General features: G+C 37.0%; 1 long non-coding RNA gene across 1 annotated transcript; it reads right to left on the reverse strand.

Annotated features, from left to right (window-relative positions):
• Positions 1–40,967: 40,967 nt before the first annotated feature.
• On the reverse strand, positions 40,968–112,172 carry LOC116793829. Its single transcript, XR_004359599.1, has 7 exons — positions 112,067–112,172; positions 100,270–100,397; positions 90,536–90,807; positions 88,468–88,652; positions 75,384–75,592; positions 64,126–64,284; positions 40,968–41,434 (listed from the first exon to the last, which is right to left on the reverse strand). It is a non-coding gene; the product is annotated as an uncharacterized LOC116793829 (long non-coding RNA).
• Positions 112,173–134,191: the final 22,019 nt, after the last annotated feature.

Consider the following 134,191-nt stretch of genomic DNA (forward strand, 5'->3'; position numbering starts at 1 on the left):
ATGAAAATCTTTCCTTGATTTACTTGAGTCTGACCATAATCTAAGCTGCTTACATGATGTGAGCTGATTCATTAATACAAGTATTTCAAGTAAGCATGAAGCTGATTTTTAGGTGACAATCCAAATGACACTCATAGAACAATGACAAAGCAATACCTTTGCTTTCTTCCAGTGTACCTGAATCCTGAAAGCAAACTGAAAATGAAACTTTCTGTTGAGACTCCAAATTCCAGAAAGGTTTCTAACATTCAAAATTTAAGATACTCCTCTCAAATCTCTTGTATTGTGTTTCTGCCCTCTTTTCCCACAGCTGATGATGCACACTCCAGTATTCCCTGACCTACTAGCACTCAAACAATTCCTATACCAGGGATTAAGGTGGGGAGCCATCCTTCCATGAACTTTCCAACACTCAGTAAAATCCATCCAAGCCTTACCTGTCCCCCTGTGGGATGCACAGGTGAGGCACAGGCTGGCACCAGGCCTGGCAGAACACACCAGCTGTACCTGCACAGCAAACCACAGTAGGGGCTCCCCTGGGTATCCTCAGACTCTCTTAGATAAAGATGGGAGATGCCACAACCAAGGAGCTGCCATGCCAGTCCTGCTCATATTGGGAACAAGGATCCAAGGGGGAATCCTGAAGAGGTGGTGGGAATAATGATGCCCATCAAACCAAACAGACTTCTAGGAAAAAGGGGCAACAGTTGCAGAGAGCAGCATGGGAACCCACCATGACTTCAACTAATCATTCTATTACAACAGGTTTTAATATTAGTAATACAAATTCTGTTCCAAACTGACACAGCTTAAACAGAATGTCTTCACTTTTGCTGTAACAGTATGGAATGCTGGAAAAAAAGTTTAGTTAAATTTGGCTGTAGAAGGTAGGTGCTGATGAACTCCATGGTTGGCATGGCCTGGGGGCACAATTATTCTCAGATCAGGATTTTTCATAACAATATTCTGAGTGCTCTATTTTTCAACCAAGAAAAGGTACATTTCCTCAGAAAATTTGATGACCGGTATCATCAAATATATCAGTCTAGAAAAAAGGCAGAAAAAAAAAAAATCAAAAGATTTAGACATCAAAATATGCAGAAACAAAGTATTTTTAGGAAAGTAATCAAAGTCATATATTTCCATTTAAATGGGACCTCTTCCTTCTAGTTATCATTCTGGTGATCTCTATATATACCTCCGTGTCATGATATGAACTCCCTTCTCATTATAAATCTGGTCATTGCTATAGGTCTTCCTTCTACTGAGCCAGCCTACAATTCTTATGAATTTATTTCCATTAGAAGAACTACACAGGGCATGAAGTGAGAGTTTCAGGAGGGAAAAAGTCACTTGGTAAAAATCCCCATCAAGATAAATTCACTCACACATGAAAAGAAAGAAGCTCATCAGTGAGTGACCTGCAGCAAGGATGAGAAAGATATGAAAGGGTAATTCTGCAATTTGATTTCTATACCATTTCTAACAATTCAAGAAAGGGAGATTCTTGCCCTTTCCAGCTCTTTCTCCCTGACTTGTGCAATACAGTGACTGCCAAATGTTCACATACTCAGTTACCAATCACATGTATTTTGAAGAGAGACAGACTGGAAATGGAAGGATACCTTTCTCTCTCTCAATCCAAAATATTATAGAAGTATAAAAGTGCCTGAGCTTAGTCTAATTGAAATTACTGAACTAACATGGCATTATTTTACAGGCTGTCTGAGAATTTGTCACTTTATCTCTAAATCTTGAACAGTCTAAATTAAGAACTGAGTTAAAAGAGATAATCCCAGAAAATTTAAGCTGTCATACCTTTCTAGAATAAGGTGAAGCACTTCAAGTCAGTTATTATCAGCAACAAATGAGCAAGTAATATAAGAGTCATAAGTAGAGTTAAAAGTTAAAAAGGTCCTTCTTTGCTAGAGAAGAGAAGACCTCAGTGAAAGAAAGTGCTGACAGAAATGTCATAGAAAGTGCAGTAATAACAGTGACCCTACTGCTCACAAGGCAGTGTGTAGGAAAAAAATGACAGCAGTGAACATCAGGTCCTAACACTCCCCAGTAAAAAACTAACAAGATGTAAATGGACAGTATTTTTAATAGCAATGATTACATAAAACACTTCAATCCAACACCTAGAAATTTCTCCTTTTCCAGTCATGATTTCTAAGGTTTTTATCTTAAAATCTCCCCCATAGGAATTGAGAATCAACTTGCAAACCACACCTATGAGTAAAATATTCTGCCATTCTTTAATTTGCACCTTATGAATTTTGAAACAAGTGGTACCAGAAAGGAAGAAAATAACAGGAAGAGTGGTCTCAGAGAAACAAAAATGGAGTCTTTTGTTTTGCACTTCTATATAAAGTATCCTGTGAGTTGTAAATGAACAACTTAAACTAGTAATGGAAAATTTTCTCACATTAATATACAGGTTTGAAACAAAATATATCTGATTTTTTGGTTGTTGTTGGGTTGTTTTGCTTTTTTTGTTTTGTTTGGGTGTTCTGTTGTTTTGGGGGGGATTATTGAGTGGTGTTGTTTTCTTAATGGGTGATGGTTGTTTGTTTTGTTTGTTTTTTTACAAAAGAGCTCTTCATTGGCTTATAACCATGGATAAATTTGACCAGCCAAGTATTTTTTTTTCTTATAAGAACCCTGCTTACAATTGCTGATATTTTTTTTGTCTCAGAAAGACAAAAGACTAAAAACACTAGACATGAAATAATCCTACAGGAGAAGTTCTGCCCCAGAAGAGGAATGAGAGAGCAGACAGCCTTTGACATCACTTCTGTTGTTTGTCAGTTCTGGCAGCAAAGAAGGCATGACTTCAGTGTTGCTACTACAACATCCTCCAGGAAGTAAATTCAATTATTAATTAAATCAGCGAGTGATCAGCTTACAATTAGTAAATTAAAGTTTCATTAATTATGTCCTGGATTAGCAGCTTTTAGTCATAAAATTGAACTGTAATTATTCAGCAGAAATAAATGATCAAGCCAAATCCAGTAACTGACCAATTTCATTGCTGCCTCACTTCAAAGGAAACATTTGTAAAAGAGAAGATGGTAATAAACCAGGAGCATATTTAACAATATCCTGTTTCTACTCCAGCTGTTCCAATTATTTTTTGTCTTTAGCATCTGGTAATACTGCCAGTTTTAGAACTTCAAAACTAACATTATACTCTGACTAGGTACCTCTATTAATTTCTAATTGAACAAATTAATTCCAGTGTATTCAGAGATTTGCTAGTTAAAATGACTGATGGCCAATACCAAAGTCATTTATAGTTCTTGTCAACATATATATCTTGTTTCTTAATGTATTAGGTATATTATGAGATATTAAAATGCATCAATGACAAACTTTATGGAGATAATTGATTAAGCCTGTGTATTATTCCCTGTATTTGGAAAGAAAGCAAAGACTCTATACATTATTCAAGAGAACAGGGTCATCCAAGCATCTCACAATGGAATTAACATCATAAACTAACATGGAATCAGACAAATATATAGGACACAAGTAAGGAATTAAGCAATATGTCCAGAACAGCAAAGCTGGTGGCACAGTGGTGCCAAGAATATCTAGAGATTTTTGTAAAATATCAGCAATATGTGCAGTAAAAGTCATTAGAAATTACAAAGAGTACTACCCTATATCTAATATGATAATTCATAATAACAACTCATACCTTAGCACTTTAGTAGTTAAACAGCATTGATCACTAGGAGCCAATGAATATAGTAGGTCTGTGCACAGTTCACATCTTATATCTTTCTTACTCCCATGTAAACTCATCATCCTAATGCAATAAATCCTATTACAGGTGGTCTTAACTGTCCACTCAGCTACTAGTTACAGAGTTTTCCTAAGAAGGTAATTCCAGAAGATCTACAAAAACACACATTCACAAGCATGAGCTAAACACACAACATAATCCCTTGATTCTTATAAAAAAAGTTTCTTGGTCCAAGTGTCCCAAAACCTTAGGATGGATCAGAGAACCCAGATGTAAAATAATGATTAGCTGTGATGTGACCATCAATAAGACAACACAATGGAAGGAATTCAGCAAGGTGAAGACAAAAGCCTGTTACAGCACCTGCTAAAAACAGATCTCTGAAACTTTCTCCTTCTCATGCACATGAAGTCTGAAACAGCATTACTGGCATCTTGTAGGTTCAAGAAGGTTCAGGAAGGTGTTTTAAGATTTGAGAGCTCATATATTATGACATGGACTAGCTTTCCTTCCTGGTAACAGTAGGAGGAATTCCAAAAAACTGAATGTACAATCAAATGTCAGTGCAGCTAAGCCACTATGTAAGATAGCTAAGCCACTCAAGAAGATAATTAGAAGCTGCTTTGGAGTAATTTTTTCTGACTGTTTTGTTTTCACTTTTTGGTTTGGAATATTTCATTGGCATAAAATGACTGGTTTGCTCAGGAGTTTATTCTGCCGTTTACCAAAATCCTCCAAGAATATAAAGTCCCTAATCCCCACAGGCAACCTGTGCCAATGATTAACCCTCCTCAGGATGCATAATTGCAATGCAGAAGATTAATTATCAGCCTGCATGTGCAATCTAATTGCTCACATGAAATAACCACCACATCACATCTCATGAAATGTCACTGAAAAACATAAAGGAACTCTGAGTTTAACTCTTTAGGACTGTCTTGCCAGTTGGTTTGGGTTTCATATTTTCTTCATAATCTTATACCAACATACTGGTTATAGTTGAATATAGGTGGGTTGGGTGAAAGCACCAAGTAAGTATTTAATTTAAAAAATTCTTTTTTTATGTAAAACTTTTTAGCACTGATATTTTTAATTATATACTTCCCCATCATAACATTAGAAAACTAAGCTGTAGCAACTATATTGTTCCGATTAATGTAAAGAACAAGAAACAATGCTGCTCTGTATCTCAAAATCTATTTTTCTGAGCAAAGCAGATGAATAATTCACAGTTTGAAAAATAACAATTTCATTTCCATGAGCAAAAATTACTTGATAGAGCCTAGATTGAATCAATTTCATGCTTCTGGGAAAAAATGGGCAAACAATCTTTTCCGTAACAGACTGAAATAGGAACAACATTGTGCAGACACTGCAACAACATACCAATTACCATGGTGGAGTCTCTGATGAAATATATTTCCAATTTTCAAAGTTGAAAAACCTTCAATAATGGTAATTAAAGATGCTCTGATGCTTTAAACCCCAAATACATGAGGGATGAAGAAAGAGATTAAACAATTTCCAGTGGCTTAGCATGCAACTGATGTTGCAAAAACAGAGTGGGACCTGAGCAGAGACCACAGAGCCTCTGTTACAGGCACTCTCTGGAACATCTGAGTGCCAAACCACGGCTGGGACTTGTTTTCATGGTTCATTAGCTTGAGCACACCAAAATCTCATCAGGGACCTTCCTAACAGCCTGTCAGTACAGAGACTTGGGCCCCAGCACCCAGGGTGTCTCCCAGGCACATTTGAATTGAGTATATTCATCCCTTATTTGCAATTCATCCTTTCTGCCCTCAGTTTTCACTGTGTTATTGAAAACGTGCATTCTAAATCCTTTTCTCTGTCTAAATTGGAGAAATGAACTGATAGATATTAAATAATATCCTCAATGGCACAACTAAATTTGATTTAGATCAGTAGAAAAAAGTCAGTCGGGCAGATCACCAATCACCATTAGTTCAAGTCTTCTCTTTTAATAGAATAAGCAGCCTCTAAATTGAGAAAAATTGCAGTAGGAGTAAAATGTGGTAATTGAGTTCACATTGTAATCCACTTCAATGTACTAATATTTCAATGGATTCAAAGGCAGGACACACTAAGGCATGTTTAACTTCTCTTCCATATTCATTGTCTTTCACAACAGGCAATTGAAAAACCACACAAAAGAGTAAAATACCCACATTTTATTTTCTGAACGGTCACTTAGAAGTAAGAAGAAAATAATTAAATCTATTCACTTGCGATTTGTATCTCTAATGTATTAATGTCCAAAGCTTGGCCCTAGCTTTGTACTTATCTTCTTTCCAAAAGATCCACAAAACAGACTACATCCTGAATTCTATCAAGACTTTCTACATCAAACTACAAAAGTATCCCATACTTGGAGCAGACATCCAACGTTACATGGATCAAATATAGAATATCTTAAAAAAAGTTAATGATGACAAAATTCAGAATTATTTTGCAAATAAAGACAGCTGTCCTACAAAGTGCTTTGCTTGAGATACATGCTTTTAATTCATATGTATAAGACTTGGATGTGAATAAGGGCCCTGTGACCACTACTGCAAACATTCAGAACAAAGACTCTTCATTGGAGAAATTCTGATGAGACAGTGAAAGTTTTTTACCAGTGATAAATTAATATTTATAAATATGCAGGGTGCACAAAATGGACACACATGGAAATGACTGCTGACATTTGATTTGATCCCTTCAGGAAAAGGCTGCAGAACATCAGTTAAAGCCTTGCTCTGGTGAGTAAGTAAAAGCAATAACCTGAATGTCTGAGCAGGGCTGGACTGACTGCTGACTTTTGCATGGGGGCTTTATACTGGAGTCAACTGCCCTGTCAAGGATATTCCAGCACCATCTATGACACAGAGAGAAGGTTAGAATGCACCTGAAGTGGTATGAGCTCTTGAGAAACCATTAATTCATCCCCTATGGACACAGATTTAGTATCTGATGAGGAATTCACTACATTCAGGTGACTTATGTGGTTTGAAATGTATTCTTTCCACTTCATCAGCATTTGACAATGGGCATTTAATCTCACTAATCAGAAAAGATTATACCTTGAGACCTGAAACACTAATGAAAGCTTTGGATGTGCTTCACACATTTAAACAGATGTGACTCACATTGATAGGCACATAAAATTTGAGGCTTAAGTATGCTCTTACTTTTAGAACAGTTTGTCAGTTGTTCAGTGCTATGAGATTTCTTTTCACTGGGGTATATTTTAAGGAAAAAAGAATAAAAAAAACAATCAAAAGAAATATTAATTCTGATCTAGTGAGTTTTTACATTGTGTGCCAGTAATAGAATAGGGGAGAAAATGGGGAGAGAGGGGAAAAGTAAAAAACAAACAAAAAAAATAGCAAAAATATCCCTAAAAACATTTTAGACTATGAAATTGAATCTTCATTTTGTCATCTCTCTTCAAAACTTTCAGATAGTGGTTCTATCATATTTTATGCGAGAAATAAAAAAGAAAACCATTGATTAGCGAAAAACTACTTTTGCCTAAGGCCATTCACAAGCATAAAAAAAGCTGCACAAGAAAAACACATTTTACTCCTATCCTTTAAGTCAGTACACCTAAAAAGAATTAAACAATACACAGGAAATCTTATTTCCTAGACAAATTTTCACCTTGTTCACTGATTAGACACCTTCCTGTATCCCCGCTGATTCCCAATAACTTCCTGAGCAAGGAACTGACATTTTGCCAGGAGAAATTTCACACAGCTTGCCATTACATGCTTCTCACACGTTAGACCACCTTTATTGTACATGTATATTTCAGGACAAAATACTTTCTGGGTTTTCTTGGCTAAAACAACCCCCTACTTAACTGCAACTATCTGAGATCAAAGGAGAAAGTTTAAAAACCATTGGTCATAAAACCTCCTGCTGCTTCATCTGAAATCTGGAAAATACCTTAGTATAAAAGAACAGTCACTCCCTGTTTAAAAGCTGCAGCAAAATGTCCCATTTCTTGTTTGCCATGTTCAATTAAACAGTACAGAAATAGCTTACAAACTACAGCTGGATCCTGAAAAAATTTTTTCCTTTCCTTCTTAAATTTGAGGAAGGGCTTTAAGAAGTTCAATAATACAGGAGGATATACATTAGAACTTGTTGAGCTACCATGCACTCTGCATTTTTTCATTTGATCCCACACAATTAAAACATCAAGGTGACATACTTATTAAATTTTTAGGGAAATTGATTCCCATAGAGATTTCAAAGACTTTTTTCTCACCTTACAAAGATATAATTACACAAAAAACTTTACTAAGAAAGCTAAGGTTTCTACACAGGACCCTCTGCTGCTTTCCTGGTTAAAAATAACTATATTATAAAACTTTAATAATTTATCCTCTAAATATTTTTTGTTGTTGTTAAACAGTGAAGTATATTGTCAAAACATTTTGATGATAATATACCAGAAAGGCTTCTGACAGAATTATCCATAGTCCACTTATCTAGTCCAAATCTCACAAATTTGGCTAAGAGGTTGAAAATAGTCCAGACTGGCAGAATCAAAGGGTTGTAATCAATAATACCAAGCCCAGCTGCCAATCAAGTGCTAGTGGGATGCCCCAGGGATCAATACATGAGTTGAAACTGTTCAACAGCTCTGTTAACAACTTGGACAACAGGACAGAGTGCACTCCAAAGGCCTGGCAGGGGCCAACACACTGGAGGACTGTCGACAGGCTGGAGAAATGAGCTGACAGGAACCCCAGGAAGTTCAAAAAAGGCACATGTCCTACATTTGGCGTGGTATAACCCCACACAGGCTGACAGCAACTGGCTGAAGAACAGCTTTCAATTGACTTGACAGTCCTGGTAGACAAGTTAAACACAAGCCATCAGTGCCCCTGAAGGGCAAATGCACACCAGGCTGAATTAGCAGAGGTGTGGCTACCAAGGGGAAAAATGGGATTACACTCCCTATTCAGCACCCCTGAGAGTACTGGGGCCAGTTTGACACCCTCCAGTTTGAGACAGACACTTCAGTGTGTCCAGCAGAGGCCACAAAGATAATCAAGGCCACAAGGATAAACACACATGACCAAAGAAAACAGACTGAAAAAAATCCATAACCAGAGGTAATGTCAACTTAAACCTGCATCTCTTCACTAAGCTGCTTTCCATCAGAAAAGCTCTATATGAAGGAGTCACTCAGGAATATAGAATACCAAATTACCTACATTAGTACCAAAAATGGCAGCATTCTATTGCAAGTAAAAGACACAGTGATTTTACATGTACAAAGCATACACATATTTACTTCTTTATCATTAACAAGTGCCAGGTAGCAGGAGGAACTGCACTCAACCAAAAGCATTGTTAAAACATTGGGCTTTAAAAGTAAAAATAATTAAAATAAATGCTTTAACTGCATATGTAAAAGTCCAATTACAGCTGTAGAATCATGAAAACTGAGTGGTAAAGCTATTAAGTACTAATACGCTATTGTACTTAGTACAAACACCAGAGCAGCTCAATTAATTCATTTTAATTACTGCAAACCAGTATAAAATGTATCCATTTACCACATCTAACTCAACAGTTTAAAGTGCAGCTAAGCATTGACAGAACATTGCACGAAAAACCACACAAAGAACAAGTGATAAAATTCTACACCAACCAAATTAGCCAATGGTAAATGCATTAATATTTCTAAATTCATAAAACTGAATGAGGTAAAGTTGATGAGATAAAACTGAATAAACTGGCTTTCTAAAACAAAGGGATTTTTTTGGTACCTAATTTTAAGGTATAACTCACCAACTCTTAAAACTTTTAGTTGTCACTCTGATTCATTAAGATTGACGAACAATTGTTATCGATTTCATGGAGTAAAAATCCTTTAAAGCAGCTGTACAGAAACAATCAATATCTTTCAACAGGTATTGCCACAACACCCCTGTCCAGCAAGACCTACTGTTGTTCCTCCCACACCCACCAAGCTCTTTAGGACAGCTTTGTTTTAAGTCTGGCATATGATGAACTTGGTTTTTTACTTCCTCCAATTTTGGAATGAACAGCAAAGTGTTGAACTTAGTTTATTTCAAGATTTTCTCTAAGCAAATAATTTTTCTTTTTAATAGAAGAGATAAAAAAATAAAATATTAGTGTACTATTTTTATCCCAACTAAACATTCCTATATTCCATTAAAAAACAAAAACAAAAACAAAAACACAAACAAACAAAAAAAACCTACACCAACAAACTCAGTTATTCATCAAAATTCAGGGCTTTGACTAAAAATTGTAAACAGTCAAAAGCAAAAATAATAACAAAAAAACCCCAACCAAATAAACAGAAAAACACACGCAAAAACGCCAATGTAATATGATTACTGAAGCTGTGGTTCAAGGTGGGTAATGTCACACATGGCAGGAACATCCTACCTGCAAAATTTCTAACACTCTGTTCACCAGTGAATATCCACAAACAGATTTGTAGGTCACTGACCCACCTGAAATTAAAAACAGTTTCTGAATTTGACATTTTCCACAGTAAATATTCAATTTTGATTTCAAACTCAGGGATATTGTTCTTGGATAACATCCTTAACACATGTATAGGAAGGTGTAAAGCTGGAAGGCAAATTCAGATATAGTTGTACTCAAAGAAGTGCAAAACCCCTGTCACTTTGTCACACTTGCTAAAAATCATGTATTTCCTCAGAGAGGAAATTACACAGAGCTTTCAGTCAGTCACTGGACTGGCTGCAGCATGAACTGATCTGGGCTGACTGCAAACAGTCTTGGTAAGACAAGAACACTACGTATAATCTGTTTATTAGCACAACAAAGCTCAAACAAGAAGGACAGGACAACTGTCCTTGTCAATATCGTTTATTCCTTCATGCTGTTTGTGTTTGTTACTTATAAGAATATGTGGCTTAAGGAGGGTTTCTCTGTCCTACATATATATATATATATATATATTTCAATTAGTAATGTCAGAAACACAGGTCTTGGCTCTGTCAGTTGTCTTAGAGGGCAACTGCCAAGCTGCCAACTCCTCTAGAGCTCCCCCTGCCATGACCAGAGATCTCAGCAGCTCACAGCCGACCACAGCTTTGAGCATCACCCAGCAGTGATTTGTCTGGTTTGTCTTCGAACTAACAAAACAACAACCAGAAAACCCCACAACCCACCATCCACAAACCAACCCCATACAAACCACAAAGACAAACCCACAATCAAAGCTGTTCCCAGTTTCAGCTGTGGATACCAATGACTCCCTGGCAATTCTAAAGAAAATTGGTGTTGGGTGCTGCAGCAGCTCTGTGCATATCCAGTATAGAAATTGTTATTGATTATAAACTTGTATTGATATAATTGTTTTGACATGAGAAACCACAGATAATGCTGACAGAGAAAGAACTAAGTGAGAAAGACAAGTAGTAAGACATCCAATTCTAAAACACTTTATTGTTTTCTACTCTGACAGTTGACTCATCCAAGTTTTCCCCATGTAAACCCAGCCCACTGCAGAGTTATACATGCAAGAGATGACAATCACTTGACATTTAGCTAGAATTATTTGGAGTAGTGTCAGTGAAAACGTTTGTGCCTTATTTTAAGCATCATTTTGTCTCCTGAAGCACTGTAGCAGCACAAGGCAGGAGTGCAGAGTTAAGCTTCAGTTCTGAGTGTGCAAAGCCTAAGATAATAACTATTAGACTCAGATCAGGATGTTTAAAGATAAGGAGAGCAGTCTTTCAGTCTATGATAATTCAAAGGATACTGTATCTCTAAATGTGAAATGAAAATAAAGAACAGGCACACACAATGCAAAGGGAAATGGAAAAAGATTCAATCAACTTGCAGATACAGACTGAATACAGGTTACAGCCTGTACAAGTGAGAGTGATAAAGTGTTTCAGTATCAGTTCCCCAACAGGGTGAATTTTACATGTTCATTAATAAGATTTGATTCTGCCTGATCTACTTTCCTCATCTGCTCTCACTTTGCAGAACATTTGTGCATAAAATTCTGCTGGGTTGGCTGGCATGTTAATGCAAACTCAATTTCTTTTATTCCCTTTTTTTTTTAATACTATCACTAACCTAGTTTTCACTTTTGCTGAAGCAGGAAACCCAAAACTTTTGTTATGCAAATTCTACAAACAATGCCACACCACTGGTATGTCAAATTGGAATTCTCAGTAATAAATATGTACAAGTCAGTTACAATCTCAAAATCATTCTTCAAGATTATTCTACTAATCATTCAAAATACATTTGAGATAAGTCTAATATGCCATTGAACATGTTCAAGAAAAAGTTACTGTCACTGAATACATTATCCTCTGTGAAGTATTTATTCAGAACTATTCAGTAAGTTCCACCACTTTTTTTTCTACCATATTCAAAAAGCAGATTACATCTGGCCAGTGGGAACTAATCTATCAATAGTATTTCTAGAATGACTGAAGCATGTCCATTGTTATTTTTTTTTGCTTCCCTTCCCAGTAATCACAGCTACTTCCACCATTTGGCCTGTTGGTTCACATAAACCAACATGTACTTGTTTTAATCTCTTAACTATTATGTAAGGTTTATTTTGATTCTCTCAAACCTTATACAGAAGTCAAAAGAAGAACCAAAGGTCTGACACACAAAATTTTGTTAGCAAATTACCTTGCTGAAGACAATCTGTGCAGTCTTGTCAACCCTGTTATTCCCTTGAAGTATGTCCACCACCTTTTTTTTAATTACTTGCTCATTTGCAGAATCATAAAGTACTCCAGTAACTGTACTTCAGCTTCACAGCTTTTTTTCTCAACAGTGTTAATGTTTGAAATCATAGCAACCACAACATTTGTTATTAAAAGTTCCACAAGTATATTGCCTAGGAATTATTACAACCACAGGGATTTAGAAAACATCAGCAAACAGTCAGGTGCTTTTGCATGAATTTAGTTTTTCCTATAAAACCAATAAAAATAATATTGAAAGAAAATTAACAGGGAGTCTTCGTCAACAACATATATATCATAAACCAACCAAGCAAAAAGGTACTTTAGTAAAGAATATGCCAGGGAAAAAAAAACATCTCACAGACATTTTACAATTTCAGTCCAAGCACATTTGGGAATAAACAGTAGCAGTAACTTTCCTCCACTGTATGTAATTTCAGAGTTTACACACAGTAGTTCACAAGATCTATACCATTTTAGTTATACCTATATCCCATGGCATTTTAGCCTTCAAGATCTCTGGAAGTGAAAAAAAAAAAAATGAAAAAAAGAAAAGCAACTAGGAAGAGAGGTGGTTGCTACAGGCTTTTCCATCACCACTGTTCTCAGAATACACAGGGTGACTGATCCCACTCAGGGATTGGAGCATGGATTTAACAGCTGAGAGTGGAGAGAAAAAGACAGATTTCTAAAGGAGTTGTTAGGATGTGATTTGATGGAAGAAATGATGATTGGGAGTGATAGAGAGTGATCTGACAGCCACAGACTTACCTGCAGGTGAAACAATTCACTGTACTCACTTCTTTGGCTACTTGAAGCCACATCACAACTTTTACACAGTACAAAGAAATAACACTACCCAAAACTACTATTCTTCTCCCCCCATCATCCTTTCTTTATAAAGCTTCCTTAGAAATCAACAATATTCTACTCACGTTTTTAAAAGGTAATTCATTTTCTCAGCACAAAGTTTTATTACATGCTGCTGTAGCAATGAATTTGCACTCCTTGATTCTCATTTTTAACTTCTACTTGCTGGTACAGAGCCAGAAAACTTTCAAGAATTTCTAGTAAAATATTATTTTGAGTATCCTTGATAGAGTTGAGCACTAACAGCTTCACAAGACCCTTGGGGATATCAGTAAGTGTTTTATAAGTTTAGCAGCCGAACTTTCACACCAGGCTGCATTATTTGTCATGTTGTTTAAAAAAAACCTACACCTGCACAAGATCATCAGTTCCTGGTTTCCACTGAGCTACCAGATGAAAATACTTGTTCCACAGCAAGTAGTCATGACACACTGTCCTCGTTGCTGCCTGCTCTGGAGAAGCAGAATGACAACTGGAATGCCCCAAACTTGCAAGAATCCTTTTGCAGAAAGTGTTTCCAGTTGAGGAAGGACAAAAGAACAAAATCTATACCATAGACAACCTTAACGCTTTAAGACAGAATGAGAATGAAAGTTAAACATGAAATAAGATTTTGGGTTTTATTTCAGACATTTTAAATGGATGTATATCAGGTAATATGTACCTCATATCAACTATTTTTCATAGAAGAGCACATAAAAAGACAATTGGCAAATACAAGTCCGGAATTCCTTCAGGACATATTACCAGCAACTGTCTGTGAATGGAATTTTACATACAATATAACCAGTTCAAAAACACTGGACGGTGACTAACAAAAAATTATACTCAAAAAAAAAAAATTCAAAAAAATTTTCTACTGATTGGAATTACCATTGAAGCATCCATCAGGGAAGAGAATCTAAGAATAAATTTGCTTCCAAAATACAAGCTCTTCTCTTCCATCTTAAGATACTGCCAAACTTCCTGCCATGAAGGATTTTTCACTGGACTTCTAAAAATTCCAAAGAGCAAATATTTGGGTTTTAGTCTGTACTTCAGTTTTGGGTATTTCAGTAAAACACCTTCAAGATCCTAAGTCAGACAGAGAAATGGTGGCCTAAATAAATTTAGGCAAGAAATTAGAATGAGGTTTTTAACCACTGGAAAGAGAAATCTTTATAATATCCTTGCAACTGGAAGACAACAACCAAGCTAGTTTTAACTAGCACAACTGATTTATTTTCATTCAGTCAGAGCTCTTATATGCACAGCTGACTAATAGCTGGGGAGAGGCAAGCTAGAAATGGAAAAATTTTTCAGCCAATGTTTCCAAATTTTTCTACCCATTGATTTTGGAACAAAAGGATATGTATGTATGTGCTCCATAAACAATTCATCAATTCAAAACAAATAAATGCAGTGTGTATATTTCAAGCCTGTGGTAATTTTGCAGTAATTTATATCACTTTAATTTAAAAATATCTTCTTAGAGATATTTATGATGAAGTATCAGCTGCAGTTACTTTGTGCAGAAGTGGCAAAAACATCTGTTAGTGAAAAACAGACCTTGAGCATGCTGACACAGTTGGAATCACGGTAAATGGGAAACAGGAGAGAAATCATAAGCTCTGACTATTACAATATGATAAAGTCACTTGAGCATAGTCCCCAAAAGAGCAGTTATCAGCCAAAATACCAACTTAATAGTTCTGTCCTTCACTTGTATTTAAAACCTCCTCATATAAACTGCATAAGCTTTACTGATGAGTAGTATCATGTATAGTAACGTGTTCTTTTTGTTCTTAAACTTGGCCTGATGTTAACTTCTAAAACTAGTACTTAATCTTCTCCTTTCTGCAAACCAAAAGAGTTGAAGATTGTCATAAAAGCTGGATTTGAAAGAGTGAAAAATTTCAACATATGAATAAATTCCATATCTTAACAGTTGCAAAACAATTCAATAGGATTAGAGCCTTAAAATTTTTCATAACATATGCTTCTTTCCTGAAATACAAATTGAACACAAAGTGCTTTGTTCACTCACAGTTCCTACTAGAATGTGTCTCCAGTATTTGATCATAAAAGTCCTGTTGATACAATATCAAAGCAAGTTTGTGGCACAAGATCTGTTTTTGCAATGAGTCTGAATGAATTGGACAATGCCAAACACATTTTACAAATACTATTTGCATTACTATGAAATGTGGAACATAATGGAATATGTATTCACATTTTAAAACATCAGATGATCTATTCTGCCATTACCAAATCACAATACAGTGCAGTCCTTAGGCTGAATTCCAACAATGGCTGGAAATCGTAGTCAGCAAAAAGTAGCTCCCGGGCTTACATCAACAGTTACTTCACTTAGTTTATATATTTACTTCAGGTAACTTTTTTTTTAAATTTCTTGATATTCACTGGCTCTTTTCAATGTAGGTCAAATAGACTATAGATCTACTTTTAAAAAGCAAACCAGATTTTATCTATAATTAACCTCTTCTTTCCTAGCTTAGTATTGCTGTCGAGGTCATCCCTGCAACAGACAGCTCTTAAACTGCTGCTACATCAGAATTACAAAGTACAAACAGCACAGCTTTCCTTTCCTTCATGGTCTGATTAAAGTCCAGCAGCTTTAGGAATACATTACAAACACAAAACCACCGGCCTCTCTCCTGGCAAAAAGTATAAATAAGCTATTCATATGAACTATATTTTATTAATTCTCCAAGCTACAAGGGAAAAAAAAGGGTAATAACCCCCTACCTCAGTCATGACAATGCTTTGTAATTTTAATGCCACCACGCTGACGCACTAGAGGGCAGGATTTAGCCAAAAATGTGCTTCAGTCGGCAGGGTGAGGGGTGGGGGGATGGAGGAGCACAAAAAGCTCTTCGCTTATAATGCAACAGTAACGGCTAGTAAAATGTTAAAATTGATTTTATCTGAATTATCCTTTTCATCATGCCTGAAACAAGATTACAAAGATGCTTTTTAGGGAGATGCCCCTCTCTCTCTTCAACACCCTGAACTGGAAGAGGCTGAATAAGGAAAAACACCTGATAAAATAAATTCAACGAAGGTGTGGCAAAGAAAAATCTCCCCAAGAGCCTTGCTGCACACAAGTGCTCAGGGAATAGAACAGACTTGTCAGAAAGAATTTCTTGGAAAATCAATGATAATTTATTTTGGTTTTCCATTTCATTTGCAAGCTGCAGTGTCTGGTTTTCATAATGACTCTTTATAGCCAGCAGCCTGAAAGGTACTACTCACTTTTCAAGCGAAAGAAATCCTAAAGGTGTCTAAAATTAGAATTATATTTTAATACATTCTTTCTTGACTTCTTCCTGCATGAACTTCTACACAGAGTTGGAAATGATAACCACTACAACTTGGAGGAGCACAACACCTTCCCTGGAGCCAAATAACACAGCAGTGCTGCATAAGAAATAAAAACGTAGTACTGCCTGCAATTCCCTCACCTTATTTAGCTCCACTCCAATTGATTTATAACACAGAATATTATGCACAACCCACTGTTTTGATGGTTCATCACTTCAAAATATTACAATTACTACAATATACTGTAGTAATATTAGCAATATCTCCACTGCTGCAAATTCTCTGTTGGGGAGATCAATAGGAGAGGCTGAATTGCTCCACAGGAACGAGTTTATCTTCATTTTACTGCAGCTGATTGTTCAGTACAAACTGGTGATGTTATTTTTAAGGCATTTCTGGTTTTCAGGAGGCAGATATTAACAGTAAAGAAAAATAATGCAGTTGGTCAAAATTATATTCAAAAATGCTCAACATTAAGGAAGTTACCAGGCAAGTAGATCATATTTTCTCTGTAAAGTAGTATAACCTCTGACTTAACAGCTTTAAGGCAATTGTGCTTCCTAATCAGCCACTGTATCTCTCAGTCTTCTTCCCACAGTTGCTGAAATCATTAGTCAGGGAATTGTTGAGGAAGCCATGGAAACTCACACTAACAGCAGGGAATAAAAGTCTTTAATGGTGATAACTCACACTAAAAATGACAATTCATGGCTTTTTACAGCATGTAATATAATTTATGGCATGTTACACACTGATATATATGCCTAATGAGTGCTGTAGAAAGCCATAAATCATCAGCATTTCCAACTTCCCATTAAGACCTCATTTATTACTCTGTTCCAGAAGTATGTTCTCATGATAACCACACCCTTGTCTTGCTTTATTAAAATATAGATAAAAGATAGAAAAGGTAGATGGAACAGCGACCTCATGCAGTATTAAAGAAAAAAAAACACACTCTATCTAATACAGCAGAATAAAAAAACCAATAAATTTTGGCTGAGAAATGCACTGACTTCCCTGAATTTATTTATTTTATTAGCAGCTGGGCAGAAAACACAAAGAAGCATTTTATCACATTTACCCTCTACAATGTAATATCTCATTTAAAAAGGTAATATAAAAGGGTCAAAAAAAAAAAAAGATAGGAAGCCAGTCTCCAGAGCAACACAGTTCCCTCCATTGATGACTATCCTCATACTTAATCCTGTATTATAGGTTAGTATAGCTGTAAAAGCAGAATCCAGAGCTGAAGAATCAGTAGCCAATCTTAAATAACTACATTTCCCTAAAAATAGGGCTTAATACTGAAAAAATTGTTAAAAAAATACAGAGCATTCTGATGATACAAAACACTGAGTATTAAAGGAAAATAAAAAAAAAAAAATCCATAAGAAAGAAAAAAAATAGGACAAGCACGGTAAGTCTGAATATCAGTTTGGGGTTTGCCTGGGACTTTGCTTCAGGTGTTAGTTTCTAAGTCTCTGCTTAAGCATTTCTACAGCTCAGAGCAAACTCAGGTGATATTTCAAAAGTTTCAGATGAGAGGTTACCAGTGATGCCCAGTGCTTTATTAAAGAATGTTCTTTTAAAAAAGAGTCTCAAGGACAGAACAGAACTTCTGGTTAAACTCAAAGCACTGAGAACTGTTAATAACTTGTAGATCAGTCTAACTTTATGACAATGTAAAGACCTTTAGAACCTGATTTTTGGTTTTTGTTCTTTTTAAAGGCAGTTCTTATGGAACATACCCACAAAAATGCATTTATCCATAAACTTAAGTGCAATGAAAATTGTTCAGACTATGCTAACCATAAAACAAACATAACTAGTTTATGTTTTAGCCTAAAATATTTAATTAAGCACTGCAATAGCTCCACAAAAATAGTACTGTTATTCCAAAGTATTTATTATATTTGTGGCAGTCTCGAGAAACAGAGTTTACAGGTCTCCCTGCAGAAGCCACCCATCTTCCCACAAAGAATAATGTATCCCTGAAAGGCAGACACTACATAGAATTGGAAGCACGGCCCACAGATTTTTTTGTTAAGATCATCTCAGAAGCGGAAACTAAATCAGGCAACTTCTTTCAGCTTCCTATTGCAACAAGTACATCACACAAACTTCTCACACAACCAAACATAACAAGTATAAAGCAATTCAGGTTGGAAGGACCATATTGAGTTTATCTAGTCCCAACTCAACCCCAAAACAGGGATAATTTCAAGAAGGATCACTTATATGCTCTTTATTCTTCCAAGAACCTCCTTTTAAAGTAGAGACAGGATAAAAAAACTATTAGCCATAAAACAAATTATGTGCCCATAACAGCTTTTCAGCTGGAACACTATGTATGGCAAAAGGTTATTTTTCAGTCTTTTCTCAATGCTGCAACAGAAATAGGTGATTTTTGGAGACAGAACGAAAAGCAGACTCCTACAGTCCACCGATTTGCATTATACTCACAACTCTTCAGGGTAAACCCTGACTTAAACAACAAGCAATTCAGCAGCTCCCAGATCTTTATTTTGTTGAGAAAATTTTTATGTAGCCCTTGAGGCACTTGCACCAGTACTGCTCCTGTGACCATCACATGGGACACCTTAGCTTGGAGCTTGGTCCATTCCCCAGCCCAACTCTGCTGCTCAAAGGTAGCCCTTGAGCCATGGAATTCAACAACATCTACAAGGCAATGCCACAGTTGTTTCCTACCTCATCACCACAGGAAACTTCTCTCACCAAGTTGCTCTGTCTCTGGAGTTCCCACTTCCAAACAGTTGAGCCCCTTCTGCATTTGTACCCTCTTGCCCACCACGCCAGCTCATTCCTTGATCACAAATTACCACAGCTGAGCAATTGCAAATCAAATTTCCCTTTCAGTTTTTACCAGAACCCTTAAAACCACAGCACCCTTAAAACTGACTGTAGCCACACCCCAGGCTTTACCCAGGTGAAAGTACTTGTCTTGAAGCTCAGCTGGCAATGATTTCTCTTAAAAATACAGCAATTATCTCACATTTTTATTTGCTAACAAGATCTAGAAAGTTTAACTGCCAGTTTTCAGGGGAAAAGGTCAAAAATGGTTAGAGCTACAAGCAAAACACAGTATTCCATCTACAGCACACCCTTAGCAGAGAAACACTTAGAAATCTTGCATATCTCCTAAGTACACGATTCAAGCCCTCAAGCACTTCAGCCTGTTCAGCAATGATAAAGGTTTGAGCTTTTGCTGACACCTTAAAAACAATTATCCCTCACAAAAATTCCATTCTGTGTAAAGCCACAGATATTACTGATCCCACAGTCTGAAAAGCCTCTTAACTTCTCTTTACGCAATTGCAGCAACTACAACACTACGCTAAGAGCCAGAAGCAACATCTGTTAAGTTGCAATTCTTCCCAACATTTTCAATGCTTTAATGATTTTATGTGGTTTTGTTTTCTATCAAAGGTTCAGTTTCTGTCACTTCAAAGTACAAAAGAGCAGTTGTTGCTTTTAGCAAGAGTTGTTTAACTACCATCAGGACTGTTAGCTGGGACGAGAAAGCAAAACCAGGAACAACCAAGCCTCCAGTAAAGAAATTTAAAATTAATGTATGTTAATTGTATAGGACAATCCCTGCCTTAAGCAATATATGAAAATTATCGAAAAACTTGAGGAAATTACCATCTATCTCAGATCAGCTATTTAGGTCTGAAAAAGAATAAGAACCCATGTCACCCAATAATCACAGTTTGATTAATTCGACCGAAGGAATCTAATAACAAAACCTTGGGAGATGCAAACAAATCTAAAGAAGAATCACTTATTTGCTCTTTATTCTTTTTCAACCAGTAAAGGTGAGTTTTCCACACACATGTATACACACACCTTAATTTCTTTCATATTCTAGATTTTGGCTATTAAAATAAGAGATTGCATTGAATAGATGTGCACTCATTAAAGAGTTAAAAATATTAACCACATTAGTGATAAGTGCAGTCTACTACAAGGCAGCACTTGTGGCCAAAGCTCCTTTTTTCTAATAAGTTTGGGAGATTTACACCATGTAAAAGTAAACTAATGAACACAATTCAAATAGGGCTTTAACTCATTCAGTAACACCATGCTCAAAACAGTTAAATGTCCTCAAAACAGTTAAATGCAAAAGACTGGAAAATTAGCATTTGGTCTTCTCAATTCCTTCAAGTATTTATAATGTATCAGAAATAAGAAAGCTGGAGGGACATTCATGAATTGTACTTAAAAACAGCATTTTAGGTATTAGGAATGAGTCAGCATTCAGTAGGAAGATTTTAGGGTACCAGACCAATCTCAAGCCCACTGTGTATTTTCATATTTATAATCTAAATAATGAGAGAATGGATCTTTCTGGTGATGGATGAGCTGTGGTAGATGGAATGAATATAAAGTAGAGAAGCACACATTTCTGCAGCAAACATACACTGCCTGCAAGATCCTAATCAATCTGTGAAAGAAATAGAGTGGTGATGAAAATAAGCAGATTTTTTAAAATACAATTACAATATCCCAATTAACTCACTCTCAATTCATTTAAAATTTCACTCCCTTGGAACTTAGTAGTTCTGAAGGAAAAAAGTCATTGCTGAAACTGGTTTCTGCAAAAGTCATTAAAATTAATGAGAATATTTGATATTTATTTGCAAGAAAAAAAAACAAGTATATTTTTTCTGCATGAGAAAAATCTCCAGTCTCCCAGGAACAGAGTCAAGAAATAAGCTATCAGGTATTGAAAGCCTCTGAATCAAATTCCAGCTTCAAATCCTCACTGAATTTTCCCCAGCTATTGTTGTGAGTTACGTATTTACATTGTATAATAAAAGTTACTTTTCAGCACAGTAAACTTTATTTATCCCATTTCTTCTGTCTAACAAAATATACTTTGCCTCCACACTGCAGCATGTAGCTTTCAAATATAAAGGATGTAGGCCTGGTAAAGCTACAAATTGTTTGTTAGTTTTCTCTGACCAGTTGCCATTTCAGCTGGCAGGTCCCCCTGATCCTGCCATCCTGCAGTATTTAGCATTTTTTATTACATGCAAATAAGCTGAATATTTCTGTAGTACGTAGTTCACAAGTGCAACTTGCTTGATACAAATCAAAACCAACATACATTCAATCCTTTCACTTTTAGAGTCAAAGAGCAAGACTTGGTCTGTTCCCAATGTGCATTTATAGAAAAATATACCAGCAGTTCTGAGAAGATCAAAGGGTAACAGCCGACCTCTGTTTCAGCACCCACCAGGTTTACATTCCAACAGAGAAATTCTTTTTTTTCTCCTTTGGTCCTGTGCAGCTAACAGGACACTTAATCTGCAAGAGGGAGAGGCATGACTCTTGCAGCAGAGCAGAGGTGCTGCATTTCCAGATGTGAAGAGTCAGTTCACATCAAAACATACTGCAGCTGATCTGCTCCAGACTTCATCAGCAAATAACAGGCGACATAACTTTGTGCTGGGGAACTGTTAAACTCTTAAGAGCCACAGTTTAGGATTCGCATTTTAAGAGATGGAGAATACATTTCACTGAGGTCAAGAGAGCTGGGGTTGTTCAGCCTGGAGAGAAGAAAGCTCCAGGGAGACCTTTGAGGCCCTTCCAGGGCCTAAAGGGACTGTAAGAAATTTTGACCATTAAAATGCTCTCCAGGCTGATGTCTGAACTGCACCATACAGCTGAGGCTCATGGAGTTTATGACACTCAGAAGACACATTTTCTAATCTGTTTTTGGTAAACTACCTCTCTACAGCAGGTAAACTGTTACAAATATGCAAAAGTATTCTGGAGTTTTAACAATTTCAGAATTAATCAGGAGCACTCCCTGTATCACAACAGAGAATTCCTGTTGTCTTTACAGAGAGCAGGATGAGAGGTGACATTATTAATTGATAAGACCAATTACATGCACTGCTTGTCAGCTGGTATTATAGCTGCTGACAAAAGGGAATGAACTGTGGTATTTAAATGGGGATCTGCACGTTACATCCCTTGGGTTCTAAACCTGATTCTGACCTTAACACAGCTTGAAGTGACTCCAGGTCCCCTCCCTGTACACTTAGAAAAGTGCCAATTTTGCTTGGTCAACCTGCTAAGTCTAAAAGAAGTTGAAAGAATAGCAGTTGCTTTTCTGGGAAAGTCTCTGGGAACCTCAACAAGCCCATGGTTTGTACTTCACAATAGGATAGTGTCGTGCAGAACAGATTTAAGTGAAAAAAAAACTAATATAAATAAAAGCAAAATTGGAAAAAATTATATATTATTAGACCATTGGGCTGATGTGTTGGTTGGTTGGTTTTTGTGCTCTAAAAAGTTCTCAAAACTGGAATTAAGAGTGTTCGTTCTACAGTTAACTTTGAACACCCGTCATGATCTTGACTAATGATTATCAAATGGAAAAATTGTAAGGGACAGAAAATTCTACTATGAAACTACCATTTCTTTCACAGGTAGCCATCAGAGATCAAATATACCCAAAAAATTTAATACAAAGGTCCTTTTCAACTCTTCTTGAAAGTTAACTAATACCTATGTGAACTTCTTACAGCCCACAGGTACTACCCAAAATTTGGGCCATGATTAAATCTGAAAGAAACTGTTCCACATAAAGCTGAATATACAGCGAAACACATTCTCAAACTAAGCTGCTGTTAAATTCTTGTTACCTTATCAGGTAATTCAACCAATATAAATAGCAGTAATTATTATTATATAGTTCGGCTGTTACCCAACTAAAGGCTAGATATTATTTCGGTTCTCAATTGGCTTCATGTAAACTGGTTTTGGTGCTCTGAAGAGCTGTCATAGCTTTCATCTCTCAGCCTGTGGCCAAAATACGTAGGCCTTGCCAAAAAATATGTGTTGGTCCTGCTCAGCACAGCAGCTACATGGATTTGGGGTTTTTTAAAAGCAAAACAGATAGAGCAGCAAATTGCTCTGAAAGAATTAATTTTGTTACAAAAAAAAAAGTTGAACATTTCACATCATGTTCAGAGATTGTACTGCTTTCATTATCTTGCCTCTATAGCCTGCAGTGTAATACAATACACATGTAACACACCTCAAAGTTATCAGAACGAAATAAACACCAGCTTCAGAAAAACATGATCCAAATTCTTAGAGCTTAGTAGAAATAAAGGAAATACCAAAGGTCAATGAGATTTGTAAAACAGGAGAGTATCTTAACAAACTAATTGCATTTATTAGCTGTTATTTTTGTGAGCAAAACATTCCCAGCTTCTCATAGGAAAGAAATACTATTGATGATCTCAATCAGAAAAGAAGCTGCCAGTCACACTCAGCAATTAAAATTATTTCTTTTTTCCTTTGTGAATATTTCCATAGCAGCACTTTACCTTGTCCTCTTTATTACTCTAGTGCTCGGCTCAAAGTCAATGGTTTATTTCTTGCTGCTTGGAATGTTACATTTCTAAGTGGTGTGTGAGTTAAAAGACAGTCCCTCTCCAGAGTGAAGCCAGATCTGTAGTTAAGAGCACCCTGGAACAGATGGAGAGGAGTTTTACTGACGCAGTGCTGGATCTTCACGAGGTAGCCCACAGGAAACATCACTTTTGAACATGGCCATTTGGAGAGTGAACCCTGCTGATAAACACAGAGCAGATATAATTATGTGCACCAGTAACACTCTGTAGTAGCAACAGGGACTTGACTTAATGGTGCTCGGAGAGTCAGATGAGTGTGCTGTTGATGCCCTGGGTACCAAGAAAAGAATAATCAGCATTTAACTGAGCTCGTAAAATTCAGTCTGAGCTAGGACTTTTCTGTTCTAGGGAAAAGAGGATAGAATACAGACAGATTTAGTAATATTAATTAATATTTATTTTTCCATTCTTCATACACTATGTAATATATGTCTTTATACACTGTGACACAGACTTTAATAATAACTGGGAAATCTGACTTCACATCTTTCAGTAAGAAGGATATAGCAGAACTAAGCCTAAGAAAGATTTTTCAGAGGTAATGAGTATATTTGAGAGGTCCACAAATGCAATTCACCTTGATATAACCAAGAATTCTCTGCCTTTAAAAATGTAACTCTAAGCCCAGAGAATATGTACTTATAATGACTTAAACTTTATATTTTTAGGATTCTTGCTGCAAAGTCACTTTTGAAGAAAGATGCAGTATTCCTTAAAACCAGAAGCAAGAATATTATCATCATAATTTCTGGGTCCTAAATTCTTCATCCCTTAGTCACATTTAGTTTGCAGTAAAGCCCCACCATCTCAATGAACCTAAGGGACTGTACAACCCCATAATTTTACTATACAACTATACTAGCCCCATAATTTTAACTTTGTTAATTAAATGTAGTCCTGAATAACTGAGAAGGGGAAAAAACCCATGTGACTGTGATGGGGTAAGGGGTGTTAGTTTTCTTTTTTTTTAAAGGCAGAGCACATGAAACACTGTTCTTGTATGCCAAACATTACATCTGTACTCTCAGACCCTATTTAGCCTATTTGCAAGAAAATAAAGTTATACAGGACATGGCAGCTTCTACTGCATATGTGATGGAAAGGAACATACTTTCAGCAGTATCACTCTTAGATAGGACGTTCCTAATGTCTTTACACCTTTTAGAAATGAAACACATTTGGAAAGGTAAGGTTTTGTCTAAAACTGAGAAAATAATTTACATGGAACCCTTTAATTTCAAAATCCCAGTGTAAATGAAAAATTACACAGTAAAATAGGAGTTTATTATAGTATTTGCCTTCTGAATGCTTTCAATACACACAGTTTGAGAACTGATGACCAGCTGTCAGAAAAACTCCTCGGGATATTCAGTTTTGATACTGTTTGACCTGAACCAGCTCAGTTTTGTAAGTACCTGTTTATAAATGTTGAAACACTTGGAACTTGAGAGTAAGCTGTGTGAAATCAAACAAAGAGAGAAGCACAAAGTTGATATTAGGGGGAGAATATGTGTGATCTTGTCTAAACGCACAGTTGGAGTTAATTTCCTTGCTAGTTGAGCTATGGGGGTACTGACAGTTTCTGTCATACTTTATTTGGATGACTCACTACGACAGAGAAAAGAGGAAATCTAATATAGTTTCTTACTCAAGCAAAGATGTAGCAGACTAACAGTTTTTATAAATGGCAGGGAGAGTTTTAAACTAGCCCTATTGATCAAAGAAGATTTTCTTGCAAATTTACCTGTCAATAGAATGTTGATTAGAAAACTCTTCTTGAATACTACACCAAGAGAAGATTAATACTAAGTCAGAGTAGAACTTGTTTATGATTTTATGATGAGAAGGCAAGCAGCAGATAGAGGACTTCAACATTTGAAACAATTTAGCATAGGAAATGTGTCACTTCGATTAGTTTGGAAAAAGGGAATTTGAATTTAAAAACATTGCTCAGTTGAGGATCTAACTCTTCTTCCATTTATTACAAAATGCACAGAAGGGATTTTTTTAGCATTGACTAGTGTATTGATTAATTTCTGAAATTCATGTTTCAGACCTAACAAATCGCCTTAGTCTATAGCATCCCAAAACCACAAGTTTTCTCATGCAGTTCATCACAAACATTCTATCAAGACAACTCTAAGTTCCTTTTATTTGTAATTAAGTTTTTCACTGAGGTGCCCAGAATAACAGTGATGTTGTCAGGCGTCAGTGAGCTACTCCAGACCAAACCTGGAGAAATGCAATTTAACAGAACATTAATTGAGCACCTGGAATGTAAAACAAGAGGTACATAAAGAACAAAGTAAAATACTTTTATCTTACAAAGGAATAGATGGAAACTCACTGAAGGCAGAGAGCTCCCAGCTGTTCTAGATCTAGAGAAGTGAAGGGCATTTTCACACTATTTCCATCATAGTGTGTGACAACGCACAGAGGAATCTCTGTGGCAAAATGCTAACATACATTTTCTCTACAGGGAGAAGGAAATTAAATGCAAAGGTGTCAGGTCATGTGAAAACAAGCTTTCAGTGCTGTTTAACGATGCTCAGATGAAGTACATCATATTAAAATGAGTCATCTGTCAGGTGCAACATGTGTACTGGAACTGCGTTTTCATAAGTGCCTTTTCAAATACAAATTCATTGTAAAACAGACATCCTCTCAAAAAAAGCTGCTCCATAAAAAAAAGTAACACTGATGCAAGTTACAGGCTTGAAAATTCAATTTAAGACCCTAATGCTCAATAGGTCATGGTGGCACTAAATATTTTAATACTAACCTGGTTGGTATGATGTGATCCTTACTAAGTGGGGAAAGCACAAGTCGTAAATCTTTGGCTATAAGCATATTAACAGAAAAGAAAAAGGATTTTTATTAGTATTACATTCAACAAATACTGTTTTGGTTGGTTTGTTCTATCCTTGGAAACCAAGAGAGTTTTGTTAACTGTAGTAAATGCTGCATTTTGCAATGATCCCAAAACAGAAGTTTCCTCATACTCATTCCACTAAAGACCCAGCTTATGTCATAAGTTTTAATACACAAAAAGTTGAGGGTAGAATTATTTCTGGAAAAAGCAAAGGAGACAGAACTGTAGAGGGTACTCTCAACAAGAGCTGATGCTGCTGACATTCTCTTCTTTTTTTTATGATCAGTGCAAGTGTGGCTCCTCAAATCCAACAGAAAAATTCAGATCATCATAGCACGAGCAGATTTGCACTTTCTAAACTGATAGCACTAACTTTGGGAAGGTATGAGCAAACACAGTTATAGAAAGAACAGGTTATTTATGTTTTCAGAATGCAGTTATAAAACTGTAGATGTTTACTGTGACTAAACTGGTGTTATAAAGTGTTTAGCTCTCTCCCCCACCATCTCCACACTAGCAAACTGGCTTCTATCAGTGTTCTTGAATTACAAAGAATTTGCAAATCATTCTTGAGGCAGTGCTATGTCCTCAGAAAACAAGTAAATCCTGAGGAAGCCTGGCCATGGAACAGCCTGTGATGGTTGCTTATGTTCCACTAATGGAAGTGCAAGTGGATACACAAGCATGGATTCAGGTCTACTTTACATTCTCTTCAAAGCACTTTATCCTCCTCTTTTTGCATGTAGTTTCAAATTTCTCTGTCTAACAGTATGATATGTACCAATCAAAAAAAGTCATTAGTCTGGATTTGCTACTGCTGGCTACTCAAGTAGTTGAAGTTCAAAGTGCAAATTCAGATGCAATTTCGATTGCTGAAATTCAAGGGGAGAAGTTCTTTTATATTCTTTTGTTTTGATGTTTCTTGTTCAATAAGAACTTTTAAAATGTCGGGAAGATTAAATGAATGAAAGGAAATCTCCCTAAATAAGTCACCCAACTCTTCTATCCAGCTGGTTAAAATGATTGACCCAAGTGCAACCAGTCACATCATTTCTCTCATCATTTTTCCAAGCAATACCATCCATACCCACAACAGACACCAGGAGAGGCCCTGATATTACTTAAGGGAGACTGGCTCTGCCAGTGCTCTACCTTTTTGTAAAAAGAATCTGCTTTTTTATAAAAAGAACCAGTAGAGTTACAGATAACGATGAAAAAATTAGAGCAGAAAGCAAAATTCATACTTTCTGAGAGACAGCACAGTCTCTGGTACCAGTTGGAACAATCTACAGAAATACTGACTGAAATGATCTGAAGAGGAGTTTCTAAAGCAGAGTTTACAGGGTTTTTTACATAATCATCATATAAAGCAATCAAGGAAGGCTTTCAGAATAATTACACCATGGAAATGGAGCACTCAAGTTTTAAGACTTGAACATAAAGGGCATCAGATTATTCTAAAGACACATTTGGGCTACAAATTAAATCTAGTGAAAACACAGCAGACTGGTTATGCATGGTCTGAGGTCTGTGTCAGCCTATAAACCAATAGAGAGGATCTGAGGTTAGAGCCAGAACAGCTTTCAAGCAGATTTGGCATTTCTGGTGTTGACTAATACAATAGGACTACCAATAGGCCAATAGAACTTGCATCTAGTTTATTGACAACAGCTTAAAATATCATGACAAACCCAGTGTTTACAGCAGAAGCTTGATGAAGCTTTGATTTCAAATTAAAGTGAAAAGATAGCAATTTTCAAGGAAGTCTGAGCTGTAATGATGCTTTTCCCTCAGGCAAATGACCTAGACAATTACTGCAAAGGGGTATTAGCAAGAGCAAACTGAAGAAGCACAGATGATTGGAATGTAAAAATGAAGGTATTTTCTTGTCCTACAAAATGTTACCAGAATCATGTACAAGAGTTCACTGAAGTGAATTGCTTGTCACAAGTAAGCTAAGGATCAAAGTGTCAGAAAGCAGATGACAAACACAGGTGATTGAATGGCGGGGAGATAATGGAATAAAATCATGGGCAGAAAGGTGTGTAAAATCACATGATACTACATTATGATCAGAAACTAACTGAGAATGGGCATTGTTTCCCCTACTCTCCTATACTCTTTCTACACCACAGCAGCTGAAAAATCCAACAAATTAAGAATCAGAAAATAACTATCCATTCTATTCTATATAAAAAAGAAAATTCATGTCAAATCCTATGCAGGATGGAGGCTACAGGATAAGATGTGCCTTATACAATTTAAAGCTTAAAAAACCAAGGATGAACAGAGTAGACTATCTTTAGAAAATAATATAAAAGCAATTTCTCATTGTTCGAATTATGGTTTAGGCATTTAATGAAGTAGAGAGGCTGAGCACTAACTCTGAGGATGCTTTAAGCGTGGTACTGTAAGGCACTAATATATGTATGCTACTAAGGTATAAGATTGTTACACAACTAACTGAATTGTAACTGATAATATCCAGTAACACCATTTACTTAGGTGGAGTGTATTATAGTTACTGTCTTGCTTTTTCAATAAAGCTTATTTAGTTTCCTTGAATAAAGACAGACAAACCTAACTGTCCAGTTTCACAAAGATGTGGTGATTCTCTGTGGTAAAGACACAGTGCCATTTTTTCTGTGTAATTCATTGTCACTCAGGACTTGCAGCATTCTTCCTCTGGCAAGCTGCAGAGGACAGAAATGATGTTTTACTCTCCTGTTTAAAATGTCACAGGAATGATGAAAAAGGGAATTATGTGCTGAGGTAGTTCTTTAATGCTAGTAATGGAATCTAATATAAATATACATATACACAACTCCTTTTAATTACACTGAAATAAACTGGGGAGGGAAGGAAAGTGATTTCTCAGCTGCTCTTCACTATGCTGATGAATTCCTTTTCTCTGAGTTGATATAAATTCAAAATTCAAGGCTGGTTTTCCTTAACATTCAATAATTACTGGATTTGGAAGTGTGTGGTATTGAGAGAGCCAAGGTTTGGATTTGTATCACCTATGATTGATGGAAAACTTACAGGAATAGGAATTTAATCTAGATTTGTCATCTCAGTGCACATGACTGAATGCAACTTTACTGCTGTCATCTGAAAAGTTATGTAACGTTTCAACATCAGTAGAAAGTGTCAGTATTTATAAAATACTCATAGTATATAATACTAACCCCAACTTTTGAGAAGATAATGCAAAAACATGCTTTCATCAAGCAGTTTCATACAAAAATAGGTTATTTGCAGGTTTATAATAAAAATATTTTATTGGAATTGAGAATTAAAACAATACTCTACAGATTTACTTATTTATTTTAAAGAGTATTCTTATTAAAAACTTTTCCCTGAAGAAGATGAGATAACTCATAAGGAAATGGATATCGTTTGCTTTCTTTTATTATTAGGCACAAGCTCATTAACATAAGTCATTTCAGATGTTGTGAAAGCCAAATGGTTCTTCCGAAGTACTTTGTTCTGTGCACATTATGCCTTTAGTACAATGGAGTTAAAGAACCTTTATTACACCATTTGCTTGAGAATCACTCAATTTTACCCTTGTCAAAGGATAATAAAACATCTAGATTATTCTACACGTTTTTTAAGCTAACTATATTCAGGAGAGTCGACAGGTATTCAAGATGAGGTTAGGTCTAACACTGAGTATTCTACCTTTTGAGATAACAATTCTGCTAAATAGTCACAGAAGCTCTTTACAGAGCAGAGGAAGTGACAACATGGGTGCAGATTTAAGCTCAGTGACTCTAGTGAAACTGATGCCTTAAGTAAAGTTGTCTGACAAAGTTGACAAGGAAAGCCTCAAAGCAAGAATTTTGCTGATGGCACTGAAGGATAATGAAAGTAAAAATTAAAAATAAGGATTTTACTACTCATTTCACTAAAATAATGCAGAAGTGAAAAAGGCAGTAAAATAGAATCTTTAATGAAAATACTCCAACAAAGGATATTCTGAGGGTATGACTCCATGTGTTTGTTAGATATAGGTATAGAAACTTGAATATATCGAAACTATTTAAAAATAAAGGACATACTATTCATAGGATTTAGTTTCCATACTGTGCTTTATCTCTGGCTCCTTTTGTTACTTTCAGTAACTAAAGAAAATGCTGCTAGTTCTGAACTATAATTGCATTTTTCCTACAGCCACAGTAGACATACTTTTAAAGATAAATTTTACAACTAAAGAATATGTGCTTGGGAATTCTTATTTGTTCTTCTTCCTCTATTATATCGTATCTCTATCTATCTGAATGTGCTCATCTTGTGCAATTTCAAAGCCAGATTAAAAGGCCAGAAATAATAATTTTTTTTTCTTTACAGTAGAACTAGGTGTGGGTCCTGTCCTCCAAATAACTACGCTGCTGTCAATGAAAGCTCTGCTTACTGTACCTCCTGGTAGGTTGACACATGGTCCATTTAGCTCATTGCTATGCCTTGCTTGCTTTGTCAAAAGAACTTGAGATCAGATAAGGGAATATGTCCAAACTCAGCAGTCATAAACATCCCCCTAATCCCTGCAGACATTTTAAGCTTTGAAGTACAATGACTCCCATCTTTCTCTAATCTATTTCTATGATCCTCTGCAGGATGTACTTGATCACATAATCATGATGTCTAACGTGTTTTACTGGAATGCTTCTATGACTTGTATTTCTTGCCTGTCAACGGGAAAAACACAAGTTGCAAAATGCTCTAGATAATGAAAATTGAGAATAAACACTTCAGGGTAAAACAGTAAAGCAATCAAATGGGTTTCACTAGCAATTAAACCTTGTGGGAAATTTTAAAATACAGAATTCAATTTTTAGTGCTACCCACACATAGAAGATCCATAGAAAACTGGAACGTTTAATACCTGGGGCAGATCAAGATGAAATAATTGTACAGAAATGAACAGAATAATCTTATTTTCCAGGTAGAATTTTCTCCGCTGTGCAACCTGGCATTAGCTGAACATCTGGCAAATTGCAAAGTCAAAATTATGTTATTTTGTTCCAGGACATTCCCAGCTCATGTAATTCTTTTGACAGAATAATTAAGAGGTGACATTTCCAGAATTTGGAGGAAATATTCGACCTATCTATTTGCTTAGATTTCATCTTCTTATAATCCTCCTTCAGCACAGTTCCTTGATTTTAAAAAACGAAACCAACTAACATCAAGATAACAAGTTATAATTCTCTCTTTTCAGTTGTAATTCCTTCCCACCATAATGGTTGTAATGGAAAACCAGAATATCTGGCATTTTTTATTATGGTGGTGTTTCACTTTTGTACCCAGTCATCCATTTGTACAGGCACTTTCAGAATTCAAGTAGATGCAATCTCTATCTTCAAGCTCATTCTTTCACACTTAAGGTGGTTTATTACACAAAATTGTATGAGTAAATGAAGCGGTTTTTTAATGCAATTTTTAATGGACCTCCCATATCGATCATATAGATGTGTATGTCCAGAGAAGCCTTGTAGAGCTTTCTGTAAAAGCTATTTAAAAGGGGTTTAATTTTTGTTTTCTTAAGAGGTTGCTACAACAGGATTTTTTTGTATGTTCCACAAAATCACAACCTCCCATGTGCCATGTGCTCATGATTTGCTTTTGTACAATTTAAAAACTTTCTGATATTTTGCTTTCCCACAGTATAACCACAGACAGGTAGTGAGGGAGCAGTTTTTACCAACCACTGAGTAGCCATAAGTGGAAAAAACATATAATGATTATTTCTGTCTGGTTTAGAGGTTCTTCAGCATTAGTAAATTTTAGAAAAGTGGTGCCATATAGGTTTTGTTTCTGTTTCTTCCTGATTGCTGGTTCATGACCATTACCTCTTATGTACAAACCAAAACATATTTCAGGAGCACTCATTGCTGCTTGTCCTCACTGAAGCTGTCACTCACTCAAGGATTATGGCGAAAATAAGAGTTTCTCACAATTTTGAACGTATGAAAATATTCCAATCCCTTTTTCAATGCCATTTGACTGAAAGTGAAGAAAACAACAGGCTGAGGGGGTGCCAATTATAAAAATCTCTACCCTGATTTTGACAAATGTGCACAGAACAGAGTTTGCCTACTGGAAGATTTCAAAAAAAAAAAATGTCTTAGGGGGCCATATCTGTGTGAGTAAGATAACTATTATAATGATGTGTAGCTATATAGATCAGCCTTCAAGAGCATTCCTTGTGTGGTGTCTGCAGTACACTCAGTACAACATTCAGTGTATTCTTTTTACACGCCAAGTCTTTCTTTCAGTTTATCTTTGCCTGCTCGATGTTATCTTTGCATTCATGAGAATCACAATTGAAGACTGATAACACAACATGACAAAGTACTGCAAGAATTGTTGGGGCTTTTTTATTGGGATTTTTAATAATTGATGTTTCAGTTACATGAGGTTTCCACACTGAATTTGGTTTTGCCCTGAGGTGGCTGAATAGTAATTCTGAAAGTGTTTTCATAGCCTGTATTTCAGGAGATAGAGGTGTTACTAGAAGCAACTCCCTAGAGAAAGAATACATGCAGTGCATTTATTAAAAATAAATGGTATTTAAGTTAGTTAACAGTCAATACACCTGATGAATTCCTCCCTACTGCTCCTTGTAAACAGAATTCAGTCTGTTTAATGCTACTCTGTATTTGGTTGGAGATCCTTCTGTGTAGGTTTGTGCTGTTGGTGAGAAGTTTCTGTTAGATGTACGAGTGGGAAGCTGAAAAGCTCTTCTGTACAAGTGAAGAACAATATGGCCGTGAAAACTGTAACATTTTGGATCAGTTTTCTGGTTTTTTTAGGGACTTGTGGTGGTATTTATCATGCAACATATTCTGCAGAGCTTGCTCTTTTGTGTAATATTTTTAATCTCACAAAACACAACTGAATTTTTGCACCATTTCTTTGTCTTGTCACATATTTTGAGTTTAAGTGCTTTTTAAAACCAGTAACTTTTATCTATAATACAACCAAGGACCTGACACAATTTGTTTCTTTTGGTAACTGTGTATATTAGTGGAGTACAAAAACTGGGGATAAAGCCCTTTGGGCCCCTAATAGTGGTGTGGGGTTTTTTCTTATTTTAGTTGCAGAGAGTAAAATGAATCTTGATAGCTTTCCTAGAGATTCTATAAAGTATAGAGTGGCATCTTTGAGTGATAGATATAATTAGAAAGAATGTGATCTTTTTATTTTTAATAATAATTTGGGATGCAAATTAGAGTTTCTGACTGGCATTATACATGATTCTATTTGCACAGAGAAGCGCAACAGACTTTTTGTTCTTCATGTTATTTAGATTGAAAGGTATTTCCAATGCATCAATTGTTCTATTGTTCTGCATCATGGTAGGATTGATGTAATTATTCCTAATTTTCCTTTAACAGGTAGTGCAGTAGAAATAGGAGCGTTCCTGGAAAAGCCAGCTGTCCAATTTCCTGTGGCAGCTTGGTCCACTGTTTTCTTTTCTCAAAGCATTTCTAAGTAAGGTATGCAATGACAATATACTCAAAGAAAGATCCTGACTGAACTTAAATCACTACAAGGAATTAGTCTTATTTTCAATTTTGAACTTCTTTAACTTTTCCTGCCTCATCAGTGATAATGATCTGCTCTTTATTTGGTAATAGGAGCATAACCAAACTTTTCACAGTACAGGTTTCTGCCTTTTTAAGACCCATGTAAGTCTTAGGTGAATTCAGCCATGCTTATTGTGAGTGATGACTTGGAGAACACATTTTCTTTTCATACATTTCTGGGGACTAGGGAACACTTTTGCTTTGTGAATGGACGTGCCACCAAACTTCTTCAAGCTAAACTACAACTTGCTGCTTTTATATCTCTGTGTGTGTTGATCCTCTGTAATGGAACTAGACTATTGAAAAATTAACTTTGCTTTCAGTTTGAAATCTTTTATCACAATTTTGACATTATTTTCTTTCATTTCTATACGAGCAGTGCTTTTTGCTCACACACCAAGGGATCTGGAGCTTTCATTTGCCATTTCAAGGTGGTAGGGGATACTGTTACACATTTTGCTATTTAGTGATGCTGTTTTCTGAGACACAGTTCAAGTTTTGAAGAATACTGAGTAAAATCTTGCAGTAAGTGAGTAGGATTAGGGTTTTTTTGACAGGAAAAACTTCAAAAGAGGAAAAAAAAATCCCAGCTGCAATGGGAATACAGAAAGTTTATGTCCTTTGTTCTATGCATTGAGAATTTAAAGAGAAAGGTCAAAAGTCTAGAACAAAGATTCAATTTTTGTGAAGCTTCATCTCTGTAAACAGACTGATTTGTCTTTTATGATACAATTATTAAGTGTATGAAATAAGTGCTGCTTTGGTCATCTCTAGAAATCTTTGCAAGCCGTGCAAGGCTGAGCGCTATAAATCTTTCAGTTTCTGTGTCAAATTCTGCCATGATCACAATGGCTTGAGATTCTGAGAAAAGATGAAGCCTAGCATATGTCTTTAGAATTAGTCTGCTCTCTCTGTCAGGGGACTCAGCCTTGGCAGGAGGATGCTATGGGATACATAAATCAGGGAAGTAACCTGTACGTCTCCTGATTTGGTATGCTGGAATGCAGCTGTCTCTGTGGTAATATGTTCTTTAATGCTTCATTGAACCTGTTCTTAGGGAAATGAAAATGCATGTGTTTGACATGCTTCTGTAGTTGGCTGGTTGATCAAAATAGATTCTTCTTGTCCTTTTTTCTCACTCATCTTTTCATGGGCATCATTATCCATTACTTAAAATTATTCTGAGAACGATGTCTGAAGCTTCTTTTCCAAACTTATTTGAATATGACTGTATAATCTACACAAAGCAGTGTCCTTTTGGACATGTGATAAAAAATTAATAGGGCTTCAAATTTTTTAACAGTTGGCTCCAGCTGCTGGATTTCCTCCTGTATTAAAATCACTTAAAATCTCTTTTCAGTTCTGTTCAGAAGGCAGATTATCTATGAAGGGTAGATAAAGCAAAACTGGCAGATCGAGTATTTCTGGGTGAGATGTATGGGTATTAAAATATGCAGTTCTCTGAGGCAACATATAAAACATGCATAATCTATTATCATGAGATTCCAGAAAGTACCATTCACAAAGGCTGAAATGTTTGGAAGTAATAGGAGGGAATGTGCAGTGCAGGCCTGGCTTCAGATGGAAGGAATTTGACTCCTGTCAAATTAGGGTGAGAGTTGTCTGTGTAGTCCAGAACAAAATGTACCTGTTACTGTCAACAGTATTTGTATTGTCCTTCTTTTTTAATTAAAAATATAAGAAGAAGTTGAGCCATGTTTTGCTAAATATCACATATTACACTGTAAAATCACTGTAGTAGAGACAGTCCCTCTTCCTCTGCTTTTCTCTCCAACACAACGTGCTAGAAGGTAGGAGAGGGAAGAGCAGTTTTATTATCAATATTTTAGAGGGGAGAGGAAGGTTGAAAGATGTTAACAGAATTTGTCTGGCATTAGGCAGATAGTCTGACAGGAAAATGAATCACGTTTAAAACCTCTACTTTCACAGTATAAGAGTAGTATTGTTCCATTTTCTGCACACTTTAAAATTTTCAGTAAGATAGATGATGTTATAAGAGGAATAATTATTTAGCTCAGAATTGCGTTATCCTTTTCAATAACAGTTATTTTAGAAATATTTGAAATTGTTACAGGATGATAGGATCTTGTCTCATATTTACTAACACATTACTGGTATTCTGTTAGTTAATGCATCTTTTCTAGTTGTCTGAATCTCAGAACAACTTTTATATAGTACTTAAGACATAACATGCTGTGAACATAGAATTCCACATGCAAATTAAACAGATACCAGGATATATTTATGTCAGACAGTCCAGCAGTATGAGCTATGGCCCTGAATAAACAAGAAATTTGGGAATGCAGATGAGATTTGCTAAATGGGGCACCTGAGACAGCTGATTCTTAGAAATGCAAATTGGAAGGATGACTGACCAAAGCAGAAAGTCCTCTGCCTTTCTGGCTATTGTGTAATGGTTAGATTAAATACTGGGAAATCCAGGACACTGAAAGCCCATTGCAGCCATTGGCAAAAAGTAGGTTTAAGCAGTTAATAGGTACAAACAGGAATTACAGTCTCCCACTGACATCAGGAGAGTCAGATGTCACATTGCATGCTCATGATTTACTTCCAGTTGATGTAAACTGATATTCACCAGGAACAGGATGACAAAAGATGATGTTTTGGTTTTTTTGAGGTTTCCTAATTCTTAGATAAATATCTTACTTGTCACAAAGGGGAAGGAGAGTTGCTTCTAATTGGGAGACATGACTGTAAGCCCACAATCACTCTACCAATAAAGAGAAAACATATTACATTTTGTCAACCTTATGCCTGTTTGTTAGTGCAAATTGGAGTTCAATAAAAAAACAGATACACAATTTTATTTGATTTTCTGAATTTCTCTGCCAGTGAAGGAGTAACTACCATCACTGTAACTAAGTGCTCAGGTGATGAGGTTCTTGGTGGATACATCACAAGAGGCTCCAAACTTCTCACATCAATTTTTGTCACACTTTAGAAATAATTCATCAATGTTGTACAGACACCTTGATGCCTACAATGACATTAACACATTTGGAGCCTGTCCTCTCATCCCCATCACAGTTAATCTTGCTTTAGCCTTTTAAAGCTTGGAAAGAATTAATATATTCAGGCAAAGAAAGAAAGAATGGAGTGTGTTGACATGTTCTCAAACTCACACAGGCCATTTTAGCATCTCTTAATAACAAGCAGAAAGTACCTGTACAACACAGGCAAGGTTTCTGCAGATCCAGCTGGACTGAGCTGTAGAGTTTGCTGAAGTGTGTTGTTCCATGAGGCAGCACCTTGCTGCAGAGCAGATGCTATTCCCAGATAAAAGAAGGAGCAGAGACGTCTTATTGTCTATACCTCCTGTTCCCTAGGATAAAACTTGCTCCATCCTCTTCCTTCTTGCCCATTTGTTCCCAGAAGCTATGAGAGAGGAAAACTGAGTTTGTCTGAAATGCTGCTGTGGAGGGCAAAGGGGATTGCTTCTTGCTGGACAGCAGCAGGAAAGATTGATCTGGATCCTAGAAGAAGATGGAAACAACAAGGCTGCTCGGAGAACATGTTGGGAGTGGTCTTACAAGGTCCAGGAGGGGAAAAAGAGTATTTTTTTTCATTGAAATGGGGCAAGGGAAAAAGTCTTAGAAAACAGATTAATAGGATAGGCTGGGGAAGAGAGAAATACAGACCACTAAACCACTCATAGTCTTCTTAAGTGTCTTGCATTCCCTTGAGCCTGATTGACCCCTATTTGAGCTCATTGGAATTCCTTTGTGCTTTGGTGTCCTGTCTTTCATCCACCATTACTGCCTGAAATTCCATGACCACCTAAGACTGCTCGTGCATGGAATATCAAGTTCCCCTTCTCACTCCTATACCAACTGTTTATGTTCTCCAGTTGCCTTTGAATTTTACATAATTGCTTTGCTTCCCCGAGCCCTTATTACACACCTGATAGCTCTTGTATTTCGAAGGGAACATTCTGTCATTCATTTTCAACCTCTACTTCCTCTGGATTCTTGAAGAAATAAATAGAACTTGCTACAATTAAAACTAACCAAATCATGTGGGCTTTTCTGTTTCCACTGAAAGTGTTTTTTATAAACTCTTAATGACTCAAGACTCACAAAATTTGTTGAGAAATAGGAGCAAAAGTATGGTATTCCTTCCGAAAAACTCTCTTGTAAAGATGCACCTGTTCTTTTCTGGTCATGACAAAGTAATTTTAGCTTCCTTTTTATAATTACAGAGATGGGAAAGTTCACCAAAATCTTCACTACAGTACATTAGCATATAACCATTTGTACAATGATATTTAATTTCTGAAGTGATGTAACTCTAATTTCAGCTTTATGAACAGTAAGGAGTTAGTACAGGGTTGCATTCACCAGGTGACCAGTCTGACCCTCCTTCTTTCCAGTTCCAGTTATCTCATCCCTGCCACTAACACAAGAACTAAAACAACCAAATAGCTCAAATGACACAGGTCGTTTTCACCAGACAAATACAGAATTACAAGTAATGGGCTATTTGCTTTCTTCAGATCAAAGGAAATATTTGCATATCAGTGCACAGTTTTACTCAGATACCAATTAAAAGTTATTTTCTGATAATTTCTGTGATATTAGATCAAATCTATAATGGATGGAAGAGTGTATACTACATTTTGACTTTCAGAATGAACAACAGAAGTATAAGGGAAAAAACAGGTGTAGCTTGGATAAAGATGAAATACTAAATTATAGCAGCACCTTTTCTCATTACAGCATAGAGATTAACACTTCACAGTAAGCATAATGACAGTAGCATTAATTCCCCTGAAGTCAAAAGACAGCTTCCAAGGAGGAAAGCAGATTATTTGTAAATCACGGTGGAAGCAACCTGTTCTACCACATTGCAGCTGACCATTCTGTACCTTTTTCAGATGAAAAATAACATCCCTATTCTTGTTTACCAGCTTTCTTTCTACTCTGTGGATATTCCCATAAAGGAGTATTAAGATGACAACAGAGACATTGCATGGGAAGCTTCAGTGCAAATGTTTTAATGGTAGATTATTGTGGATTATTAAAAATCTTTTTTGAAATAGTGTTAAACTGGTACATGTGTATGTAGGGGGGTGTATTGTCCTGGATTAATTTAATGTGCATTGGAACCAGATGGGATGATTTCATAGGGAATGAGTTGATCACTTTTATCTTTCTGTGATACTTAAAAATTTTTCTTTTCAAAAGTGTTCATGAGCAAATTTTTTTGTGCTTACCCTCTTCTACAGAAAGGAACGGAATTCAGACTACTCTTTTACCCACAGCAGAGTATTTCTTAGGTTGTATGGATGTTCTGTATTATTGATAGTTCTCTGTTGACCTCCCTTTCAGCTTCAAAACTTTGGTCTTACTGTGGAAGTTAAAGAGATGTGAGACAATATGTATTATTTTGAGAGGAAACTGCATGACAATGAAATAAAGATAATTACATGGTAATTTTTGTTACAAATCTTGTATTTCCATACGATAACATATCTTGCCATATGCATCTTGAGATGAATATGAACGCTGCTTCAATATAACCCACAACAGACAAGTCTGACAGACTGGAAATACAACACATTACTTTGAAATAACACAGGGGAGAGCTCTGTTCATGTAACAGCCCTCTGGGTTCCCAGACAATTCAGACCTTGAGGCTTTGTAGTTCTTGTGAGAATTAAATTGTCAAGGTAAGAGACCCTGTAGTTGAGTAAGAATCGTGAAGGAAGAGGATGTCCATTCAGAGATCTCCTCAGGCAGGGCTGCAGACCCATGGATTGGGTTGTTGTTGATTTGCTGCCACCTGGGGCAGATTACATACTGGGGAAAAGAAGTTTAATTATGTGAGAATGAGGGAATTAGTTACTGAGGAGAATATTCCCCTACATGCTTCAGATTAGCCATTTTACTGTTTCTTACACTCTAGTGTCAGAATCTTAAGAGGGCAAACCACTGAAAACTCTGTTTTTATTTTTGATTTCTGCAGCAAGCAGCAATGAAAATTCTGACAGCTTAATCAGCCAGTATTATGTAAATGTGTGGAAAATTACAGTAGTTGATGTTTGAAGAGGGTTGTCAGCAGTGCAAGTGTTTATAATGTTTGATAAAGTTATGGCTTTTTTTTGCAAACACTTAAAAATAAAGCATGTATCACCACAGTTTTCTGTACATTTAAGTTTTAGATTCCCAATGAAATTCAAATTCAACTGTATTAGCTTTGTCTAATCAGTGCAAGTAGCTGACCAGCGTTTAGTGCTAGTGTAACATATTTTTGTATTTATTTAGTTCAGCCTTTTCAATTGTTGCAGAAAACAATGAAGAAAATGAAGGAGGAAAAAAAAGCTGGCAAGAGGCAAAAATAATCATCAGCACCCAAAGATAATCATCAACATCCAAGGGTCTTCAGCACAGTGAAGGCTTTGTGAGACATGAGGTGTCGTCAGCACTGCTGGCTTGGTGTCACAGAGGTGCCACAGACACAGACATTGTCTGACAGACTGGCCAGCAAAAAAACATCAGCTCAGTTCTGGACCTGACCAAAGGTCTGGCCAGTGCACCACAGCTCACTGGGAAACCTCCTCGTGGTGTATTGATATTGGCAGGAGAGTAATAGTATCTGAGGAGGTGCTGTGATGTGTGAAGTCATGCAGAGATGTGGATTCTCCACGGCTGTGCTGCACTGTCCTGTTCTTCATGTTGATTTCACAGCAGGGCTGAGAGTGTAAGAATTCAAGCTCCTAGAGCAGCTTCATCTTGATGAAGGGCTTTGTTATGCCAAGACTTGCTTGTACAGGAATTTATCTGAAAGCAAATGAAAAAGGTGGGGATAATGCCTTAGGAAGTGCATTAGCTTTGGGAGGTCCAATTTGTGCTCAAGGAATAGTGTGTTCACATGGAGGAATGTAGAAAATATGGGCCTCCTTATCTGCCTCTAGAGAGGGATGTATGGTTGTGATGATTTCACTATCTTGTGGTTTTAGTCATTTTTTTTTGGACATGTAACAGCTAAATATCCCTGAAATACCAGAACAAGTGAGCTTTAACTGAGATTTAGAAACAGCCAGTCAAAGAAGCAGCATTGTGGGTTTAACTATTACAAATGAAATGCATTAGAATAAGTTATAGTCACCTAAGGCTTATAGAATTCAATGCAAAAATCTGGAAATTAAGAAGCAGGGAACAGAAAAAAGCTGCACTATTTCCATCACTGGGTGTTAAAAACAAAGAATCATAGAACCACAGAATGATTTGGTTTGGAAGGGACATTAAAGATCACCTGGTTCCAACCCCGTGCCATGAACAGGGACACTTTCCCTACACCAGGTTGCTCCAAGACCCATCCAAGCTGGCCTTGGACACTCCCAGGGATGGGGCAGCCACAGCTTCTCTGGGCAACCTGTGCCAGGGCCTCACAACAAAGACAGAGAGCACCTCTTTGTGCTGATGAGTATATCAGAATTGTTGCTGGTTTCACAGTGAAAAGTAAAATAATATTAAGGTTTTCATACTGAAAGACATTTGCATTGCACTTTCTAACATATGCTTGTACACACAGAAATCCCAGTGTAGCTCTGATCCTGTGCCATGATTCAGAGCTGTTGACTTTCATTATTTCCATAGCTCTACACCCTGTTGATTATAATTCTTTTTAAAAAGTTCTGAAAAAGAATTACTTCATGGATTATTTAATTGAATCTCAACCTAGAAGTCTGCATGGTGTAACTCAGTGGACTTTGATTTTTCATTACCCTAAAACTGGAAGTTGAAAAGTAGTAAGATGTATAATTGCATGTCACAGTGCCTAAAATCTACCTTGCCTGCAGGTATATTTACTTGATTTTCTTTTTGGTGTTGAAGAGTACCTACATTGTTTTGAAATAGAGAAAATACCTCTACAGTAATGTCAACAAAAGGAAGTATTTCATGTTCAGTACTGCTCTGGTTAGCATTTTTTGGTACAATGCAATTGCTTTAGCTAAATAACAGCTCTGTTAGTTGACATATATCAAAAAAAATAGATGCAGACAGTCAATTATTTGAATTATGTTCAGAGGTATTCTCATCTTTGTCTTATGAAAGAAGAAACTTTAATGGAGTAGAGCTATTCCTGTGCCAATTACTACTGTGCAGAGCTACTGAGAGGAAGGAGCAATTCAAGTCAGAGTTTTGGGGTTGGTTTGTTTGTTTAGGGTTTGTTCAGTTTCTCACATTGCTGTCAAAAATCATACACGTTAGAAAGCTAAATTACTTCAGGTGCAACAAGTGCACTCATTTCTGTCTGCACTCAGTTAATTTGAACTTAGTCCTGCAAAAAAAAACCAGTGTACAAAATATACAAAATGGTGATGCTGCTTTCAAGTGAGAGAAGAAAAGTTCTCTCTCACTTTCACAAAGTAAAGATCTTACTAGGATTTTTTGGTTTCTATTTAAATTTTCAAATATGCCTTTTAAAATCAATACATTTCATAGCAAACACCTATAGTTGATCATTTTAATAAACCATAAAACAATTTTACACTTAAAAAGTTTTCTTCCCTTATAAGCTTTTTTTAAGCCTACAAGAATGATTTCCTGTAAGGCATTGGGACTTCCTCTTCTACATCATCAAGATGTTTAGATATGTTCATAATTAAAGTAGTTGGAGTTTTTCAACCTTTTGTGTTTGGTGTCTGGAAGTTAACACAGCTGTGTTTGGGAGAATAAATGAAAAGCTTTGAACGCAGTGATATCAAATTCTTGGTCTTAATTTTCAAGTATAAAAACTGAAGGCTGTGCTTTCTGTGTTAATGATAAAATACTTTCTAAGATTAGTGGGTTTAGAATGTATATTAAATAAAAGGAGTCTAGCACTCATAGACTGCTTTATAATGTCAACTTTTATAATAGCAGTCATTTTCATGACTTGAAAGCCTTGATTTTTTTTCATCAGAATGTTCCAGTCTCCTTTCACTTTTTTTTTCGTGTATGTGTGAATGCATGTTATGTTTTTGGCTTACTGAATAGAAGGGAAAAAAAGCTGTGTTTCTTGGGATGGAAATGGGAAGACCTGCAATAATGTTCTAAATAACAGTTCCTCTTTATCTAATTTTTTTATTAAAATGAGAAAATAACTGCTATGCGAATATACTTCTCCTGCTACTGCACAGCTGTAATCAAAATTCAATAAACAAAGATTTTTTCCTGAACTGCATATGCATAAAGAACTTCTGCCAGTGATCAATTAAATCACAATTGATGGTAACTTACCTGTAAATAGGAAGGGTCTTTATTTAAAAAAAAAAAAAAAAACAACAAACAAACCAAAAGCAACACCAACCAAAACCCCCTTTCATTTGCATAAAAATGAGTTACAGCAGTAATGCATTTTTAAGATCATGATGCAAGGGGAGAATAAAGAATCTTTATAAAATTAATGGTTTATTAACCTTATTCTTGGGCTGAAAAGTATGTTTTTTATATGTACTTTCATGACATGAAGCGTTATCAATTATTGAAAATAATTCCTGGCTCCACAGTTACCTACTTCTGCTCAAATTGTCTTGTCAAATATTTGACATCCAGATTATTCTCCCTGTTTGAGAGCAACTGCAGAGGCTGTTATGGAGAGATACAAGCATTCAGAAATTCAGGCTTTTCACTGGAATTTCATAATAACATTTTAATATAGTAGTGTTAATGTTATCAAACACACGGTAAAGAAAAATAAAGATAAACTAAAATAGCTTCTGGTGACCAACCTACTTGTTTGAAGATGGTTAAAATTGTTTTTGACAGATCATGTCAAAGGACAAAGTTGCAAAGCACCAGGTGTTCTTTAGTTTATTGCAAAATAGAGTTGATTACTGTTCTGGCTTCTTTCCTGATTTTCATAGACTTCATTATAATCATCTAATAAATAGCAAGCTGAATCAGCATTTTGATTAAGGAGATTGTTCTAATAATAAATTAATAGCCTTTTTTCTTTTGAGCAAAATAGCAACGAGAGAACTCTTAAACCTTTTTTATCTGTGAGCCTTTTCTTCCCAAATACCAGAGCTCACAAATTTCCATCATTTGACTGCAGCATGAGGATAACTGCATTCCATGGCAGCTGGGTTATTTAATATTGTCCTTAAGAACAGAAAGATCTAGCTGGAAGCCACTGAAAAAACTTCTGCAATGAGGAGATTAGTGGAGGCTTACAAAAGCAAGACCGTCTATTTTAACAACAAAATCAAACCCAGTAACAGAATCCCAACAAAATCTTTGGTTGAAATGAACAGAGAGGCACACTAGGACACAGAGGGAAAGTATTGCATATGTTACCCTCTTTGTTATTCTTAGCTGATCACCTCTTGGTACGTAAAAATATCTTAACAGAATAAAGTAGGATTTAAGAGAAATATTGGCAACAATATGAAGGATTTTGGGGAGTGCTATTAATGAATCATCTCCCCTCATCCTGTCATTATCAAGAACCTTTAATAAGTCTCCTACAGTCCAGAGTAAAGACTTTTTCTCTCTATTCTCTTTCAGTTTTACAGTTTCTTGTTCAACACTGCTTCCAAATTTGACATGTCAGTGTTTTGCAAAAAAAAATGTCTCTGCTGCTCTGCCAATGCTGAGCTCAGTACAGGTGACTGGATATTAAACAGGGAGGCCTTTGCTTATGTCCTGAAGATGGAATGTCATTCCTGTGAGCTCTAGACCAAGCAGTTTAGGCTGCCTTATGGATGTTCCTCTGTTACCTCAGTTTTTACAGTCCCATAGGAGAGGGGCTGCTCAGAGGGGCTTTTCTGCTAAATCTAATTTCTTCTTGTTTGGGGTGGGGAGCTGGGACTGTGAGGTGTCACCCCAGCCTGGCCTATCCTTCTACTTCTTTTTCCCCTGGGAAATAATAAAGGTTATTTTGTTATCCTAACTGAAACACAATCAATGAAATTAAAATGAACTGTCACCTAACAGAAATGCAAATGTAATCTGCTTCAGTCATTTCCCTGCCCTTGCTCATCAACAGACACCCTTAAAGAGCTCTCTGCATACAAGATTGCCTTCTATTTATCTCTGTTTATCTCTTTATTTCATCTCCTGGGAGTAGCGATGCATCCTGATTCTTTACAAACCCTACCAGACTCATCTGAGTAATTTAAGATGATGCTCAACGACTTTCACACAAAAAAATGCATTAAATATTTCTGGCAGTCAGAGTAGTGAGATGTTGGGTAAAAACCCCCAGCAAACTACTCCTCAGAAAAATAGACTCTAAAGATGGAATACAGAGATAATCTTATTTTATTTTATTAATTATGCGTTGTAAGCAATGAATCAAATCACTTTGCTGTATAATACAATTACTGCTGTAATTTGTAGTCATTACAGTTTGCACTGAGGTATAATTGTATAATTCATTTTCTGCAGGATATTGATAGAGAAGGTCTTAACAACTTTAGCATGGAGACTTATTTGGGGTTTACTACAGTTTAATTTGCAACTGATTAGCACAATAGACCTAACAGTTTGTTGTGTCTATCTGTCACAGAGTCATTTATGTTTGGATCATGCACAAAAGAAAAAGATTAAAAAGAAGAAATTCAAGGTACCTTGTTCCCCTTATAAGCCTTAGGTTCTGTTGCATCATGTCCTGTGCAGACTCAAATCTCTGGTCAGGCGTATTTTTTTAACAGGTAGTTTGAAGAAATGAGGTGGCTTTTCTATCTGCAGTGAATTATTTCAATTAACAATTTAATATTTTGGCATAGTCCTCTGCATCTGATTAATGTTCATTAAATCAATTGTGATTTGATACAAATAGATTTTCAAGTATCTTTCCCATCTAAAATGAAGCACAATAAGTGTTGTTACAAGCTAAGGAGCTGTTGTTGCAGGGAAGGAAGGCACTCTTACCTTGTCCTCTGCTTTCTCTGTTATTTTTCTTCCAGCTGATCTACTATATAATAAAATACACCAAATAAGTTCATATTTCAACTGTGGTTTTTCTTCTGAATCTACTAAATGAATATCTTGACTCTTATTCAAGGTGGGTTTGGGGTTTTCTTTTTGCCTTTGATATGTCTCTAGGATATTTTAAGAGCTCCTTCACAAATAACACTGGTGTTTTTCTTTATCTAGCATCTCTTTTAAACTAAGAAGAGGGATAAAGTTTAAAAAAAAAAACCAAAAAACTATTACCTTTTTGAATGCAGTGTTCTATAAATTGCAACGTAGTGTCTGTATAGACATCACTTAGGAAGATTTGCGTGATTGATTCGCACAAAATTGTTCCTATTGAAAATAAGTGAGGGGATGATTCTGAAAATCTGCCATCTGCTGGGGGAACTGATATACTAGCAGGCTTTGGCATTTAGATTACTCAGTTCTCTCTGGTAAATATACATCACTTGATTCGGATACGTTTAGTTAAATAATTGTGCTAAAAATCATATTTGAAAGATCCTTTTTTGCTAAAGTCTTACCTGAGTGTTGAGTGTTTTGGATTTCGTATGTGATTTGAGAGTTTATAATTTTAGATTGTTTTACAAGTGTAAACAATTACTTCCAGAAGCTTTTAAATAAGCCAGTCTTGGACTAATTTTTTTCTTCATCCAAATTAACATTTTGAAGTTTGAAAAATACCTGAGTTATTCAGATGTTACTGAAACTTGTCATTGTGGCAAAACATCATGGCCTTCATGCATTTTTAAAAAAAGTAAGAGATACATACTTGGCCTCCTACATAGCATAAAATTAAAGTTTTAAATGTTAGAAGAGCAAGAAAACAAGTTATTTTAGTGAGTTGTGTGCATGATTCTGGTTACTTACATTTCTAATATATGTGAAATATAACACAGACACTGCAAGAAGCTGCAGTATAGTCATAAATTGAAAGTGTTCAGTGACAGTGATATTGTGAGTTTATCTCCTGTTGATTAAAATCTTGGAATTCCCTTTGCTAACATTCCTTGCAAGAAGCCGTCTTACGACTTATGGAAAAATTAATGCAGTAGGAAAAGGAGAAGATTATTACCAGATACTAGTAGAATGGGTTAAGAATCACAAACCTGAGGAGAGGAAGATCTGATACAAACAAGCTGATATGTGATGAGCCTGTGATGGAAGTTCCCACTGCTGCATAATTGAAAGAGTGATTGTTTATCACCTCAAGGACATTATACAAACAGAATTTGCTGACCGGGAGCAGATGAAACAGCCACCGGTTGCAAAATCTTGCACAAACTTTTTGGTTACCAGCAACTAAGCAGAACTGAGCCAGGGGCCATCAGGATTCTTTCCTGCAAAACATTCTATGCACAGTCCATTCTGTTGTAGTGGTAAAGTGTCCTCTGTCCACTCTCTCAGAGCAGCACAGAGATGATGTTGTTGGGAAAAGCACTGGAAGAGGCCGGGGTTTGGTGAAAACTGTGATGACAAAATCACAGCAAATTACTGGCATGCCAGGGAGGACCCTTTCTTTTGCCATCAGCAATATTTCTAGAGCTGTTGACTCCCTGTTGGAACCAAATCCTGTTGTTAACACACAAACAAACATGAGCAGTGATTTCAGTCAGTACATCTGTCATTTTCTAGGTCAAGCAGTTGCAGTAACCTTGCTGATATTTATCGTGAGGATGAGATTGCAATGGGAAGTAGGATGACATGGCAGATCATTTGCCAGAAGGCCAGATAGCTGGGTCTGCCATAGGGGTTCCTCAAAAACATCATCTTTGCTCTGTTTCCAGTGGGTGCTCACAGGAAGTAAAGCAGTGGATGAATATCTTCCAGAGGTAATTGTGCAAGGAAAAAGGGTTCTCAGCTGCAGCTGCTTGCTGCTGTTCTCTTTTTGGAGGTTACACTGCCATGCACCAGTAATCTGCTGATGAAGCAATTCATGCAAATTCTCTCTCGTGTCTTGGACAGAATTGGACAGAACAGTTTAAATAGTCACTTTTTGCCTGAAGTGAATTAGTGAGCTTAGAACTGGAACACATTAAAGCAGATCAAACCTCAATATAATAAATGGGCTCTTTTGGCCAATTCTTAAAACATCCACTTTGCCCAGATCAGGATCGCAGAGTGGAATATCCTCTTCCTTGCATGAATGCCTGCAGTGTATGGGTACTCATGCTATGCTCATTTGAAGTCAAATATTCAGTTTGCTTGAAGTTGCCAGGACAAATGAATTATATCAGCTCCATGTACAGTTTTATCATGTTTTTTTTTCTGATATATTCTCATAAAAATTTGAAAGGACATTTTCCTCGTTTGGCATGATGCATTAAAGTATGTTATATCTCAGGAACTCTAGTTCTCTTGTTGCCAACATGACCTTCATGTAAATCCATATAAATCTCGCTCCATATAGCACAGATTAGTCCTTAAAGGAGATATAAATTCTCATGTATCCAAGAGAAAAACTGGTAGCTCAGTTTTGCCTAAAGAACAGCTACCTTACGGGAGCTACATACCATTTACATAAAATCCTAATACTTTACCTTTATTGGGTGATAAATCACACAAAATTGACCACCTTAAGCTTAGAAGAACACTCCTAATTGTGAGCACTAACAAGAAATGTTAAAGAAAGTAAATAAAGGAAAAGGAAACTGGATGCAAGATTTTATCAAGATGTTGCTCCAGGATGTAAGGGTCTCTAGGCAGCATTTATCATGGATTTATGATTGCCATTTTGGTGGTACTTGAGTCCCTTACTGACTGCAATATGTCATTATTGTACTATTTCACTTTGCAAATAAAAATGGAATATGTAGATAAAGTAACCTGAGCAAGGACTTTTCTACCTGCATTTGAATGTCTTCTTATTGCTGGTCACTGTCCTTTTCCTTCCACTACTCTTCCTACTGATAAAATAGAATCTATTTTAGTAAGTAAGTCTCTTTCTGTCCCCTTCCCTCTCTGCCCATACATGTCTAGGTATTAGAAGGAGATCCAGTGGATCTCCTCAAATCTTGGAACAGTAGCTTTGGCTTATCTGAGCTGTTTGGAATATTGGAATAGTAAAGAATAAGTTCATATAGCCCCATAGATTGAAATATTTAGAATTTCTATATTTTAAATACTTTTTGTGTTACTTTATGACCATATCTTTGTTTCTGACTATGAACTTTCATAAACAATGAGTATTAATTGTAAAATCGAAGGTTGAGGAGTTCTGATAAAAGAACTGGCTGTGCTTGTAAGCTATTGTGAGCACAATTACTCATAACAAATATAAGTTGTGATTAAATGTGCCCAGCAAGGTGAAGGGAGTCAGGAAGAAAGCCTCTTGTATTTGACCCAAGCAACAGCATCTAGGAAATTTATGTTCATGGTTATGAAAAATAACATGTTCTGAATGAGTGAATACTATATGGAAACTATAATTATTTTCTACACTTTCTGCCATTATTGTAAATTTCTTTTAATTAACCATTCTATATTAGTATGTTTTCATGCATAATAATAATTTTCAAACACTATCTCCTGAAAGTTACCTATGATGTCTTGCTCCATATTTAGGAAAAGTATAAGCAATTACACTTTTTCTATTTGTATGCAACTTCTTTTTTAAATTACTTCTTTTAAAAAGTTTCCATAAGGACCCGCAACCAAATAAAGTTATTTTATTCTTTTCTTGATACAAACTGTATCCTCAAAATGCAGAACCCAAATTGTAGTGCCTCAGAAATTCTTTGAAAAAATAATAATGGCAAATGTTGCTATGGTTACAGAGCCATTCCCATTTGCTTTGCTTTTCTGCCTTAGTAATGAAAGTGGAATGAGGGATTTTTATTCCAACAGCCTGCATGATGCTTTGTAGGGGAAATCCATATCCCACTAAATACTTCTCAAATAATTTTTAAAACTAGAATATTTTGGGGATTGGTCTTTTCTGGAGCTGTTTTCCCCTGTTTTATTAATAAAGTTGAATAAAGACAAATGTAACCTTGAAAAGTAGCAGTGAAATTGTGAATTTCACTCACAATTGCACTTGGACGAAGGGCAGATTCAATTTCTATCCTCCCTCAGTCTAATACCCCTTGGGTATAAAATACTCAGCTTGTCCAGACTTGCCTTAGTTTATTGAGTTACCTTGGTCTCAGGAGTGACTGGCACAGACTTTTTTTTTCTTTTTTTAAGGATTGAAGCACAGGATATTTTTAACGTTCCTTAGCTCGTGTGGCACAGACGAAGTAGTGCTCTGGGATGTCCAGTTTTACCTCACTGTGTCACTGGTTTTTTTTCTTTGTACTTCTGTGAGTAACTTTCAGTGTCTTGTCCTTCCAATAACACAAATCCCTGTGACACCAGAAAATAGCTGATGATGCTTTGCTCCTCAAAGATACTTTATTTACTGACAAGTAATTTCTGGTAGGACAGAATTTAAATGTTTGTGAAAAATCTTCTGATTTTCTTATCAACAAAAGGATGATCATCAGCTCTTCCTGAGGATGAAAATGCATTTGGAAGCAGGCGCTGCCATGATAATGCAGCTGAACTGCTCTCCTGAGGACAATAAGCAACCTCTTTTAAGGTACCAATGATATGGCATAAATGTACTCTCTGAGGACAGAATAACTGATGCATTTCCCCAGGGGGTGTTACAATTCTGCTGCAGAGAGCTTTCTGTGAAAAGATAATGCAAATAAAGGCTGCTTGTCAAGGAAACACACAAGAGATTGTGCAGGGGGTTCAGGGTTCTGGGTTTTTTTTCCCAAAAACACCATTTAGGAATGAGAACAGTCTTCCATTTCACAAGAGCTGTAGACCCAGACTACTGTACACAGCCTACACAGCCCCATTAGGAAGAGATTTTTTGCTGGCTGTCCTGATAGTGTACACATTTGAGGTGGGAATGTCAGCATGACCATCAGTAAGGTTTTCTAATGTGTTTTTAGTAACAAGCAGTTCTCAATAGCTCTTAGCTTTGCCAAGAAGCTATGTGAATTTTTCCATTCTGAATGTCTCTCCTAGATTTTTAGACACACATCCACACAGAGATATATTCCCTGCAATGCTTTGTTTTAGTTTATTTTGTTATTTCAGACAAAGTAGTTGCAGGGTGTCTGAGTTAACCTAAGGAAGTACTACACCGTTGTTTTGTTGTGGTTTTTTGAGTTTTGGTTTTGTTTTCCCTTCATTCTCTTGAGCCTTTGATTTTTTGGAAAATTTAGGCTTTGCTGCAGAAACTACATTTGATGGACTTTAGCATTTCCCTGCCTTTGGTGACCCCATGAAAGCTGTTCACATTTTCTAAATCACAAGACTAAGAACTTCAGTTAATTCTTGCACAGGTACATGTTAATATAGGCAAGACCTTCACAACTATTTTTGCCTGAGCAGGCTGGATATTGTCTGTTCTCACACAGCACCTACATGTCCAGACTCTTAATGAACTGGCTCTTCAGACAAACTGAGCATGCAGGGAAGGGAAAGGACTGGAAATCTGCCATCCTGGAGTGCAACAGCTGCTCCGCGGTGCTTCGAGCTGGAAGGAGGGGAGCAGGGAGAGGGCTCTTGGTAAGAGCTGGGAGTTTCTGTTCTTGGTAATCCCCTGCTGACACAGTGGGAAAAAAAATAGGGCAGGATCTGTGAGTAAGGGACAGAAGCCTAAAAAAGCAACAGCTAGTGTGACCTTGGTCTGGGAACATTAGTTTTAGAGCTGAACAACAGCAAAGGACATGAAGCAGTGCCTGATGGAGATATAAAGCTTGCTTAGATTGCTTAGATTTTATGGTATTTGCTGACAGCACAGAAGTGGGGAGATAAGAGGACTTTTGTGACGTGCAGTCAGAGCTTGAGACTTTTCAGCACTGTAGGGAAAAATATTTTTTTTTTTTTTTTTTGCACTGACAATTGACTGGGCTCTTGAGAAATGGGGTGGAATGGAGGAGAGTAATTGCAGAAATTTTAGAAATGGAAGTTAAAGGTTGAGGATTCGAGAGGACTGCAGATATGAAGGTGAGTAAAAGGAGCTGAGAGGAGGCTGAAATTTCAGGAGGGAGAAGTGGGGGACCCAGGAGGTTTTCAGACTGCAGTTGACAAAATAAACATTAGGGAAAGTGGAATAAAGATCAGGAAAGAACACAGTAGGAAGAATCAAATTTAAGAAACAGGAAAAAGAATTCATCCACATGATCTTCTGGATTTAGAGCTGGACAATAGCAGACAAATGAGCCACTAATAGTGTCAGACTGCAAACGTCACCTGGGCCAGAGGGATGGGGACCTGGTTTACTACTCTTCTGCTGCTATAGAAAGAGTTGGATTATTAGCATCCAATGATTAGCTGTGTTTCTTCAGTGAGAATCAAATTATAAGTTCCTTAAATCTGTTCAATTTATAAAGTAACCAGAGATAGGCTAATGTACAGTAGAGTACAGATGATGTTCCCTGTCCAGTGTTTATACTGACTGACCCCTCAAAAGCACAGAAATGGGACACTGGAGCCTTGATAGACAACTCTGACCTAAATGTTTTAATGAAAAACCCTTATGACACACCATAAAAAAAAATCAATTTTAGCCAACATTTATTAGAGAGGGTTGTTTAAATAATAAATGTTTCTGACTTACAGCCTTACTAACTCTCTGTCGAAGAACTTGGACACTCTGTACAATATCATAATCTAAGATTCACTTTGTAAACATTCTAAGTAGCTCGGGTGCTTAAAACTTCTTTGAAAGAGGTAACTTATGCAAGTTTAAGTTTTGTATTTCTGTGAAATTTATCTTCAAATATTTGACTGAAGTTTTGAGACGTCTCTCTTGATTTCATGAGACGTGAAACATTTAATTAAAATTGACTTAAAATCTAAAGAAATACGTGGGGAGCTGGTTCAGATAACTTAAACATGGGATAGGGAAAGACTTTATGTGTTTGCATATTTTATTACTGGATATAAAAAGCAATTTTTCAAATAAATGCTAGTTCTTCTGAGTCTTCTACCCATTTATCAAACAGAGATCAAACAGAGTATGAAATTCAGAATGCTCTGACTTTTTAAGCTGCACTAAAAATATTTTAGTTCTGGCTGTCCAATGTAAGTTACTGGAGGATGTTCTGTGATTTAATTGGTCTCTACTGGTTTTATGCTCAAAGGACAGTTTCTTTGAGATATCTAGCAAAAGTCTTCTAAGAGAAATAGCAATCAATATCTAGGAGGGGTTTATTAAAGGAAAATGTTATCTTTTTTGTCTAGTTCAGTGTAAAAGTTTTATACATTTTTTAAATTTTAGTCACTGAAATAATTTTTTAAATTATTAATACTGCTCTGTCTATAATTTTATGCCCTTTGCTGTTTTCTATAACTGACTTCAATAAAGGATAAGAGTTACTGAAGTTTAGACTGAAATCCTTTGCCATTTCTAAAAATAGATGGAATTCCCACCCACCCCAATGTCTGAACTTCTGAGAATTTAAGAGCAGTGTGTTCACTGTTCCTTCTGTGCATTGAGCGCATCTGCAGAGAGTTAAAGAAAGAGCATTTTAATGCCTTAAATGATCTTCCATTTAGAACTTCACAGCTGATAATACACGTGTCCTACTAAGAACATGCTACCACTGCCCAAATATGCAATTTTACTAAGTACAATTTTCCAAGAGATTCTTCATCTAAGGTTTTGGGGGTTGCATCTGCAGATATCTAAAATTTGCCATGAGTTTGTGCATATTATCGCTGTAGTTGTCCTTTTTGTCATACCTCACATATTCCATGACATAGAAAGCTTGACATACACTATTTTTTTTAGATGCCCACACCCTAAAACAAAGGGGGATTACAGACAATTATAGATTCTTACTAAACACAAAGTGTGCTCATAGAATCATTAAGGTTAGAAAAGACCTACAAGGTCATCAAGTCCAACATTCATGACATGGTTTAGTGGGCACAGAGGTATGCACTTGAAGTGCCACATCTACTTGTTTTTTGAACACATCCAGGGCTCCACCACTTCCCTGGGCAGCCCATTCCAATGCCCAATCACTCTTTCAGTTAAGAAATTTTTATTATTATTGACTCTTAATTATTAAAAAAAAGTCATTATTGATGGATTTCTTTATACAGTGGGTTAAGTCCACGACATAAAGTTAGAGCAGAGTACTTGAATAATAAGTTTTTAACAAGTGGAAATAAAGGTGTAGCAGGAGGGCAAGGGAGTTTGCAGAACTTCAGATTTTGTTGGCAGGTGGAAACTCATTAAAACTGCACATGCTTGAGGAGACAGTAGATATATTCTGGAGTGCTATTGAGGCAATTCTCACAGAAATACTCCTGTTTCATCTGTCTGATAAATGGTGATCTTGGAAAAGAGAGTGGTTCTTCTCCAGGCAGCTGTGCAATTCAGTGCTTCATACTTCCTTTCTCTGTGTGCTATAAAGATGAAGTCTATTGCCTTAGACATTTACAAATCAAATCTTTTCATGTCACTAACTGCTTTTAGAGAAAAGCACAGATGTAAAATCCCTGTTTGTCTCTGAAGAGAGGCCAGCAAATAGGCTACTGACAGCAAGGCTCACCACAGTCTAATCAGAATCTATACTCCAGAGCATTGCTGCAACACTTTCCCTGGAAAGGCTATTGCTTAGAATAGCTTTTCTTTTGAGTGCTGGAAAACAACACTGCACTTAAAATAATGTAAAAGGGGCAAAACTGTAGAATGTCTAACTTTTTATGTAAGTTCTGCACTTCAAAACAAAAAATATCACTCCATCTCCCTCTGCTCTGTGTGCAGATGCAGCTGGGATGGGGGTTTCTTGCTGTGCTGCAGAAATGTGTGAATTTGGGGGTGGGGGGCTGTTAAGGTCTTTTTTTTTTCTTTTTTTTTTCCTCACTATTTATGGAACCACAGGCATTTCTTTTTGCTCTGTGCAGGTACAACTGCCAACCACACATTTGGGGAAACACTGTAGGTTTTGAGAAGGCTGCTGGAAGGGGGAGGGCAAGGCCCCTCCTGCATGTCAGTTGTTTTTCAGTCAGTGTCACTGGACATACACTCGCATAAAGTTTCTACACACTTTAAAGTAATTTAGAGGTTTTTAAGTAAAAATGACTGATAGCAATTCTGCTGCTCTGTCTGTCTTTGTGAAAGCAGATAAACTGGTTAAATAGTTTTCTTTTCTAGTATTAAATTGTAGTGCTTCATAACATGAATTCACCAGCAGAACACTTAAAACTAAACCAACAATATCCATTTGATTTTAGTTTAATCTAATTCAGAGGGGTAGAGCTTAAATCTTATATAACACATATGATGATCTTTATTTTTACCTTCTGTTGTAATGGGAAGTTTATACCAACAATTTGAAGCAGTTTAAACCTTTAGACCGAGAAGGATGTCAACCCAAAGATTGGTCAAGATTGAGACAAAAGGTAATTTTTGAGCCTTCAGCAGATCTGGAATTGTTTTCCTGGACTGACCTGTAGTTTGATATTTTTGAGATATAAAGATGTGAGTGGCATCGAGATGTCAATGTATAAAGTTTTTTCATCCACAAAAGCACAGCCTGTTAAAATTGCAACTGATAGAGTAGTCTTTTTTTGTCATGTAGCAGGAAACATTCTGAGTGACTCCAGGATGGTTTTCCTCTGTCAACAAGATAATTTGAAAAAAAATAGCTGTGCTTCCAAAATAATACTGTCTCCTGTCATAGAATTGCTGAATACTTGGTTCTGCTACAAGGATTTTTATTAGAGAGAAGCAAAACTAATTTACAAACATCAAGAACGAGGATGTGTTAAACCTGGTTGTGCTTGGATGTTTAGAGAATCTGCACTGTCAGTTTAGCTACAAATGTGCTGTGGCAGTCAAGAACACTTGCCAAACCTCATTGCAGCCAAAGCCCGTTTTATATTCTAGAAGGATTCCTTGTTTTTTTGAGAGGGACAAAGGTTATGAAGTCTGACTTGATGCAGTGTATGTCTCCATCATCTGGGTATTCAAAAAATAGAATCTGAGGCCTTTAAAGTCCCTTGCAGCTATTCAGTTACAGGGATTACAAATGTACACTTATATTTCTTTCATGTGGTATTTTAGTTTGAGACATACAAGAGAAGTGGACAGAAAGAATGAAGAAGCAGCAGTAAAGGATTAAAAAAGCTTTAAATCCCACCCTAAAAAGAAATAAATTGCATTCATCCATCAATTACATTGCTATGGGCATTTTTAAAATTCTGAAAATACAACACTTTTTTGATAGTATTTGCCTATAAATCTCTATTATCATTCACTGCTTCAGCTTTTACACCAATGCAAAATATTACAAATTCCTAATTATCCACACCATGGCTGGAGATCTACATAAGTTTTGATAATGACAGCTTCACATACTTCTATAACTCTTGTCAGCATAGATTTTAGTTACTGGTCTTGCTTTGTGTTCTAATGAAGCATGGAAATAGCCACAAAGACTAATAACATGTGCATCTGGGTCTGCTTTTATCATGGCACTTATTTCCCCCTTCACTTAAGAAGAAACACCTTGTTATGGCCTCCCTGCCACCTTTATGAAAGCAATCTACTACAATTCTCTCTCTTGGATATTGTTCAGCATCTCCATGTGGACTTTTTTGTCATTGTTAAATCCATAATATCTTAAGATACCTCCCAAAGTATTCCCTATAAACACATAGTCCTTCTGATGCAAAAACTATACGGCATTTATAGTGCAAAGTTGGTTTAATTTGTTGTTCCTCCAGCAGAAAATCAGACAATTTATTTTTAAATATAAGGACACCTTCTTCTTGTGTCTAGAAAAAGATGGAGTACTGGTAACTGGGCTGAATGTAAATGAGACTGCAGCTCTGTAATTGGGAAGCTGAGCACAGGGTAATTATGACCTCTGAATTGGATATTATATTTATTTGAACACATATGTATCCCAGTTACAAATCAGTACTAAATTATACAAGTCAAGGCCTCTAACTTGAAACAGTTGCTAAAGGCAGAAATCAAATGCATGGAGACACTTGACAGAAATTCAGATGCTGGAAAGTTGTAGTAGTTGCTTTCAAACACCACTGAACTCTTTTACCAGTATTTTTGCTTTGACTTTTATCAGTGTAAAGGCATTACATGATTCCCTCTGAAAATAAAGATATCTAAGAAAGATGAAATAAAAGAAAAATCTATATCTGAATCTATTATTTGCCTCTTGCCTAAGAGTTCATTGCTCCAGTGGTCTAACGAGCTGTGCTGGCATCTGACTCTGACTGCATCCTTAATGAAACAGTGGTGCTCTCTCCAGTCACAAACAGAATTTTTGTAATGACACACAAAGACGGGGGATTTTACTTTTGATTCCACAAGAAAAGTTTGAGAGTGTTCAGAACTGACAACTTCAGCATGTACAGAGCAAATCTGCTTGGACAGAATAAACCAAGGAAGGGAAGGGGAAGGCATTTCACAGTTAATGTGGAAGAAGCTGCCACCTAAGGCTCACATGTGTGGCGATCTCAGGGTCAGTGATCTTGGTCTTCACTGGGTACTTCCCTATCCATTCATGAAATGATCACTTCCACTGGCAAAGAGGCAATATTGAAAATCAAACTGCTGTAAAGCAACTGACTGAGTTAGTGATAGAAGTGAGGGAGGGGTTCCACTCAGGTAGGACTATGACTGGAGTAAGAATTACAGAGTGGTTTGGGTTGGAGGATCATCCACCTCCAACCCCTGCCACAAACAGGGATCCCTTCCACTAGACCAGGTCGCTCCAAGCCCCATCCTACCTGGCCTTGAACGCTCCCAGGGATGGGGCAGCCACAGTTTCTCTGGATAATCTGTGCCAGGGCCTCGTCACACTCAGAGTAAAGAATTTTTTCCTAATATCTGAGCTAAATTTACTCTCTGACAGTTTGAAGTCATTCCCCCTTGTCCTGGCACCACATACCCTTGTAAAAAGTTTCATGCTGCAAGATAACTATGCAAAAATAATTTATTTTTTCTACTCACTTTCTGTATTTCTGCTAACCTGAAGTTTTCTGAGGGAGAAGACAGGAATAGCCATTAAATCAGACCTAAGATCTTGCTTCTCTCACCCCTTAATGAATGCCATAAGAAGCAGCCTGCTAGGTCTCTCATTACCAGGTAATCATGCTGGACCTGAAATAACTTCTCTTCTGAAGCTTTATCAGAAAGTGACCTTTTCTTAAAACCTTTTAATAAATTGCCACTTTCTGATGAAACTAATCTTGGAAAAAATTCTGGCCAAGAGTTTGCCTGTAACTTTTACTTTAGACATAAGCATATGATTGTGGATATATGACTACACACCCACAACTCTTACAGCACTATTGATCAACCAGTATTTTTGTGAAATCTTAGTTTTATTTTCAGCCATAAGCCTTTTTTTTCCTAATCTTTTTGTGGAACTGAAAAGTTTTAGGAGCTATAGAAGCAGGCATAGTTAATTAAAGCCTAGTGCAGTTATGCCAGCATTTTAAAGTTCTCAGTGGGCCACTGAGATTTTGGGAGCAAATGTGCAAAAATCTCCATCTCTTTTCATACCAGTCTAATATGAGAGGATCAGTTTCATGTTTGTGTTGATCTTTGCACCTTCTGTTCACAATAGTTGCACCTTTTACTTGCTTTATACTTGTACAGTTATCTGGTAAATCTGTGGTCTTGTTTGGGGTTTTCCCATGTGGCAGGAAACAGAATCAAGCCATGATCCTCTCCCATGGGAAGACAGAGGAGAAAACAGAAGAGAATTCATCTAGTGATGTCTCAAACTGCCCTTTCAGGGATGATGCAGATTTGTACATGTGATGTACCATCCCTTCCTCAAGATTCTACTGAATTAAGATGCATCCTGAAACAACTGTTGTCTTTTTCATGTGCAAGGTGTGTTTATACACACACATAGTGTTGGGTTGAGCAATTCCTAGCACAACAGAAATAAAAAAATAGTTAATTTTATCTAGACCCCTTCTTTACTAAAAGCTGGGACAAAATGATAAAAAAATAAAACAGCAGCTTCAGTCCATAACTATTTATATTCCCAAAATTGCACCAGGGCTTACATGATTGAAGCCCTGTGTAATAAAAATGGTACAACCAAGCTCTTGGTTTCTTCCCAATTGAATAAACAAAAGAACAGGCTCCAAACACTTTCCCTGTCTTTGAACACCACCTTTTGCCACTGTAACCCAACATCCAGATCTCTCAGTGACAGCAGTGACCTCCCAGGGTTCAGCCTCAGCTACTGCATTAAATTTCCTTGAGAATAGTGGAAAAGGGGAATCTGTGCCACCAGCTCACAGCAGTAACCTCCACTTGGGTCTAAGCTCCACGTTACATAGCTTGTGTGATTCATCACAGGAAAGCAAAATGTACCAAGAAAATACATATAAATACCTGGAAGATTTAACATTTGGACAAGTATCATCTCAGGATAGATGGCATTGCATATACCTATATGCATCATATACCTATAAGCATCACTAAGATAAACAGTCTCCTCAGGAGCCTGACAACGTATCATATTGTAAATTCACAGTTGAAGAGGAATTTCTACAGAATCCTTACAAACACAGGGACTGAAAAGGTTCCCTGGATCACCAAGTACAGCCCTCCATTGCTGTAGGCAACCGTGTCAAATAAACCTTCATAAAGTGATGCATTTCATTTTAAATTAATGAATTTTGCTCTGATTCATGCTCCTCAGAGGTAATTCTACTTCCTTGTCTCATAGTTAAGGAAGCAGTTTCCAGTCTAAGTTTATTCCAGGACATGTCATTTATACCTGTTCTTTGCTAAAATCAGAAAACAATGAAACAAACAAAAAACCCTCAACAATCTTCAGGCTTATGTTCATGTATAAGGTTTATGTAGAATTGTTACTTTAAATCAACAAACCTGGAGTTAGAGTTATATCAGTCTTTGTTATCAGCTTGTCAGCTACTTAATAAATACATTCTATCATCTCTGTGGGAGTCATTTAGATGGTAATTCCTGTTTCATGGATATGTTCTGCACTAGGTGCCAAATATAATCATCTATAATATAACCGGTGATAAATTTTAACAGTTCTCATGTCTGTACATTTGTGTGTAGTTTTATTATGTAGGAAGCATCTGAATTTAAACTAACATGTCAGTTCTATCTAGACCATCTTCCTCTTGAAACCTCTTAATATTGTTGCACTTCTGATATGTGACAGAAAAGGAAAGCAAGAAAAAACACATTGATAGACTGGTCACCACCAGTAATTATAATTATCAAAACAGCAACCCAGTTCTCATCCCTACCTGTTAACATAATTGATTATGATACTTAGAGGGGAAGCACAGGGGACATGTTAGAGAACTCTTGGTCTGTAAAACTGCTTTGATTCTTAAAACTCTTTCTTTTCCTCCAAGCTTTGTGGGTGATTAGGGCCATGTCCAGCTGAACTACAATGAATGTTCTCCATGTTCTCATTGTGGCCTCACAGTACCTTAAGGGGGCTTATAAAGAGGAGGGAGAGGGACTTGTTTATGAGGGCAGACAGTGACAGGACAAAGGTAATGGTTTTAAACTGACAGAGGGCAGGTTTAGATTAAACGTTAGGAAGAAAATCTCTTTTGTGAGTGTTGAGACACAGGCACAGGTTTCCCAGAAAAGCTGTGGATGCCCCATACCTGGAAGTGTTCAAGGTCAGGTTGGATGGAGATTGGAGCAACCTGGTCTAGTAGAAGGTGTCTCTATTTGTGGCAGGGGGGTTGGAGGTGGATGGTCCTTAAGGTCTCATCCAACCCAAACCATTCTGTGATTTTATGTCCTCCTATCCCATCAAAATATCCATTCCAAAAGGAAATCCAAATACATTAGTATATGGGAAAGCTCTTCCTGAAAAAAAAGAGCCTTATGTATTTCATATGATACAAAATTATGTGTTTCAATTCCAACTAAGAAAGTAATCATTTCTGAGTAGTTTAAGTTGTGATTGAATATTTGTTATTCTGGTCTGTTTTTCAAGTGTCCTATGACCTTGGTGGTGTAGTAGAACTGACTTTAAAATTACTTTTTTCCATATAAACTTTAGATATTCAGTTTGGTTTTCTGCAGCCTGCCAACCAGGTGCAAACTGCTTCACAGTTGTCTGTCTATGCTTACAGATTGGCCTTCTGGGAGGGAACAGGGACAAAGTGAGAAGATGGCATTAATGAAAGCTAGACAAGCTTTTCCACATTTTGTATTAGACTCTTAATCTACACAGTCTCTGCCAGATCTTTTCCCCAAGTACTTCTGAAAGCTCTTCTATCCATGTGCTGTAAATCTCTAAAAAGAAACAATAATTTTAGCTGATTTTTTAGTTATTTTAGTGAATGCATATATACATTTTTTATAAATAAAGAGTGACACATTTGCAACTCTTTTGATAACTTTAAAGGGTTCTTTGCAGAATTGTTTGAGCACCATAATCACAAGTTATGATTTTGGTTTCTGAGCATTGGTTTACAGAACAGAACACCACACTCCAAGTGATTTACGAGTGGTGAAGGGAAAAAAAAATGGGAAAAGCAGAAGAATATTTGTTTGAAAAGGTAATGAGATGTTTTTGAAACAAAAATAGAGACAGTTCAAATAAAAAATAAAAACCACGCACACAACAGGCAGTTAAAAAAACCCAACACTCCCCAAATCTTGAGAACTAGGAAACCTGAGAGAAGTCTGCAGACTCGTCCCTCCCAACCCAGTCCTTCAGTGTGTGATACATTTCTATTGCTCTCAGGGACTGCTTACAGCTCTCCCATTACTCCAAGTGGGGGAGATCATAAAATGCTAGAAGAGGTGACATTTCATCTTTCATGGAATTTTTTGTAATCAGAGATAGGTCAAGGTTAATTAGGTTTAATACAGTGTTGTGTTTGGGTTTTTTTAAAACCAGAGCGCAGTGATTGGCACCTGACACAGTGCATGCAACCCAACATTTACCTTCTGGTCTGTTCAGTAAGTAATGAGATTCCCAGAACAGCAGAATTTGCTGCAAAGACATTGGGCTGGGACTCACAAGACTTGAAATTTATTCCCCACTCTCCTGCTGACCTGCTGCGTGCCTTCAATAAAAATCACTTCAGCTCATTCCTTTTCACTGACACCCTTTGCTGTAACTTCTGTATACAGGTAGTGACCTTCTAAGGCAGCAAAATGACTTTATAATTGGAAGTTGGGCTTTTTAACCTCCTCAGTGTAAACACCATCACTCTTCCTCTCTAACAATCTCTGCATCAATTCAGTCCTGTTAAAAGCTTGATCCATAAGTAGCATAATGCAATTAAAATGCCTTCACCTTTTTATCAATAGCAAAATTCAGTACAACAAATTGACACTTACTCTGAAATTATGGTTGTGAAGTGGCTTATTGTAAAATAGGTTTGATGGAGGCATTCCAGTTGTCCAGCCAACAGGTAGCATCAAAACCTTCCCACTTACAGGGTTTCATAAGGGAATACTCAGCTCGGGAAACAAAGAATTAAAAGGCAGAATGAAATGAAAATCTGTCACTTGTTTCCAAGTATGGTCCTTCTTGGACAAGACTGAAACATTCTGCTGCCCCCCCCCATTTATTTTTTTTTTTTGGGGGGGGGGGGTAAGGGGAATAATGGCAGAAAGACTCTCAGACCCAAAACTTTCCTTAATAATGAGCTGCTAAAAGAAAATGTAGGTTTCTAGTAAAGGTTTATTGAATATCTACTGTGGTAAAACAGCTCTGTATTACAGAGCTCTCATTTCCTTTCCTTTTCTTAACCATGATTGTTACAACTTTGCTGTCCTCTAAGCCAGAAAAAGTAGAAAATGCAGAGAAGGCAGTAAGAAAAAAAAGATGTGAAATGATGAATTGCATTCAGCACCAAAATATGTAGGGAGAAGAGTTAGAATGGCTGTTAAAGAAATCATATCATGAAAGATAAGAAAGCTCAGAGAACATCAGTCATTCTTATTCTGCATGTTGGCTGGCACAGTAAAGGCAATAAACAAAACATACGCTTCCCTTTGTGTAGTACACAAAAGCAGGATCTGAAGAAAAATAACACGAGAGCACTAGAAGGGAGTCAGCTAAAATAAAATAGATTACAGTGCTGCCATTTGCAGTATCCTGCAGTGTTTGCAAAAGTTTTTTCCTCAAGCATTAGCAGTGTTAGAACTTTAGACAGCTTCCTTAAAGCCTTTGTGGAGCACGTTGTGCTAATTCCTACAGTGCTCAAATGATGTTTTGGCCTGGCAATAATATGCAAAACTCCTGGAAGGCTGTGTTTAAAACAAAAAGCTACAAGCAGTTCTTGCTAAATTGCTCCTTCCTGCACTTTCAGACACTGTCACACGACATCCACTGTAGTAAGCACATTAAAAATGCAGTCTCAAGGTCTAGTCAGCAGTCTGCTTCTGTAATACATTAAAGCAAAGGAGTTCTACAAAACAAATCTCTAACCCGTTATGTGGTTCCCCAGCTGCATCCTGTGCTACACAGAGACACTGCTTGTTCAAATGAATAATGATAATAAAACCAATCATCATCTTGGCATACAGGAACACTTACATGCTGGAATCAAATCTCTTTCACGGGGTGGTTGGTGGCTGTTTGGGTGGCAACAGGAGTTTGTCACATGGTTCCTTGCAATGACTATTTCAGGTAGATCAGGTGAGACTTCCCAAACCAATGTTCTACAAAGCAGGGCTTCATCGATGTAACAGTTATCTGGGAAGACAAATTACATAGAGCTTTTATTGCTGAACACGATGCCATATGGTCTGGGACACCCCTTTGGTCAGCTGGGGTCACCTGTCCTGGTTGTGGCACATCTGATCTTCTGGTGTACCCCTAGTTTCTACAGCCTCTACAAGCCCAGAACTTTAAAAAAAAAAAAAAAAGTCTTGATAAAAAAATATTCATTTTAAGTAATTTGATCTAAGCCTGATATTTAAACTCACCACCTCTAAACAATCTTTTCCACATTTTAAAGAGAAGCAGACTTCACTCTGCAGTAGTTCATTCTGCAGCTGGGGTATGGGGGGAGATATCAGTATCTGCAACTAGGACAAAAAGTTTCAACTGCCAAACACATGATCCAAGATTTTGTGAAGGACAAAGCACAGACCCTATTAATTTCCATCTTAAAAGTACTACCTCTATAGTCTGTCTTATTCTTTGATGTGCAACCAGAAGGAGGACTTACCTGTGAAAACATGGCAACTAGTTCTGCATGAAAGCAATCAATATTGTAAAATTCAAGAAAAGGAACAAACTCTTTTGTTTCACATATATTGTCCCAGAACACCTTCCTTCCAGAAGGGTGATCAAGAATACTGGGAAATATTTAACAGTAAAGTGAATATTTATTTGAAAAATAAGAGAGTGGTCCTCAAAGCACTCAGCTATTGGTCTAGAGGGTTAAAAACCAAACAGAAGAACAAAACTTTTAAAGTGCTAGGTCCGGAAAAAATGGAAATGAGCTGGAATTTGTATTCTGAAGAAGAACTAAAGTAGAGCAAGAGAAGAAAACAGCTACTTCAGGAATACAAACGCTAAATTTATTAATGCAAGAGAGGACAGTATGATTAAGTTGTTTAATGTACTGTTTAAAGCACCAGAACAGTTGGCTTAGTATATTTAACCAGGAAGGCTAAAAAAGCCATGAACCTAGGCTGGAGTAAGTTCATAAATGGGTTACCTTCCCAATATTTTAGATTATTTTTGAATTATTTATTTTTCCCCTCGTACTCTATTCTGGAATAACTGTATGCAATACAGGAGTGCCTCAATAATAACAATGCAAGTCCCAGTCCCAGCTAAGTCCCAGCTGACTGTATCACACTGGGTGTATTCCTCACACTGAGCTGACACTTGGCCCAAACCAACCTTAGGGTATTTTCTCATCACAACAGGTACCATGGCATTTAATCATTTTACTGCATTCTTCTACAGTTAACATCTACAATGGCTCCTTCAGAAAGCAAAATCGAGCAGAAATGCTAAAACTTTACCTATAAAACGGAATACAACTTTTATTCTAGGAGTGAAACAAATGTGATGTCAACAGAGAACTCCAATAATAGGGGGATAGTGGGGATGTACCCATATGCTTACCACCTAATTTTAACATCACTTTGTCATTCTAATTTTTTACCCCTCAACTTGTCTTGAATTTGGTTGCTTTAAAGGTCCTTGAAGCAACAAGAAGTTAGCGTGTATATGTTAATATCATATTGTCCGTTATTTATATTTATTGCCTGCTACTTACCCTCAAACCAGCTGCAGCGGGTAAAGGAAGAAGGGGAACTTTTGCCATTCTGATAATCTATTGATGTTCTGATTATCTAGACAGATTCTATAAGTCTGTATCAGCGACAGAGGCCTGGGTAGAATTAGGATCAGCTAATTAATAGTAAAAGGTCACTGGAGCCCTTTATTCATAAAAACACATATATGTCTATACATACACACAAACAACTAGAGGGAGCAACACCTTGCAGCACTGCATCAGAAGGAAAACCAAATGAACTTTAACACATACTCAAGAACAGTTTCTGTTCTCACTGCCATCACACATTCATACAACCAATAAGAGGGAAATTTGGATCACTGAGTATCGAAAATGATCCATGTATGCCTTAAGGAATATATCACTGAGGAATGGTAGACTGCTTGTGACATAAGCCAATAACTGGTCCTCTCAAGAGGAAATGCTGTGGAGAACAAATGTCATCTCTCTGCAGGGAGTAAATGAGCAAAATTCTGCTCACTGGGACTCTCTTTTTTTTCCACACTGAAGAATTTAGTTCACTGGCAACACTGTCTTCCTGTATGTTACCCACACTCCAGTGAAAACACAGTCCTACTACTTCTGCCTTAAGGACAGAATAACCTTAAAGTTATTCCAGATGGAGTTATGCCTTAAGAGATCTTGTAAAAAGTCTTAACAATCAAACGTGACAACAAACTGCATCTTTCACAGCGAATGGATAAATGAAGTACCCAGCAGTGAAATGATGGGCTTACAGGCAATACACAAATCCAACTCTTTTTCCACAGTCACACAATGTGCTACAAAACAAAGATATTCATGGGAACCTTTTGTAAGTGTAGTTATGGTAGTTCTTGGCTCCTTCCATCCTCAGTAGAAGTTAACCAGTACAAAGTGCCATCCTTTTTCTATTGGCCATAGACAAAAATCTAAAATTAAAACCAACTTTTGTGTCTATTGCTACATTTGCTGAAATAATCAGTTTTATTCTTTGTTTACAATTACCCAGAACATAAAAGAAACTGCTGGATACATTATCAGTTACACACTGCTTGCCAGCTATTTATGATGCTAAATTATACTGCCTAAGTACAAAACCAAAAATTGCCAAAAATCGGGGAATTTATAAATTGGGAAAGCAGGAGGGGTAGGAGGGATAAGCTAATGCCATTAGCTTATGGTTAGCCTTCTTCAAAAGGACAATTCAATGTGCTATTCAACAGGTAAATAATTCAAGTTTTCATTAATTTGACTATAATTTAGCAGACACTCTCCTGTGACAGCTACTGTTAAACAAACCACAGTTATTTTGTTGGTCCCACTGTAATGATTTATATTTGTAGGATGAGTCCTAATTTCTAAGATCATCACAAACTGAGAGAAAAATCCATTTTATGTACTTTCATTTAGATTGTAAATGAAGTAAGGTACTTTTATTCGGTGTCCTACTTTTTCTTAATGTATAAACTTCCTCTATAACTACTCAAGATTTTAATCTAAAAGCTAATCTTCTAAAAATAATATTAATTAATATAGTTTTCTTTGTATTCCCCTACTACCTTCCATCCTTTCAGTTCCAGGTTTTCAGCTGTAATGGCCTTCAGCTCTCCTGCAGGCTTCCTAGCTGAGAAACAAATTTGTGCCAGCTTGCTGAATAACCTCAGTGATGTTCAGTCACTCAGAACTTCTCCATCTGTGTGTCCATCCATCCAGAGATGCTCTCAAAATGCCTCACCCACCTTGCCTGGTGTATCAATATCCAAAATATGGTTGCTTCCAGAGCTGCCACTTCCAGCCCTACAGCAAAAGTAACAACTGGCCTACCTGGAGCCCTCAGTTGTTTGCCTGGTCACAAACAATGTTTTCTTTATGAGTCAATTGTTCTGCTGCCAGAGCTAAAGGGAGACCTGCAAAAGGTCTTTTTATTATAGTTACTATTTACTATAATTAGTAAATAAAATCACTAGTTGGAGGCATTATAACAAAAACTAATAGAAAGTAACCATTTCACTCAGGAAGAAAAGTAGTTCAGAGAACAGGTAGATTCCATCAGAATGACAAGCTAAAGTTTCTATGTGTAACTACAGATCTACCATTTGTTTTCCACTGATAGGCATTTAGACAACTCAATTATTTTATTATTGAGATTAGAGAATGAGATAATTATATTAACTCCCTTTCTAAACTCATATATCTCCCACTGACAGGTTGCAGAAATATTCTTGCCAAGAACCTGATGATTAAATAAGAACTTGCTTCAACAGATATACAGAAATGCCCTTGATTCTTTGTTACACATCTGTGTAGCTCTTTTTTTAGCTCAATACAAAATTTAGTACATCAGATCTGAACCAGAAGCCAATCATTTTCAAAAACATTTGGCTAGCAAATATTTCCTTCAGAAATTTCTTCTGAAAATACCTTAGAAGAAAGTGTCCTCATGTGAAAAAGAAAACCATATATAACAATTTTTATAAGTAAAATGTTTAATTATCATAAATCATTACAACTTTTCTCTGTTACATCCTCTTGAGTGAACAATTAATTCTGATTAGAAATCAGAAATATTATATCATGTTCTTAGAAACAAAAGAAAGATATATATGAATCTCAAGGCTCTGTTAAAGGACTAAGTAAGCAGGAAAAAATAGTTCTGATTTACATCTAGAGATAGATATTCCCACTCATATTACATTTCAAAGCATTGCAAGAGAGATGTTTATTATGTAATATGGTGAAAGGTGTCGAGTGAACTGTCCTGCAGATTTAAGCATCTTCAATCATAGTTAATACCAGTGTACTAAGAATGTTGTAGAATCAGTTTAAAAGTGATTATCACTAAAAAATGAAAAGTTATTGAAACTCGATATTCTCTTTTAGCAATTTAGTTGGAAAAGCTTTACTTTTATTTTCATTGAAGTACAGTGAGTCAGTTTTTCCTGAAAGATAATAATAATATAATTACAAGTCACATAAGCCAGTGGACTGTGAATAACATTTAGAAAAGGTATCTATGCATTTTAGGAGCTAAATTTCTAGTTAAGATAAACATTCCATCACTTAAGCATCAAAATTTCTGCCCTGAGCTGCTATTCATTGCTAGAACATCTGTGAAAGCCGAAGTTGCTGCCTCCCAACTGTTTGTTAGCACTACTCTTTTGCCAAAAATTGCCAGTCCCATAGAATGTGATGTTGCTAAGCCAGCAGAATTGAGGATACAAGGATTTCCTCATCTGTTTCAGCATAATGTTAGCCAAGTTAACTTCAATCCAATTGGTCCTGCATTGTAGTGAATTAAAAGGAATAGAAGAGTTTCTTCTAAAGATTAAACGTTCGGTCATGTACATTTTTGCAAAATGGTAAAATCAAATTTAATCATTAAAAACCTGCTCCAATGTGAGTCCTTCCCACAGGCTGCAGCTATTCACAAACTTCTCCAAGGTGGGTCCCTTTCCACAGGGCACAGTTCATCAGGAGCAGGCTGCTCCAGAGTGGATCCCCCACGGGGTCACAAGCCCTGCCAGCAAACCTGCTCCATGTGGGCTTCCCAGGGGAACACAGCTTTGTTCTGGCACCCACCTGCTGTGGCATGGGCTCCTGCACGGGCTGCAGGAGGATCTCTGCTCCCCCGTGGGCTGCAGGGACACGGCCACCTCACCATGGGCTGCACCACAGGCTGCAGGGGAACCTCAGCTGAGGTGCCTGGAGCACCTCCTGCCCCTCCTTCTGCACTGCCCTGGGAGCCTGTGGGGTTGTTTGTCCCACATATTCTCACTCCCCTCTTCTCACTGCAGTTCCCCCTGTGCAGTAACTCTTTTCCTTCTGAAATATGTTATTCCAAAGGCACTGCCACTGTCACTGATGGGCTCAGCCTTGGCCAGCAGCAGGTCCATCTTGGAGCCACTGGCATTGTCTCTGTTGGACATGAGGGAAGCTTCTAGCAGCTTCTCACAGAAGCTCTCCCTGTATCCCCCTTGCTACCAAAAGCTTGCCATGCAAACTCAGTGTAGTTGCAAAAAGCCATGTCAGCCCCGTTACATGAGCCAAAGTGAGCTGTCAGGCACAGGAAGGAGTCAGAGTTCTGCTTCCCTCAGTCCTCACCATCAGGAAAGTTTCTAGATAGAGGCATAAGATTCATCCCCAGCAACTCTAACCTGCATAAGGTTTAAATGTCTTTGCATTTTGCAAACACAAAACACATTCTCTTTCTGACATAGCAATAATCCCCAATTATAGTCTCAACTTCAGGAGTATGCTGTTAAAATCATAAGAAGGGAAAAAACCTCCTATTCAGAGAATATCCTTGATAAAGCAGCAGAGCGTGCTGTGTGTTGATTAGGCCTAGAGAGATACGTGTTTTTTCAATGTAAGAGAGAACTGTTGATTTTAGTCTTACAGGTGGATTCATTTATAAATGCTGACCCTGACATATAATCTTCAATAAAAGCTGTGCTTTTCTATCTAATTTCCATCTTTCAGCTGAGACATTAGCATTTCTTATTCAATGTTCTTCTCTCTCAAGCATTACCTCAGATTAATTGGCACTGTATAAAATAAGTTCCTGGGTGCACAATGGTAACCATGGTAGCCTTCGTCCTATCTTCACAATGCATATGTAATTCAGTTCTCAGGAAAACATAATTAGTGCGTAGCATAATATATTCTCTCCAAACACATCACCGTGGTATGAAATACACTAAATCAAAGCAAATGTTGCCTACAACCTCCACCCAACTGGGCTACCATTGCTGAGCAGCTACTTTACAAATGAATATACTCTTAAATAGTTTTGCTGCAGCATCCCCAACTTGCATAATGCTGCTGCTTTACTCGTGTGCTTTTTCTTTATGGTCAAAGGGTGGCAATGTTCTACTTGTTATCAGCGTGCCTTAGACAGTCAATAGCACCGTTCGCACTCAAGAATAGTAAAATCTCTTTCCAGCCCAGCCAGAAAGCTCTGCATCATTAACTGGTGTGCTTACTAAGTCCCAGTATTTCAGTGATGACCCCTTCAGTTACAGTAACACAAATATTAAAATACCGTTTGAGTTGAAATCCAATGAGCTGTGTCAAAGTACATTCGTGCATATCTCCTTATGAGGAAAATTAAAAGGCATATGCAGCTTAAAAACTAAGTGTGGTTTCTGTTCCCCATCACATATAATCAGGTCTTATTCAGGATGCTTCTGTTGTTTTTGTACAGGACAGTTACTGCTGTCCAGGAAGTGAAAAGTGTCACTAGCCTGGCTGCTTAGAAGGTGCCACCCAGCCTCTTGAGATTTTTACAGAAGCCTATTTAACTCATTTGAGGAGGAGATTTGCCAGTTGTGAATATTGAAGTCATCCAAAACATCTGTCAAAGAGGCCTTAATACCACACCCACAAGGACTGTCAGTGCACAAAACACATGGGAAAAACAGAGTGCAGCTGTTATTTCTCTAGTTAGCATACCAACAACAACTGCATTACTTATTTAATGGAATGAACTAGGAATAATCACATGTAGGAATAAACTGCTACTCTTGTGCTGGACCCACTCCTGTGATTACCAAACACAGGGTGTCCACACCCAACTGTTCAGACACTGTTTCCATACGAGACTAAATAAGAAAGGATGTTTTTCCTGGTGTTTCACAGGGAGATGTTTTTCAGTATCAGCAGTAAAGTGGGAGGTCTAATACTAGATTATATAACTATTTTGTATAATTATGTGGGTATTTTAGGAAGACTGATGGTTATGGCATTAAAGCAAAGGCAAAAGCAGAAAAGCCAGGAAAAAAGAGGAAGACAGTCTACATAAAAGGCATCCTTCCAAATACACTGAAGAGACCAGACTGGGCATCATGATCTTTCTGATGAGGCTGAGGAGAAAAAGCTACAGTAAGAGATCTAGAGAAATATGTCCATTTTCAAATGCTGCCAACTATTACCTCTTAAATTACTATCAGCTACAAAAACCAAACTGAGAGCTGTTTCTCCCCCCCAAAAAAAATAAAAAGAGCAAGGAGGTGTCCAAACATGTCTAGGATAGTTTGTACTTAGAAGACATGAAAGTAATTTAATCCTTCATGTGAATGAGTATTGATTATGTTTACTGAAGTATTAGAAATGATGCTTTCATTAAGTGTGGGACATCACTGTGTCAGATGTAATGCAGACATTCACTAAACCTCTGGTAAAAATTTCAGACAACTGGTTTTGGGTCCCAAACCAACTTAGCAAATATGATATGAAGTAGTTGCCTGGTGGCAAACTCAGCTTAGCCCAGAATTCTTAGTAACTTTCATGTTTACAATCTTCTTCATGTACAATATTCTTCATTGTACACATGCATGAGGGGAAACACTTTCCAACTCATAACAAAAAACTTTGAAACTGCTATAATATTTTTGAATGGTTTTGATGATAATACTTGACCTTTCTTTTATACCAACAATGTGCTATGGACACTTTTCTCCTCACAACCCCTTGGGATGTGGTAGTGCTGTCATGAGAACAGAGTGAACTGACATTTCCACTCACACATTGTCACCACACCAGGTGACAGCCTTGTGCCCCAGTCTGCAAGGATAACAGATGCAGATCTCCATATCAGGTATTTACAGCAAAAGGTAGCATTATGATCATAAAATTCCAGCCACACACACACTGATAATCCATGTGCATCCAATTCCACACATTTTGACATTTAGATATGGGGGCTAATGGAAAGAAACAGTATTTCTGTCACATGACAGTGCTATAAAACAATTTGTAAGATAACAAAGCCATTGATTTCAATTATATAGAACCACGAAGCGGCCACTATTAATACTCTAATGCTTAAACAGACATGTCACACTTTCCTTTTACAGCCATTACAAAATTTATTTGTCAAAAAAATGGGGACAACTAGTAAAATAGTAACATTTTATATGCAAAAGCATGTTAGTTCAGGAAAAGCTATTTATCTTCACACAGGTGATGACAATTATTTTGTGCATTTACATTAGCTTATGTATCATCAAGTAAGCGTTATATGACACTAACTCTACACATTTCTTAAGGTACAGTATTTAATTAGGTGTTTTTCTGTCTAATCTCATCATGTCAGCAACTCTAAGAAATGCTTTTAGAGTGGTTCTAATAATTGCTGGGCTCACTAGACATAGATTCATCCACTTGTGGTCAGCTATCCTGGGACATAGAGGAGAAATGTGAATTAGTGAGCACAAAAAGAAGCAAAACAAATTTAACTCAGTTTTAGGTTGGAATTTGGGAGAAGTAAGATCACAAATACTATTTACCATACATTATATATTCTGTTTCTGTTACATAAACTTGGCTTTGCTTTATGTAAAACGCCCAGGCAATACTATCTGTGACTGCAGAACATTTTGAACCAACTCTACTAAAAAACAGATTATTGAGTCCTCAGAATAAGAGTTTTTATAACCCATCACATGAAAAAGTAAATATAGCATGGCAGTGGGGGAAAAGGAGTTAGTGGATCTTGAGAAAGGTAATTAAGTACAGTTAGCTGTCCCACAGTGGCTAGTGCTAAATATCTGGGGAAATCTTACAGCCATATAAGTAACAGAAAGACATGTTAGAAGTCCTATTATTATCCTAAGTAATATAATTTAAGCATTAACACAATAAAATGTTTGAATATTTTAAATGCCTTTAAATGCTGAAAACAAACTGTCTTAGTCATTAACTGTCAAACATTAGAAATTTTGTCTATTCATTAAGATTATTTAATATTGGTGAAATTCTTTGACTATCATTTAATTACTTGAATTTCAAAATCATTCAGTCACTCTTTTTGAAGAGAGACCTTTTTCAACTGTCAACATATCAAATATTTACCAAACATGGATACAAACATGTACTGAATAAAATGTTCAGATGTATGCACTAGAACTGAGTGCTCTTTTCAGAGTCTGGGTTTTGGTACCGAAAAGATATCACATGATTCACTAGAAAAGAATTTTTTAAGCATTACAGGAACATCTCAAGAAAAATCAATGGTCGTAAACATGAAGAATCTTGAAAAGCTGAGAGTAAAGAGCCTAAAAAAGCTTCTTCCACTGAAGTGCGGTTGAAAGACAAAACAATCATCATTATTTAAACAAAGGAGAAGCTGTTGAAGTCACCATGAGCAGAATTTCACTCCAGAGATCTTACAAAGTTGCTCTTTTCCTTAAAGCTTAAAGAGCAAGTTTCTGGATCAGTATCCACAAGTTTCAGGTGCAATTCCAAGGTATAATATAATGCAAGATGCCTACAGATACTAACTCACAACCAGGCAATGCAGTTAAAATATCGTAGTGATTTGCAAACCAGGAAGGTTTTATGAACCACTTCAGATCACCTCCCATATTTTTAATGTACTATATATATATATTTATACAACAAAAGGAAAATGAAATCAGCATGACACCAGCATTAGTCTTTTTGATGTCTGCAGCATACTTAAGACTTCTGCCTTACTACACCTTAAAACTTTCTGACAATTTGCAGACTTTCTGAACATTTTGAAAGTGTCCAAAAGCACTTACAAACTTGTGGCTTATTTTTCTTATTTTGGGAGGAAGGATCACATTATTATTAGGATTAGATACATATTTTGCAGCAATTTGCCTAGTCTGCAATAGAGGCCTATGCCAGCTACCACCCAAACATCCCTGAGTCGATCCACTGTCCCAAGATCTGAAACTAAATACAGTCTACATACAGCAAAGATACAAATTCAAGCTCCAAGACTTGTGCTTAACATACATAGTAAACCTTACAGTGATTTATATTCAGAATTCTAGCTACATTCATGAGAAGAAAAATCATGTGAGAGCTTTCCAGTCAGGTCTCTGCTCAAGACTTTTCTCCTACACTCAAGAGCATCTCCCTTTTTGTTAAGCAAGATGCCATTAAAGAAATTTGAGGATAAATGGAATTACATATCATATATAACAGCGTTTCACACAAATACTCATTCAGAGAGACAAGTAGTGGCTTATGCTACATAAAAAATAAGATTTGCATTAGATAAACAGCTGCTGACAGTTACTGACCAAGTGATAATAAAGGCATGATAAAAGAGTTTGCCACTAAGGTGAGCATTTACAAACTCTGAGACCTGTTACTACTGACTTTTTTACTAGATCACATTGTAAAATGTGTAGAATGTCTCTGAGCATCCTCTAATTGCCATCAACAACATTCTGTTAGTAGGAGCTAGAACAGAATATTCTGGTATATGTCATTACAAGTCTCTTTGAGCAGGCCAGTTAGATCCATTTTAAATTAAGTGTGTTTAAAGTGTATTGTAAAATACAGCAATGATTAACTTGGAAAAAGTCACTCAAGAACTGAGTTTTTTCTTTGAACAACCTTGGTTTACAAATCCTGTCATTTTTCACTATAGATGTGAGTTGTCATTCAAGGGAAGCTGTCACTGTACTGACACTTTGCAACATGAGCTCCAGGGTAATTGTGCTGATTAGGAAACAAAATATTCATGTCCCATTTGAATGAATGGAAAAAATTGTAAGACAAATTTGTGCTTGGTTACCTTAATAGTGTGCCTTGTCTTCTGATGTATTCCCATGGGAAGTGGAATCACGAAGGTATGCATCACATGAACCGACTTTAATGCCCTTTTATATGCAGCTCACTCTTCTTTCCAGGGTTGTAATCACTTAAAATGTTTACTGCAAAAGTTCATACATCCAGTTTCTGGAACTCAGAGAGGGCAGTGGATCAGGCACAACAGTGCAGCACCTAAACATAGAAACATACCAGCATCAATCAAAAAGTAGTAGAAATCACAAGTAGAACAACAGAAGCATAAAAATAACTTGGGTTTTATTTGTTGGTTTTCCCCTTCAACTTCCTCCTGAAGTTTCCAAAAGATTCAGCAAACCCAACATTTTTATCAGAACCAAATAACACACAAATCTGCCATAAGTACTAGCTTATCTGCCATAAGTGCAGTTTACAGAATCTTGAGTAAAAACAATCTTAATAGAAATCAGACATCTGAATTTTCCTGCCAAGCTAACAATTTCTGTGTAAGAATCCCAAGTCTATCTGGAGAAATCCTGAAAAACATCCACAAGAAAGTGGAGAGAAGCTTACCCTGCTATTCTAAAAGCTACCAACAAGGGATAATTCTCTCCCTCCTTTTTCATTCACAATGGTGTTCTTGGGAGCAGATTTATTTTGTACTTGCAGTGTCTAATAACAACTGTTATTCATTTATTTTCCCACTATCCTGACACAGTAATGTTATCCTACTTAACTCTGTGACTCTTTTTGACATAAAAATGCACCCACCATGACATCCTTTAATACTGTAACAAACTGGCAGTGACCGAGGACTCCACGGCTGTTCCCAGAGCACACGCCGGCTGATTTAACTCCCCCATGGTGCTAATGGATAGAAGTCATTACAGCATAATTGCTAACAATAATATAAACCCTATAACATAGGAAAAAGCCCAATTTTAATGCTAAGGTTGGCAGACACGTAGCTTTCAGAGACAAGTATTTAATGCAGCCCTTCAAATAGAAGAACTGCTCCATTGCTTTATTCCTGGCATCAGTATACTGATATTTTTCAGACACTCCCCCCATAGTTCCATTTCAGCACAAAATTAAGTTGGCTTTGAAACCCAGCATTAGTAAGTCTCATTCCCACAGAACCACCCTCAGCTTCTGCTCATATCTTTACTGTGCTTCTGTGGCTTTGTTGGAGTACCCATCACATGCCTCCTCATACAGATCAAAAACAATTGGCAGTCATAATTTTCTTAAGAGAATTTCTTAGTCATTATTAAGCTCCACAAAGTTCACTTTTTGCCCAAATAAATTTTACTGGGGAGGGAAAGGGGAGGAAGATACTAAGAGAATAATGGCTACACACAGCTAGAAATGTTGATTTTTTTGCAGCAAAAGATTGCTAAGTGTAAAAAGATTAGACATTTCTACCAGTCATTTCCTACTCTCCCTAGATACCCCTTAAAACAGAGTTTAAAAAGTCAAGCTCTTACTAGATATACAACTTCCTATATAAAGTTCACTGAGGTTCTCATGAATTTTCCTTTTTATGCCCAAACCATCATGTGTTTGTAGCTTGGTACAGTGAACCTGGTGAACTGGTTTATAGTTTAATTAAATAAAAAAAAAAAAAAAAAAAGGAAGGGAACACTGGGAGATGGGCCAAAGAAAAATACTAGTACACAGCACGAAAATCATTTAGAGAGGGGTCATAATGTGGTAACTGAGGGAGCAGAAATCAAGCTGGTGCAGCAGACACCCCACTCAGCCCCACCACTAAAATGTCACCTTTTCCTGAGTGGATGAATGAAATCAGAAGAAAAAAAGCCACTTGGATATATTTGAGTTTTGCATTTATCTGAAATTAAAACACCACCACCAAACCCAACCCAAAATTTGTGGTGATTTGATCCAGCTTAATATAAATGAGAAACAGAAGCTAGAAAACACAAGAGAGAAAAACAGAGGAAACTAGAGAGGAATCCAAAGTATCAGAACCTAATCAGAAGCTGAAAAGTTGGAGGGGAAGATGACACAGACAATGGCATCAGTCCATTAGAAAATGGAGAGGAAAAATCAGCACTAAAGCCTAAGCCCAAAACCTATATGTGTAATGTCTTTGGAAAACCCAACTGTAAAAAAGAAGTATTAAAACTCCTGAGGTACTAAAGAAAGATATTTAGAAAACAGAGCAAATACTAATGATAAATAGTTTTGTTCCTCCTTTCTTATGGATGAGGAATAAATTAAAAACACAAAGCTGAAAAGCTTCCTTCAACCATATTTCTCTATGATCTGCAGTTGTTATATCACAAAAAGTGGTACTTAAAAGAAATTTTGCTTGTATTAAAAATTAAAAGCTTATGTCTCTTATTTAGGCAAAAACGCACCCTTAGTTCAGAAGGTTTTGAAATATTTGTTTATTCAGTCTTGTTACCTATTCTGTGTTTTTATAGCCTTCTAAAATATGAAGTAGCACACTGCATAATAGCTTTTCTAGTCTTCTCTGAAAATCCTTCCCAAACAGTAGCCTTAACCTCTTCAAACACTTGTCCAATGTTGCCTGCATGCGCTGACACCATGGAATGTCTTCCAACACTAAAGAAAAATACTAGCATGGTATTTATTTTATTTTTCACTTCCATTGAACTGCAAGTCACACTTGTAAGATAGTGATTAGTTCCTGAATGATTAACCCATCATGTATTTAAGGTAGACAGAAGACAGTTTGAACTGTGTATTCTGTATTTTTATTGTCAAAATAGAAAGAGTGGGTTTCTTTTTGCAATTTCATGCTGATTAAATTTGGTATTAATATGAAAAACTTAATCAGTGGGACTACCCCAAATATTCCTAAAGATATAAGCCACAGAGGAATATGTCATCCTTTACTTTCAATAACAAAATGAAAAAAAATAAAACAAGGAAACAAGTTGGCATAAGAATGTCATAAATATTTTTCAGAGGAGACACTTTTTATACAGTATTTTTACTCCTCACAAAAATTGAGTGATAGGCATGAAGTGGGTGAGCAGTGGGATGCCTTGTCTGATTCCTCTTTGATTTGCTCAGATTATTTTTCTCTTGCTGGAAGAATTGAAATGAACATACAGGATTTTTTGTTTGCTTCACAAATGAAAGCTTGTCTTTCCCTTAACTTTCTCCATGACAGAGTCTCCAATCCAGCTCCAGCTGTGGGTAGCACTTTTTGTCTGCAATCACTACCAGGAACAGTGCTGGCACTCAGATGCAGCAACACAACCCAGTGTTGGCTAAATCCACATAGGAATTTGTATTAGATATAACCCAGCAATAAAAGACCATATTTGAAAACAGACTTCTTGGATGAGTTCCTCATCTACCTGTAAAACAGCAGCTAGAAACCCAAGAGACCATTCAAAATAAGGAAGAGGCATCCAGTCTGGGAACATCAGAACATTGGAAAGACTCAAAATTTATTTTTCACAATTCATTCTTCAAACTTAACAAACATGCCAACCTAAAGGCGTATTTTTTGAAAAAGAACTATGTTTCAGAGTCACATAAAACTTCTGAAATAGAGTGTGATTGAATAGAGGACCACTCTGAAACCCATAAAGTTCACATTTTATGCTAGTTTTATTTTATGCTAGTTTAGGCTTTTTCTACATTCCTTGGAAAACTATCATTATGTCAGCTGCAGTTCTGTATAATTTGGGTACGTACTGCTGAAACCTGTTACACACTGTAAAAATGAAAAAAAAAAAAAATTTAATTATGTAAAGTTTTGCATTCACCGGGGTCAGGGGAAACATTTTATTTTGCAGGAAGACCCTTTCATGTGAACTTCCCCTTCATTTCTGCTGCATTTTTCTGTATTTTACCCATCCCGCTGGTTTTAAAACAAATTACAAACAACTCATGTGTCACTTATTCACAAGGGCTCCAATATGCAGAAACAAAAACAAAGTTAGTTGAAGACAAACTGGGGGCAATGGGAATGCAGTGGAACACACTGATTACAACAGGAGGAGCTCCAAAGTATTCTAAACAACCCTTACTCTACAGAGGTAAAACTAAGAGTAAGCAAGACAAGGTACAAACTGAGAAGTACTATGTATGGCTCTTCCATTTGTTTACTGCAAAACAATGATATTTTGCCTTTTTAATCTAACTTTGCATCACTCTCTCCTATTGGGAAAGGGGAATTTGTTTTTTCTAGTTATTGTAGTCAGCTCCAACTGAAATTAAAGGCCACAGGTTAGCTGAGCTCAGAAGGAAATATATTCAACTCTATCCCTGTTGAAGCACTACAGTCTTCATGTTGACTTCTGTTTAAATATGGGAAAATGACTCAAAAAAAAAAAAGTGAATTTGAAACCACTTGGGATCAGTGGGATCAGAAAACAGTCACTACTTCTTAAGAAGAATTGGTCAGAGGAGAATTGAATCAAGGCTAAAGCAGTAGTGGTAAGACCTAGGTGAAAAATAAGAACACTGATCAAATTTCTAGCATTACTTAACTCACTGGCTCAGGCACTTTAGGCAAGCAAGAGATTTGGGAGATAGATTGTCAACCAATATTACCTCAAATAGCTCCAACACAGCTGAGTTACCCAGGTTTACAGAAGCTTTTGATCTCTGAGAATGAAGGATTTTCAGAAATCTCTTAAGTTTCAAACCTGTGAGGAAAGTGATACAGTTCAGGATGACAGGAACCAGTGAGATGGAACAGAAACCATTCTCAATAAAGGGAGAAGTATAAACACACACAAGCCAACAGAACATTACAAAAATTCAAACTGCAAAAATGAACTATTAAACGTCCAATTCAAACCAGAAGATTTTAATTCAGTCTTTCAGTTCTCCAATAATAATTGCTGTCCACTAATTTTCCAGGCAACCACCACGCTGCTACTTCACATGCAAGCTTTTATGGAATAACTTTCATATTGTGAGGTGGGTTTTTTTAAACCTGCATAACTGAAATCCACAGAGTTTCTATTTACTGCTGCTAAATACCTATTCAAATCTTTTTGGCAGAAAACATTTAGAAAGAGAAATCATGATTATTTCATAAGGAAATCAAACTTACATGTGATCCTTGTTCTCACATAGCCTTTCTGCTCTCCACTCCCTCAGAAAACTTTTAAATCTGAAAAGCTGGTAAAACTACTGTTATAAGGCTTAGTTCCAAAAAGAGAGTAAAATAAACTCAGGATGAAAAAATCTTATTGCCACTGTCCTTGAGAAGGAGAACAGAGAAATATGGAACTACCTTTGCCCATGAAGCCAAAAAAAAAGTTAAAAAAAATTAAGACAAAATTCTTTTAAAATAAAAATCAAATAACACTACACAGAAAAATATATTGAAATAACCACAAACAGGAACAAAGAAGATGCTTATTTGTTCTTCAATCCTGTAGTTTTAAAATCCACATCTTAGTTTTGACAATTTTACATCAAGGTGTGTTTTCAACATGTGTCTTCGGGCACAAAGAATGACAACTAACTGATAAAAAAAGTCTTGGTTAAAAGATAATAAAATTTCAAAATAAAATTAACAAAAACATCATATCAAGAAGCTTTTTTTAAACAATATGAAGTGGAAGACCGTTTACTAAAGTTGCAGTTTTTTCTTTCCTGAATTCTTCATTCCATATCTTCCATTTTGGTTACCTTTAATTTATTTTATAGTCACGATGAGCAGTTTGAAAACAAGAATAAAAAAGGTGAAAGATGTTCTTAATATAACAATTAAAAAATGCCTGACATGAAAGTTCTTTTTTGTAAAGTTGTAAATCCCAAGGAAAACTTGAGTAAGCTTTCCTCCTTAGACATTTGCTACCATAAACTATCAGAGCACTTATCTGCTATTTTGTCACACATCTTTTATTACAGTTTTCCAGAGAATTAGGGTAAAATATACATACTCATCTGGAGGGTCTGAGACTTCCAATAATATTCCATGTTGCAGCTACATTTGAAGATTACTTTTATACGCTGTAAATATAATTTCTGGTAGTACTTAAAACATTAATCCGAACCAACAAGACTTAAGGGCATCTGGCAGTTCAGATTTCTGGGCAGTATTTTAACGGACAGCAATCGTACACTACTGAAAAATCAATTTAATGTAAATCTAGTGAACAATAATTTTTAAGAAAGTCACTGAACTCCTGCTCTATTGGAGACCCAGTGAAGGTATTAATTAGAGGTATTAAAGGTGTCAATTTAATGAAGTCCTAGTCCAGCTTCTACTGAGAGCTTTGTGAATATCAGCTTTTCCTTCCCCACCAGCTCATAATAATTACGGCCTCCTCACTCCTCCAGAGACAAGGTTTCAGAGTGCACACAGTACAAAACTGGCACCTCCTACGTGGTGCTAACTTGTAGGAAAAGGAAAGTAGAAAGTTGTTGGAAGTGTAATACTGAGAAAGAAATGAGAAATAAACGTTGTGTTGGCTGATACTGTTGCAAACCTTTTCTCCTTTGTGGTGGAAGGGAGGTTAACAGAGGTCAGTGTTACCATGTGCTCTCATTTCAAAGAATTACCACGTGCACGTACTCCTGATAAATCATGGTTAGACTTTTTATAGACATTTGGATGTTTGGAGATTTAGCATAACTTTGGGACAGATTTTGTCAGGAAAAAATTTTGCTCAGATAACTTTTCTCCAGCCCTCTAATATCTATATCTGCATGAGAAATTAAGCAGCACATGGGAAGTTCAAGATAACATTTTTCAAGATGCTTTTGCTCCACTGCTAATGATCCTTCCCCATCAGCTTTGCCAGTACAAACAAATGAGGATGTGTTAAAGCAGGAGCAGATATAGAATGACAGAGACAAATGAGATAGAAGCATCATGAATGTGGTGCTGTCAGTGCAGAATCCAACTGATGTTCTATAACAGACACGAAGCACATTTTTTGTTAAAAGTCTAACACTGGACAGAGAAGGCAATAGTTGCATACAATATGCAGCTAAAGGATTACTGAAGAACATTAATTAAAATATTTTACTGCATGTGTTACTCTTACAGTATCCATAATTCATAGATTTTTAAGAACTCAGACTAATTTTACCATAATGATCTTTTTAAAGATGGCTGTTAATTGGGAAATATAATGCTTACCAGTACTTTGGGGGCTGAAGTTACATGATGAAACACAAAATACCAAGTAATTCAGATTTTTAGATACTGAGTTAATTTTACAGAAAAGAAAGCTTGCATATTTAGCAGGAAGCCATCAAAATTCAAAATAGAAGCCAGCTTGAAATAAATGATGTCTTATTTTAGTAAGCAAACTTTGTTTAATTGCACTTCTGAAAGGAATTCAGATTTTAATGGAAGATAAAATTTTCAGTGAGCAGTGCATAATAAAAAGCATAGTACAAACACAGCACAATAAAGAACATTCCCACTATACATATACTCAATCTAGAGCATTATGATTCAAGGATATCAGTCATTCTTACCAAATCAGGGGTATGTTTTGACATGAAATCCAAGCTGAATGCTTCTCTGAAGGACATTCAAATCCTTCCATAATACTTAAAACTCAATTCACAATGACGCTATTCCCACTCTGTGCTTCTGCACTGAAATCAAACAACTATTTTAATTATTGCAATACAAACAAGTATTTCAGGGACCTGGGGCCCTTTGGAGTAGTATTGTACCAGAGTTAACGAATTCAGCCAGTGCAACTCAATCCTCTCAGCTCTCTGAATTGCCACAAAGAGGAAAACCAAGATTTTCATGTCCTCTTATGGGAAAACTGTGTCTGGCTGCCATTCTTGCCCAGCTCTCTCCCTGCTAAGAAACAATCTGTCAGAGCTTCAAGATTAGCTGATTAAACAATCCCAGAGCAAGGATTACATCCCACTGTCTCTAGTTCACTTACTTTCTATCCCCACTTTCACATGAGCTGTTTAACATATTTTCTTCTTCTGTTTGTTTGTTCTGAAGTTTGTTGTCTTTCCTCATTAGAGACATTTGCATTCCTAGGGAAATGCACACCTAATTTACATATTTGTTAAATCCAGAAATGTAAACAGTTTTGAGTATTAGCACACTGACAGAATGTCATGATGTAAATAATGCAAGAGTCTCACAATGATTGTAACACGTATCTCTCAGGCTAATTTGTACAAGTGCTCTGCATTGTGACATTATTAAGAAAATTATTCTGATGCAAGCCAAAAAGAGAGAGAGTTACAAAAAAAAAAAAAGTGTTAACTTTTAATTTTGTCCAACTTATTACTGAGAAAAGAATTAAATGAGTGAGGGGGAAACTATAAGTCAAGTGAAAAAATTAAAGAAACAGATGTAAAATTTCCATCCCTTGTGAACCTGCTGTGCTACTGCCAGATTTGCAGAGAAGCCTCTTGAGGGCATAGCAGACAAACCACAAGAAATCCCATTGAGTCAAGAGCTGAGTTTACACTACTTGAATCCATCTAAGTCTTCAAAGCTCAGATGAGCTTCAGCTGTTTCATTCTCTCTTCTGTTACACAGCTACATGGAAACTATGAAGCACCCTCAAACAGAGAGACAATAATACTGAGTTTTAAAGAGAGAATTGTCTAAAGACAATTCTCTAAAGAGAGAAGAGAGCATTACCAAAGCCCAGCACTACCAAATATTTATTTGTAGGTAAATAAGCTGCTAAGAAACGTTTCATCCAGACCAGAACAAGACAGAAGAGTGACTCCAGTTTACTCTCAAGTATGTCTGCTACTTTAGGAGAAAGGATAAAGGGCAAGAAGTTCACCTACTTCTTCCCCAGAACTGAAGATTTCAGCCCTGGGATATTCATGGGTGAGATAGGAACCACGGAGATCTCTGGACTCCTGCAATTAAAAACATTATAGTACCAGAGTCCCTGTTATGGAAACGTCCTCCTATTTTAGCTGTACTTACACTTTGAGGGGTATTAAATAAAGTTAACTCTGTATCCTCTTATAAAATAAAAACCACACTTCCTTACTCATAAAGTACTAATCATAACTTTATATAGTATCTATTAATATCAGTAAGTACATAATCATAATTACTGAATATAGAACTGAAAAATATTTATTTTATATATTTGTTCCCCCTGCAAAATAGGGGTAATTTTAAAATCAAATACTGTACAAACAGATTGATAATGTCTTTATATCATAAACACAACAACACAGTTCTGGCTTTGAATATTAACACCTCAGCTTTGGGACTTTAAATAAAATGTGTACAGTGAAAAACAGAATATTGTTGCTCAGAAGATTAATCAAAAATAGAAGCCAACTTGGAAAAGAGAAAACCATCCAAAAAACCAGATATGCCCTAGAAGATATTTTTCCTCCAAAATATTTAAATCAAGCTAAATATGAAAAATCAAGTTAGATAAAAATAAATCAAGTTAAATCTGAAATGTGACAGATGAAACAACCCAAAAATACCCAGCTGTGGTATTTCTTCTACTGATAGACTGGAGAACTGTCAAGCCTTCTCTTACAAGACCTTTACCCCTGTGTTCCATTTGAACAGTATGGGTAATTTTTTCTTTTCCTTTTTTAATAAGCTCAAGGGCATCCTGTCAATCAGAGTACTATGTAATTTGCCCAAATAGGAATATTTCTGTGCCAAAGGCAGGCGAATTAGCACAGTGCTGTGGGAAATAGGAAGCCGGTGGCTGAGGCTGGAAAGTGCCAAGGTTGGAGCACCCAGATTATTATTCCAGGATTTATCCCCCAGTATCACTTGCTCAGGCTGCTGGGGGGGGACTGTGGCACCAGCAGAGGAGCCTGCTGGGAACAGAGACTACAGGGGTAGGTGTGGGGCTGGAACAAACTTACTTGGATTAAATGAGCCACAGGCTGCTAATGGAAACAGCAGAAGTCCTGGACAAACAAAGTAATACCTTTGCCTCAGAACAAGTTTTGAGAAAGAGTTCTAAGGAATTCCAAGTACTGAGTGCAGCAATGACCTCTCCTTAGGAAATCACACAGTATTAAGCCAAACTTAGAAGCAAGAGTGAGATATATTAATCCTATCCAAATATTCAGCTCCTCTCAGGTCCTGCACAGCAAGGTTACTAAATTTTCCAGATTTTCATTAGTGTACGTCAAAACTCTCCTGCCAAGGATAACTAATTACTTATGTCTGACCAAAATGTAACTAGAGATGTTTGGAATGGGGTTAATTGTACACAGAAGCCATCATCTTATGCTTCCAACCTTGAGAATTGCCCAGACAAAAAAATTTAAATTTTAAATTATCAAACATAACCTGGATACTTACAAACTTGAAAGAAATAGCCAATTTGTGGTGGTCAGTCTTCACCATTTTATTTATCTGGGGAAAAACTAAGTAAATCCCACCACCTACTTATGCTACTTGACACACAGAGGAAGCACAAACAGCCTACAGCTGAAGCAAATCAGGCTCTTTGGATGCAGTTGGCTTCATAAAACTATGTTTGCTATTACATGAATATAATGAATAATTTCCATCTTGAGAATTTATCATCTATAAGAATAGACTTGCCTTCCTGTTCGTATTAAAGTTACTAACTCTCAGTTTCTATAAACACATGCATCTAATGTTTTCCCTCTAAGCCTTCCTCCTCTATGCTCCAGCATTTTTTGCTTTCCAGAAGAATTTGACCACTTTTAGTTTTGCTCAATATTCTATAAAGGCAAGAGGCATTTATAAAGCAGATTTACAGAGCCTGCAGTGTCAGGTGGATTTCTGCTGGTGTGTCAGCTGAACATATTTCCCTGCTCTAATGTCTATATAGTTGATAGCTGCAGTCAGATAACAACAGAAAAGTAATAGCACCAGGAGGCAGATGAGCAACCCTGGGAAGTTATGTCTGTCTAATGGGGACGGATTGTCCACTGTGAAATTTTTAAAGCATCATGTACAAAACAATGAGTTAGTGGTGGAAAAAGCAGGCAGTTCTGTTGCAGAACAGCTTCAGAAAAGCTGTTATCACCTCAGTAAAAGAGGTGAATCAGAAAGCTGGAACATTGACTCAGCAAATTAATGCATGAGCACATGTTGCCACAGATGCTGGAACTCTGAAGACTGATTTTCAGCTATGGTTATGAAACGCAGAATTTCAGAAGCATTACCTTGTGGTTTTCAGAGAGCCAAAAGTAAATTACTGCTTACTAAAAAAACAACAGTGGCTGCTGAGTTAGACTGTACAACATCAATTTTCATTAATAATCGTCCTACAAGTAATTTGAATGTTAATGAGAAAGTAAAGAAATGAGAATGTTAATGAGAAAACAAAATAGGCATGCTGTTGTCCACTTGAAAACATCAATACTGCAGAAGTCAGTGAGAGCATCCTCTGCTAAGATTTCAAACACTATAAATATTAATATACCTTATATTACTAAATGACACACGATTAGGTAAGTCAGTATACTGTGTTGTATATATTATATATTATATACAAAGCTGAGAATGCTTTATATACTTTTTCATTAAATGTACAGTTAAATGCTGCTAATGTGCCTTCCATAGTAAAAAAAAAAAAATACACTCAATTTCATGTTTGACATGAAAGTCTTAAGTCTTTTCATACATTATTATATTTCATGCAGGAACATGTAAGTTTGATAGAAACCTTTCCAAAAATGCAGCCTGATTTTCCCCATGTATTGTGCTTAAATCCCTATTGCTTTGTTTTAAATTCTTTTCTTGCAGAAGAAACTGAATTTATTAGAAGAGACCAACACGACAAGCAACACAAACATCATGGTTTACTGTGAAAATGGGCAAAAGCACTTGAACAGTTCTTTATCATTGCTCATTCTTCCAAAATGACAACTTTATATAACACTGAGAAGAGCTGACTGCTTTCTATCCTGTTGTACTAACAGCTTTTGGCACAGGCAATTATGACTCAATTTAAAAAGCCCGAGAGAGAGCATTTGCGTGTGAACACCAGAGATGGGCCAGCTCGTTTTGAGTCAGCTATTAAGCATAACAAAATGGCATTTGAGTTCTGCCTGGTCATTCTTCACCTTCCACATTATCTGAAAAAAAAGAGAAAAAACAGCTAGTAGGCAAATGAGGGGGGGGTTGAAAATGAAAATGGAGCAGAGTGAAAAAGATTTGAGCAGAAGCAGTGATTGCAAAGAGCAGTGGAGAATGGCTAAGGCTGTAAATCTCTAAATGACAGAATGCTTATTCTAAATGAAGTAGCACTTGCTTTCACCAAAAACAGCCATTCATTTTTTCGTGTATCTTTCTGAATAAGATAAACTGGAGGAGGAAAGTTGGTAAATTTTATCTGCATAATAATTCAGGCATCGTGTGACAACCTATTTCTCACCAGCTTCCCAAACTATTCTACATTCCACAGACTGTGGTAAGAAGCCTGTCAGATTAATAAAACCGGAAATGCCAAGGTTGATCATCCCCAAATCAAATTGTTTGTGACCAAACAAAAGAGCTTCGTAGTAATTTTTTTTCCCCTATGTGAAAAAATTTTCATTTTTCATTCCTAAAACACAGTAGGTAGCTCCCAGGAGTTACCTGATGAGTGAATCTTTTGGTCCTGCGGGATGCAGGTGATCTGAGACAGTGTGTGTGCTAATTGTCTCCTGCTACCTGCATTTTCCTTATCAACCACCCAGTTTCCTACTAAATAGCTATTGGGGCTCAGTTACACTTCTAAAAAATAATAATGTCAGTCTTTCAGTTCTCCTGTGGTTAAAAGTGAAATATTTGTAGACACTGTGACTCCTCTTCCACCACCTTCAAATATATCCTATCGGGGGCAAGATTTGCAGAATTACATGGTATTGCTTTCTAAAAGGAAAACAAAGATGTGATGAAAAATGAGACTTGCTCCCCCCAAAAACATTTACCAAACCTTCCAAAAGTCTTTTTTGGAAACAGACGGTTCTTTTGCAGCCAGCCAAAAACAAAACAAGAAACCCAAATGATTCTTCTGCTGAATATCAAGGCTGTATCCTCCACTACCTTTAGCTGACTAAGATATTCCATAATAGCCATTTTTAAGTTGAAGTCTGATACCTTCTCCTTAGGAAATGACTGTATCCAGGAATATATGTTGCTTAGAAAGTTTTGCTGACCTGTTACTCACCCTGTATCTTGAGCTTGGCCCCCAAGGATTCAGCACAGCACAGTCAGTGCTGGTACCAAAGTTGCTCCTGCATTTGCTGATCCTGAAACTGTCACCACAAAGGGTCACTGGGATGAGAAGAGAGTTTGGATCCTGTCTTACACAGAGGTGTTTTCAGAAGCTTTTTCATGTTTACAAAGTGATAGCTGAAGAAAAACACTACAGAAATTAAAGTAATTTAAAATAATTGAAAATCATTTCAATTGGCTGCACACAAATTTGTGCTTCTTACATCAGTTCATATTTGGGACAAGTTGCTTTCAAATTACAGAGAGCTGACAACTCTTGGCACGTCAATTCTTAAGAGCTCAAACAGTGCCTAGTCTCAGAAATTCTGTGCTTTTCATCAAAATAATTGCCCATAGCACATCTGGTCATAACTTCTGTTATTATCATGAGGCAGAAGAAGGAAAGTGCAACAAAAGTACATTACTGGTTTTGGAATCATTTGCAGGATAGTTTGTGGCAAGTCCTGTGCTCTGTGCTTTCTTTCAGAAATTTAGGTCTTGGTTCTACACTTCCTAGACAGATTACCCACTCACTTCCATGAACTTAAACTAATTTTCCTAAACATTAACAATATGCTTGCTTCCTTTAATCAACTATAAATACAAATTTATTAATGTCAATATATTAAATAAATATTACTAGATTTACACAAAGTTTTTAAAATGCACCTACAATTATATGTGCCTTAATGGAGATAATCAAGAGTTAAATCTTCCTCTAACATAAGTTGCTGGGTATGGTCAGTGCTCGATTCCCAGTTAATCAGGTACTGCTGTTGGAATAGCTGCTTAGGCACACATGGTCTCTCTCTTGAAGGATTATCAAATTTGGAACTGTTCACAGTAATCAAAGGAGGCAGGCAGTGTCACAGCTTGAGAAACCTGCCAGTGTCTTGCAGAATGGGGAACATATTTCAGTCAGCATTTCTGAACACGTTCATTAGCCCCAGACTGCAGAAATCCACAGGATACCTAGTGTGAGGTTCCCAAACAACTACAGCAATAAATCTATTTAACCCCTTGTTTCAGCTTAATCCCATCCTCTCACTTCTAGGTGCACTTGTTACTCTGAAGTCAAATCAAAATCTCAAGATAAAAACCAAATTCAATCAAGGTGAAGTTGAAGAAAACAAGTATTTTTGGGAAAAAGTATGGCAGTTCACCCAGTTATTTTTTTCTTGGAGGGTCAGACAGTAAAAGTGATTTCTCCTTGTCCAAACTCTTTGCTGATATCAGCTTATCACAGCTGTAAGTCTGATATCATGGAGAATCAAGTCTAGATCAGCTTAAGATCTGGCCTAGCCTGTCTCAGGCCACAACTGTGGATACTATTTATGTTATTCATGTCTCTGTATCATTTTGCAGTTGAATTCTACTTTCAGGTCTGTACTTGTTTTATCTTCCAGGTCAGTAGTAATGCAGTTAGGAAAAAAAAAAAAACCCACAACTACAAATGTCCACCTACGTCAAGACAAACTACATATATATGTGGAAATTAGGAGTACACAAGTAATGTTTACTTCCAGATAAAGTACTTATGACTGAGTCAGTTTTACATTCTAAAACCCTTTAAGTGAACTTAGTTGAAGGCCCAGTCAGTCACATGCAGTCAATGAACACTTTGCTATTAGGTAAAGATTGATAAATACATTAGGACTCACTTGTCAGCTCTCCTCTCTCTTTGACATGTTAATTATACAAGATTGCATTGTAATTCTACAAACCACAGAGCAGAAGTGCAGAAGAAATACCCAGTCTGAAAAAAATATCCAATAACATTTTAAAAAACATCCCAGAGGTCTTTTGTTGGAACATGTTAGAATGACAGATCTAGTACATTGCAAAAATTAGTATATTTTTGTGTTCAGAAATTTTACAGTCATATCTCACATCACAGTTTTCCCCGAATCTCCAAGAACAAGACATTTTACATCTGTGGAAATTGCTTTATTACGACTGGTCTATATTCTTTTATTTACACTAAATTTGCATTAAATAACACGGTTATTGAACTGGCTTACCTTCTGTGCCAGTTCTCTTTTAGTCTACTCTTCTGCACTCTTGGAGTATTTTGTTTGCTTTTTCTTTGCCCTGTAAAGATGTTTTTCTGAGCAACTAAGTCGGTTGCAACTCACAGGCTTGAACAAAGTGAGTATTCTTCAGTTTGCTGGAAGCTGAAGCGATCTAAGCAATAGGAAGCTGCACAAAGGGGCAGCTCACAGTGATGTAGACAAATCCCATCTGACACACCTCTACAACTCCATTAAGTCATCTATTCTCAATGGCACGATTTCTGTACAGAAATGAAGAAAAACTCTTATGACAAAATTATCTACAGTTAAAATTATGTTTTATTAAAATTTAAAATTATTTAAAATTTAAAATTATGTGTGTCATTAATACCACACATTACAAAAAGCACGTTTTCATGCTCTACATTTTTAAATATGTTGCCGTATCATAATGCAGTTCTAATCAAAATTCCACCTGTTAAAAATTATTCTTGTCCAAACTATATTCCATTAAAATGAAACTGCCCTTTTAATTCTGGAGCCTGTGCATTGTATTTCGGTGAAAGGTATATTGATAACACCATTTTATGTCTTTGATCACTTAAATTAGACAGTGACTTCTTCCACAGGATAATGGATAGTGCCCACAGAAATGACTACACAAATCCAAAATTGTTTATCTGGTGAGAGTAAGAATGGTGTGGTTCATCAACTGGGGAATGTCCATGACATTCTGATTGCATCTGATTAATAATTCTCCTTGAAGTGCTGATCAGCTCTAGCGATTGGGACTTCATACAGTAACATCTTCCTTGGGTAGAGATATACTGACTTTTTGAGGAACAGCTTCTAGTGTAGCTCCATGATGGCTGGAAAACAATGACACAGTACTTCCTTCAGTTTAAACTGGTTACACAAAATAATTCCATGGGGTATGTTGTGCAACCTTTTTTGATTTAATGATCTAGTCTTCAGAAAAAGAAAACTCAAAGAGAACTGAGTTTGGATTCAGACAGACATTCTTGCAACAAACACTAACACTATTGTCCTCAAAGGGTCGTCATGAGCTCTTGCTCTCTATCTTTTCTTTGAAAATTTCTTGTCTTGCTCTCAGCAGCAGTTTAGAGTCTGTTAGCACAGCAGTGTGCTGAGAATGGGATTGTGTCACGTTTCAGTCACTCTCCACCAAAGAGGGGAGAAAAAAAATAAAGGCCCCTCACACTAAATTCCATTGCTAGGAAGCACCAGTCACAGGAACTACACTGGGCTCTAAAAAAAAAAAAAAAAAAAAAAAAAATCACAACAAGGAAGCAATAAGAAAGGTTTCATTGGCTCCTCTATCTTCCCAAACCCATCCATTGGTTAGAGACTCATTAACAGATGACGTCTGAGCCAAAATTCTGCCCTCAGCCATTGTCTCAAAGTAAAACTATGACAAGAAGATTCATCTGGACAGCTTCTCTGCAGGAACACACAGGGCAGGATAAACCATGCCCCTCAGGAGATATCATACAGACTTCCTACAAGTTTTCAGCAGTGTTTCAGTCTGGATATGGATTTTTTTCCACTGAAGACACCTCCCACCCCCCCGAAGCTACAGCTTTGTGAGCCTATAACTACAAGGTTGGGAACATAATGAGCTCCCTGCAGACTTCTTCCCAATGTATGCAAAGAGATCTGCAAAATATAAAGTAATATTGCTAATTAGGCAGGAAAAAAAGGCCTGTAATTCTAGTCCCCGAAGCAGCTGGGCTGTTCCCTTCCACTGAGGGCACCAGGATGACCTTGTCCCTGTAACACTTGGCCCGACTGTGGAAAATCAGCAGTGTACAAACGCTTACACGGCCTCTGAAACCCAACTTGTACTGCTGCAGGGAGACCAATGCCTTTTTCAGGAACATTCTCCACTCCCTATGGATATAAGCCTTCCACCAAGTGGCCAACTCCTTTATTGACAATTATATTGATGATTTAATAGCAGAACCAGAAAAAAAAGATAAACTAGCATCACACATGCAGCTGTTTCCCATAGCACATCAGTTAGGGAATGGTCAGGTCATCAATGACAGTCAATCCACAAAAGCAAGTTAATACTACAATCCCCAATTATCATCTCTTTCCTGAAACTCTTTGTATGTTATAATTTAACATACCTTGTGCTGTCAAGGTTATCTTTAATAAATGAGGTTTATTTGAGCCGTCTCACATTGAAATACAAATTCGGAAAGGTTTATTAAAAATCAGACCCAGTATCCATAATTGAATAACCCTCAATAATGGGAGACTGGTCAGGAACTAATAAACTATCATAAACACAATTTAATTCTGGTACAATATTGAGAGTTTCCTAGAAGTTTTCAGGGAAAACAGTTTATCTGAAAATATCAGTGCAATAAAGCTCAAACTTCCCAAAGAAATAAAAATCTCATCAGATGGACTGTGCATTAAAATCTTTTCACAATAACCCAGCTGGATGTTTCTCTTTTGGCATAAAAGAGATCTGACTGGAACTTCCTTTCTTGCCTTTGTGTGGCAACAGACTTGAAATTTATTATCCCATACTAAATGGCAGAGTTCCCAACACCCTACCTATTCTGGACTAGGAAGCTGTACATCTGTCCTGGCTCAGTTATCTTCACTCATTAAGATGGTCTTGAAGCTGGACATCATTTAAAATCTTGGATTTAGTAAGACTTGGAATAGAACATTTTTTTAAATGCCAGCTTCTGCAGGCTTGAAATTATTTTGAAAATCAACTCCAACACGACTGCCATTGCGGTACATTTCTCTAAGTACAAACATTAATAAATTGCTGCCAATAAATACTTAAACAGAAAATGCAACATTTATAACTGAAGGGTATTAAAGTTACGTAGCTGAATAATAAGATTTAACCTTAAACTTGATCAGAAATTTGAAAGCCTGTTACTTATTTCTTTGTATTTCCTTGAGCAGTACACTCCACAGCAGGCTAACTCAGCAGTAGACTGCAAGAGGCTCATATAAAGGAAGAAACATAGATGGAGCCAAATCTAATTATTAAAAAAGCAAAAAAAAAAAAAGAGGGGCAGAAACTTTAGGAAAGGGGGAGCAGAAATTCCTTCCCAATGCAAATTCTTGTATTAAAAGTCAGGCAAAGTTTCACAACTCCTGAAGCAAAAATAACCAAATGAGAAGCACAAGACAAATAGCCCTGCTGCAGACCCTTCTAAGCCTGAATACATTTCAGAGGTAATTCTCTCCGAGAAATTTCTCTGTATATAACTTCTTCTTTCACACATAATTAAGAGCTGTCATGATTCGGGTAAAGAGTTGCTGGAAGTAGGATAGTAATGGCAATCTTTCACCAGGGATAGCTGCAATAAATAGTAAAGATCTTTAATGAAACAGTACCTGCCTCAAGACAGAACCACTGTCCCTGTCCCCTCCCAAAAGCACATGGAAATCTGCTATGGCAATTTAGCTCAGAAACAACTAAAAACTTGGCTGGATAGTGCTTTGCATATAAATGTATATGAGAAAAAAGTCTAGAGACTACAAAAGGGATTCAGACTGGCTGAACATTTTGTATGGGCAGGTGAAGATGCTGTTTAAGAGATAGACACCTGCCAGCAAAAGTCTTTCTCTCTCATTTACACCTCATTTTTCACCAACTTTTTAGAGAAATAGAACTTGTGAATTCTTTGTGAATAAGCAAGATTGCAGGTTTTAAAATCAAAAGATCTACATGCAGCATCTTTGTTTACTTCCTTTCTTTTTCCACATGAAACATCTGTATGTATATGTAATACAGCCTGCATATGACTTAACACTATAACTCATGTGTCCTCTCCTCCCTTCCTACCTAATAATAACATTCACAGTCCACATGTAACATCACAGAAAGCCTCTGAGGGTAATTTCATTGCTATTCTGAATACATGTATTTGGAGTAATGTGTTTCTCTTCAGAGATCAGTATCTCCAGTGGTATTTCTATAAAACCTGTTCAGCCCTGATGTGAATGCATATGCATTATGCCCTCCTTGATCAGAGTGAACTGCCTCACTGCTTTCTTCTGAGAATTGCTTGAAGCCTCAGATATGGAACTGTTGTACAGAACCTGATAAAATTTTGAGCTATTAAGATATAATGCTTGGAAAGATGACCCATGAACCAAGAACTCTTTAAACACAATTTTTTTGCCTACTACAGCTAAACGGATGTTTATCAAATGCTGTAGAACAAAAAAAGGAAAATGATCATCACTTCATGCAGAACAATTGCATTTGCTCCTCTCTCTAACAAAGTAACATTCATCATTTTCTTCCTTCTTTGCTACATTCTCCTATTTTCTTCAAGAGATGCTTTGAAGTTGGACATTTTGCTTTTCCATTTTATCTGACAAACAACTCAAAAGAAATCAATAATCTTACTGGAGTCCACTAATGTTTACATCCATTTCCTTCCTTGTCTTTCCTTTCTTCTACTTTTATCAGCTGTGTTTACTGTGATTTTAACAACTGCATTCTCTAAGTGATGCATCAACACAATTTAAAATCATTGTTGTACATAATCAGTTATGATACCTACCTGATTGAACAAGAAAAATTAAGTAAATGCCTTTCAAGGAGCAATAAAAAAGAATTCTGAGGCAGCAGGAATTGCAATCATTCAACAAATGTGTTTCTCTGTTTTAATTTGTGTAAGTAGATTTTGATGAATGTCCTAAAAAAGTCACACCAGTGATTTAACCTGTAAACTAGTTTTACTTCATAGCTTTCTAACAAAATTTAATGTTTTGCACTTGGGCTTAATACACAACACTCCTGAATTTTGATGTGTAGGATCTTTTCTGTGTAACTAATACTCTCTATTTAAGTTTATGAATCAGCTCCCTCCTCTTGAGGGTAGAATGGAAGTGGTGAAAGAATTTCAAAACAGCTGTAATGTATCAACTGATATACCAAATTCCAAACAGTGCATGACCAAATGCTCTCTGCATTCCAACCCACCTCCATAACCTCCCAATACTTCACTTGTTATCAAGAACCTTTCTTTCTGCCTTTATTTTCTTTGGAACGAAAGTGAAACTTTCTAATTCTGGCAGGTGAACCACTGAACAAAAGAGAGTGTATTGGGTAGTACTTCCTGTAGTTTTACTCCACTTAAAGTTCTACATGTCCAATAACTGGATATATAGGAGATAGCAATTAGGACCAGCAAAAAAGCTGACTTCACTCCGTGACAAAAATGCACAGAGGTTTAGAATCACTCCAGGAGTTTATTTCTTAACTGACAAACTTGAACAGAGTCCATTCCCAGGTGGCTCAAAGAGCTGACTGATAAATAATTTACCTAGAAGAAGGTCTTTCACCTTACTTAAAAGAAGAGCAATACTAGATTGCAGGGCACCAGAGTTTTTTGTTTCTTCCTTTCTTCAGTGGATTGACATCCTCTAGACTGTGCCTGAATCCAGCTCTGGAAGGAATTTTAAGCAGCAAGATTGGGAAATAACCTTCTCTGCCAGGAGGAGGCAAGAACAGCCTGCAGTCTCATAACAGATTAATGCAGAGATGCCAATAAGAGTAATCCAGTCAACATCTTAAAAACACAGAAGCAGCCACCAGTAACAAATCAATCTCAATATTACATGTATTTCAAATCACCTTGCTAGATTAAGGCAACGTTGGCAAAAGGAATTCAGCAAACAACGTTATCTTCAAACAGGAACAATTCACAAGAAACAAACTTCTTTTCATTTCCTCTGATATCGATGCTCATTGCTCTCAGCCCACTTTTTGCACCACAGAACCCTTTGGCAAACCGTCCTCTGGGTGCCTTTCAGCAGCAAAATGTATGAGCTTTGGATAGCCACAAGACAAAGGTTCTCACAGGTCTTATTCTTCAGGGTGAAATTCCCCTGGCTGATATTCTTACAGTGATCTCAGATAGCCTTAAGTTACAGCCACTTGGTTTTGCTGAACAGTGGAAATTCTGCTGATCTTCCCCAGAAGATCCAATTAATACTTGCATAGAACTGCTTTGCATGTATAAGAGATAATGTCAAGAACATCAGTAAAGAGACTAGGCTGGAGTTTTGAAACATTATTCAGGTTTTTTTTTGTTTCCTAAGGAACTGTTAATGGAACAAGCCTGAAAACGCATCATCTTCCAAACTAGCACTAAAGATACTTCTATTATAACAATTTTTCATACCACCTCTACACTCCTGAAAGTTTTCTTTTTTGCTGAATAAAAAGGACAGACTTGTTTTGATGAAAGTTCTCCAATTTATTGCTTTCTCTTATAGTCTTGTAGGGCATATACCTCAAATTATCAGTAACTGTTAATGTTGACCTCTGAGGATATTTTCAAGCCTTTCAAGACATAGCATATCTCTAAATAACATGGGGAATATTTTTTGTTTGTTTGTTTCGGGGTTGAGTATTAAAGAAAAAAAAGAAATTGAATTAAAAATTAACTCAGTTAAATTTAGCTTGAAAGCAAAGCCTTTTAGGATCTTTGTAGGGTTTCAATATTTTAATATCTTTGCATATACAGCTTGGTGCACGTATTACAACAGCTCAAAATATTTAATACTATTTCTGAAGAGTTCAGTTCTGTATAAAATACTCTTACCTGTTCTTGTATGTTAGTGTATATTTTTTCCATTTACTTTACAACGTAGCATTCCCTTTTCCCCACTCTACACACCAAAACTACACTTTGACCAAAGGTGGTTTGAGGTATGAGGAAGTTTCGTTGGAGGAAATAATCTCCAGAGAAAAGTCAGAAAATATAATTTTAAAGAACAGGGAAAGAGGGTTTTAATCTTAAACTAAATTTACTGGGAAGGGGGGCAGAGAAGGGAGAGGCCCGCAGCAGGGAGCTGTCCAGTGAATTCCAGGCTGCTTCCTATGCATCATTAACAGGTTTCAGTTTCTTATTAAAAGGTCTGGGAGTTGTCTTTAGTTTATATCTGCAACCCAGAGAGATTATATTCACTACTGCCTGCCAAAAATCTTGTGTAGCAGAAGCCACTATTTATTAACAAACATAAAGGAAAGCAGTGATGTGCAGAGCAGTTCTGCCACAGAAAACACTGGTTAAATGATGCAGGAAATTAAAGGAGGAAGGTAAGGAATAGATCCTGCAATGAATCCTGACAGATCTCTTTGGGGAGAAGTCAGTGTGCTTCCCATCTCGATGTTTCAAGTGCTGCAGTGACTCTCTTGGTATCTATCCCACTGTCCTGTCAGAGCTAGAATGTGTCCTCACAGTCTGGTCAGCAAGTAGTGGACAACCAAAACAACCCCTGAGCAAAAGTCTAGGCCAGAAATAAACCCTGTAGTGCTACCACTACTTACTTTCAATACAGAATCATTAAGAAATAGATGTCTGCTTTCCCTTTTCTGGTATTGAAACACTTCTTGGAGAAAGCTCCTGCTGTGCACTTCAGGTTATGAGTAAAAGGTAACTTGTATAGATTTTTCTCCTACAAATCTTAACAGGTTTATGCATTTTTTGAAAGGGGTGTTGACAGAATCCTCAAATGGATTACAATGCCAGAGACCAAAAAGGGAACTGTGATCTTCTATAGAAGAACTGAAAGCCTAAATTCAAAGACACTTCCAGCCTTAATGCAAGAGATGTAATTTTCACTTGTCAAGGTGTATTTCCTTTTTTGAAGCCCTGTTTGGTTTATTTTGGTAGACTGCAGAGCAGAATACAGAAGTTGATGTTCCAATACATTCCAATGAACCAAATAATTTGCTAGATCTAGTCAATAAATATCTGTCTGAAGTGTTTGAAATCCTGCCCCATAATTAGCTCTTTTATGATCAAATACCTGACTTGTCCAACTCCATATGCAAGACAGAACACTTCTGGAAGACAGCTGTTAAAATCAAATGTTCTTTAAAGGAACTGAGAGAAATTCATACTTTTAGAATGAAGTCCCAGTCTCAGCAACATCAACACTCTTCAAGGACCTTCCTAAACAACGGCTACCACTTTATATTTGCAATACATTTATCAGATATGTGCAGTAAAACAAAAACACCTCCAAGTCACCTCCCAAAAAAAGAAGAAAACACTAGAAAACTGGACTCCTGTAACAGCCTTTGAGGAAACACTTTATGGAGTACATGTGTATAGATTGTATATATAGAGCTCTGGATTAAGGTTAAAAATTGAGACAACTTGTTCCTAATGGAGCAATATCAAGGCTATAGCTTTCATTACCTTTTTTTAAATAAGAAACTAGACAAATAAGAAGAAATCAAATATTTGAAGAGAGACCAGGACTGTATAGAGGAAAAAAAAAGTGAAATATTACCACATTTGGAGAGACATCTGTACTTTCCTTCCAGAACTCCTGAGGATTCTTAATTGATAAGTTTCCATACCACAGTTCAAAGTTCACATGCTAAATCAACAGTTACAGACTTTAGGACTAAAAGTCATAAATGCTGGTTCAGACATATGTCTCTTTGAGTTATCTTCTCTGGGATTTTGATATTCAGATTTGAATGTTACCACTACCATCCTCAATGCCTCTGATCAGCATAGAGCTAATTATATGCTGCTATTAAAGGAGATTATATTAGACACTGACAGTTGGAAAGGCCTAATGACCAGATGGATACAAAAATAAGAAATCAAGCCATGTTGTTTTGTAATAAATTTGCCAGAATTTTTATAGGCATATTTTATCAGCAGCTTCATTATTTTATTCTACCATCAAAAAGCCCCACAGACCAACAAACAAACAAAAAAAATCCTAAAGTCCAAACCCCCAAAGCAACACAACTGGAAAGGAGTCAAGATTGAGGATGCAACTAAATTTAAACTGTCAGCATAATCCATCATTAATCATACAGGTCAGTACTGTTCATAAGTTGAAAATGCTTCTGAAGATCCAGCATGAGTCTGTAAACCACACATTCAGTGTTACCTTAGAAGAATGGAACCAAACAAACATGCATTTTTGTAAGAATAAAATAAATTATTAGTGCAAAGAACATATCAGACAACAACATGTTTCCAAAAGATAACTGGTCAGCTTTTTTCTATCCAAGAGCTTCCTGATTTCTTAGTCCTCATATTTCACATTGTTTCTCTGTCCAGTTAGTGGCCCTTCCTGTGTTTGCATAGAGACGAAAATCACTACAAATTGTGTAAACTCAACTTTTAGACCCTGTTTTAGAACTCTGCAACTTGACACTGCAGTCAAGCCACTAATATATATAGGAACAAAAAAAAAAAAAAAATCTATCCAAAGAAACCCTCCACCTCACTTCAGCTCAACTTTTTTCACATGAAGAAAAAAAAGACTCCCCTCCCTTGTCCTGTTCTCACCATCCACTATCCATAATCTCTAGTACTTTGTATTATACTCACAATAAGCTGTTTTACAGATTGATTAATAATCGAAACAGAGCTGAGGCATTTAATCAATCTGAACAACAGATTATTGCTTCATGTACTACAAAGAAAGACAGATTATCCTTTTATTATTGATTAGACTTACTACACTCCTGCCAGTTCTATTGCCTTTATTTCTAAATATTTTTGCTCAGCAAGTTTTCAACTTGCACCAGTCTTAAAGACAAAAAACATTTCTTGGAGCTTTATACATATTGATCATCTTTCTACTGCAATCCCCCCCACTTTTCTTGGATGATATAGTAGTTGTACCATCCATTAGCCTATTTACAGTGCCTTCTTCCCTCACAGTAAATACACTGAGAATACTTGTACCTTTCACAGCCTCTTTCATCTTCCCTTGGTTCAGCTACAATCAACTCAGTCTTCACTCAACACCTTCAGAGAACTGGTTGCAAGCACCCAAATTGAATCATTTCCCAAAGAGGTGCCTTGGCACTGGCCTGCACAGATGGGAGAAGAAGGAGTAGACTGTACTTCAGAAAGTGGATAGAGTAGGGCAGTAAGAATAATAGAACTGAGAACTAGCTCAAGTTGAACAGATACAGATAGACAAAATCACCAACACAAACCAAGGTGTACAAATATTGGCAGATATAAACTGGAATGTCACATGCAAAACATGAGGCAATCCTTTCACCCACCTTCCCCAATAATGTCACTGTCTGCATATGTGTAAGGTCACAGAAACGTTGAAAGGTTTTGTTGGAAAGGACCTTAAAGTTGCTCTCATTCCAAACTCCTGCCATGGGCAGGGACACCTTGCACCAGATCACGGTGCTCAATCCATCCAGCTTGGCCTTGAACACCTTCCAGGGATAGGGTTTCCACAACTTCTCTGGGCAACTTGTGCCAACATCTCACCACCCTCACAGGGAAAAGTTTCTTCCTAACATGTATTCTAAAACTACTCTCCCTTCAGCTTAAGGCTATTCCCCCTTGTCCTGTCACACCATGCCCTTCTGAAAAGACCCTCTCCAGCCTTCTTGCAAACCCCCTTTAGGTACTAGAAGGTTGCTATAATGTTGTCACAAGTACAGCAACAAAATTAAGAGAAAATACTTTCACGGAGGCAGGGGGGTGGGGGGGTGGAATTTACAGTCTTTAGATTGAAAATACATGTTAAAAAACCTCAAAACGTAAGAAAATCTCCCAGAAAGGTAAAAGGAGAAAGAAGAGAACATCACTTCCATATCCACAGAATATGACTGCAGAATTGGTGACTTTTCAGTGCTGCCAGGGAAATGAATCAGCAGTAGGCAACTCTTCACTGTAAGTCAGTGAAGAACTGCATCATGTCATTAATGCAATTCTGGAAACTCTTTCACTAGAGATTTTTAAGCAGAGATAAAGATTTAAGAGAGAGATCAATGGACTAGATAACCTCTTCTTCAGCCCTGTTTTTTCTATAAGGAAAATGCTTTCATACAAAATATTTACAGGCATTGCTAGTACTAGAATTTGCTTATTCTCCAATTTATCAGAATGGAGTAGGTCAATTTTATATGAAATATTTGTGTTAAGAATTTGCTCTTAAACCTTTACTTGGAGTATAGAAGCAGAACAACATTATTCTCTGCTCAAAATATCTGAGTGCTTTGCCAAGATACTGATACAAAATTGAGACAACAGTGCAAGTGCAATTTTTCATTTTTGTTACTTGAGACCTTTTGCTGTGTTAACATCAACACAGACATTGTAGTCTCTAAAACTGGAACATCTAGTTTCCTGAGTTCCCACTTGCCACTATAAAAACATCATTCATAATCCTTTGGAGAGTTTAAGACATACACTAGTTTTAAGCTTATTTCCATTGTGTCCATTTGCTTTCAGAGACCTTTGCTCTCTGTGAGTGATCTCTGGATTCAACCCTCCTGAGATGCAGCTTAAGCCCAAGCAACACCCAGCCACTGCTGCTGGAATAAAACCAGTCTTCTGGAAGCAGGAGCCAGCACTCTGTGTAGAGCAGCAACATGGAAATGTCACTCTCAGCAGCTTTTTCTTCTTCCCTTTAGTTCTGTACCCTCCTTTGCCACTTCTCACCCTTTTCACTTTCACAGCAGGGCTTTGGGCACCTCCTGCAACAACCAAACTCTGCCTGTACTACTGAAAAGCCTTGCAGCTAATGTCACACCAAACTAAAATAAACCACTTTTGAGAGGAATAGCATCTTCTAACAAGACAGAAGCTGAAGAATGTTCTTTGCCAAGAGCATTATAGTTAAAGGATTACGTATTAAATTGGCCAAAAATCCTAGAATTGCTTCAAACATTCAAACAGAGAAAAATATTCCCACCCAGTACATTTTATTTATTTCATAATTCTGCCAAAGCACACCCTGAGGAATTTTTCTCTTCTCTGCATTCTGATTCAAACCTACTATGCAGTGAGGTCAGGGTCTCCCTGTAGACAGTCTTTTCTCTTAGAAGAGAAAATTATTCATCTTATTTTGCTGTTTGTTCAACGGCTAGTTAGTTTCAATTTTTTTTTAATTTAAAATGCATCTCCAATATCTGACTACTGTCATTCATTAGATATCAATCTGTCCACTGTTCATTTTTTGATCAGCAGGTGGATTAATGTTAAAATGGACTAAAGCAGTCCATTTTGTTCTCAGTGCCTGCATTACATTCCAAGAAAATAAGGACATAGGGGCAGGCCTCTGGTGTTATAGTTGTTCCAGGAAAACCACTGGATAATAAGATGCCAGAAACTATGTGGTTTCTGCTTTCTTCTACTGGGGAAGAAAGTCAGAAAATGTTGCTGAGAACCTGTAGTTTGAAAAGGGACCATACCTTCCCCTTTATTAGAAAGCAGGGACAGGGAAAAACTTCCCCATGACTACACCAGGCTGTGTGGAGTTTGACAGTATTCCTAAAACAAACAAAAGGACCTGTCCTGAAAGGACGTAGAAGAAGCAGGAGAAGACAAAGAGAGGGAGATTTGTTGTGCTATATCTCACCTATACATGCTATTTAAAGAGTACAATAATTCAAATTTTACTCCAATAAATCTGATTTTTTCATTTTAAAAATCTTTTAAAAAACAGAAAGAGCAGAACAGACTAATCTCAAAGTTCTGGTCACACCAGATTCTGACTACGGGGGCATTAGAAGGATTAAATGGTGACAACAGCACTATCTTTATGCTTCTAATCTAAAGTTAAAAGTATAGATTGGATTTATTTCAGTTTTCTATCTAACTATGGAGAAATTGATAAAGTGTTCACAGTAAAGGACAGTATTTTGAATACTGGTCCTCTAGATTCATTGCAATGACTCCTACTCAGCTGTCATTTGTCACTAACCCAATTGAACAGCCCAATTTATCAATGACTTCTGTTATATCTATTCGATCTCTGTCCTCCAAGGCAGAAAGGTTTGACTCGCACATTTTTCTCCCTTTCCCTCTAAATATTGTAACAAATGCAGTTTTAATAATACTTACACTTAATTCACTGGACTAAGCTATGCAAAATACTAGTTTACTCATGGTGCTCATAGCAATTAAAGCAGTGAAATGGAATTTTATATGCATAGTAAGAAACAAGGCCATAAGAGACATTTTCTACATGTACTTTTTCTACACAATGAATAACCCTTTTCCAGCCAGATCTTTACACCAATAATGCTGTTAATTCCGGAGGTTTTCTGAAATATTAGGGTGAATCTAAGGGTCAGAAGTAGTTCATCTTTACCAGTAATGACATACTTTAAAGTTCCTATCCAATTCACTATTAACTGCTGGATGGGGTCAGGGAGGGAGGGAGGCATTCCCGTTTATTATATTAATATTTCTCTTAAATGGGGGAACTGGTAAAAGGTTACAGAGGTGGCATCACCGAAATAAACACCACAGACCCCTGCTCCAAAAAGATTTATGTATGACCTTGTTTTGGGTACAGTAAATTTTAATTCTATTAACATGGTAAATTGAAGCACACAGGACTATTTTTGGGGTCTCCGCTTAGAGATGATGATAGTATTGAAGTACTGCTCATAACATTGTAATAAGATTTATTTCACAATTAACGCATGAAAATAGTTTTCAGCCTTGTCTAAGACCTAGAATGCTCTACACACACTAACTTGAATAGCAAATCAATCTTATAAACAACGGACTGTTCTGCTTCCAGAACTTTCATGAGACAAGTCCTCTCGCTAAGCAAGTGTAAAACCACTCCTTTTGCAAAGTGGACTCGGTTAGCTTCTCACAATGTTGGTCTAATTATGGTTTTAATCTCTTTTAGGTTTTTTTTTATCTTTTCTCTAAGGCTTTAGCCTCTAACAATTACCTTTTCACCCAATGTTTTCATTCAGCAGTCACATTTCTCACCTGTAGTTCTGTTTATTGGCAGGTTTAGGAATACGTTTGGAAAGCATTTTGCAGACAACAGCAGTCATCACTCCAAATCAACTGGAAGCTGCATGGATTAAGTTAGCACAATAGAGAAATCAAGTCAATAAACCCACAGAAAGGCATCCTAACGTTAAATCAAATTCTCTTTCATATTGCCCATATTGCCACAGCTTCTGGTTGGCTCAGTGCTGGCCTGGCAGGCATTCCTGTCTGCCTGAAAAATTCAGGAGAACAGATTCATCTGCTGTTCAGTATCTGTAATCATCTCCAGAAGCTCCTGGTAACAGACTTGTAAGCCCAAAAATTTAAAGACAGACACAAAAAAAATTCTTAAAACAGTTACTTAAAATACACATTCTTCATATCAAGGGTGTGTTCACATTACCATTTTTATTTGTATAAGGAGAACACTTTGGAAACAAACCACCCAATCAGACTAGAGCTGGTTGGCAACACATAGTCCTCAGCATCATGTTCCAGTCTACATATTTACTCTTACTGCTTGCTAATCGAGACAGGCATTTGTTCTCAGGAAGCTAAACACTCATCCCTGGTAGAGTCCCCTGGAAAAGAAATCTGGTTAATTCTGTGTTCCATGCTCTGGAGGCTTGCTTCCATTATATATTTGGACAAGAACCTTTGAGCAGCAGTATTTGAGAACATTGGAGAGGAAAAAAATATTGTTAAAATTAAAAAAAAAAAAGGTGACATTTCCAGTTGCCATAACCATTTCAAATTCCTGAGTAGTTTTTGTTCTGTCCCAGCAAATATTATTTTGACAAGCTTAACTGAAGAACTTGAGAGAAAGGGGAACATGAACTGGCAGTGGTAAAAAATGCCCACATCTCACCTTAGATTCAAGTCCTTGACCTCTAAGGTGAATTTCCAGTTTACCACAGAACATTAAAAGTACTCCATTTCCCTACATTCTACCAGGGAAATCGGCCCCCAATTTAAGCTCTCTGATCTGCTTAATGAATTAATCACCACTATAAAGCAGTAAAAGCCTTAAAACCATTAGGTACAAAAAATATACTAAGTCTTTATTAGATCACTATGTGGGGAAATTGGTAAAAAAATGTTATTGCAGGCAAAAACATACGTTTATTTACCTGGAAGCTTTTCGGTGTTATCTTGAACCCTTTTCTCTCTCCAAATAAAACCAAGCTTCAGAAGAGTCTCTTGAATGAGCTACTGAAGAAAAATCACTCTTTATGTGGTCAATAAAGTCACTGCAGAGAGCAGACACACAAGTGGAAGTGGAATTCCTACAGAATGTCCCTTTTGACTGAAAGCAAGCTCAGAAAAATAACACCCTGTGGGTAGGAAAATTGACTTTTTCAAGTCTTTACTGAAGGGGAAGCATAAAAGAAATAATTTTGATGCCAGTAATGTTTTCTCTGTGAACATTTTCAACATTTCTCATGTGGCTCCAAGGGACAATATTCTTGGGACTTTCACAACAGGGACAGTGGTAGAAAGAACAATAGAGAAAACTGCTCTAAAGCTGAAGACCAGACTTCTGGACAGTAACACCTGCAGGTACATCATCAAAAAATGGTGCCCAGATTTCAGTCCAAATGATCCGTGTGTGTTTTATTTGAGGTCCCTTTCCATCTATAACCCTTCTACTATGCAGTCAAGATTAGTTACAGTCATGTGGAGACACTGAAATGGATTTCCCTAGTTACCAAGCACAAATATAGATGTGTTTCATCACCCATCAAACCATTTCTAAATCAGCTGGCTACAGAAAATCCTGAGGAAAGATAAAATACAGCATGTAGGGTGATGGCGGTGGGAAGGTCTTTCACAGTACGTTTTCCTCCTCAACAAAATTCAGTGCCTGCCTATCATAACACCAGCATAAAAAGGAAAAGAACAAACCTTTAAGCACAAGGTTTTGGAATATCTTTCACTTAGACAACACCTCAAACACTTCCACATCTCACAGTTTCAAAAAGCTGAGTGCTGTGGGATGCGCAGGTTACAGCTCCACTGAAACTGCCAGTACAGGAAAGGAATTTAAAAGCTCTGGGCAAACAGATCCAACCCAGCAAGACAGAACTGGCAGCACTGTACAAACTGCTTGTGTGCCAAAAGGACAACGTCAGTCAGTGAGTCACTGTACGCCTCTGTGCTCCCTGGCACACAGAAAAACAACCATTATCCGTGCAGTACACGGGGACCAATAACGGTGTTACTGATCCTGCCTCCGTGCACAGTCACAGCAGAGGCACATGAAGCCTCACATTACCTTCCCTGTGTTTTCCTACTTCCCCCACTGCTGCGTAAGGCAGAGACAAAGAAAGTTGCACCACATATTATGTATTCATCACAGCCAGCACAGCCTAATACAATAGAGTCAGTGCCACGGTGTCACTTGTCACTTTGAGAGCATGAGATGAAATTATGCCATCTGTGAGAGAAACTAAAATGGGGAAGTGAGTCATTGCATCCCCTGACAAAATGGCACAGCCACTGGAGCTGGAGGGAAAACAGTGGAGGAAGGGCAATCAGAAAGTCACAGTAGCAGTGATTACCTCCTAACTCATCTTAAGACAGAGTTTGTTGCAGTCCATGGAAGCCTCATTTTATAAACCTGCCATGCACACCTGCACTTTTATCGTGGTTTTATTATATCTGCTAAACACACCTGCATGGTTATGACTGTGTTTGCCTGAAGGCCCTGCAGTAGCAGGGCAAAGGATATATTTGAGAAATTAAAATATCATGAAATGAATTCAAATTCATGTGAACAATACTAATTAGAATTTAATTGATTCCCAAATATACTATTAATAGTTGACAAAAAACATCAAGTATTTGGAGCAGGTAAGCTTTCAGCATCTGAATTTTCTTTCAGGAGTTATTGTGTCCAAAGTGAAAAGTCCAGCACAAATGTCCATATGCATAGGTGTTCAACTAAAAAAAAAAAAAGGGGGAAAATAAGTTTTTGAATTCTGTTTATCAGTCTGCTTTTTTTAAACATTTCTACTTTATATAATTTACAGTGATTCTATACATATTAGGAGCAATAGAAACTGTAGAATTCAGGTAACACCAGCATTTAAAAGTGTAAAAGTAGTACATTTTTCCATTAAGATCATTTTTGTTTTTATATAAAAAAGTGTTTCATGATATCTAACAACATCTGGTATAAAATATGCTTCCTTATAATGGAGGAAAAAGCATGTGTTTTTGCAATTAACCCACCTAAAATCATGTTACCAAATAGGCTTCAGCTTGACCACAGATGCTGATCTGCAAGGTGCTAATCCCACCTTTGTTTATAACCAACAGAAAGGTGCAACTGTGATCTCCAACTCCCAGGTGCTGCAAATCTCTGAAGTGAATTTCGCACTGCTTTTCACTGCTATGCACATCAATTAAAATGCCTGATCCATATACTCCCAATAGAAAACAAACCACAGCTTTTTAAGGATACTACAAGTGTACCAAGTAACACAAAGTTCTTCAGTTCCCTCTTTGTCAGAGGCAGCAGCAATTTGAATCACACTGCCTTAAGTTGCTAAAGGAGACATCAGTGATCTATTTTATAACAGATGGTGGTTTCTAAAGGTGAGGGTTTAAATTCCTACATCATTTGTCACCAACAAACTGTAAAAAAAAAAAAAAATCGTGAACCAGAGCATGTTTTAGCAAAATCTTCCCAGCAATTCAATAGACAAAAGTTTGCACGAGCTACTCAGTGATATTACACACATATTCACGTCAGGTGGTCAGGGACTGGAAAATCAATTACTGCTTGTTGCACACATATTTGATGAGTTGCTCAATACCCTGAACGTGGATCAGATTACTAAACCTCTGCTTGATGTTGTAAAGATATTTCTTCTTTCCTTTATGTCATGTGGCATTATTGATTCAGTTTACTAGTTTCTTACAGAAGCACTGAAGAAGTGTTTCCATCCACCTGCACCAGACTGAGCTCCAGTTCTGCAGTTATTGATCTCTTAAAGATACAAATCAATGTTTCTGTCATGACAATGAACAGATGACTGAAAAGCAGATAACCTGTTTCTTGCTTTAACAAGATTTAATGGCATACACTTAACTTTTATGTCTCATTACAGAGAGCTTACCAGAATAACTTTATCTTTTTTTCATTCTTATATCTAATAGTTTTCAGTAATGAAACTATAAGTTCTACACAACTGAATAAAACCATAAAGATGACCTAATGGTTGGGCACCTGTGGTAAAATCACCACAGTAAAAGGAGTTGCTGGTCCTCTGCTAAACCTTAAACCAGTGCCAGGCATGTTCCACGTGCAAAATGGAAAGCACTGGCTGCAGTCACTCCGCAGGGACACAGGTAACCTCAGCTGGTGAGAAGCAACTTGTGAACCTAAAGATCAGGTCCCTTCCATCTGATGTCACATCATTTTACACTCCCATGAAAGCCAAACACCAGTAACTCCATCTAGTAATAGTCAGCTTCAGTAAGTTTGGTCTTGGAATTTGCCCAAACCTACAAGTTCAACCCAGTAAGCTCGTTAAAAATCTTGCAAGCTGTTGTGGGGAGGCCCTTTACTGAACAACACACTCTTCCAAACACCAAAACCCTGATGTGATTCAGGCTCTCACATTTCACTGGAGTTTGTTGCATGGTATTATCTCAGGGAAATGTCACTTTTCTATGTCTACAAAGAAGGTGGCTGTCCACCAGCACGGAGCACACCCAGAGAATCGGGAACACCATGCCTGCTATCCCTCCACAGGACAATCCCTTCTCCCTGTCACTGCCCCCGCCTTCCTCCACCCAAGTCTGAGTTAATGATTTTCCAAGCAGATGGCTGCTGCTGGTAAGTAGATAAATTATAGCCAGCAGAAAGCAGGAAGTTTAGGATCACTGCCATGGTGAAAAACTGGATCCTCAGGAAACAACATTATATATAACTTAACAACACTGCATCTAAAAAAAAAAAAAAACCTAAATTTTTTAGAGCCCGGTCTGCTTTAAAAAGCAGGCTAACAGTTTCCTTTCTTATGCCTGAAGCTTTGCAATCACTATGTTTCTGAACTGTATTTTTTCATTAGTCTTATGCTTCCAAATATAATCTATTATTTGGCAGCAAAGGCAGCAAAACATTTGTTCCCTCTCAGTACAGCTGCAACCCATTGGATTTAAAAAATGGTATTGGCTATCCAGCAGTCCTCTATCATGCTGATTTTTCCATGGAAACAGCATTATATTATTTTCCTTTGGGGGGGAGGGTGGGAACAGGATGAAGAAATACATTTCCAGTGTTTTTTGCTTTTCCCGTTCTCATCCACCTACACACAGATAGAAGGGATTAGACTGGACTCCCCAAGAACAACACTTGATAAATACCTATTTTTTCAAAATATCACATAAATACACACCTTTTTTTAAGGAATTTGTTCCTTAATTATATACCTGTTTTTAAAAAAGGACTTCAGCAATTTTTTGCTACATGGTCACAAATGTTTCAGAATAACCTCTGGAAACAGAGGCTATTCTGAAAAAAAAATAAAATTCTGAGGCAAAACCCAAAGTAAATGAACAAAAATTAAGAAACAAAAACTAACAGAAAAAAGGGAAAAGTCAACTTCAAGCACTTTTAAGTTGACTGAACTATTTCATTGTGGCTATGAGACAAAAGTGTAGAGATTTGGTAGTAACATTATGTCTTTCAGTCAGAAATCACAACCTTAGAAACTATGAATCAATATAGATGGCAAAATTATTGACATTTCTATTTTCTTTTTTTTTGCTAAGGAAACACTAATTGCAATAAGCAGAGCTTGCCACCCTGGTAAATAAATGCCTCCTCGGTTATGTACTACATCCAGTCCGGAAAGAGTTCTCTTCACACAGCAGTAACTTAAGTGTTTTGAGACTTTAGTTCTGATACTCCAGTGAATTACAGATCATCATTCCTTCTTTGTAGTTGCATCATAGCAACACATATTTCAAAAGTGCTGAAAACTAATTTTGCTGAAACTTTTTACTCTGTGCTCTTTCCTTTGAATTCTCTGTTTCAGTCTATCAGGATCTACAGCCAAAAGGTAACTGGTTCACTTGATTTCTTCCCCTGCTCTTCTGCTTGAGGTCCCATTGACAAGACACAGGGGTCACATAAACCTGAATTTCTGCCTGGATTAATTTCATGACAAAAGTCTTACATAATGAGCACACACTTAATAGCTATTTGGTTTAGCACCATGGATGATTTTGACTGACTTATTGAATGAAGTTGTTTCTAGCGTGTTATGCAACACTAGAATTTTCCTTTCGTATCATCATCATCATCCTACTTTGGAATAAAATTTCAAGGTTTGAAGAGATTTCTTCACTTGAGACACAGAACCAGCGTGACAGAACCAGAGCATAGGGAAAGGAAGACATTCCCACTCCAAGTAGAAACCAGCTATGTGCTGTTTATTCCCCTACAGCCTACTGCTTCAGGGGTTTATCTTTTTTTCTTTTTTTTTTTTGAACCTCATTGTAGGTGAAAGCTACAAAATAATTTAGACCATACTTCCGTGTAGCACTGGATTTCTATTCTGCAATTTCACTGCAACATTAAAGTCCTCCAGGACAGAATGATATTGCTCCTAAGACACCATCATATTATACAGAGATGAGCAAAATCCAGCATTACAACGAGGCCTGAAACCTTTAGAATCTTTATTAAACTGACATTATTTACTTGACTGTTCATGACCTTTTGTGGAGTCTTAGTACTTCATTAAAAGTAAGTTATTCTACTGTTTGACAACTTCATACTGTTAAAAATATACAGTTATAGCCTTTTCTCTCGTCTCTTTTCTTCAATTACCATTTTTTGATAGCTTTATATCCTGGTGTATTTCTCAAAATCATTGTCCAATTTGCACAATTCAAATCACTCTGCTTTTTGACCTTGCTTCATGTTCCACAGTAGGAACACACTTTAATTCCCAATAATCCTGCTGTGTTCATATTCTAAAGTGACAGAACTCAAATGTACATAAATGGCAATCAAATCCTTACAGAGTTTCTGAAACTACTTCTCATTCCCTAATTGCCTTCCCTGCTTTACTTGCAGTTCCCATCCGTTACCACCCCTCCCCAGCAGCACACTAATTGTTGTGACCCCATTTCCCAGGACAACATTAGGTACCCAGTGAGGTGGCAGTGCCAGTGCTCAGCCAATTTTCCTCCCCTAACATGTTGTCAACAAGATCATAAATGTTACTGAACAAGTAAGCAAACACTTCATTATTCCTGGCCCTCCAAAATAAAGCCAATCCATCACATGCATAATTACTACAGAAAACCAACATGGCCCCAGGAACAGCCTCCTGCATCCTCATTTTTACTTGGACTTACCTAGCACAGAAGTTCTTTGTGGCTCTCACTACTGACACCTGGTTTGCAATCTCACCTGTGGTATTTATCCTGAGTAACAAGCTCTTGTTTATTTACACTTTTATTTTACATCCTGATTTAATAGAAGCAAATGAGAAGTAGTAGTTGCTACATTCTGTGCAAATTCATCTACTGTAACAGAATCATAGAATGGCTTGGTTTGGAAGGGACCTTAAAGATAATCTCATTTCAAGAGCCTGCCACAGGTAGGGAGACCTTCCACTGGACCCAGTTGCTCACAGCCCCATCCAACCTGGCCTTGAACACTTCCTGGGATGGGGTAACCACAGTTTCTCTGGACAACCTAATCTCTCAGAGGAACTCTGATTACAAAAACTGTATGTTCTCTTACCTCATGTTGGTGGCCCATCACAACAACACCCAGTATCTCCTTCAACAGTAACCAAAGTTTAGAATTATTCTGAAGACAGACCTGTATAATGCCATTACTGTAGGAGACACTTGATGGTAGTTCTGCAATGAAAGCCAGTTTTAGTGTTTGAAGTATCAATGAATGTCATGAGCAACCTGACAGTTATTGTTTAGTCAGATTGTTATAAAATCCAACACTCGGTTCCATTAGACAGCATTCCCTGGGCAATAAGCAAACCCTGATCAAGCTATGGCTGTATTTTGCAGTTGTTAATAAATCAGTTATCATCACTACAGGACAGGAAAGCTATTTTCAAGAGATGACCATTTCCATTTATGTTTCCAATACAATTAACACAGGATGATTTATATGACACATAGAATGGACCGTGCCATCCACAGGTTGGGGATTTCAGGTTTGTTTCTCTGGTTGATTTGGTGTTTTGATTGTTAGGTTTTATTTTATATACCTAATTCTCAGAGCATTTGTACCAAACAAGAGTTGTTTAAAACTAAATAATTAGGAAAAAAATGGATTCCAAGTAAGATCTTCACTACTGGTATCTTTATTTCTTGCACACCAATGGGACACTTCTGAAGAAGTGTTATTTTAGAAATAGGTTAGCTATCTAAGGATCCATTCAAATGACAATTAAAGTTTCTGTTAGAACAGTTTAAGAATCAGCTTAACTGTTGTTAATTTGCACATCTTTCTGGATTGTTGCATGAGAGTTTACCTAAGTGTTATTGAACTTGAGTTAAAATAGTAGTTTAAATAATTTACCTTATTTCAGTAGAGAGAAAAAAAAAATTTGATAAGGAAGCAACTTACAGAAATTTAAGCTACTTGTAGCTGCAAGCAATCACAGGAATATACTCACATGACCAGTCTTCATTGTATAACAAGCTCCATAGAGATTGTTATTAGTCACAGATAATAATTCCCACTGTTACAGAAAATCTGTGCTCAAAATAGTACCTCCCAAGGAAAAATTTCATTGCAAACACAATAAGACTTGAGATGACAATCCTGAAGTTGGGGAATTGGGAAGAAAAATTGAGAACTTGCCCACAGTCATCTGTCATTTAAGGAAAATCAACAATGCAATCAGAGCTATCTGCAACATAATTTAGAAGATACAATACTACAGCAGGGGGGAAATACCTTGTATGAACTATAGAAAAATGAACATATTTACCTTTTTATGTTCAATTATAAAAGTATGGTTTTAGGCTCACTCAAAGTATTAATGGGCTCCAGATTTTGGCTCTAACAAGTGAGAAACTGATTTTATGGCTTAAATGAAGGGAAAATTTTACAGGATACATTAGATAGATTCAGAAGGGAAATTAACATGTTAGATAGCAAGTTGATCACTACCTAGCAACAGAAGCAACTTGAAATACGTAATCTTAGCTCCACTGTGCTCTTATCAGTATGGTTTAAAGTGTGAAATCTCATTAACAGAGAACAACATGCTTCCCAGGGAGAAAGCAGCACATTTAGTATTTACTACAGAGGACTAAAAAGCATACAAACAAGAACATTCCATTGCTGATAATTCTTAACTTGCCTAACTGAAGAAAAGAGGTACAAAAAGGGTTGATGGAGCTATCATCAGGGGGCAGATGTTACCTTATTAGCAAATACAGAGTGGTACCTTAGCTCTCAGTTTCCAAGTCAGGTCAAGACCAAAGACCTGGGACTGGGCACCCTGAGCATAACTAGGAAAGTAAATAGAAGCACAGATAAAGAGGAATGTGCTTATTGGTATGTTTTGTTCCTTTAAATCCAAGGAAATTATCTAGATACATAGTAAGGACATAAACCAAAGAACATGTTCTCAGCAGAAGATTTAAACGTCTGTATTAAAGTAGTATTGAGCTGCCTTTATGACCAACTCACTTTCATATATCTCCACATGATCCATTAAGAAGCGTTCTTCCAACAGATAAAGCAAGTCACCACATACCAAGCTAAACACCAACAAAACAACTAGTAAGCACATGAAGTTGATTCATTGGAGTGATTCCTGAAATGTGATCATGTGGACAAAACTACACTGCAGGGTTGATGAAACACTGCTTGGTTAAGCAAGATCACTTTGCCTGTAACACTTTTATCAAAACATAGGTACCCCTAGTAGTGATGCTTTTACTTGAACTGTTGTGGCAACAGGTGCTGTATCTAAGAAACCCAAATGGCTGACATGCAGTGTTAAGTTACCCATGTTATTGTCAGATTCAAACTAGTACAACCTGAACCACTGCATTTACCACCCATGGCTCTCTCCATGGAAAAAGGTGTCTAATGTATCAAGTTCACAGAAGTGAGAACTGTACCTCCTGACCATTCCCACCAGGGGACACACAGCTTCACATCTCTTTCACTACTCTGGATTCATTTTGGATGAAATTAAAGCACGAGGTGTGCTCAAGTAACACAGCTGACGTATCCTAATTACTATACTGTTTTTGAATCTATGGGACCAAACTAAAACTAGTTTTAAGCCAGTGTTGCCTTCCCACCCTAAATTTGGAGATGTCATCTGCAGTGTCTTCCTGCACAGAGCTGCTCCTACTTCACCACAATAGCTGCTAATGGTCACAGTCAAAGTTTGATTGTCTTCTGGAACATCTCCAGAATTGATCTTGGCACAATTTCTGCAAAAAAAGCAAGCCTGTTTCAGCAGGCACTAAGCACAGACTTCAGCCATCTGGATGGACTTCATCAGTATATTGACAATAGATGCTAATATAGTTAAAAGTAATGAAAATGCTTGTGATTATTCTGCTTCATTCACTGATCTTGTGTTGCTAAGAAAAGTTATTACTGTATTGTTCAACGCTTACTGCATAAATATGGTACTTGGATGAAAGGCCATCCCAAGAAGAGGAACTGGTTTGCACTTTTGTGTTAATATACGTTTCCTTTACAGCTGCACCTTTTCACATTTAACTGTCTCACATTATTATGAAAATTCAGGCCTTGGAATTACAAACACACCTTTGTATTTCTGAAACAAGTAGCCACTGACTTGTCCCAGTGCTTTCAGCTGATTACATCATTTTCTAGACTTTAATTAGGTTAAATAAGCAGAGTAAGTTTCTTGTCTATTGTGTCTAAAATAATTCAACACCTAAGTTTTAACCAAATTTGAAACTAGTCCTTGATTTCATCTGAGACTGAGCAGATCAACAAGTAAACAATTTGGGGCTTACAGCTGACTCAAGTACAAATTCTGATAATTCACAGTTATCAACTGACCCTTTCACCCAAATAGACAATAATTAAGCAACCCTTATATTGTCACAAGGAAAAATGCACAGTCTTAAAAAATGCTTTCAATTTGAAAGCGTTTTTCTCAGTTCAGTGAACTTTGGTTACAGAGTTCTTGATATTTTTCTGGACCTTTATTTTGTACTGTTACTTCCTTAGCAAAACATGGTTGCTTCTCATCACTTGAAAAAAAAAAGTTAGCTGTCTCTTATCAGTAATGCAGGATTATTCATTCCTCTGGATTCAGTGTATTTGTTCTGAGTTTCATCAAATGAACTTTTTGGAGATTCATCATAAGGATTTTTATTATGTTTACAGTTGCTGAAATAGTTCAGTTTATTACTAGTGCTTGCTGTTGAAAGACTGATATTTCAGTTTAACAGGTCTATCAGTTCTCAAGTTTGTAACAAATATCAGAATATAATTTTAAGATTCATCTTTTTCTACTTATTGGCTTTGCGTAGGATTTTACAGCTTAAAAACAAGTGTGATATTTAAATCATGGATTGTGTATTCAGAATACACTTGTAAAATATGAAAATGAAATAAAATGAATGGGACTGTAACACTGGGGTTTTTTCAATGTGAGTAATATACTTCTCTTTTACCCTAAGTTCATTTATTATCTTGGGTAATATTACTTTACTCCTGGGCAAAAAGATTTTCCAGCTGACTCTGGTCACACATGAAAGTTTCACTGTCAGTCCTGGTAAAGATAGCTTTAAAGAAAAATTGAATCAAGATTTTTTGACATCAGAACTTAGAGGGAAACTAGACTATAACTGGAATTCTAAGTGCAGTAATCTACATGATTACCATTCATGTTGTAGATTACTGCACACAGCTTGAACGCCTGTGTCCCCATTCCCCCCCTAGTCCTACCTGACAAATTGGTTTTCTCTCTCCTTGTGTTAGTTCTTGTCCCCTCAGCCTGTTCTTGTTCACCTGCCTATAAGGAAAGGAAAGACAACTGCAAAGTATCACTGTATTTGCAGGTCTGGATATTGAATCCTAGAAAAATTTGGTTTGGAAGGGGCCTAAAAAATCATCCTGTTCCACCCTCCTGCCATGGACATGGACAAATTCCACTATATCACATTGTTCAAAGTCCCATCCTATCTGTCCTTGAACACTTCCAGGGATGGGGAGCCTACAGCCTCTCTGGGCAACCTGTTCCAGTGCCTCATCACCCTTACAGTAAAAAATTTCTTCCTAGTATGTAATCTAAACCTATCCTCCTTCAGCTTAAGGTCATTCCCCCTTGTCCTATCACTACATGCCCTTGTCACAAGTCCCTCTCCAGCTGAACAGCTCCAACTCTCTCCATCTGCTTGATAGATCTGAAGTACTGTGCACACAATCGAACACATCATTTCTTTTAAATATAAACATAGATATTTAGGTATTTTTTTACTTGATCGTGACAAAGGTCTACACCTACAGCATTCTTAGACAGCACTTAACTGAACACAAACTCTCCCTGCCCCAAACCCCACTGCACAGGATTAGAATTAGAAAAACCATACCCTACTTCAAAAATATTTCATCCCACACCTCTCCTGCCACCCACCTCTCCCGCCTCACTCCTTCCGACTGCTGGAAGCGCTGTTGTCACCGGGAGTGACGCTCTGCTATTCCCCAGGAGCAGTCCTCCAGCAGCTCCTGTCATTCAGATGATAACTTAAAAGCCCCATTATGTTAGAAGAAGCAAATGCTTGAAGTTTCATTTTCTCAGAAGGAAACTTCTACAGGGTAAGAAAAACAAAGAGACTTGTCAGCTGAGCCTGTATTAATAACCGTTTGTGTATAATTTTGATTCCTCTTGATTTCCCAAGTAAATAACAGCAAGCACTGAAAAATACCTACAAACAAATGACAGGAACTATGAGTTTCTATGAAGAAGAAAGAAGTGGTAACGTGTTAGTGGAACTAACATGCTCTAATATTCCTGATGGTAAATTTTTTGGGGGGGTGGGAAGTCTACTTCCAGTTATAAAAAAAAAAATCTCTGTACACTGACACAAATGTCTTTATGTCTCAACAGTCCAATGCTTTATTACTCTGGCTCTTAGTACTTTTTAAAAAAGTTTCCTCAAACACTGTATTCAAACTGAAGCATCTTCCTATGAAGTGTAACATGACCTACCTGATGATAATTTATAATTTTATATCTTTCTAGTTTTACTACTCCACTGCTTAAATGCAAATATAAGTTAATGGCTTCCATTTTACATAGCTTTTGAAAACAACATTCAATCTCAGCCAATACAGAATTTTTGTACAGCAGTTTTATTTCATTTTTCTCTATATGGAGCACTACTTAGTATTTTTCAAGGTAGTTTAGTATCTTGCCTCTATCGACATCTATTTTGTGGTTCAGAAAAAATTACAACAAAACTCAAGAAACGTGTAGGCTTTAAGAATGTTTAAAGTTTTGTGTTTCTGAATTACTCTCTCCTTGCACTAATCTTAAATTCTTACGATGTATTTAGCAGAGAGAAACAGAAACCGTTTCCTTCGTTTTGCTGGTTTTCCCTGCATAAAATAAGTATTTTTATTATTGTATTTAAGATCTCCCTTACACCTAAATTAAACTCAAAGAAGACAATAATACTCATTATTCACACGTTATTTTTGTAATACTTGTAGCATCAGTTGCTTTCTGATCTATGCTTGTTGAGTTTATTTAAATAATCAGACTCACTCCAAGCATTTTTTCTCTTCTCACATTGATGCAGATTTGTATCCCCTGTAATACATGAAAAAATGCCCAGACTGCAGAACTTGGTAATTCAATCTCATGCATATAATGAATAAAACCATTAAACAAACCTACCGAAATATGTTGACCTCTTACACTGTTCCCCCTGAACAACATCCTCAGCAGGCTCCCACAGATGTTGCCTTCTCTCATTTTTGTTCAATTGATCTCCAGCTCAAAGGGGCTGTTCCTCTCTCCTGATGTGTCCCACAAACTTGGTACCTTGTTCCATTTTGACATTCAATATTCTTATGCAAGTAGCCACTTCAAATCTCTTAATCCTACTTTCATAATCACACAAGAGGTGCCTCAAGGAGGCTGTAAGTACTTCAAATGTACTGAATCTTTCAGTACGTGGTAGAACAAGTCTCCAGTTTCCCAAACACCACTGCAGCCAGACAAGCATCAAGTAACATGTGAAATATTCTTGAGCATTTCTCCTGCAAAAATGCTGAGAGGACAAATCTAACCACTGATTTGTAATTTGGATTATTTTCTGACAGAGAGAGAGGTTAATAAAAGGAAGTATATGATAACCTGCCTAAATACATGACTTTCTGCAAAAAGGAAACACGTGAATTTTTGACATTATAGAGAACACTGGGTTAAACAGCAGCAGGGGGTGTTCTGTGGAGACACTGGGAAACACCTTCCAAGGCTAATCCTTAGGGCTATCCTTAGAATAGTCCTACAAAATCTATAAGCATGAAACTTGCATCAGATGTCTGCTTAGCCCCTAAAAAGAAAGGCTGACATTTGGGGGATTGTTCATTGAAATTCACTTTTGGATATATTTAACATGGTTCTAGGAATAGCAGCCCAAAATTTAGCCCCGAGCCCATAATCAGCAATGGAAATGTATTTTTAGAGGAAAAGAAAAATGTAAGACACAGTTAAAAAAAAAAAAAAGTATAACGGTGTAAATACCTCATCTCTGTATAATAATGAAAACGAGAATACCAATTAACTTTCAGTCCAAGCACAACTGGTTGTCCAGTTATGAGTCCATCATTAAGAAAAGCACTGTTTCCTGACTGAACAGCTTCAGCAATTTGCAAGGAACAGTTTAATTATGATATCTTGCTTGTCATGTATACTCTCAAGTCACATTAATTATAATAAACACCACTTCTGATGGCTCTCACTTTACTAAACTTGCTTTCTAGCTCTGATGCTTTATTCCCACCAAAAAGACTAAGTGCCACCAATCAGGACCAAAGGCACCAATGGAATTTACAGTAAGAACACTTAGGTAAAAATGCACTTAAGATAGAGTGAAGGCAATTTCCCAAGCTCACTGGAAGTCATTAACAGCCAGAGTTGTATGCCTGAGAAATGATTTGAAAAGGTTCTTTTTGGTAAATGCATTTTGAAGAGTATACATTTCATAATTTGTTGAAAAACCTGGAAAGGGGGGTGAGATTCTATAGCTTATTTATTGGCTACACTCACTGATTTTTATTTTTTTTCTTTAACTGTATGAGTAATTCTTTGGCAATAAGCCTTCTAAGTTAAAAGGCTTATTAAATTATGCACAGAACAATTTAGCAAAGACTGCTCAAGCTGCACACAGGAATAAGAATCCACATTTAGAATTTTATTTGGTCTCAGGATTTTAAATTGTAGCAGATAACAATCTATTAGCTCCCAAATTTGTAGGTACTCTGCTGCTAAGTGTTTCATTTAATGCCTCTTCCACAGACACTCCCCATGTTCAGATTTCCATTTAACAGTTTAAATTAAATGCAGCTCTACAGGTTCTTGTCAGATGATTTTAAATTCTAGACAAAACCAGCTTCCCTATCAAGCATGTGGTCGTTTATTAAAAGTCCACAGAGGAAAAAACAAGTCTGGGTAGTTTTCTACTGCTGCCCCCATTCTATCACTGAAATACAAATCCACTTCAGGGCTTACACTGAACAGGAATACCAATTAAACAGGAGGAAACACCTTAACAAAAAAGATACAGCATTATAAAACACAGTCCTGGGCTTAGATGTACTGGGTGACTGCAGGTTTTCATGATGTCATGAGGCTCCTCAAAAATACTGAAATAAAGCCACCATCTAACTCGTGCTGTGTGCCTCCGCAAAACCTAAGTCACAGCAAATGACAGAGGGTTGGTCTTGGACAGGGCTTTGAGCAGCTGCTCACTCACAAGACACAGAACTGTGTTGCTTCAACACCACTACAGGAAAGCTGTGACAGGGTCAACATCAAACACAACCTTAACTGGACACACAGAACGATCTGATCACTGCCAGCCACAAAGAGTGAACTGGCTGAATAAGAAGCAGACTTCTCACTAAGTTAAAGAGCCTAGAAAGGTATCCTAGCTCTCCATCCCAAAAGAGGTATAAGAGACAACGGTAGCTCTCAGGGACAGTCATCAAAATTATTAAAAGAGAGGAAAAAAATAAGACTAATTATTGAATAAGGAAAGATTTTCCATTTTAAATCTTAGCAGAAAAGGCTGAGGAAAATGTACAATCATTTGAAGACCTGTTAAAAAAAATCAAGTGGAAAATTACAGTTTTAGAGGCACATTTACAGGCATGTCATTGATTATTAAACACTGTTTTAAGTGCCCAGATCTTGGTGATCTTCAGGCAGTAGAAGTCTTTGATTCAAACTTTGTCAGGGGTCATTATAATAATGTTCTAATGAGTCATCTGCAAACTTTCTGAAACTTTTCCTTTTCTAGAGATACTTACGAACCTATTAACTCCAAGGAACAAAAGAGCTGGAAATTTCAAGAAGATAACAGAATCACAGGGTTTCCCACTCCTATAAAACCAGCTGTACAGTCACACCATCACTACAAGTGACAGGAGGTCACTGCAAAGTCAGGATATTTCACTGATCTACACAGAACCCTTTGGTGGGCTCAGTTTAGTTGCTTGTACCATCTGTAGCACTAATTGGCACCTAACTTGGCAGAGTCAAATGAAAAAAAGTAATGGAGACATTTTCTTCATTTTGGAGGTAGAACATTTAAGCTTTTGCAGCTGGCCTTGAAAATTCTTTTACAGTCCCCAATTTGAAGAAAAAATCTGAAAAATCTAATGTTGATGAGTCATACAAGTTCATCTTATTAGTTCTTGCCTAAATTGATATCCACAGAGAAGAAAAATCCAAGTGAAATTTGAGGGTTTTTTCCCTTTCCTTTATTAGAGAAGTTTTTGGAAGACTAAGTGGGGTTCACCAAACTATCCTTGTGCCTGCAGAGCAAGGATGGGTTGGGGTGCTACAAGAGCACCCAGAAAAGGGGCTACATTAGTACACAGAGAACACACAAAACCAGGAGAGGTTTTGTGCTTTGAGAGAAAACGAGAGGAATTCCACAGCACTCCAAAGACATAAGGTACATCAGGGCCTTGGCAACAGGTGAGGACAAAAGCTGCATCAGAGAAGGCATTCAGGTCAGGTCATCATCACAATTATGTCATTCTGTCACAAACAACCTAAGTTACAGCAGTTTCACCCAAAGTTTAGGAACAGACCATTGCAAATGTCCTTGGCAAGGAGCTTTGATGAGTAATCTCAGCAATATCTGAGTTTCAACTTCATTAGCTTTAGAAGGACAGCTGTGACAGTGACAATATGTACCAATACAAAAAATACTAAAAAAATCCACACTTGCATTTAATGTATTTTTTTGCAAAACGTTCAGCTTTCGAGACCTGGAATTCTTCCATGTACAAGAGCACTAAAACAACAAATATATTAAACAGTAGATCTTCAAAGTAAACATTATGCAAAATAAAATTAAATAACACGCTTACTGGCAGTATTTTGTGAGGTTCTTTCAATAGGAGAACACAGCAAACACTTTTGGATCATCAGAATAATCATGATGAAGATTTAAAACCTTCACAAGTTAACAAATTTAAGCCATTACATTCTAACAACTGACACAAAGAGATGTTGAAGTTCCCTGTTCATCTCTTTTGCCATACAGCAATATGGAAAATTTTACTTGTGGTAAAATTCCAGTTTTTGTAGGGAGGAAAAAAAATTTAAAAAAAAATAAAACCAATCAAAGAAAGACTAAGCATTCAATCAAGTTTGTTCCTTAGGCAGTAGGCTTAAAAGTATCTGAGAATCTATTACAACAGATCTAACAGTCACTTGAACTGCCATAAAAACTTCAACACAATTATAAATACAACTACTACCTCTAGAATTTCCTTAATTGTATGACAATCAAACACATTTTAAAAACCACAAGTACTGTATCAGTGGCTGATGTTCATTAACTGCACTTCTCACTAAGCATAACTTCAAACCATTTCACTTGGAAGTTTTCAAAGAATTGATCCCATTCTACACCTTTCCACAAGTCACACACCTCATTCTCTGCACACTCGCTCTGACTTTTCCTCAACTGCTCCCTTTAAAGTGATCAACTTCTCACTGATTAAACACTTGTACATTTAACAGGATAAGCACCATTATTCCTTAATTTAAATTCCCTTTTTTGTTGAACACCTTGCCATTTAGCTACAGGGCATGATCTGTGACAGAATTACAGAGTCTTTTCATTTAACAGAAGTCATATTCAGAGATTGGATCCAAAAAAATTATGTGTCCCTTCATTCAGGTCAACTGGGAGGAAATATTTGTTTCACCAGTGTATACATTGGAAGCAGAGGTGGGAAAACAGGAAAGAAATGAAGAAAAAAAAGCAGGAGGTACCAGAGGCAAGAGTACATTACTACCTAACTGAGGGTTTGCAGCTCACCTAACCAGTCCTAAATTGTTCCACATTGTCTACATTTCCTAGAGGCTCATACTGTGCAGAATAACAGCTCCCACCTTCTCTAACACCCACTAAAGTTTGAAAATGAAAGAGAATGAATTTTTAAGAACTTGCTATTTTGATGTGTCATACTGAGCATCTACCTACTGTCAAGAAACAAATTTACTTTGTGATTGTGGTGGTTTAACCCGGCAGGGATCTAAACATCACAGAGCCACTCACTCACACCCCTCCCACAGTGAGAGGGGACAGATTTGGGGGAGAAAAAGCAGAATTCGTGGGTTGAGACAGAGACAGTTTAATAAGACAGAAACAGAAGGGGAAAGTATTAATAATAACTATAAAATAATTACAAAACAAGTGATGCACCCTGCAGTTGCACATCACACACTGGCAACGCCCAGCCAGTTCCTCAGCAGCATTCCCCAGCCAGTTCTCCCCCCAGTTAATACACTGAGCATAATGCCATAGGGTATGGAATATCCCTCTGGCCACTGTGGATCAGATGTTCCAGCTGTCTCTTGTGCACCCCCAGCCCACTTGCTGGTGGAGTGGGGGGAGAACCTGAAAAGTCCTTGACATAGTGTAAATACAGATTATCAATACTCATTCCCAGTCAGGCTCACTCCACCCTCCAGTGTGGTTACCTGTTGGGATAACTCTGTCACTCCAGAAGTCCGGGTGGGTTCTGCCCCTCTCTAGTTTGAAGGCATTAGTGTGCACTGTTGAATCCACATAGTTCAGGAAACCCAGTTGTCCCCTTTTCCTTGATCTGGCTGGAGCCACGGCCCCTCTAGTCCTTGTCACAGTACTCTCTACTCACTCCTTGTAAATACAAACCAGAAGTTCCTTCATCAATAACAAAACTAGCCCTTCTACTCCGTCTGGGGAACTGCCACTGGAGCAGCAGTTTTTGTAGAAGAACTCCTTGTTTTGATTGTCTTTCCTTGCAACTCACATAACCATGCCCCCAAGATTGGTGTAGACTTCCATCCAAATTCCTCCTGTTCTCATGAACATTTTTGCCTTGTGTATAGGTGTGACTGATACTGGTACAATTTGTCTCTTTGGTCAGCTGCAGTGCCTGTTGCCAGGGCTGGAGAAGCCACTGTGCCTGTCATTTTGTTGGCAGACTCAGAGCACTTCTATTCCCTTTTGGAGTACTGAATAGTGTTGAACAAGGCTCAGTAGCCACAGGACAGACCTCAGCACATTGCAGTCATCATTTGTCTCTCCCTGGAATTGTCAGAGCAAGAGCATATTTTTCAAAATATTTTACCAGGTTTTCGGGATTCTTCCCTTGTTCAGGGCTGAAATTCCAAAACTCTGGAGGTGATCACTGTCCTAGACACTTGCCCATACTATCCCCCACACCTTGCCTCTCATAACTATGCAGCCTTGGGCAGATCTTTGGGTGGTACCCTTAAATAGTTGCTTCGCCCTAAAAAAAAAAAAAAAAAGAAAAAGAACCAAAACACATTCAGGAATCATAGCAATAGTGAGATGCTGGTTTGAACACCCAGAGAATATTGAACATTCTCAGGAGCTGTTGCAGTCAGCCTAGAGGAGGGGAGGAAGGCGGAGGAGGGTGTGTGCGTCCCCGGAGCGGCTCTGCGGGAAGGCAAAGGCGCAGTTCCCGAGAGTTGCCCATAGATGGCTCCCGCAGCCCGGGCACCGCCGACAGCGGCCGAGTCTCGGGACCGGGAATTCCGTCAGCCCACAATCCAGGGTACAAAGCACAGCAACACCTCGACCCAGCCCCCGGGGACGATCAGCAGCACAACAGGCAACACGAACTGTGAGGTGTTACTCACCACACCTCTGACGAGGCTGATCAGCGACTAATAAACTCATATAATGAATACTTATTAAAAACTTGCCTGTTGGAAAGGACTGTCATGCTTCAACCCCTTAGAGCGTTCAAGGTTGGATGGGGCCCTGAGTAACCTGGTCTAGTGAAAGGTGCCCCTGCCTATGGCAGGGAGGTGGAACGACATCGTCTTCAAGGTCCTTTCCAACCCAAACCATTCTATCATTCCATGAGAAGTCTACCAATAAATATGAATCAAAACTGCTTTAGAGATGAAAGAAAACACCCAGTCAACTCCAGCTTTTATCACACCTACTTCAAATAATGAGTTTAGCAGACTTATCTTGAAAAAAATAGTTACCATCCTATCTACTTGTGTACTCTTTTTAAAAACTACGTTAAACCTTTAAGGTTTTAGGGATTTAAGTTGAATTATGCCTCTAACGAAGAAAAGGCAGCAACATACCGCTGAGATATTTTTTGCCCCTCCCTACAAAAATCACAGAATTGTTTCTTTTGGAAGATGACCTCAGAAAGTCATCTGGCTGATTTCCAGCCCCTTCCTACAGCATGCCTCAAAACTTGTCTGACTTCGATCTTGAAGCAGGTTAATCAGAAAATATCGGCCAGGTTCTGACTATCCCCAAACACACAGAATTCACATTGTGGACCCCTGTTCCGTTACTGATGGCCTTCACTGCAAAATTTCTTTTCTTAGCATCCTACTGGAATTTTCCATTATGCAACCTGTATTCATTGTCCCTCACCTGTATCAGCTTAAATATTAGCAGTAGTATATGGGTTTGGACTTGAAGTAAATTAGTAGATGAAAACATTTCTTTTGCTTACTGGTTAATATCAACCAAAGGCCTTTGTTTTTTATCCAGGATGATTTTTGCATCTTAATAACTACATCCCAAAAATCCCTGACTGTTCCTGCACATGCTGGGTGCTGCAACAATTATTCCAAATTCTATCAAAACTGTGATGTTGATGTCATTCATTGTGACCGGACTGTCATTTGACCTGAATCCTTTATTTATATGCCACTGTTCTATAGCTTAGGACAACATTTAGTTCTCAACACAACAGAAATTTGATTTAGGTTTCCATACAAGGAATTTTACCATTCAAATGATAAAGTCGTTTTCAATTCTTAAAGCTTTCACTCCTCAAGGCAACATATACTGTTAAACAAAGAAACTAATTCCAATATATTTTGTCACAGAGTGAGTGATTAACAAAATGAGTCATCAACATTGTTCGAATTATGGGACTCGTAACATCAGCTGTCTAAACTCAGATAAGTATCATTGCTGATGAATCAACATTTGTTTCCACTTATAGCCACAAAACATACTATTTAAAGAAAATGTTTAGCTACAGCACAGCCCCCATGATACGTGATGTTATCAAAAAAACCAGCCAGATAACAGGAAATTTCAGTATAGTATTCACCCTGAAAACTTACTTTTCTGCCCTTGTAATTTGTTTGATTCCATTGGTCTCAAAATAAACAAATAGATAATATTCCACACGTTACATCAGAGGAACCTGATTCCATTAAGTACCTTGGAAAAAATACAGCCATAGATAAATGCAGAAGGTAAGGATTCAGTAGAGTTTCACAGTTCTGTTTTTCAGTAATCTGTGTTTTCAGATTTACCTCATATTTAAGCACTTGCTTGTTTGATGCTTCTGATGTTCTCTGGAAGCCAGAGATAAAAGGAGTCATATTATTACAAGATAAGTTTCTACAGGAAGGGGTGTATCTAAAAACATCTCTAACTGCAGTAATGGAAAGTGCATCACAAAGTTCTTATCCTGGGAAGGAACAAGACTGGAAGTAGAATCACTACGACTCCAACTATGCAAAAATTAACTCAGTTTTTCAAATATGAAGTTTAGCACAACAGATCAACATAATGCATTAAAAGTAAACAGACACCTTCTCATATTATAAGAAGGTAAAAGACTAAAAAAAAAAATAGTGAAATGTGTCATAATATGTTAGATCAAATAATTTCTTCTTAGATATCTATTGGAAATACAAGAGCAATTTTGTTCCACCATAGGTTCCAGAGAATATTGTTTCTAGCTCCCCATAGAGTTTTTCATCATATTGAAACACAGCTAAAAATGTTTAATTATTAGGTTGTTTTTGCAGCCGGTCTGTCTGATGCTCTAGTAATTGTAATAAGCAAAGTCGCTTATTGCTGGGCATTCCTAATTTTTACAGAAAAACAAGAGGCTGCCAAATCCATCAGATACATTCAAGTGATCAAGCAAAAGTTCACAAAAGGCAATTATCACAGAGAATTTTTCTGAGCAAGGAAGAATATAGGAGTATATATATATATTATATACATGGATTCGATACAACTTGTTGTTATATAGCTTATAACATTGAGCAGTTTTACAAAGAGGATGAACAAAATTGCAAGAAACTTGCTGGAAATGCATAAATTGAGGTCTGGCATCATTAGTCAGGAGCACAGAATTAAAATAAAATCAAGGTTGATAAATACCAAAGCCAACCAGGTAATCATGAGTATGGGAAATGGATTGCTGGGCTATAGCTCTGAGTTTACAAACAGATTGTTTTTTACATTACATGCATCAGCCTCATTAAGCAAAGCTGGTGAAAGCAAGGAATAGCAATTTATAATTTGAAGTTTTAACTGTTCTCGTTATGGCAGAACTTCTTACATCATCCCAAAGAAATGCAGTTATTCTTCACCAGTTCTGAATCCATAGGTTTCTTTGCCTCAGCTTAGCAGATGCATAACATCACCTCTGGTTCAGTATTAGCTCTAATAGCATGGACCACATATTAGCCTGTGAAAAGCTGAGAAATTAATTTGGAGTTTAAAAAACTATTTTTTTTAACCTGGATAACATTTTGTTTACTATATACAATTTTTTTTAGTTTATTTAGTTCCATTTATCTGCAGTCTTTGATCATTTTGGAGGCATCCCTAGACACAGAATTAATTGTTGCACAATGGTATTATTTGCTATTTCATGAAGACCTTGGCATTCCTGTCTTGTTTTGCTTCCCTTGTTTCTTTGGATATGATTAAGTATCTAGAAATATGATTAACCCCAGGGTTGAAGTATTTAGTTCTGAGAAACTTTAATACAATCAATTATGTTTTGAACATAGGGAAGCAAGCAAAGGAGAAAGTTTTAATTACCATCAGTTAGCAAAACAGTCCTGATGCACAATTTGATTACCTTTTGCCTAACAGTCCCTTGATATTTCAAGTTCATTACAAAGATATTTGACTTGAAGTTTTTCTGCGCAAGGATATTAACTATTTCAGAATAGCACTTCATTACAAGCCTTTAAAACTAATTTTGTTGTGTTTTCCCTGAGAAAAGCAGGCAGAGAAGCAGACAGAGAAGCACTTGTTCTAAAACCATTAGACACAAAAACCTGATATTTTTATAATTAAAAGCTAAGGCTAATAAGTCTATATTTCATAGACAAACCAGTTGGGTTACAGCTGCCAGGAAAAATACAATCCTGAAACAAAAAAAGATTTCAGCAAATCAGTTCTGTTCTATAATGAACAGAAAAAAGGAAAGTCATGTTGTTCACTAGTGTTTAAAACAAAGAAACAAGAAAATGCCCCAGAAACCCAGAACCCAATAGAAGTCCTAAAAATCCTAAAATTCAAACCTCTTTAAAAAGTACCCTGGCTAAAGCATTCAAGTGAATTACAACTGGGTTTCTCACAGCCCAAGAACTGTCCTCAGCACTCAGTTATTCTCCTGCTCACAAATTACCTTTCTGATCAAAAAGAAATTCCATCCCACATATTCAAAATATATATTTGCAACATTCAGCCAACTCCTACATACACAAAAGGCTACCATGACGACGTGGATGCTGCCAGTGAGTTAAGCAGATCATATTCTGTGGTGAGATGCACTGCTCTGACATACAAGTTTGAGTATTTACACTTCTATCTAGTTACAAATTAGAACTTTGAGCAGTTAAAGAAACCCATCAGCATAAGGACTCTCCTTGTTGCACACCAGACCTAGTCCATGGCATGCCCATGATGTCACTTACTGGATTAACACTGCCTCCACATTTTTTGGATTTATGCATTTCATCTTCATTAGCTCAATTCCCAACAACCCCAAAACATGTAACAATAAAACTTAACACTTGGTCTCTTGCAGGTAAGACTTGCATTTACAGATCAAATTTCATCCAAATTTATCTTAATTTCTGATCCTGTTTTGGAGCCAGAGTTTTCCAGATCAAGATATTAGATAAAAACCCAACACGCTAAAGAGATTAACTCCTTGGACATTATCTTTTAAACTTTTCTAACACTAAATGTTAGATTTAAATATATTTAACAAAGCAAATAATGAATTGTTACAAGTTGAAGCAAACAGCCAGTATGTTAGAAAGACAACCCAGTTAGTTAAGTCTTGGGAGTTGCATTGACAGTAACAAAAAAAAAAAAAAACAAACAAACACTCAGTGGCATTTTCCAGCTTATGTACCTGCTATTTCCAGACATGAGCATTATGGATAGAAAAAACAGTAAAAGTGGAAGTTGGAATACCATTCTTTTTCAGGACCTGGGGACAGATTTGAGTAACAACTAAGCATATGAAGGACTTAGGGTTTCCTGACTCCCTGACTACTGATCAGCTACATTACTTCCCCATCGAAAAGTCATTTTTTAGGGAGGGAGGATCTTGAACACAGCTGTCACTTTGATGTTATGAATCACATTTTCTTGGCTAAAGCCATCACATTTCTCACATCCATACACTGATGGCCTTCATCTCATCTTCCTAATATGGGTCAATCAAGAGAAGCTAAGTCCCTGTCCAAATTAATTTATAAACATAAGGTAAGTCAACCTTTAAGGACAAAACTTTAATTTTGATTTACTGTAGCTCAATAATGACTAACATGCAGATGAGGTTTACTTGGTTAACTAATAATTGCATCATTAAGCCATAAAAGTGAACAGCTTGTGATTGCAAATGAATTTCAACCAATTGGAAACTCATATTTAAGAGCATAGAACATAATTAATTCACATTTCTAGAAGTCTTTTCCATCTTACTTTGATATTGCAGATTATCTGTTATGCTGGATTTCCAGAGAAGTTCAGTAGCTATTCTGGTAGCTCCTACCCAACAGAGATCAGTCACGTTTCCAGAGATCACAGATGTGGAAGGCACCCTAAGGGGAAAGTTTAGTCCCATCTCTTTGCCTATAGGGGAACTTTTCTGAGAGATAATTGTGGAACATTGTGAATTCCAGTGAGAGTGCTTTGGAATATTTTAGGTCCTCATTGCAAATAAATATTCTCTTGGCTACACTATGTAAAATATTTAGAATTATTTCTGATTCTCCAAAGAGAACCACACACACCCCCCTTCATTATCCCTCATTAATTGTTATTATTAAGAAAAGATCAGTCTTAACATCTGTGAAACCTGACTGACAGTGCCAACTGTCACTGGGGCATTCCAGGACAAACCAAGTATTCATTTTAGCTTTCCTGCAATCAGCAGGTTCCCATTTCTCCCAGACTGGCATTGTCACCAGCACAAAGGCTGTACTTGCCATCTCACAGCAAATGGCACCAAACAATCATTGAGCAATGGTAAATAAAGTAACCAGTCCTCTATAAATTTCTCAAGTGCCCTGGGATTGCTGGATGAGTAACTGCAACAGTCAGGCAGTAATATGATTAAAATCTGAGCTACAAGGCCACCTGACTATGCTTTAGATCCTTATCAGTGTACATCCAGATTAACAGTAAGCACTATATCCATAACAAGGTCATTGTCCACAGCATGTAGGTATTGGAAATATAAAAATATAAGATTGGTCCCAGGTGTCAAAGGGGAAAAATAAAAAGGAAAAAAGGCAAAAAAGCACAACATTTTAACCATTTTTGTTACATAGACTACCGATATGTAATAATACACATTTTCCTATTTATTACCAATTCAGAGAATAAGAGTGAGAACCTTTTTCTATTCAATTCTACAACAAATGGGAAACCACAAGATGCTTCAATGAAATCTTGATAAATTTACAAGATCCTTTATTTCTACCTCTTTCAAAACTGATTAAGTTCCTTGATAACAATAACATGCAAGTAAGGAACTACAGCACCATATAGCATGTTTATCCTTTTTAGCATAGCCTAATTCCTGTCAAAAGGAAGTGCTAAATTTGAAGAAACTTCAGTGTAGAGATAGCCAAACCAGGAGGTTATCTTAAAAACCAGTGTTCCCTTCAGTTAGGGAAAACACAGCTACACAGAAAAAGCGAGTAAAGCATAAAATAAACAATTAATAAGTAAAAAGTCCGCCTCTATGTTATCATCTTGTCTTTTGTGTATTCCACATGTTCTGTTACTAGTTCAGAAAGTCACTTCTGTGGTTACTGCCTCTCTTCCTAGTTTGGATTCGCACATACACTGTATTCTGAAGCCACAGCTGGTGGTGAAATGAAGCACCACTGCAACACTTGCCATTTATCCTTAGAAAACATTTTTACCTCCTTGTCACTCCTGATTTCCATTGGATTGAGGAAAGCTGGACCCTCAGATATCACACAGTACATTAAAGTTTTCTTTGACACTATTGATGAGATGGGAGAATAAGCTCCATCCTGCTCAGAGACAGCCATTGATAATCAGCAGCTCTCATTTCAGCTTCTTGTTTGAGTACAACATGGGTGTAGTCAAAGAGTTAACAACCATAACACAACACCCTTTGAACTTCATTCCATATGGCTACTCCCACCACAGCAGATGGTGCAGCTATTTGTTTTCTGTTTACTTTTGATGTACTGTTTTCTGTCTTCTGACAAAATCACTGTGGCTAAACAGTAAAACTGACAGCTGCCCATTTCTGTTGTCCTTTCCTTGCAGCTTGCTGTCTTCAAGCTCAGGAGCAGTGGCGAAGGAGGAGATTGCTCATACACTGCAGCTTCCCAACTGCTGTTCCTCCCTCCTCCTTCCCACTCCTCCACACTGCGGCAGCTCCGCTCGGCTGAACAGACTCACTGCTCGGGAAGAAAAGTAGGAGATTGCAGAGAGGAGCCAGGGACTGACTGGCAGCAGGGCCAGGGGCAGACCCAAAACCGAGCTGCAAAAAATGATAAGGATGAGACAAATGCATAAGTCACCCTGAAGATTTTTGCACAGTTGTTCTTCTGCCAGAGAAAACTCCATGTATGTGAATGTGTACAGAGCTTCAGAGACTTTTCATCCTGTCATTCTTCTTCTCTCCATTGCCAAGGACACATACAACTTCTTTTTTAGCATATCAAAAGTTCAGTTCATATTTTTTAATAACACATTTTTTTAAAAAAATCCAGTTAAATTTATCATACATAGTTTCAAAAAACTTATCATCCACACATTTAAACTAGTTAATTTTAACATTATTCAACATAAGTGTTAATTTTACTGCACTTCTCTATTATGTTTCTGCACATGTGTCTGACTGAAGGACCACTAACTGAGATTGTCTTGTAAAAGACCTGCATTTTGAGCTCTGTGCTGGGTAGGTCATGATGGTGAATGTTCATCTCAGTTACACCTGTCAGTAAATGCGAGAAAAACAAAACAAAACCAACCAAAAAAACCCCAAGCACAGGAATGTCAATAATCACATTTTCCATGAATGGCTTTTTTCCAAACTCTTTGAGGTTATTTGAGTTTGTTGTTTATCCACAAATCATATAAAAATATGTTTCACAAAATTAATATATGGCTTAATACTATTGTATGTTTCACTTGGACTCTTCATATTTCTCTATTGATAGCTTTTAATTCTACACACAATGATGTGCTTGTCTTATCCTTCCTGATCCAGCTGCTTGTATTGGAGATTTCTTTAAGTATGATCAATAGAAAACAAAACAAGAAGTCTGAGCTTTCTGCTTACTCCATGCAAAGATAAATGAAGATGCTGGTGCTAGAGAATTTATGACAATTACTCAAGAACTGACTTGTAATCATTTATCTGCATAGCTATCATGTTTTTTAATGTTTCCATCACCAAGATATCAATGCCCAGACCATAAGCACCGGTTAAAAGTAAACTGTTATTACGAAACATCTTAAAACCCCCAGTTCAAAGTCCCAAATTATAGTATATTTTATCTTATATGCCAGTATAAAAACAACATCAAAACCCACATAGTTGCTTGACTGAAGTTAAACCCACTTGCATTCCATAACCTCAGAAAAGTCAGGGTTTTCCAAATAATTTAGTTCTAGATGGATTGTGTGCCTCAGGAAAAGCTTCAGATGATTCCAATCTCTTCCTGACTCTTCCTCCATAAAGATGAGGTTTATATTTAATTCAAGCTTTTCTCAGTCACTTCCTTCTCCATCTTAGAGATGACATTGTGGCTGCCAAATATCCCAGTAACATGGCAGTGAGTAAGAGCTGGGATCAATTGCCAAATTGTACTTGGATAATGGATACAGGCATATTCATGCAGATTAGAGAGCAGGGAGGTCTTCACTGAACTATCACTATGATTTATTTTGTAAAACAGAGACAAGCCTACAAAGTGGGGCAACACCCCACAATCACTTATATAAGATAATTAGAACAACACACATTCATTTACATTGTAAAAAGATATTTTTTGGGGTTATTTCAGTCACTGTTCAATTAAGTAATTAGCTTTCATTAGCTTCTTCATTTCAAGACCCATTGAAAAATCATCAAAATGCCAACATCGAAATGAAATAAGAATTATGTACTGCTAAATTATAAAACAATCTCCTTAATGTAGAAAAGTCAATTCTGCAGGCAAGGTGAAATTTGTGCAAATGCCTATTCAGCAAGAAATAACTACTATTCAGTCTTTTAAATATTTCTCAGGAGAGCTTAAATTTATATAGTTACTTGAATTCATGTAATTCAGCCTGCAGACAAGTGACCTCTACAGCAGTGGACTACACATAGACTGATAACACTTGCTTAGCAGTAAGAGTGTCTTTACTACCTAGAAGTAGCAGCAAGGGCTCACCCTCACAGATCCCAAGATCCTGTGCAGATGCTCCACTCAAGCACTTCAAACAAGGAATTTCACACCATATCAGTGAGAAATTTTCTCTCTCACTGCTTTTGGAGTTAAAATTACAGCAGTTTCACTGTGAAATTCAAGTTTTCAAAGACAAGTCTTCATGAACTGTAACCTGTGCTCCAAGCTGTTCATTGTCTCAACATGAGTCTCCTTAAAGAAGATTCAAGTATGTTGTGACTATTTATAAAAGTTTCTAATACCAATCTGAATCTAAAGCATTCATTTTGTCTAACAAATTTATGAGCAGATGAGGTCACCTTTAATCATTTGCAGCACTAAGAAAGATGTATTGTTGGGAATTCTTGTCTTTCTGATATTATTTTTTCCTCTTCTTTTAGACCTTACTTAAGCATTTCAAGGACCCAGGTCACTTATTTTGGCAGTTG

Source organism: Chiroxiphia lanceolata, chromosome 14, assembly GCF_009829145.1.
Source record: "Chiroxiphia lanceolata isolate bChiLan1 chromosome 14, bChiLan1.pri, whole genome shotgun sequence".
Lineage (NCBI taxonomy): Eukaryota > Metazoa > Chordata > Aves > Passeriformes > Pipridae > Chiroxiphia > Chiroxiphia lanceolata.